This window comes from Marmota flaviventris, chromosome 3 (assembly GCF_047511675.1).
Source record: "Marmota flaviventris isolate mMarFla1 chromosome 3, mMarFla1.hap1, whole genome shotgun sequence".
In the NCBI taxonomy this organism is placed as follows: domain Eukaryota; kingdom Metazoa; phylum Chordata; class Mammalia; order Rodentia; family Sciuridae; genus Marmota; species Marmota flaviventris.
Window position 1 is genome coordinate 86,022,044 of NC_092500.1, and position 144,179 is coordinate 86,166,222.

Sequence of the window (144,179 nt, forward strand, 5' to 3'; positions counted from 1 at the left end):
TATGGGATAGAGTCTCATTATGATCCCAGCTGGCCTCAAACTCCTGGACTCAAGTGATCCTTCCACCTCAGCCTTCTGAGTATACAAGATTACAGGTGAGTACCACTCTGCCTCCTTCATTTCTCTTTATTGTGACATAATATTCCATCATGTGAAGAACACTGTTTTAGTCAGCTTTTTTGTCTTTTGTGATCAAAGTTCAGATAAATACAACATAGAAGAAGAAAAGTTTATTTGGGGCTCACAGTTGCAGAGGTCTCAGTCCATAGATGACCCTAGGTAAAGGAGAACATTACAGTGGAAGAGTGAGGTAGAGGAAAGCAGCTCAGAACATGGTCGCCAGGAGGCAGAGAGAGAATTTAGCTCACTAGGGACAAAAATATAAATCCCAACAGCATGCCCCCAGAGACCTACCCGCTTTGGCCACACCCTACCTGCCTGCCTGCAGTTACCACCAAGTTAATATATTTAAGTGGATTAATGCACTGATTAGGTTAAGGCTCTTATAGTCCAATCATTTCACCTCTAAGTGGTGGTCTCCTCCTCCTCCTCCTCCTCTTCTTCTTCCAGGAATTGGTACAAAACGTGCATTTAGCCACTGAGCCACATCCCCAGCCCATTTTATTTTTTATTTTGAGACAGGGTCTTGCCAAGTTGCTTAGGGCCTCCCTAAATTGCTGAGGCTGCTTTTGAACTTGCAATCCTCCTGCCTTAGGCTGCTTTTGAACTTGCAATACTCCCTGTAGTCACTGGGATTATAGGCCTGCATCACCATACCTGACTCACCTCTAAACTTTATTGCATTGTCTCACATAGGAGCTTTTGGGGTATACCTCATATCTAAATAATAACATATACCACACTTTTTTTTTTTTAAAAAAAATCTACTCATTAGTTGATGTACATTTTGCTACCTGATTTAAAGTTTATTTTCTATTTCCCATGCTATAAGTTCCTTGAGGGTAAGAATTTTTGTTGTTGTTGTTGTATACCACTCTGTCCCTAACAGATTGCAGAGTGTCTGGCACATAGAAATAACTTAATATATTTTTCAAATACATAATGCAATCATTCATTTATCTAACCAGCAGTTGTTATGCACCCATACATTTGTATTCAACATTCATGTGTTTCTAAGGCGTGGAAGATGACCACCACACAGGACCTGCTCTTAAGAATTTCATGATTAGTTGGGTGCAGTGGCACATGCCTATAATCACAGCAACTCAGGAGGCTGAGGGAGGAGGATCATGAGTTCAAAGCCAGCTTCAGCAACTTAAGGAGGCCCTAAGTAACTTAGTGAGACTCTGTCTAAAAATAAAATATAAAAAGGGCTGGGGACATGGCTCAGTGGTTAAATGTCTCTGGGTTCAACTCTTAGTACCAAAAAAAAAGAAGAAGAAAAGAAAAGAAAAACCTCATGATCTACTGAAATAACATCTCTGCAAACAAATAATTGAAGCAGTATGAAGAACATGGGTTTGGGGCTGAGGATGTAGGTCAGTGGTAGAACTCTTGCCTCACAGGCACAATTTCTCTGGGTTTCATCTCCAGCATTGCAAAACAAAGAATGAAAGAAAGAAAAAATGGAACAAAATGTAGTGCATATACAAAGAGCCCAATTCTGTTTGAGGGAGTTAGCAACAGCTTCAAAGACTTCAGTTCAGATTTATAAAAGTGGGAACTTGCCAATTGACAGAGAGGAAGTTGGAGGCAACTGCAAAGGGCCCTTAAGCAAAAATCAGGGAGCCTGGCCACAGGCGGGGACACAGAAAAGCAGCTTTTGGGGAGCTTTCGCGTCCAGGTTGGGCAAGAACTTAGGGGGATGGCCTGGACTGGCAGGCACTTTCATATCAGAAAAAAACAAAAAACTGTGTATAAATAACAGGATTTAAAAATTGTTTCCTAGGTACAGAAGGAACTGGCAAAAATGGTTTTATCTGAGGGTAGAGCTGGGGACTGGAGTAGGAGGTGGGGGAAAGACATTGGCAAACTTAAAAAACAAGGCACATGCTCTTTACTATTCAGAATACATTTAAAACTTTTTGCTTTACACAGCGGCTTATCACTGTGTAATTTTGAGCAGGGGGGTGCTGTGACCATATCAACATGCACGATAGTTTCTTTGGGGAAAGTAAGAAATTAGGTGGGCAGAGGTTTAGAGGCTCTAAGGGGGTGATGGAGGGAATGGCAATTAAATTCGATCTCTGATCGGTTTCTCTCCTCTTTCTTTCTGAGGTGCCCATCTCCACACTCGCATACACACTCACTCGCCTCACTTCTAAGTGATGGGATCCTGGTGAGAGAGTGAGCCTTGAGCTGGCTCTGGGCAGGGCGCCGGCTAGGACCTTGGTGCTGGGAGAGACTCCACCATCTGGGGGCGGTCTGGGGGAAACAGTCTTCCTGCTGATGCAATCAGCGCAGAGAGGGCTGGAGGGCTCCATCTCCGCTGCCGCCAGGCCAGTCTGCCATCCCGCCCGCCACGTGTGACCGCCGCCGCCCCAGACGCTTCCCTAGTCGCGCAAGCAGCCGGACGGCTCGGTGCAGTCGCCCACCTGGACCACGCAGCCAGGGGCTAGGACACGTGGGATTCACCCTCCGCCCAACTCGAGCTACGCTCACAGCCAACAGAACAATGAAGGTAACGACTCCTGATTTTGTCTGTATTTGACAAAAATGTGTCCTAAGAATCGAACCATCCATCGATTTTTCAAAGGACACTGTTGACAGAAGAGGGAGGAAAGAAGGACTTTGTGTTATCTTTTTTTGTCAGTCACAGTTTGTTGGGACCTTCCATTCTGCTTAGACTTTTTAACCTCCGCTTGCAAGACGTGCCTTTTTGGGGCTTTTTCAAAGCTGCATTTGTGAACCGGGATACCAGGCGGCTCAGAGCTCTTTCTTCTCGCAGCTCCCTCTTCTGCTTGTTTCGAAGTTTGGAAAGAAAGAGGAAACTGTTCTTAAATTTTTAAGATGTGCTGGGGATGGGGGATTTGAAGAGGGTGTTTAGAGGGGGTGTCCCTGGCTGCAAACGGGCTTTTCTGTTGGGTGTGTGTAATGAAAGAGAAAGTTGTGGGAGGAAAAACCCTCTGGCTTAGGTGCTAAATGCAGAAGACTCTTTTAAAAATGTTTCCTGTGGCAGCTTCTATGTGTTTCAAATCATATAAGCCTAAGGTACATTTATTAAAGGATTGAGCACCCTAATGGCTTGTATTCTTATGCTAATCTAAGATAATTAGCCTAGCCTTAATTACTTCTGAAGTTTTCAGTGTAGAGATGTACACAGCTAAATGTTCTGTTTCCTGGACTCACAGACTGGAAAAGCTGCAATAAGGTGAACACCAAAAAAAGCAGCTGGTTTTTCAAAGGAAAACGAAGTCCGGGCAAGTAGTGCTGCCATCTAGCATCTTAAAATTGAGAAATTCCTTTAATGCAACCAGAATTCTTGGAAGAAATAAGCCACGTTTCATTTTCGAAGCAGGGAGATGAAGTGCATTTCATTCAGAAGAAGTCATAGACAAATGGTGCTTTTTTCATCAGATAACAATTCCCACCACAACTGAGCAGTAAACAAGTGGAAACTCTACTAAGTGTTGTATTAAAAGGATTATGGAAATGAACCTCAGTGAAAAGTCTAGCATTCTTATTTTCCTATACATATGCTGTTTGTGGCTTGCTCATGTCTGCTTAAGTTTAGCAGAAAAAACAACTCGGATTCAGTATCGCTTTAGTGATAAAAGGAGAAGTTTTTGAGATTCAGTCTTGCTTTTCCAGCATTTCCCTGTTCTGAGTGAAGCTGTAGTTGGTTATGTATTTGTTTCTGGATCCTTTAACATGAATCTAAAAGCCCTTATCCCTTTTACAAGGCACTTTTGTAACATGGGAAACTAGAAGGTATCTTCAAATAGTCTCATCTGTTTCCTGATGTTTGCTAAGATTAGGAAAGAATTAGTTTTATTCTAGTATGATCTAAGGAATACATGAGGTTCCTTTGTTTTATTATTTCAAGATCTTTCTACTTACTATTGATTACTAGAGGTTGGGAAAGATGGCAGGGAGGAGGTAGAAAAGAGAAGTTGGGTTCAATCAGTGCATGCTGTATGCATGCATGGAACTTTCATGAGCCCATTAATATGTGTTAATAAAAATATTTTTAAGAACTTTTCTAGTTATTTCTTACTTATACATGGCTATGATAGTCTGTGTTTTTAAAAAATGTTTGTGCACAGCACCATGATTGATTGACCTCAGCAAATTCTCCAGCCATGAAGTTTGGGAGCTTGTATTTTAAGATGAGGAGCACATACAGAATAAGCAACTGAATAAGAAACATAGCATATAAGTTGAATAATGTGTATAAAAATTTTATGATTTAAGGAATGAAAGTGGAGATGTAAGAGATACCCATATCTGAAATGGATGGAGACAGGGAAGTCGCGGGTTGGGGTAGGGGTGAGTGATAAGTATGGTTAACAGAGAGAAGGGGGAATCTTAATCTTTTGATGCAGTGCTGTCCCTGTGTGTTGGGGGGTTGGTTGGAGGCCTGCTGGGCAGAGATCTTTACATTTCCATGTGGCCCCTGAGGCAGGGCTCAGAGCTGCAAAGCTAGTTAAGCAGGCCTAACAAAAGGATGGAATCTGGGGAGGATAGGAAAATTGTGAGAGTGGGTGTCGGGGAGCAGACAAAAATGTAATCTCAGCCAACATTTCATCTGGTGAGTTTTAATAATGAGTAACTTCATCTGATTTTAGAACTGTAGAAACAAAGGCGAATTTTAAAGATTTTTCATGTGAATGCAAGAAATTATCATGCTCATCAGTTCATTAGAACCTGAGAAGGTCTAATTATTTGAAATGATTTGAAAATCTTTTTAAAGGAATTTTAAAACTTCATTTGACCCTAACAGATGTGTGTGCTAAGAACTAAGTGATGGTTTTCTACAGCGCCATGACTCTCCCAATTTTCCATAATTACAGATTTTGTTTCTCATTTGTCACATCTATAAATAAAAGTAGGGAAGTGAGTGGCTGGAAAGCTAATGGTAGTATTATTAACCCCAGAGAGTTGAGCTTATAAGTAAATTATTTCTGTACATAAATGAATATTTAATTCTAAACTGTAATCATCTGAAGTTGTTTAGGTTTGTTATCTATTTGGGGATTTCAGGTTGTGGGCTTCTTTAAATGCACTTTTCTTAATTGGTATAGAAAGATGCAGATCTTTCTCTATTTCTCTTTAGGCTTGGTAACTACAGTTGTTTTCAATAACAGATACGACCCCAGGGAATCCATTGGAATGTTCAGCCTATGCTGAAGAGGGTGAGAATCTGAGACCTTCTGTGGTAGACATCATTGTTCAGCAGTCTTCTACTTTCTATATAATTCTCTTATTCTTTTTGAGCATGGGAGGAAATGGTAGCTGATCTGTTCATTTGACAGTTGTAAATATGTGCCCCCTTTGTGTGTAACTTATACCCTGAACAGCTGTCCAAATGCTCTAAACATTTCACTTAACAAATGTTCCTGCTGCTGAGCTTTACTGATCCTCTGTAGCCATTTGGTAAAGCATGCCAGTGTCCATTCAACCACAGCCACTGAAATTGATTCTCTGTAAATCAACTGAGTCATAAATGTGAGGTGCAGTTCAGATTTTAAAATGTTTCAAAATTAAGCGCTTGGGATACTTTGGATTAAGCACTTGGGACACTTTGGATCGGAAACATAACTTAGCAAATGTTTTCAGTCATTTTCATTGTAACACCTGGTCAGTGATTCACAATGTCAATGGTGAATGTAAAATCAAAGCAGAAGCAGTCTTCTATAACACCAAGGTTCAAGTACTAATTTTATCTACTGCATATAATTAGTTCTCTTAAATCCACAAAGCTAAATTATATTATCTCTAGAAATTGCATACTTTATCCTTAAAGTTACTTAGAAATTAGATCACCTTATTAATAACAGCAAAGAATATCACACAAACATTTTTCTATTACCATATATGCCACTACATTTTTTTTCCAAAACATTTTTTTTTTTTTGTATTCACCAATTAATAGGAAAGAAAAAAAATCTTAAAGAAAAAAGATTCCAAAAATACAGAATGGTCAAGAAGAATGAAAGAAAAGAAGACAAGTTAAAAAAAAAGAAGAAGAGGAAATGACATTTTGATAGCAATAATTTGAACTAAAAAAGCCATATGGTGCTTTGAAATTGAAGAATTGTGAAATTCTTGTAAAACTCAGCTTAGTGTCATTAAAAATTGTCCTATAATCTATCTGAAATGAGCTAAATTTATTTGTTAGTTCTTCATTTTGAAGTGTAGGTCTAAATATTTTATCAGTTGCATTTATAGCCTATCATGTAAAGATATGCTTTTGCTATTTTGACTATAGATGGTTATCTACTCAGAAAGTATTAAGAAGTTTCAGGCATAGGGTTAGAGTTCAGATTCTAACTCCTTATAAGTCTAGACAGAAGGAGAACACCTGTTGCGATGTTCTAGACCAAGCATGCCACAGCTGTCTTATGCTTGACTGACAAAGAGATAGGGCTGAGATGCACTTGGAATGAGGCCAACGGTAGCTTTGCACGGGAGGAACACAGGGAAGTTTTAACATTCCACCACTCCATAGAAGGGTGACTTTGCTAAGTGCATTTCATCTCATTTTTAACTGATTGAGATACAATGTTATAGTGTTTTGATTTTAGTACTGGATGTTAGTTCAGGAATTTGAAATCATAATAAATGTATCTGTGAACTTTAAAGATAGAAGGCAGAGTTAAAATAGACCTGCAATTTTCGCTTAAGGAGGCACGATATATTACTCAAGGATCCCCTGGTTTTTAGTGTTAGTGAATGTTTTCTCCTTACAAGGTTTTGTGCTGGTACTTATAGAGGAAGGTCACTCAGGCTTGAGGAAGGACTCCTTTGCTTAACAAAGAAAGCAATGCTTTATAATTTCTTAAATACCATCAAACTACTTAACATGGAATTCTAACCTCAAAACATTCATATGAGGAAATCATTGCAGAAATTATTAACCTTGTTTTCCAGATGAAAAAATTAAAGATCAGGAAGGTTACCACAATTACTTAAGAGCACAAATGGCAGAGCATGATGGGAAACTAGATACTCCGAGCCATGTCTGAATATCCAGGGTGCCCTCCAGTGCTCTGCAGGGTGCTGTCTATCCTTCTGTGGTTCTAGCCTTTCTTGGGTTTCATACAACTTGGCAAATCTTTTGAGAGTATGGTCAATCTTTCCAGCAAAATGAGCAAACACATACAAGCACAAAATTTTATACCTAAAACATCTGTTATTAAAACCAGGAAACTCGGGTCCATCAAGCATGGAAGAGTTATGGAAAATATTGAACTGATCTAATTATTCACAGTTGTGGAGAGCTACCAGTTCTGGCCTCTGCAATTAGGAGAGATACAACAATTCATAAACAAGAACTCTACACTGGTGCTGAAAGTTGAAAAAGTCAAAGCATTGGACTAAATCCTTTATTCTAAAGAGAAGGCAACCGTAGTTTGGTTTTTACAGCACACGAGTCATCAGCTTCATGTTTTTTTCTCATAAAGATGTAAGGTCCATAATTATAGAGTAAAACTGGATTCTCAGAATCTGTACCCACATTTCTTTGACCTTAATCTAGTTTTGAAGTGAGTTTATGTGTTTTGTTAGACAGAGTTAAGAAGCAATTTCTTACTGGAGTGTAGTAGTTTGGGGTTCCCAGCCTTCCTGTTTAGATAACTCCCCTTACCTGTAGTGCAAGTCAAAGGGGCAGACATAGATGGCCATAATGCTACCAGGTGATCACCCCTCAGCCACACCTGAGTGTAGCAATAGTAAGTTCAGCCATCTTTTACTTCTTCCTTATTCTCTTATCTCTCATAGTCTAGAAGGTAGGCTGTGGTGCCTACCTTCTCTGGATCTACCTTCTCTGGATCTTTCTTATTGCCAGTGTACTGGTTTATGTTGAGATGACTTTTTTTGTGGGGGGAGGGGGATCTATACCAGGGTTGGAACTCAGGAACATTCAACCACTGAGCCACATCCCCAGCCCAATTTTGTATTTTACTAGAGAGAGGTCTCACTATGTTGTTTAGCGCCTCACCATTGCTGAGGCTGGCTTTGAACTCTCTATCCTCCTGTCTCAGCCTCCCAAGCTGCTGGGATTACAGGCATGCATCACCATGCGGCCTGTGATGACTTTTTACTTGAATTGTTCTGTAAACTGATCTCAAGCTTAATTTTCCTAAAGTGCTATTTTGCAATGTCACTGACCAGCACAGTATGTTTGACTTCCCTATTGTCTACTGAATTTAGTTTTGCGCCTGAGACTCTTTCTGATGTTTACTTCTACAATTCTCCGTTACATGTATTCCTCTCAGCATCACTGAGGAGTTGGTCTTTGAAGTGAGCTTTCTTGTTGCCATTTACTGGTCTCTAATTCCCTCCACCTGTCTTCCCACCACCTGCATGGCTCACAATGCCCCTCACTCCTCACAGACTTTAAGAACAATGACCAGGCTTTTATGGTGGAATAAATGTGGGTGGAAGGTGAAAAGGTAAGAGCAGAGTTATGTTTTGAAGTCAGAAAAGATACTGATTGTACGCTTCAATCTGTCCACTTGAGTATGAACCTAGCACCACACTTGGTACTTCAAAGGTATATTAAATATATGCATTAAATCACGTACTTATTTTTAGATTCCCAAGATCCAGCTTGATTCCCTTTTATAATTCTTTGCCTTTGAACAGCACATACATTTTTCACATCTGGATTTCTCTGGAGTCAAGCATTGACAGAGGGTTATAAAGACAGAGAACAGTATTTACATGTCTTAGAGCTTATTGACAGACTCATACAGCCACTATTTTCTGGTTGTTTTTTTTTTCAGCCTGTCAGAGGTGATGCTGCATATAGGTGGTGAATAGATTTTAAGTGTACAAGATGGTAAATGATTCTGGGAAAAGTCATTCAAGCCAGGTGCTGCATAACAGTATGAATTGAACCCATGAACATCAGTGATGCCTAGCAATGCCAATCTAGTCAATCACTGCTGTTTTGGGATTTAGGCGATCTATAAAGGGAACCACCCTGGAATGGATTTAGAATATACAACAAAGTCATGTGTTAATCAATTCCAATACTGTTTAACATGTTTTTCTTTGTTGCAAACAATGCGGTTTTTAAACAAACTAATGAATGCAGACACTGACAAACAAATCCAACAAAAGAGGCACTTAGAAACAGTGTTCATTGAATCCTAGAATTTCCAAAGAAATATCTAAGAGGTCATTTGGGGCCTTTACTTTTACCAAAGAAGGATTTGTTCTTTCAAGTTTATTTTTCTAGCTTTTAGTTTGATTCCAAGTAAATACCTCAAGAAACAAGACTTCTCAGATTCCCTGTGAACTATTCTATTACCTGCTATATTCATTTTCTAAACCTCCTGATGATTAACTTATTTCCTTTGTCTTTTTGTTATATGGATCAATCATTTATGCTTGGCCATGAGTCTTTAGGCTTATTTTTAAAATATATAATACTATGTATGCTTTCATTAGTTGGTTATAAAGCATGATATTATTAATCAAACTGGCACTTTAAAATTCAATAATACTAGAGCAAATATTTTACTAGTGATGTAGTATTTCAGTAAGTATATAGATATAGGATGTCAGCAAGGTTTATGTTTCTTAATCATTCAATGTAGGCCTCTCGCACATTAATACATCTGCTGGCTAGCTGGTACCTTCCTTCCTCTTAACATTATGTGCAGTAGCACATCAGTCTATCTTGACGCTGAACGACAACGCTTCACAGTTGGGACTGAGGGATTACTTGAAATTACATGAGCAGAACTGCATAGTTTGAGGTAGATTTAATGATTCAGCATCATTTTTAAAGCTTAGCTTAATTAGAAACACACTGCATTTACTTGCATATGTGTGAAGTGATGTATGAACAAGAGTATTTATTGCAGCTTTGTTTCTAATAACAAAAGATTGATCAGTCACCACCACAATCATCAGGTGTAGAAAAGAGTGTATGTGAGAGGAGGTGGGGGAAAAACAAGTGAACTTGTCATGTATAGAAAAGTGGAGAATCACCATGAGCCTTTGTGTTGGATGTTTCTGTTTAATTTTGGATACATGTGAGTTTATTATATTCAACATTAAAATTTTTAAAACTTGAAAATACTTTGTAGTGGAAGTAAGAACTATTATTAAGAATATCTGAAGCTGGGTAGGATGGCACATATCTGTAATCCCGGTGGCTCAGGAGGCTGAGACAGGAGGATCACAAATTCAAAGTCAGGCTCTAAGCAACTATTGAGACCCCATCTCAAAATAAAAAATAGGAAGTACGGGGGATGTAGCTCAGTGGTAGAGTGCCCCTGAGTTTAATATCTAATATATGAAATACCGGGTAAATGACGTATACCAAGGACATGTTGCTTGACAGTACTTACCATGTATTTAATTACAACTAACTGAAAATCATTAAGAAAGTAAATTAAATTCATGTGTATAGCAAACTTTATAGTAAATTATTGTATTGTATATAAATTCCTTTCATTCTTCTGTTTATGATTCAATATGACCTGCAAACCATTCTTAAGTTTTGTTTAATTAAACCCTTATGTTGCTCTAAAGCTACCAGATTTTGTACTAAGGTAGTAAGGAAACAGAAATAATTTAAGATCATTCTTACTCTTGAGAAACACTCTATTCAGGAAGAGAAATATATGAAAAACAAACGCAGTAAAATATAACAGGTGCTGGAATGGAAATCTCTGGAAGGTACAGTCATGTGTGAAAAAGATTAGTCAGAGAAGTTAGGAAAGCCTCTATAGGAACAGGATGTTCGAGCAGAACCGTGAAAGAACAGATGAACAAGGAAGTAAGAGCCAGTGTGCTTGCATCCTCCTTGAGATGCCTGGACCCAGACTCAACTACTCCTTCACTTACCATAAAAGACAGGAGGAAAAACTGGAGTGCCTTCCAGCCCAGTGGTCAACACAGAGAGGTCAGGGTTCCAGCCTCCTCTATGAAATGCATGGTCGAGACTCAACACAGGCAGCCCAGCAACCAATTAAATTCACCATCCCTTGCTATCCTCACACTCCCCCATCACCTTCAGTTTCTGTTAGTGCTCTGGTTTTCTCTCTTGACTTTCTTCTCTAGAACTTTCCACTCAAATTTGTCTGTGATGCTCTTTGCAACCAATATTAATAGACTCCCCTCCACCTTCCCTAAGTGTCCCTGCTTTTCCCTCCACAGTGGAGTTTGCCCGTTCTCTCTGGCCCTCCTGTCGCCCTGGCCAGTGCTGTGTCCACCTTGCATTCCTCCTGAGAAGCCTCCTGGCCCTCACTGCTACTCCTGCCACAGTCCATGCTCTTTTTGCCTTATGACCACCATTGACATCCTGGTCGCTCAGCCTTCCTCCACCCAAGACTACTTCAGCATTTGCCTCCTGAATCTCTCTTCCATTCTTTTCTGTGTTTCAAGGTGACCCATTCTCCTTCCTGGCATCTCACTTCCTTTAATTTATTATTTCCTTTAACTCCCTACATTTCCCAGTTGCATTTTACACTTGAGGCCATACACTACACCTAAGTCACAACAAGGCACCACAAACCCTGTGGGTTACTTTTGATCCAAGATATGTTTTACATCTCCTCAGTTCTATTTTAACTACTCTGTGCCCAGATCAGGCAACCATCTTTTTTTTTTGCTGGGTGGTTTGTGTATCCGCATTTGCTCACTCTCATCCCCAGCCCCTGTTTTCCACAGACTAGCATGACTTTTTAAAGTCCTCAACCCCTTTCTATTATTTTTTGATTAAAACTCAAAAGTCCCTGACACGTTCTAGAAGTACCTGAGGAATCTGGTCCTTCTCACCTTTGCAGCCTCATCTTCATGTCATTGTTCTACATCCCTTTTGCCCCCAGATCATTTTCTTCAGGGTCTTTGCACTGCTGATGTTTCTGCTTGGAAGGCCTTCTTCCAATCCTCATTTAGTGACTCCTGACCACCCTGCCAACCTCAGATTGGATGCTTTCTCAGAGATCCGTTGGCACCTGTGATTCCTAGTCCTTCAGAGTACTTACCTCAGATTTCAATTATTTATTGGTTGTCCTTAGTTGTGTGAATTTGGGGTTGATGTCTGACTCTTTCACTAGACCATGTGTTTTTGAGGGCAGGATGCATATCCAGTTTTTAACCACTGTGCAACCATATGTAATCCAATGCATGGCCCATGGTAGGTAGTTGTCAAGTGTAGTTGGCTAAATAATCCCCCACAAAGATGTGCAGAGCCTAATCCATGGAACTGCTATGCATGAGGGATTTTGCAGATGTGAGTAAGTCATGGTTCTTGAGATGAGGAGATTGTCATTGATTTTCTGGGTGTGCTCAATATAATCACGAGGGTTTTTGCAAGAGGGAAGCAGGAAGGTCAGAATCAGAAAAGATGTGACATTGGAGGGATATGTGTGTGGGGAGGGAGGGGTTAAGATTTAAAGTGCTACACTGCTTCTTTGAAGATGGAGGAAGGGGCCATGAACCAAGAAAAGCAGGTGGCATCTAGAAGCTGGAAAAGGCAGGGGAGATTCTGTCTGGGAGGAATGCAGCCCTGCTAACACATTGACTTAGACTCTGACATCCAGAAATAACGTATGATACGTTTAAGTCACAAAGTATGTTGTGTTTTTTTTTTACAATGGTAGTAGGAAAGGAATATAGATTTGGAAATAGGGATCTGCTGTAACAAATACCTAAAAAGTATAGAAGTAACTGGATTCAGGCATTAAATAGAGGATTCAGGCATTAAATAGAGGATGGAAGAATTTTGAGAAGCTTGATAGAAAAAACTTGGCTGGTCTTAAAAAGACTGCTGGTAGAAATAAGGGCATTTGGCTGGGTGTGGGAGTAGCCTGTAATCCTAGTGACTTGGGAGGCTGAGGCAGGAGGATTGTGAATTCAAAGCCAGCCTCAGCAACTTAGCAAGGCCCTAAGCAACTCAGTGAGACTCTGTCTCTAAATAAAATACAAAAAAGGCTAGGGATATGGCTCAGTGATTGAGTGCCCCTGAATTCAATTCCTGGTACCAAAAAAAAAAAAAAAAAAAAAGTTTCCATGAGGGCTGATGAAGAAATGAGGAGCAGGTTCAGGGAAACTGAGAGAAAAAGGATCCTCAGTAGAATTGTGTATTGCATTTGTAGAATTTGCAGAACTTGCTGGTGATGAAGTTAGCTATTCATCTGAGATTTTTGTGTGTGGGGAATTGAACCCAGAGCCTTGCACTTGCTAGGCAAGCACTCTATCACTGAGCTACATCTCCATCCAGTCTTGTATCTTCTTGCTGATCATGTCAAAATGAAAGGAAAGAGATAAATTGAGGGAAGAAGAACTTCAAGACAAAAGAAACTGGGACTTGATGATATGGGAAGTTCTCAGATTACCCAGATAATAAGAGATGCTAAAATTAAGAGATTTACTATCAATAAAGTATACTCTGGAGAGGAAGGAGCTCCTTATGGTGAGAGGTAGGAGGGAGATGATGGTGACCTAAATGAGTAGCATCACAGTGATATAGAAAAATATTGAGGAATGTGTTGATTTTTCTGGGCCTTTATTTGGGTCTTGCACAGCTCTCTTTTCAGGCTGTCTAAGCTAGCTGACCATCTAAAATAAACCCTCTCTGGAATGCTCTGTTTTCTTGTCTATTTGGGAACAATTGATCTTTTTCTGCATGTGTGAACTCTGGACTCCTCCCTAGACTATAACATCCAGCAAGGAGTAGTCTCTAACCCCACACTACTCTGTTACAGAATCTTCTGGAAGTCCCTGGAAGTTTGTAGGCAGCAGGCACTCTGGATCCACTTGGTCCATAGAACAATAGCCACCATACCCACTTGACCTTGGGCACAGACCAGAGGGTGGGACCCTCATATCCTCCAAACACTGGGTAGTACACAAGAGCCCATATAGTTGTAACACAGGAGCAGGGGTAGGATGCATACAGAGAGAAAAAATGTATCCTGAAGCCTAAAGAAAATATAGAAATATCTTGATCAAGAGATCTGAAAACTAGCTGGGCACAGTAGTATATGCCTATAATTCCAGTAGCTAGGGAGGCAGAGGCAGCAGGATCGAAAGTTCAAAGCCACCCTCAGCAATTTGGTGAGGCTCTGAGCAACTTAGTGAGACCCTGTCTCAAAATTAAAAAAAAATTTAGAAAAAGGCTGGGGATGTGGTGCCTGGGTTCAATTCCTGATGCAAAAATAAATAAATAAATAAATAAATAAATAAATAAATAAATAAATATTTTTTGTTTTGAAACTAAGAGAACCAGAACAACTAGAGCCAAATGGTACACAAAACTGAGATGTGGTTCATGAAGGAAAAAGTATGTGCCCCTTGCTTTTATTTTGCCTCCAGATGATTGATTATCTCAGAGTACTGTAATCCATTTATTGAAGAAATGTGGAGAGTTCTCATTATATAAGCTTTGGGCTTGCTCAAGCTCTTGAGGCCAGGAGAGTGAAGAGTAGACAAATGGCTGCTCTCATAGAACTGGCAGAAAAAGACCAGGTGACACGGAAGTTAGCAGGCCAGAGTCAGGCATGTGAATCCGACTGCTTGGGAGTGACCTAGTGAGTCATTTAACTGTGGCTGATTCTGATTGAAGAAATGGTGGTAATAATAGTACCTACCTCACATAGATAGTGTGAGGATCAAATAAACTTGGAAGAATGTGTGGTCCAAAATAAGGACCACAGCAATATTAGCTAAAATCATATGATTTTTCTCTTATATAGTAATATTTTCTTATATAGTAACATTTAAAGTATTTTCCATCAGTGATGCAATATGAAGAAAATAAAATAGAATGATATGACAGTGGCAGAGTTGAATGAAAGCTAGTATTAATCTACAGTGGCCGGTAAACATACACTGGAAAACTTCAGAGAAGGTGAACTTGGAGTGGACACCTAAATATGGAAAACCCACAGGTGATCTGAAGGTTAGAGTGTCCCCCCTATAAGGAGCAGCCAATGAAGCTTCCTAGAGCTCAGTGAGAGAGAGGAAAAGTCACCAGAATGACTTTCAAGCCACACCATTAAAGCTCCTTTAGGCCCTGGTGAGAGTGTGGATCTTGTTCTAAGTGTGGTGGTATGCTGCGGGCTGGGTGTGAGCAGCATCTGGACCTGGACTTTTAAAAGTCACTAGTGAGCTGGGCCTGGTGGTACACACCTGTAATCCCAGTGGCTCAGGAAGCTGAGGCAGGAGGATCTTGAGTTTGAAGCAAGCCTCAGCAACTTAGTGAGACCGTGTCTTTAAATAAAATACAAAAAGGGCTGGGGATGTGGCTCAGTTGTTAAACGTCCCTGGATTCAATTCCCAGTACCAAAAGAAAAAAAAAAGTCACTGGTGAGTCAATAGTGTACCATGGTTACATTTTTTTCTTACACAATATTTTGTTTTTCCTAGAGTTAATTATTGCACTATTTTCTTTCACTTGCCACCTTCACTTTGTATTTATTATAAACTCCTCCCAACTTTTATAATAGCCTCTCAGTATCATTTAGTGTAAGTTAAATGTACTTATTTATTAGTCAGTTTCTTTTCTTCCTGGACTCTTTCTGCTAACCCCCTAGCTCTTGCTCCAGTTTGTGCTGGTTTCTCCAGGCCAGCTGCCCAGCTGCCTCTCCAAGACTTCTCCTGGTATCCTTCATCCTCTGAGTTAGTTGCATGGTTTCTAAAGCTGGGGGCTTCCTCTTTCTTAGTTTACTTCCTCATTTGTAAGGCACATCTCCTCAATAGTTCCTAGGAGAAGAGTGCATGAGAGGCAAATGATTTCTTGCATGCCTGAAAATGCTTTTTGTTCTACTATTAAATTAGCGTGATATTTGAGTATGAATGAAATTCTAGGTTAGAAATCGTTTTTTCAGGGGCTGGGGTTGTGGCTCAGTGGTAGAGTGTTCACCTAGCACATGGGAGGCCCTGGGTTGGATCCTCAGCACCACATAAAAATAAATAAATAAAATAAAGGTATTGTGTCCAACTACAACTAAAAAATAAATATATATATATTTTTAAAAATCATTTTTCATCAGAATTTTAAAGGAATTGCTTTGTTGAGTTTCCTATGCCATTAATGAGAAGTCTAAGGTTATATTTATTTCAGATCCTTCAAATAACCTATTTTTGTTTGTTTGTTCTTGAAGCATTCTTTTTTTTTTTTTTTTGAACCGGGGATTGACCCCAAAGGTGTTTAACCACTGAGCCTCATCCCCAGCCCTTTTTATATTTTTTTTTACAGACAGGATTTTGCTAAGTGGCTTAGGGCCTCTCTAAGTTGCTGAGACTGCTCTTGAACTTGCAATTCTACTGCCTTATCCTTGTGAGTTGATGGGATTACAGGTGTGTGCCACCACATCTGGTTAGCATTCTGGATCTCTTTATGTTGCTAGTGTTTAGAAACTTTATGATGACATGCATAGGAGATTTTTGGTCATATATCGTTGATGATTTTTTTCTCTTCTTTTCCTCTTTGTTCTTAAATTCCTTAGTTTGATGTTGTCCTCCTTAACTGATTCTCTTTTTTCTCTCCTAGAGTCCGATTTCCTTGAGTGGAAGGAAGACTTCCTCAATCTTGTCTTCCAACCTTCCTTTTCAATTTTAAAATTCAAACCTACATATTTACAATTTACAAGAGCCTTTAAAATTCTGACAAATCCTTTTTGAAAATACCATACATTCTTGTTTCGTAGATGAGATGTCTTCCCTAAGTTTCTGCAGTTAAAGATTTTTCTTCTGCCCTCTGCATTGTCCCCCTCATAGTTTTTGGTGTGGGTGTTTTTTGTTTTTTTCTTTTTTTTCTGGTGGGCAGGAGTTCTTTGCCTTTATGTAGGAGATTATTTTTTTCAAATATTTGAGAACATTTAATATCTTCAAATATCTGGTGACCCATGACTCTGCTTTTAAGAGTGAGACATGACCACACTTACTCAGGCACCTGCCCCTTTGGTGCCTGTGTTTCAGTTATAGACCCACGTGGAAATGACTTGGCCATTTTGTTGGAGGCGTGCCGAGTGTTATTAATTCTAGGTCTTTTCTTAGGGTGTTATGTAGTTTTTCCAGGAAGAAAAATTCAAACAGGCTAAAACTTCCTACTAATGTTCTGTGACAGGGATGGAGACTAGAAGTCTCACCATTTGGTGTGTGGCTGTTCACTTATCGCTCTCAAAACAGTGTTTAGAGTCCCCCAGCTTGGATCTTTTATAGGTTATTCTTCCAGTAAATAAATCTTCCATTTCTTGCTGGAATCAAGAAGGGGTAGTCGCCAGGTTGTGCTGGGTGGACATGGAGATGTAGAGGAGTACATGAAACTAGGATGGGTGAGATATGATGCTAAATGGGACCCTGGCCTCCACTGAGGTTCCAATGCTGAGCAGAGAAACAAGCACCTCAGCTTTCTATGTTAGATATATCTAAAGAACTTTTTCTTTTTGGGGGAGGAAGGTGTATTGGGGACTGAACCCAGAGGGATTTTACCACTACATCCCCCATCCTTTTTATTTTTTTTTTACTTTGAAACAGGGTATCCCTAAGTTGTAGAGGCAGGCCTTGAACTTTTGATCCTCTTGCCTCAGCCTCCCGAGTTGCTAGGATTACAGGTGTGCACCACCATGCCCAGCCTGGATATCCAAAGACCTTTCTAAAGGCAAAACTAGTTCTGCACACATTAAAACTCATCTTCAATTTATATTTAAGAGAAATTTGGATATTGAGCAGAATGGAGAATAAATGATTATTTGGAATCCAACAAAAGACATTTTTGGATAAGTAAGGAGGGCTTGACATTTCTGGACCACTCCTTACAGTGGATCAGGAGAGGGAGTGATCCTCTCATTCCCCCAGCACCATACTTACCTATGTGAGGAATGCCTGGAATGCAGCATGAAGATGTTGAGAGCACTGGACTTGTGCTCCCAGCTAGCTGGGGGATCACACACTGGTGTTGGGATCACCCTTGGATAGTCAGTGGTTGGAGTTGCCAGTGAGGAGTCAGGAGAAGGCTCTCTAGTGAGTACAGTTTGCTATTCCAGAGTTCTGTGGGGCTAAGTTGTCCTGACCCATGTGAACATTGAAGAGAGGAGTCATCGAAGAAATACCTCAAAAGAACCCTGTGCAAGAGGGCTGACTGCTGGGACAAGGAGACCCTAGCTGTCATGTGCTGTGTAAGGTACCAGAACCCAAGTGGAAGGGGAGCCTAAAAGGTGGCACAGAATATGCATCACTTTTGTGGGGAGCTATAGACCTCTGTGGCAGCGGGATGGGGAAAGGTGGGCTGTGAAAAATCTCTGTATGCCCCAGGGTGCAATCAAAAGCCAGTATTTTGGGCTGGGGATATAGCTCAGTTGGTAGAGTACTTGCTTTGCGGGCACAAGGCCCTGAGTTCAATCCCCAACACCATACACACACACACACTCCAGCATTGGGGAATTTACCATAGAAGAGGAGCACTGGACCCAGACTTTTATGGTCCTAGACCTTTCCTGTTCCCTCTTATTCGTGGCATGCACATAATCCTGGTGGATTCAAACGGCAGGAGCTGGGGAATGGAGAACAGAGAGAACAAGGAAATTGCAACAACAAAAACCCCATTCCAGCGAGGCATGGGGGGGCAGGCCTATCATCCCAGAGGCTCTGGAGGCTGAGGCAAGAGGATTGGGAGTTCAAAGCCAGCCTCAGTAACAATGAGGCACTAAACAACTCAGTGAGACGCTGTCTCTAAATAAAATATACAAAATGGGATTGGGGATGTGGCTCAGTGGTCGAGTGCCCTGAGTTTGATCTCCCCACCCTGAAAAAAAAAAAAAACTGTAAAATGTGTGACAGGAAATTTACCTGTCACTACCATTCCAACTGAGCATGATGGAGAATAGGAAGAGGACTGCTCAGAGAGTAAAGCTCTAAGTGCAATGAGAGGGGAAAGTTTTTATTTCAAGTCATACCTGCTATGATTTGAATGTGTTTTATCCCCTCTAAAACCCATGTTGAAATTTGATTTCTAATGTGACATTGTTGAGAAGTGGTAGACCTTGGAGAGGTGATTGGATAATACCACTCTGGGGGTATTAGGTTAATGGTCTTAGGAGTGAGGGAATTCTTGCTCTCATAAGACTGCATTAATCATGGTGAGAGCAGGCTGTTGTAAAGTGAGAACACCCCTGTTTCATCTGCCCCACAAGTGCTTGACTCTGCTTTTCCATCATGTTATAAGGTAGCATGGGACCCTCACTCTATGTAGTTGCCCAACCTTGAACTTCCAGCCTCCAGAACCGTGAGCTAAATAAACTTTGCTTTATAAATTAACAAGTCTCAGGTATTCAGTTATAGCAACAGAAAACAGTCTTTGAAAAATACTTGAATACAATGGCCAGATACTGTGGCACATGCCTGTAATACCAGCCACTCAGGAGGCTGAGGCAGGAGAATCACAAATTCCTCTTGCCTCAGCCTCCAGAGCCTTAGTAACTTGGTGTGACTCTGTCTCAAAATAAAAAAAATAAAAAGGGATGGAGTTGTAGCTCAGCGGTAGAGCATCCTGGGTTCATGCCCCAGCACCAAAAGCCAAAACTGAAACTAAACAAAACTTGAAAACAGGATTTTTCTTAATCCTATAGTGGGATCAGTCTGATCATCTCCAGGTGAGGAAGGGAGATTTTACAAAGTGGCTTTGAAGGGCAAAAGGGAGAAAAATAAAGTGATTCCTGATTGTACTTTCCAAGATAATGCCATTCAACGAATGGTTGTGCAAATTTTCTTCAAGAGTCCCCATGTTCAGCCTCCCCTTTTAAAGTCCTTGGTGCTTCTATTCTGAGCCTTCTAGAATTCCCTGAGAGACATTGGCTTCCCATTAACATCTCCTTCTTTGAGCCCTCTGCTCTCAGCTCCTGCAGTCCCCACTACCAGACTTCTACCTTCCAAACATGTTCACATCACTCATTGTTAAAGTCTTGTTTCCCATTTTCTTTTCCCTATTGATTAAACTTCTTAAAAAATGTCATTTCAGCAGTTTTTAAAACCATGTTAAGACAGGTGTAAGTCCACTATATTTTATTAGAATAACTGGTAGATTTTTAAGAATGAAAAATAAGATTCTCAGTTTTTCCAGAATTGCTTCTTAACTTATCTATGTAGATCACCTTGAATTGTCTTTTTTCTCTCATAACTGGATTTTTGATTACTTCATCAAAGAGATGAAATTTAGTTCAAAGCAAATGACTATTTTTTCACATACAATTTTTTAATAAAGGGAAAATGTTATAACTTAGAATTCAAATGGGGCTTGGAAGTTGTATTTTTTTTTTTTAAATTTCCTGTCACACATTTTACAGACAAGTGAGAAATTTTTATTTCTTGCAACTTTTTTTTTTAAAAATCAGTGCTGGGGGTCAAACCCAAGGCCCTGTGCATGTTAGGTAAGTACTCTACCGTTGAACTGCATCTTCTGCTCTTTATGACCTTTTAGTTAGCAATTTCCAAACCTGTACTAGGCAGGGTTCTCCAGAGAAACAGAAGCAATAGGACATATATGTATGTATGGGGAATGGGCTGGAGAAGAAGGTGGGAGGGAGTGGGTGGGGGACTGTCATCTGCCACAGAGCAAGCTGGGCTAGGGAAATTCTGTTGAGAGTTTCTGTTGCAGAGCTGGTTTGGAATTTGCATGGCAGGCCAGACAGAATTACTGTGTGCAGTCTTTTTTTCCCCCCTTATTGTCTTTTCTTTCTCTTTTATTTGCTTCTCTGATTTATAATCTCTGTTGCAGCCTCCAAGCCAAATTCCTTTTTCTCTTGACAACCTCCATCTTTTCCTTTCTTCAGGACTTCAGCTGATTGGATGGAGCCTACCTATGTTGTGGAATAGGATCTACTCTGTTTGAGTGATTTAAATGTTAATCACATGTCATCAAGGCCTTGCCAAATTCACACATAAAACTAGCCCTTGCACCTTCTATAGAAGTGAAAAAATATTTTAAAAAAAAAACACTTGAATGCCACTTATCTAGATATGTCAATAGTTAACTTTTTATATCCTTTCTCCCAGTATTGACTCATATAAAAATAAATTGCAGCTGTGTTTTTTCTCATTTAATACTTAATATGCTAAGAATAGGGAAATTTGTTTATTGCACACCTAAGAAAATTAATATTAATTCAGCAGGCTTACACCATAGTGCATCTATATATAAATTTTCTCCATTGACCTCAAAATGTCTGTTATGGCCTCGCTTTTGCTTGGTTCACACATTGCTCTCTCTGGTTATGTCTCTTTTAATTTAGGACAATACTTGTATGTTTTTGCTGCTGTTGTTCCTCATGACATTGTCTGTTTTGTTCAGTCCAGTTATCTTCTAGGATGTCTCATAGTCTAGATTTGTCTGATTTTTTTTTTCCTTTATGATTAGGTTAAACCTCAGGGTAACAATACCACTGAGTACAGGTGTGGCATAATGAATCCCATTATTACGTATAATTATAATGCAAAAATAAAACCAAAAGAACCCTACTGAGATGAGGCAGTGTACTACTCCTTGCCTTGCACTCGGAGCCACATAACATTTCTTGGCATCTCTACTAGTCATATTAAGTTTAGTCACATGTTGAGGGTGATGGCCACCCTCTCTCTGCTTTGTAAAGGGACATTTGCTCCTTTTTAATTAATATCTAATCTCTGGCATGTGACTTTGAGATTGTGTGAACATATTATTCCCTAATAACCTTTTATCTGAGGGCTTCTGCATCCCTAGACTATTCCAAGTCTTTCATTCTTGGCGTTGATTAGCTGACATTCTTAGGTACACAAAGAATTTCCCTTTCCCTCTTCATTCATTGTAATTTTTTCTTATGAGTGACTAAGAATTACTCTAAGACAATATTTTTTCAGTAAATTAATAACAAGTAGTGGTCTTCCGTCTAGAAAAGCAAAGAATTGAACAATTACCAACAGAGCAGACTGGAAATGCCTGTTGCTCTAAGCATTTCGTCATGCAGATCAAAAAGTTAGCTGTACAAAATCAACATGTATTTTCTTGTGTGGTTTGTTTTGTCTGAGTGGAATAGAATCTTGTAGTATATAAATAAAAGTTAAATGAATTGATCAGGATTATCTCCAATGGCAGAGATGAGCAAAGACAAAGAAGAGTCTATTTTCTTAATATTTGATAAGTGCCATTTGTACTCTGAAGACTTGGATTCTGGCACCAGCTCTTCCACTTTGTAGGTTTCATACTTTGGTCAAGGCAGTCAACCTTTCAGATACCTGGTCTGGTCACCTCTAAAGTGAACATGGTGTTTCGTGTCCCTGGCCCTCAGTGAGAGCCCGGGCCTGTGCTTCCCCGTAGTTGATCAGCCTTTACTCCTGTGCAGGAAAAAGTTAACAGAGCAGGCCTGAGACTTGAAGTTAACAGAGCCAGGCCTGTGAGGTTGGCTTTGGCTGGTGTCTGGGGACTTGGAAGCTCATGCCTCTGGACTTTGTTCTGTACACCTCTTCCCCTTGCTGATTTTCTCTTATATCATCCTATAACAAATCGTGGCTGTGAGTATAATAGGGCCCTTTGAGTCATCCTTGCCAATTACTAAACCTTGTCCAATATTTTCATCAGCAAAATGGGGCTTATGATAAAAGTGTACATCATCTGCTGTTGTTGCAAGTGTGATTTGTGTGTGAAATCCATGATGTAGAATGCATCCAACAGAAGGTGGTTATAATTATGAAGTAGGAAACTGCTCATATGAGGAACATCTTGGATTGTGTGCTCATGTTTTTATCAGAGTAATTCTGATTTACTCAAATTAACTGTCAAATCTTTGATGACTCATCTGATGGGAACAACAGGTTCATGTCCCAGTTTATGAGGACCCTTGATTCTCTCATTAAAACATGTGAATCTGTGCACTAGTTTCTTCACCTAACAAGTCATGAAAAAATTTGGGTGGTTTTTTTGTTCTTTTTTCTTTTCTATAGTTTTTGTTTGTTTGTTTGTTTGTTTACTTTTCTGTCTTTATCTCGTCATGCTTTCATGCTTTCCTTTGATACATGTCTAGAAATCTGTAGAGTAAGCACAGACTACATAGGCTACTGCAAAATATAATAGAAGGAAAGAAGGGTCAGGAATAGATTTAGAAAGGAATTTTTATAGTTTATCCACTTGTGATTAATGAAAGTTATTAAAACAAAATGTACCAAGGATACATCATAAATCTTCACTCCCTTCTACATCTATTTTTTTATGGCAAATTTTGTCCTTTGTTTGCTCTAAGATAGAAGGAATAGTGCTGAATGTCTCATCAAACAACACAAAGGTCTGGCAAGGTACAAGGTATCTTTTATAATCAAGACAATGAACCACTGAGAATGCAAACCCACCTATAGGTGACATGCTTCAACACAAGTACCATGCTGCATGAAAGCTGACTTTTAAGGCAAGTACAAATTATACTGGTTGAAGACAGAATTCTAAGGCAATATTGACTCGTGGCTCTGTGGCCCCAGATTTAGAAGAGTGTCATATTTAGACAGTCATCCATCCTTGGGAACTGTCCATCAACGGTCCATTAATGCTGATATGTCAAAACATGGTGGGGGGAGTGGGGACTTTAGAATGTCTCTGTGGCCCGCTGTCCACTCAGTGTTCCGTTCTGGAGATTGCAAAATTTTGGACATTTATTGTCTGCTTCCTTTTTTTTTCTGGGTTAGGCTCAGAGCACTGGAATATTCCCAAGGGCTTACTTTTCCAGGTATGCTGCTCAAACCCATCTCATGCATTTTTGGGAGAATGATACCTGATAGAACTTATTATATCATGTATCGTAAAGGAGTTTCCCATTTCCTATAGAAAATTTATTGGCACACAAGTTCTTTAAGGATGCTCAAACTACCTTCTCTTTGGATTCCTTAATCTTATATTCCCCCCAAAGTCCACTGTCAAAACCTTAGTTTTTACTGGCAACTTCTTTCAAGAATTATATCATGATCATGAATTGAAACTTAGAACTAGCATAGGTTATTTTGTTTGATTAGCAATAATTAATAATGAAGTAGAATGTTATTGATGATGATGAATCTCTGTGTCATAAAACATATAAGCATACATGTACACACACAAACATGTAAGTACACATATATCCACACACACATACATGCTCATTCTTCTAAAACTATCTATCTGTAGCAGGATATAGATTGGTAGAGAAAGATGCAGTTCTTTACGGCATGTTTTTATGAAAGAGATGATTATGGGGCTGGGGTTGTAGCTCAGTGGTAGAGAACTTGCCCGCACATGTAAGGCACTGGGTTCGATCCTCAGCACCACATAAAAATAAATAAATAAAAATAAAGGTATTATGTCCACCTACAATTAAAAATATTAAAAGAGATGATTATATTATTGTAAAGTCATAATATCTTCTTAAATTTTGTGACTAATCACACTCAAATACACAAAGTGAACTGCTATTTAAAAGCTATCTGTGGGTCAGGTGCAGTGACACACAGCTATAACCCCCGTGACTTGGGAGGCTGAGGCAGAAAGATCACAAGTTCAAGACCAGTTTTGGAAACTTAGGGGAGACCCCATCTCAAAAAAATTAAAAGGATTGGGGATGTAGCTCAGTGGCAAAGCACCTCTGGATTCAATTCCCACTATTGCAGAAAAGGAAAAAAACAAAACAAAACAAAAAAAACAAAAAAACTATCTGTGAAAAGAACTTTACATTTTAAAGACTCAATGATATGTCTGTTTTATAAATTGAGGACTGTCATATATTGGTCTTATGTACAGTGGGAAGAATGTGTGTCATCATTGGTGAGAAGGAACTTCCAGATAAACTTTTAAAAGTAGAGAATGAAATTAACTGGACTTTTGAGGAAAGAAGTTTTAACTGGAGGTCTGTACCCAGTTGGAACATTTAAAAAAACCTCTGTAGAAAATTGCTTTTCCATTAATCTGAGAAAATGCTAAAAAGCCATTGGCCTTCCTGGTACTGTGGTAAAGTGCTGACCACATGGAGTGTCTGTTTGCCAGAGGAGTTTTGGAGCATACAAGGTCAAGTACCTCTTCTCAGCCCTGCAGCCGGCTCTAATTAAGCCATGTCACAAGGTTCAGTTGGTAGAGAGATGGAGTTCCCGTGGGTCCTTTCTTCTCTCTAAAATTATAAATAATTCAGTTTTCACAAATGCCAAATTATATTAAAAGAGCTTCAGTCTCTATGTGAATCTTCAGTGTAACAATTATAACTGATGCAGATTAAGATTTGACTGGGTACTTGGCACAGGTTTTGCCTGAGTTATCCATTAGCCCTCATAAAAACTCTATTATTATTATCATTTAACAGATGGAGAAATTGAGGCACAGAGAGGGCAAGTAATTAGAGCTAATTTGCAAAGCTAAAAAGAGTCATTGCTGGAGTAGAATCTCACAGTGTCACTCCAGGATCTATGTGCTTTACCAGTGCAGTTTTAGGATCTACCTATAAACTTGGAAACTTTCTGTTAGAACAAATAAGTAACTTAATCACATTCTATTCAGTAATTTGCACAATTCTCTGAGTTGCATATTCCCTTTTTACCTTTATGGAGAAGGTAGACAAAGTTCAGATAGATTAAAGTGAAATTCAGAGACGTGATGTGATTTGCCCTAGGTGTGTCTACTAGACAATTATCTATTAGATACACAGATATTAGATACACAGACCCTCCTAATGAACTTGGAGTTCATGGCACAAGATTAAAAAAAAATCCTAGGGACATTTCACTATCTTTCTAGAAATGCATTAAGGTGAGGAGAAAAATGAAATGTTTTATAAATAGATAAAGGCAGTTTAGTAAGTTGGGTCTATAGATTTACATCACACAGCCTAAACAAATAGCCACATTTAAAACCTACTTTTGATTCTTCTGTACCTAAAACAATTGACTGTGTAAGTATCTATTTTCTGCTTGATCTCTCTCTCTCTGACAGTGTATGTGTTCTGTGTGTAAAATATGTTAGCTCATCTATTTTTAATTTAGATAAAATCATGGTGCAGGGAGATCAGTAGATAAAAGGGATCAGGAGAGGGAGGAGGAGAGGGAATAGGAAAATACTGGGAAATGATATTGGCTAAGTTACGTTGTTATACTATGTGCATGTCCAACTGTGTAACAGCAAATCCCACCATTATGCATAACTATAGTGCACCAATAAAAATATGGAAAAATTTAAATGGTGGATTTATATATTCAGTTAATTTATTCAGCAAATATTTATTGAAGCTCACACATTTGCCTGTGTACTAACCACTAGAAATATGGCCAGACTGGAGACTGATGCAGAAACAACAGGGCAATAATCCGATGTTGCAATTTTCTTCTTGAAAGTGAGGTTGAACTAGTGACGTCAATCTGCAGAGCTCAGGCTCCTGGGATACTTTCCAAAGAGGTGCTCAGGACAAACAGATGTTAGGAAACCAACAATTTCTAGGTCTTCAATATGTTAAATAAAGATTAGAGTAGACCACTGTTTTGGACTAAGCTTCTGCACAGACCAGGCAGAAAATCAAAATGGATTTGCTCATGATAAAATCCCACATCATCAAAGCAATTAAAGAGATACAGCCAAATTTCCCAACAGGCCAGTATCAATTGACATAATGATGACGTTCCCTCTGTCTAAATCCTTACAGAAAAACAACAAACCAGTCGGGCACAGTGGTGCACACCTGTAATCCCAGCTACTCTGGATGCTGAGGCAAGAGGATCACCAGTTCAAAGTCAGCCTCGAGTAACCTCAAGTAACTAAGCAACTTAGCAAGACCCTGTCTCAAAATAAAAAACAGAAAAGGGTTGAGGATGTGGCTCAGTGGTTAAGCACCCCTGGTTCAATGTCTTGTACAAAAAGGGGAAGAAAAAAAAAACAACAACAACCAGTAAACCAAAGTAACCTGATGTTAACTAAATCAGTTATTTTTCCTATTGATCTGTCTCCGTGTCCCCACCTTGCAAAGAAAGTAAATTTGAAGGGACCAATCTGCTTTCATTCTTTTGTTTTTGCTCCATTGCTTTTGTCTTTTGTTTTCTCGAGTCTTTCTGCCTATGACATCAATCTCTTTTGCTTAACCCATTTGAACACTTATTCCAGGTTATGGAATGAAGTGTTACCCAATTCTAGAATTGAAAATAAAGCCAATTAACATCTTTAAGCTACGTTGTTATAATGTGCTTTGACAAACCTTGATTTCAGTCTTACCCAAGCCTTGCCTGGCAGAAGGCCCCTGGGTTGGGTGGGGAGCACATCTTTCCAATTCTCTTTTCCCATTTCCCTTTTCATGACTGCCTTTCTCTCACTGTACAAAAGGAAAGCTGTTCTTTCATTTGCTCCAAATGGTCTAGTAAGCTGCAAAAACTGCTAGGTATAAAGAAACAGACCGTCTCAGTTATTATGTCCATCCAACCTCCTCTAATGAAGTCACCGGCGAAATCTACTACCAGGCTTCATGAATTTGTCTGGTTGCAGTTATCCTCCCCGTTTAGGGTGGAGAAAGGCAAATGAAAAGAGAAACTTTTGGTGAGCATTATGATAGTCCAACTTCAAACTGTTAAAGGCAGCAGGATTTATGACAATTTTTGTCTAAAGACCTTCCTTCTTCCTCTGATTGTAGTCTGTGTATCATCAAATAGGCATTGAAGAGAGAGACACTGAAGGACGCAGGCCCTTATATTATCCAGGTGACAGACACAGGAACCACTTAATTCTTCTCTACATGTGAAAATGAGAGTATTTAACATTTCCAAACCGAATGCCAGGACTGAGTGTACCCGGGACATATACTATATACTATGCAAATATACCACTTCACTCCAGAAAGCTTGATGGACTCTGTCATCTCCTTCAGTGTCTGTCATACACTTTGATTTCCTGGAGGAGGTGCTGAGTGGTATGTGTGCTTCACTTCTGATGGAGAGCAGCACATTTTAGAACAAAGGGACATATCAGAGATAAATTATTGTTTTACATTTTCTTGGACATACATCTTATACACAGGAAATCCATTCCCATTAATTGTATTGTAGGATGCCTATCTTCCCATTTGGTGCATATCTTTTCCTCATTGTCAATCATCAACCTGTCTTCTCACTTTTTAATACTTAGCATGGACTTAATAGAACGGGTTTATGTTTCTGGGCATATATTATAGATTTTTCTGGGTCTTCCATAGCTGTGGGCTTTGCCTCTGTGGATTCCGCCCACTGCAGTGGACAATGTAGTTAGGCCTGCAAAGATTTCATTTCTACTGAACATGTACACTTTTGTACCTTGTCTTTATTCCCTGAACGATACAGTATAAGGACTACTGCATGGCATTTACGTTGTATTAAGTCTTAAATGTAACCTAGAGACTTTTCAAACTAAGTAAGGGAGAAAAGACAAGGAAGAATTAGTATAAAGGAAGATGTGCATAGGTTAAGATGCAAACAGGCTCCATTTTATATAAGGAACTTGAACATCCCTGGAATTTGGTCTGCAGGAGGTCCTGTATTTCTTCCCCCTGGCAGATGCAGAGGGGCAATTTTAATGTTCTTACCAATCATTAAAAACTTCAGTCATCTCTGCTTTGATCATGGTCCCAGTGTCTTTTCGTTTTGCTATTAATTTTCTCAAAGTAAATTAACCTGAACTCTTAAAAGCAGAGCCCCTACTTCATACTGGTGTAAGACAAAATGTTCTCCAAAACAAACCAAGATATAATATATGGGTTTTTAAAAAAAATCAGCCTCTTTTAATTAGGGTTAATTCCTCTCCCTCAGAGGTTGTTATGTGATTCTACTTCTGTAAAATGCAAAATTATAAGTTTAAATATTTCCAAACATGCAATGAAATTCCTAGTCTTTCCATCAGGAATCTTCATATGTTTGCTTTTCTGTCCCTCTGTTACTTAATTTTAAGGAATTTGGTGATGACCTAGGGACTTACTGAGTTAAGGATTTCTGTGTGTAGGAAAGGGGGGGACAAGAAGTGCAAGGGAGGGTGAGCAGTGGGGGGCAAGGGAGAGTTAGGCAGAGAAAGAGCAGAACATTGAGGACTAAGCTCAGGACTCTGAATTTTGTCCTGAGCACAGTGAGTTTCAGAGCAGAGTGTATGTGCTCAGAGATGTGTAGAAGAGGCCATTGGTGTGCCAAAGAAATTATTATATTTTATTTTCTCTGATATGGGAAAAAATTAAGTTATATCTAGCTCATATGGATTGATATATGCTTAGTCTGGGACAAGACCACACTGTCACAGACTGTACAGTGTCCTGAAGGGAGAGGAAGTGCATAGTCACCACTGGGGGTGGGGTGGGGTCCCTTGTGCAGCCTGGCTCCTAGCAGGTTGTAATGCCTGGAGGTCTAGCCAGCCTACTTAAGAAGATTTACAGATTATGTCATGCAGTGTTAATTGGTCCTCCTTGTAAGACAGAAGACTGGCTTTCAAAGATTTCTGCAAGAAAACAAAACAAACACAAATAAAATATTAAAAGGATAAAACCAGAATAAAGAAAATATTAATAATACGGAAGCAAGGAAACTTGCCATATTGTTCAAGACAGCTAATGGTTTTCCAATTCTTAATAAGTTCTCTGTTAATTGCATTAATCAGAACTGACAAGCAGTGGACCACAAAAAACTGATATAATCAGTAAGACTATGTAAGAGGGGTTTACATCCACTGGCCTTTGTGTATATTGTGCCTGCAGCCAAGGTATATAATGGTACAAGAAAATCATAATTGGAGAGAGATTTTAAAATGCGAATTATTTCATGCTTATCTCAACTTTTTTAGTCCTATTTTTAATGTATTTTTTGTATAAGTTGTTTTTCATAACTAATTAAGTATGTGATAGCCATATATTCACTTTTGGTTAATATAGGTATAAAACCAAACATCCCAAAACTTTGTGGCTTAATAAAGTAACAATTTATTATTATCTCTCCTGGTTTGTGGGTCACTAAATTACTTATGCCATGTTCTGTGTGTCAAAAGAGTCAAAGTGCTTACCAGATTTAAAAATAAAAAACAAAACTGTACCTCCTAAGGGTTTGAGCAGAAGAGCATGTGCAATGGAAGATAATTTTGAGGCCATCTTGGAAAAACACAATCTGTCACATATGCTAAGAATTTTTGTAACCATAAAATTTGGAGGTCGACACTCTAGGTACGTGGGAGCCATTGGAATGAGTCAGAATTTTAGGTAGGATCACAAAACTAGTCATCTAACTGATTTGACCTATAGCTGTTTGATCTTGGGAAATGGAGCCAACCTCTCTGAAGGCCTATAATAGAACTATGGTGTGTGTGTGTGGGTAGGGTGGGGATAGGACACTTGAGTACTTAGAAAATATCCTACCCAAAGTGCCCAGAACATCTGGTTGCACAGAGGCAGCTATTATTAGGGTTTTAAGCTGAGGTTTTAGAAAATCTTTTCAGAGAGAACACTGGTGACAGCATTAAGGATGGATGTATTAGCGGAGAAGGAGAAAGTTCCAGAATGAACTATTGGGGAATCTTGTCTATTGGCCAAGAGAGTGGACTAGCAAGGAAGGCCAGGCATGTATAGAGAAGAGACATGAGCAGGCAGCAGTCTCAGTGTGACTTCATGTACTCAACTGGGCAAGAAAGAGAAGGGACTGTCTAGAGCCATACATTTGAGAGCCTTTAAGTTTTGCTAAGAACCCCCTTTTTCCACTGGCAAGTACTGATGAAAAGTTGCATGAAAGGGATGTGACCTTCTAAATCCATTTGTTTTATTATTTAAAGCAAAAATCTTGAAAGATGATGTGATCATCAAATTTAAAGTTAGTTAACTGTGCTGGTTGAATTGTGTACCCGAAAAAGAGAGGTTGAAGTCTTAAAACCCAATGCCTGTGAATGCCATATTTGAAAATAAGGTCTTTGTAGATGTCAAGTTAAAATGAGGTCACACAATATTAGCATGGACCTTTAATCCAATATGACTGGTATTCTTATTAAAAAAAAAAAAAAAAGAAAAAGATATGTGAAGGGGGACATCACTTAGGGATTGATGTGCTGCAGCTCTGCACCGAGAACACCTGGGTTACCAGAAGCTGGGAGAGACAAGCATGGCCCTGTCTACATCCAGTCTCCAGAACTATGAGACAATCAATTTCTTTTTCCTTTTCTGTCCCCCCCTGCCCCCCCAGGCTCTGTAGAGACTACCAGAAATTGCCAATGCTGACTATATTGCAAGACATCACAATGGAGTATTGGGAAAAGTTTTCAATTAGCAATTATCTTGCCTCATATAAGCCTCATTAGCTGTAAGACTGCCACTGAACAAAGCTTGAGACAATCCATTTCTGTCTGTGGTTGTCAGCGGTCCAGTTTGCAGCACTTCGTTACTGCAGTCTAGGAAACTGATCCATTAACTATAGACATAGGAAGTGAAATTGCTGGTTTTATTTGGTTAGAGGAGATGTGGCATTAAATAAGCTCAACTGAGAATTGTTTTATCAAGATTTCTGCATGGTTTGCCTTTCCAGAGACAATGAGGTAGGGAGTGGGGGAAGTAGTAGGAATTATGCTGCGTACATATTTGTCTACCCAAGTACAAGTAGGACACAAATAAATAAACCTTGAAAAATACAAGATGTATATTTTTAATATACTAATGTATATTTTTAATACTAGATATATATTTCTTTCATATCATGTTGTAATCAGCAGTGTACCCCTAATCCAAAGGCTATACATATAAATGAAAAACAATTAAAGCTGGAGAAGGAGGAGGGAGGGAGGAAGGGAGGGAGGAAGGGAAAAAGAGAGAAAGAGAGAGAGAGGAAAAAGATGAGCTGGAGAGTCAGGGATAGGAGCCAGAATTGAGGAGCTTGCTAAAGTATGTTGTCAAAAGCCTTGATACAAAGGCTTGAAGAGTATTTTTTTTTTTTTTAGCCAAGAAGAGGTATGTTCAGATTTGCATTTTGCTATGATTTCTGTGGTTGCCACACTAGGAATGGCCCAGAGGGAATCAAGCCTGACTCTGAGGGGCTACTTGGAAGCCGTTTGGCACTGGGATAGTGGTGCTGTGTTTGGAGAAATAGCAACTTCAGGACATGTGAAGCTAGAATTAATAGACACAGTGACTTCTTGGATGTGTTTGATGGACAACCTTTCTATGTCTAGCTAGGAAAATTAAATGGAAGAGGGGTCAGTATTTTAGTCATCTTTTTTCACTCCTATCACCAAAAGGGCCAACTAGAACAATTTTAGAGGAGGAAAAGTTGATTTGGGGGCATGGTTTTAGAGGTCTCAATCCATAGATGGCTGATTCCATTCCTTGGGGTGCGAGGTGAGGCAGGCAGAAGTGTGTGGTGGAAGGAAACAGCTAGGAGCATGGGACCAAGAAGCAGAGGGAACTCTGCTCAACCAGAACAAAACATAAACCCCAAAGACATGTACCCAAGGACCTATTTCCTCCATTTCCTCTATTTCACACCCTACTTGCCTACAGTTATTACCCAGTTAGTCCCCACAAGGGGATTAATATACTGGCTAGATTAAACCTCTCATAACCCAGTCATCTCACCTCTAAATTTTTTTTTGCATGATCTCACACATTGGAGGACACCTCATATCTAAACCATACAGTCAAGTAACCCACCTCCACAGGCCACATGTTCTCTCTCCTGTTTCCTAAGTATGTGTGTGGGAACCTGCCATGCCTATTCTTTTACATATTTTCTTTGGCTACTTCAGTGAAACAGTGCAGGTTTGAGTAGATGGAGCAAGGATCATATTTCTCAAAGCCTAAAATATTTTCTACCTGGTCCTTGTAAGGAAGAAGCAAATGAAGGAAATAAAGAGAGAGGAGAAGTGGCTCCGCAGTAACACAGGTGTATTTGGGACAAACCTGCGGAGGGGGACTCAGTGGAGACTGAGACCACTTATAGCCTGGTGTAGATATTGGGGAATGAGGGAGGGGGAAATTAGGCTGTTGCTAGGAGGTTGTCAGGGAATGGTCCTTGGAGTGTTACCTTCATAAGTAACTAGGTGTTTTCAAGATTTCAGCCCCTGATAACAATTTCCTAATGATGATGGAGTGGGTGGGGTTTCTTTGCATGATGGTGGAGTATTGTTTGGGGTTTGGGTCAGGCTGAGCCAGTGACTTGAAGTGACTCATGTTGTAAGCTTGAGGATGTGTTTCAAAATGCTATTGCCTATGTCAAGTTCTACCTAACAGCCCTTTACATAAAATGTTTGTCAACACTGCAAAATAATCATTATCTACATTATTTGAAGGTTTAGGATATACAAGGTGTGGTTCTAAGTCATATACATATGTAGTAATGCTTTATGATTGTGTATCCCGATTATCAAATAAGAAGTGTAGCTGTGTCCCATTTTAAAGATCAGAAAACTCAAGTACAGAGATTCTCATTCATATTCACCACTTCAGGTAGCACCTATATGGCAATGATTCATCAAATAATTACCCTTCAATCTAGACCTCTCCTCTGAGCTTCAGACAGCCAGATCTCTCAGAGTCTCAGACACCTCAAAACTCAGTGGGATCCAACCAGATCTGCTCATCCCCTCAAACCATGTCACATTCTAGTGTCCCCTTGTTCTTGATGAATGTAGCCAACTAGATGATACAGCTGGAATCCAAGGAGCCCTCTTAATTGCTTCTTTTTTCCTGCTTCTACCTATAGGGTATTGATTTAACATTCGAGCAGCCATCTTAAATGTTAACCACCATCTTATGAGATAAGTTTCACTTTCCTGTACTTCCTCTTACCTGAAGTCCCCCCATCCCCATTAGTGATCTACTCTATGGTACCATAACCCTAAGCCAATCCCAGAAGGACACAACCCCTTTGCTCTGGAAAGCCCTATGGTACCATGGACCTAAGCCAATCCCATGCTATTGCCCTCCCGTCTCCCTCTGACACAAGCACCCCAGAGCCTATCCCATGGCGCCACAGCTACAACTCCAACCCTTCCTCACAAAAGCTGAACTCCCGAACATCTTGGGGCCTCTCTCTAGAGATGGGCTTTATTTGTCAGCTTTGACAAATAAACTTTCCTGTGGATCTCTGCCTGACCTCCATCCTTCTTTTCTCGCTGGCCCCTCTCTTGCTTTCTCACTGTCCTTTCACTCCCCATGCCCATTCTGTCTAAAGATGATGGGATCTGGCTGTTTTTCTCCATCTGTATCCTCTATCACAACTCAAAGTCCAATTTATTAATAAGATCATCTGAAATGTGTTTTCTTTAATAGCTTCCTCAAAAACCCATTCCTTTCCACCCCACCCTCTTTCAGTCTCCAAACTGAAGCCCACACACATGAATTTTGTCACACCCTCCCCACCCCCATTCCCAGACAATTCTTAACTTCTCAGTGGGTTTTCTTGCCCCTGGGTTAAAGTAAAGTAAAAATTGTGAAAGTCAGAGCATCTTAATTAAGATGATAGGTGAGTAGAGTCACTAATAGTTCTGGCTTATTCTTGTTGTTGCTTACTAATAACACTTCTTGGATGAGGAAATTAAATACCTACTTGTAGGGTATTCTTCATTGAAAAATAGTGACTTGTATAGAACAAATTTCTAAAGTTATCTGATTCAAATTCCATGGGCCTCTTCAATGTGTTTTGCATTATTTCATTGTTTTTGAGAGGTTTTTTTTTTTTTGGTTTGTTTACAAACAACTGAGAAATACAAGCAATTCTCATTTATTTTTAATTGATGCATAAAAGTATAAAATTGCACATGTTTCCAGACATGTATAAATTGCATAATGTTGTAGTCAGGTTAAACCTATTACATCCTCACTTACCATTTCTATATGGTGAAACTTTTCTAGCTCTCTGACATGTGTAGTACGTGATAGTACCCACTGATCAATATTTCTCCATCCCTGGCATGGGGATGTAGATCAGCAATAGAGTGCTCCACCAGTATGTGCCAGGCCCTGGGTTTGATCCCCAACACCTCAAAAAAAAAATATTCCCCATCCCTCCCCTCCCCTTACTCCCTGGAGCCTGTGATTACCACCATTGTACTCTCAATCTTTATGACATCCACATTTTGAGATTCCACCTGTGAATGAGATCACGGTGCTTGTCTTTCTGTGCCTGTCATATTTCCCACCTCAATTCATGTTGTTGCAGACGACAGGATTTCCTTTTTTATGGCTGAGCAGTATTTCATTGTGCATATGTGCCACATTTTCTTTATCCATTCAGTTCATCAGTGGATGGACACTTTGGTTGTTTCTATTTCTTGAGATAGCTGGATGATGGTTCTATTTTTAATTTTTTGAGAAAGCTTCATACTGTTTTCCATACTGGCTATATGCATTTATATTCCCATCCACTGTGCATAAGAATTTCCTTTTCTCCACATCCATGTAGGGGCTAAGGAAAACAGTAAAGAAATTCCATGTCCTTGTGTCTGCCATGACCTTCATATGTCCTTGATGAAACATCTAAAAAATGCTGCATTCTGAGTGGATTTGGCTCCCTCAGGAGAATTCTGAATCTTTCACTTATCTCAAGGTTGTCACTCCTTCTCTTGGGGATGTGGCCAGTCCTTTGGGGGATGAATTGTCCTTGAGAGTCACAGTTGTTAGTCACATTTTTTTTGTTCTTACTTGAATTTAAGGAGCCTTACTGGGAAATAAAACTTTCAAGTAGGATGTTCTGCCCAGGGACTTCCCAGTCAAGGACTCCCAGTTATAAGATGTCAGGTGTTAGTGTTTCCCCTGATCTGGTGATGTGTTTTGTTTTCTTTCTCTCTTGACTATCACTTTTGCTTTTGCTCTTGCTTCTATATTATTACTAAAATAAATGTTACCTTGTATAAAGAGAGTGTCTTTATTGTCTATTGGATCCAACCTGCCAAATTCAGCAGCTGCACATATATACGCTTCAACATTACACCATGCCAGCACTTATTTTCTTTAGTCTTTAATACTAGCCATTCTTGTTTTCTCTGATATGTGAATGCTAACCCACAACAAGGGGTGGAGGGAGAGTAGAAGTTCAGTGGATTAGAGAAAGTGCAAAGAAGGGAAGTGGGGAGGGAGACAGAAATAGGAAAGACAGTGGAATGAATCTGACCTATATGAATACACCACAATGAATTTCACCATCATTGTACATCCATAAGACTGGGATCCTAATTAGAATAAGATAGATTCCATGTTTGTCTAAATATATCAAATAGATTCTACTGTCATGTATAAGAACAACAAATTTAAAAATTTTTAAATATTTTTATTTTAAAATTCTTACTCAGGTGAAGTGATCTCATGGTGGTTTTGATTTGCATTTCCCTGATGATTAGTTATGTTGAACATTTTTCCATGTACTTGTTATCTATTTTTATGTTATCTTTTGAGAAATGTCTATTTAGATCTGTTATAGATCTGTTGCCCATTTTTTAATCCAGATTGCTATTTATTTATTTAGCTAGTGAGTTTTTGGAGTTCCTTGTGTATTCTGGATATAGATCCCTTGTCAGATGTATAATTTGCAAATATTTTCTCCCATTCCTTAGATTCTCTTTGCACTTTGATGAGTACTTCCTTTGCTATTCAGAAGCTTTTTAAATTATTTTTTTTCCATTTTGGCTTTTGTGATCTTGTCCAGAAAATCCTTACTGATTCTGATGTCCTGAAGTGTTTCCCTTAAGGATTGTTTTTTTAAAAGCATTTTATGGATACATAATATTCATATATCTTTTTTGCAGTGCATTATGGACCTAGGGATTCATTTTTAAGCCTTAGTAAGGGGTGGCTAACTGGTTTCTTAAGGTTTACTTGGCCTGTACACGAGAAAGAGTAAACTAAAGAAAGAAAAGTTTTCAATTTAAAATTCTGGGTTTTCAGGGACAGTTGCCACAGTTGCGATGACACATGATCTACCTGGAATCTTTGGTTCTTGGGACCCCACCTGGCAGAAGAGGCATTTCAATGCCTTGTCTAACGGGGAGGAAGAAAGGGACAGGTGAAGGTTTCCTTAGTTGATAAGATTGGAGCTTCATTTTCTGTAGGGTTGTGTGAGATCATTTCTAAAACCTGACTAGATTTAACTGCTTTCACCCAGAATGAACTGCCATCCTCCCTTTCAAAGATCAAGTTGGTCCCAGTCACCACTTCCTATTCAGACCCCGGAAGGCTCATAATTTAGTCTGATAATTGCCCTGGGAAAACAGAGCCGAGGAGACAATAGCTCTTCCAATCTCCTCTTTCTAAGCCGAGTAATATTTCCAACGTCACTTTCCCAGCCTCTAATATCGTTATCACGGGCCTACATCAGAAAACTGTAAAAACAGTATGACTAGGAGCTCTTGATTATTTTGTCTGAAAACGATGAATGGAATGGAGATCTTTGGGCAGAAATAGCACAGAGCTTAGGGGATGAGAGCCTGGTAGCCCCGTCACATCCGGAGGTACAAATAACCACTTGGGTAGGTGATGCAAAGGAATCTAAAAACCGTTTGCAACTGGGGGTCGGTGGCTGTCAAGAGCCACATACTAATGCCATTCCCTGGCTGCAAACGCCCCAGGGCAGAACCTGCCTTTTGTCAGTTTGATTTGGAGTCTGCAGAAAGCTGCCTTTATGTAAATGAATGTCTCCTTTGCCTAGCGGAGGTTTCCGGGCCTCTCTCCCAGAGGTCGTGTAGTAAATAAGAATGCTCGCCTGCCGAGTGCCTGCCCTTGGGAAGATGCTGACTCCAGGAGCTTATTCTTGGGCCTCTGTTCGAGACCCAGTGGCTAGGACAACGACTTTGGTTTTCGGCTCTGCAGACAGAAAGGGAACAGACAGCCGAGGCTCCTCCCTCAGGGATGCTAGAGGGGCTGCGTCGTTCCCTGAGTCTGCTGCTGGCTCGGGGCCCCGGGCCGTGGCACCTCGCGCCGCGCGGGTGGTGCACCTGGGCCTGGCCGCACCGTCCGCCTTCGGGTCCAGCCGCTCACCGGGGGCCACCCTCGCCCTCCGCAGCCTCGCGCTCCTGCAGTCTCCTGATGGCCAGCCATCGCTGCGCCGCCGCGGCTCTCGCCTCGCAGGTACCCCGGACCAGGCGTTTGCGGATGGGGGGTGGGAGGGAGGTTGGAACCAGCATCTCTGAAGCTTGCGGGCGTGACCGCACGTAGGACTGCGGTTTCTCGCGCCACCCTCCTTTGCCTCACTCCACGTTCCGCCCAAGCGGAGGCGGCTCCTCTTCCAGCGTCCTTTCCTTAAATCCAGACTCCCAGCCTGCCAACTCAGCCTTGTCGAGGTCCCTGCTGGCCAAGTCTAATATCCTGCTGGGTGATCCGCTCCGCAATGGGGATGTGAGGTCCTCACGGAAGCTTTGAGAGGGAGGAGACGGGAGCGAATTTCTGGGCTGCAAGAATCCACAGCCACATCCTAAATACTTAGACCGCAGTCTTCTACTCCCTTGGATCCCTTTCTTGCCTCGCTTCTGTATTTGATTAGCAAATTGCCCCCCCCCCCCTCCCCTTAGGTACCTTTCCCCAATTAGTCCCTCTTCCCTGTATCTTTATCTTTTCACCTCTCCTAATATCACAAGTATTGTCCTTAAAGTGTGGGGTTTGGTGTGATGTGGATGCGGATGACCCTGCTGGTGAAGAAAATGGTTCACGCCGGTCCCCATCCCTTTTACATTCTGGCTATTGTGCGCCCATGATTGACAAGACCACGAGGCTGAGCGCGCCCTGGAGATTTTTCTATAAATGGCGTTAAAACCCTAGTCTAGACGATTTACTCGGATAGAAAGGAGACAATTACCTTCTTGTTCTTTGTTGGTGAACCCTGGCATCAGGGCTGACCTGGAATTTAACAAGTTTTCCCTAAGCTAGCAGAGGAGGACAAAAACAACCCAGACCGCGCGGGCAGGGTAGGAAGTGAAGGGCAGTACTCTTGGGAGGCTCTTGTTTGGGCTGGTGCCTGGGCGTTCGATTGACAGATCATTTTTTTGTTCACCTGGGTACCGGAACAGAGAACCCTGTGTGATGGTGAGTATTATTGATCATCCCAAACCCCCGTTAATCCTTTTTGGTTTTACTTAATGGAGGTTTAATTCTTCTTTAAGGACTGCAGTAACGGATGCTCCGCTGAATACCTTGGAGAAGGAGGATCAAAAGAGGTGGTGGAGACTTTCAGGGTAAGTTGCTAGCCAGAAATTATGTGTGTAAAACAACATTCAACTGAGTAAATCCATTTTTTTTTTTTTTTTTTGAGATTTGGGGGAATGTTCACTGTGTGGGTTATATAGTAACATTTTAAATACCACTTGGGAAAAAAGTCATTTGGGAAGCAATAATACCATTCATCATATAAAAAATTACCTAGCACCTAATCACTTATTTTATTTCACGAATCATACTTTTTTATTGAAAATAAGCAATTCCTAAATATTAACCTGGATGTTTTTCTGATTGTATAAGTATAGTCTTCACTGCGCTTATGGAAGAAGTTCACTGTGATTTTTCTCTTTGTCATACTTTATAGTAAAAGTGTTGCATTTTGTTCTTTTCTGTCTTAATTACATGGTTTATATATTAAATAATCTCATGCTTCACAAGGGAATAGTGAGGAGGAAATGAGATAAGAATCTGGTAAAAGTACTTTGAAAAATCATACAAATCCAATTGGAACATATATTATCTTTCTCAATAAATCATTATCCACCTCCCCCAACCATGGAAGATTTTGCTTCTCTTTGTGCCTCATTCTGCTCTCCTGCCTGTTTCTGTCACTGTCAATTGTCATTCACAGTACAGAGTGTCCTAATGATCTCACATCCTGGCAGAGTTCAGAGAGGGAATGAAACGTGACTCATCAATTTCACACATACTCAGCTCTTAACAGTGTGCCTGGGACTGTGTTAGATACTGGGAATCAGAAGATAGATTCAAGATAAGGTCTATGCTCATGAATTTTTCAAGAACCAAAATATAACAAAATATACCAATTTCCTTACTCAAGTTCCTGAATTTTATTTGTGCACATTATTACTAGTGCTTTAAAGATAATATTCATCATAACTCTGTTACAACAGATTTAATTTACTACACTATAGAGACTAAGCACTGATACATTTGAGGATTTACATGGGTCCTTAAAAAAATGAGGTAAAAAAACTCTCACTTGATAATCTTTAAGGCTTGTTTTATATGAATTCAGTAAGTAAATTCCTCAAAGGAAGGTGGTAAGTAAGTAATATCTGGAAGACCTTCATACTTTCATACAAAGAAGCATTCTTTACAAAGTAAATAATTAATTATAATATAAGTGATCTATTTGTTTATTTAGATTTCTACATATAAGAGTTTAGTTAAAGAAGAAATATTTATTGACACTCATGTATTTATATATTAAAACATGACTTTCAATGGATGAATTCATAGCACATATGTGATGGGGCAAATGTAAAGTTATTTTGATAATTTGGGGAAGAAACATGATGGATTTTACAGGATCATCTTGGCCTTTTTTTGTGTGTGCCAGGGATTGAGTTAGGGCCTTGTACATGCTCAGTATGGTTTTCTATCTCTGAACTATACTCCCAGCCCCAATCTTTGCTATTGACAATTTTCTACCTCTTTATTAATCTTATCTTATTCATAATATTTTCTTGCCTCTCTGTTCTCTCAAGTAGATTTCATATTGTTTTTCTCTTCCCTGTTAAAATGAGGTCATTTTAAAGTGAGAATGCAGTCTTTTAATGGAATTCAGCAATGAGATGTTTTATTACATATCCTAGGGAATCTTCCTGTGAAGTTCAGGGTCCTCTTTATTTGAAAGAGGTCAGCTTTCCATTTCTTCCAATTCCATCTGACTCACATATCTCCACAGAATGAAATACTCCAAATCTGTAATTTTCTTCTTTAGACCTTCTCATTAGGTTTTAGGAGAGTATCTCTACAGACAATGAAGATAGATAGCCTCAAGGCTTTCTGAATGGAGTAAGAAAAGTACATAGAACCTATTGTATAATAAATTTCCAGTCCATCAGTAATACAGGCTTGGTCTTTGACAGTTTTAAGTGTTGTGGGCAGTGCAGGAAAGTACAAATGTGTAAGCAAAGGATGTTGGCTGAATTCTGGATAAGAGAGTCCCCAGGTGCTTTCCAGCAAGTGGTACTTCCCTGCTATGGGCTTCCCCATTTCAGAGCAAATTGCTATCTACCACAAATATTGAATCAGGAAAATTTTAATATGCCCTGCTTTTGTCAGTATGTCTTGTCATTTCACAATCAGTCATTGTAGCATTCCAGATTCTTCTGTAAACATATGGCATGAAAAATCCTGACTTTGAAGTTATCAGACAATGTGGAGCATCACTTTACAAACTCTGTTATTTTAAAACCCATCAGTTAGGGAAATGTAGAAAAAAGAAAAGGGCTTTTTGAAAACACTGATAAAAATTGTTTATAAAATTATTTTTTCCCCTTAGAGCCTAATTTAGTATCTATTCAAAACTAGTCACATACCTTCAGTTAATATTGTTTGTTTATTTATTTTTATTTTTTTAATGATATGGGATTGACCCCAAGGGCACTATGCTATTGCACTATATCCCCACTGCCTTTTTTTTTTTTTTTTTTTTTTAAATTTTGAGACAGAGTCTCCTTATGATGTCCAGGTTGGACTCCAACTTGCAATCCTATTGCCTCAGCCTCCCAAGTAGTGGGAATTATAGGTGTGGACCACTATGCTCTGCTGTTAATTTACTTTTGAACTCATTCAGCTATATCACCTACTTGTTTTAGTATATTTAGGTAATTTCTTTGAGGTCAGGTTAAAAATTATTATTTTTAATTTCCAGACTTGTAGAAATTTTCACAAAGGAAATTAGAGTTCTTCATGAAATTCTAAAGTCACCCAATTATGTATTACTTTGAAAAAATTTGTATCCCTATGTACAAATCAAAGTTAGAACATTATTATTCCTATCATTGAGAAATCACATCTTAAAAAAAGGTGTTGTAACTAACTAGAACAAATAATAATAATTTTAAAAAGAGTGTTATGGTCTACTGAAGTAGAATAAATATCTGGAAATTCAATCATTTATATTCCATATTCAGAATTTTAACTATTATGAGCAATTTATAATTAGATGAACATTAAGCTGCATATAACAAACCTTATTCTATATCTCTGCTTTGCTATTAACTTCATCTCCTCGGACCAGTGGGTCTTTATGTGTGCTTCTAGAGGTATTTTGTTCATTTTTTGTGGTGTTAGGGATTGAATTTAGAGCCATATTCCAGACAAGTGCTCTACCACTGACCTACAACCCAGCCCTAGAGGTATTTCAAGGAAAGGACTCAGAAAACAAAATTACATGTAATGGACCATGATCATCTCAATATTGGCTGCACATTGGATTTAGCTGTGGAAGCTTTTAAAAAGTCTCATCATTTCCATTTCATAACTGAATCAGAACCTCAGAGGGGTGGGGGATGGAACTTATTTTATTCATTTTTAAGCTACACAGGTGATTCTAACTTTGTAGCCACATTACCTTGCTTGAAGATCTCATCAATTTGAAAGACGGATTGGAAAATCACTGATGCTGAGGAGGAAGTGTAGCAACTCACAGAATAAAGCTCAACATTACTCAGATTCTTGTATTTTACCTCCTGTGAACTGCCTTTCCCCTTCCTGGTTTGCTTCTTCATACCTCAAAATCAGTAAGAAATTTTAAACACGGTAGACCTACCTCTACTGTTATCCTCAATGGCTCCTTTGATTTGCCTGGAATAGAGTGATAAACTAGGCTTACTTTAATTGTTGGCAGCTTATTGTAAATATTTCTAAGGAAGAAGGAAGATGGGATACAATCTTAGTTGAATAGAGTCAACGCTTGCAGAAAACTGGAATGTCTATCAGTATAGCCAGTAGAATGAACTAAATGGCTATATGAGCCCAGCCCTTGCCGATCCCTTTTCTGGCTCCAGTAGCTGCAAGACTTCTGTGACCTGTCTCCTACCACTTTATTTATCCACATTTTTTACATTCCTGCCACACTGGGTATGTTAGTCAGTCTTTGTTGCTGCGACCAAAATACCTGACAAGAACAATTTAGAGGAGGAAAGATTTATTTGGGTTTAGGGTTTCAGAGAATTCTCTCCCTGGTCAGCTGGCTCCAATGTAGAAACAACATGGAGGGAGAGGAGGTGAGCAAAGGTGCTCAGCAAGTGGCAGCAAGAAGCAGACAGAGAAAGAGAAGAAGGGGCCAAAGTGAAGATAAATCCTTGCTGCTTTGGGGACCATGCTTTTAACACATGAGCTTTGGGTGGGGGGGACATTGCAGATTCATACCATAACACTGGGGTTTTTGCTATTTCTTAAACATTCCATGTTAGTTCCTACCTCAGGAACCTTGTCCTTGGCTTTGATTGCCTAAATTACTTTGCCCCTAGATTTCTACATGGCACATCTTCTTTCTCCATCCAAGTTTCTGCTCAGATACAACCTCATCTCATTAGTGAAGCCCTCAATAAACCTTCTAAGACAAGCATTCTCTTTCCCACTCTATTTTCTTTCTTTCTTTTGTGGTGGTGCTGAGGATTGAATCCAGGGCTTTGTGCATGCAAGGCAAACACTCTACCAACTGAGCTATATCCCCAGCCCTCCCACTCTATTTTCTTCAGTTGCTTTGATTTTCTTTATAGCAGTAATCACCTTGACAATTAGTTGTTATCTGTTTATTTTTTTTATTTCTCCTCACTAGGAGAACAAGAACCTGATGTTCCTTAAGATCCATAGCAGTACAGGTACATAGTAGGTTAAAAAAAATTGTTAGTTTGAATGAATAGTAATTACTAATCACAGTTTGTGCCTGTTCATGGCTGACAGAGAACTTGCCCAAGCAGGGAAGTTTGAGATTTGTGCACTATTGATACAACCTGTGTAGCGCTGTGTAGTGCTGGTGCAGCCAATGTTTATTGAAGGTAAAATACTAAGAATAATAAGGGAGAAATTTAGAAGAGCAAGCAAGGTGGGGAAGTTACCCTACATTTATTTGGTATGAAACAAAATCTTGGTTTTGTTTTAAAAATATTCTTATGTAGATTGTCATTGTCATAGCTACCATTACCATTTCATGGCAGGAAGAGAATTATAGATCTTAGGAATGCAAAAAAGTTTAAGGATCATGTGTACTAGGCTTCATGTTTGGGGTATAATAATGACAGTAATAGTAACAGCATGGTGAACTTTTATGTTACCCTTAAAAAACTACGCATATTTTTAATTCTGTTGGAGGGATGCAAGAGCTGTTACCTTTGTCATATTTAACATGTATCTGGAATTTAGCAAGTAAAAAGAGTTCACCCTTTCAGTTCATACTCTTCTCTCCAGTTCACAACCATTTTTTTCCCTGTGTGTCTTATTATTTCCTTCTTTAAAGAGAAACATTTACTAGTTGTCCTAAGAGAAAATTTGCATTAAGTTTATCTTCCAATATTTATATGATTCCAGATTTTTCTTAGTACAGGATTTCTCCCCATTCACTCAAAACAGCTAACCGAATAACATTCCAGGTACTTACTTCATTGTGCAAGAGCACTGTGAAGCTATTCATATCATGAAAATGTTTGTCTTAGAATTGCCCTGACTCTGAATCTTGACCGGCTTCTATAAATGTGTCTATCATTGATGAGGCGATATATCTGGAATCCACCAAACATCATCAGAATATAGGAAAACTACACTGTTCTGTGCCAGGCATGGTGCTAGGGATGGAGATGTAACTGTAAGTATTCAAATATATTCAAATACTCCAGTCAGAATTTTTGTCAGAACAGCCTAGAACAGGGGTGACAAACTTTTTTTTTTTTGTGAGTATGTGTGTCTGTGTGAGTGTGTGTGTATGCATGCATATGCGCGTGCTGAAATTAAACTCAGGGCTTCATCCATGCTAAGCATGCCTCCACTGCTAAGTTACATTCCCAGCCCCTGACAATCTTTTTAACAAAATTTTCTGGTTTTTTTTTTTGTGTGTGTGGGGGGGAGGGGGAGGACACTGTGAATTTAACCCTTGGATGCTTTGCCAATGACCTATATCTCCAGCTCTTTTTTTAAAAAAAAACAATTTTTGTGCCAATTTTATTGAGAAACAATTAACATACAGTAAGATTTGCCAGTTTTTGTGTGTATGTATGTGGTGCTGGGGATTGAACCCAGAGGCCTTGTGCATGCAAGGCAAGCACTCTACCAACTGAGCTAAATCCCCAGCCCTCCAGCTCTTTTTATTTTTTATTTTGAGACAGGGTTTCACTAAGTTGCTTAGGGCTGTACTAAATTGCTGAGGCTGGTTTTGAACTTGCAATCCTCCTGTCTCAGCCTCCTGAGTCACTGGGATTACAGGCATATGCCACTGCACCGGGTCAATAAACTTTTTAATAGGTCCCATTAATAAATACTGTAAGCTTGATGGCCATTTAGCAATTTAACAAGTAAAAAGCTTTCTGTCAGAACTAGTGGATCATGCCACTATTGAAGGTAAAAGAAAGGTATGATTATGTTCCAGTAAAATGTTAAATTGAGAAACAGGTCAGCTGGCTGCATTTAGTCTACAGCATAGGGGTTTGCCCAAACCCCTACTTAGTCTAGAAGATCAGGAGAGAAATGACCTTCAAAGCTAATCAAAATAATTTAGCTGAACTATATCCCTTTAAATAAATGTATTGTACTTAGTAAAGGATTGTAAGTTAATTTATTTATTTCGATTAAATAGTGATAGGAAAAGGTTAATATCCTATCCAAATGTGGCACTTTATGGATGACATGTGACAAGGTGGCTTTACTAGGTTAGCCTGAACATTGCAGTAGTGTGTCCTAATGCGCGTGCTTGTTGTAATGAGAGCTTTCTAGTCCTCTTAGAATAGTTTTCCATGTCCAGTGGGCGGACTGCGGGCGAGCTCAGACCGTTGGCCCCACCTGGAGCTGTGGCAGTTGGGCAGGGCTGACGGTGTGGGCGCGGTGGAACTGGGAAGGCGAATCCACCACCTGCATCCCTGAACTCCCGGTCTTGCTGAGTGATTGCCTTCGGGGCCCTCGGAGCTGGCAGGCAAGACAGACTGGCCCTGCCTACCGCTGCAGGGCGGTGGGGTCCCCTGTACCTCCACAGCTGCCGGAGAGCAGAATGCAGCGCAGGAAGGTGCCCGCCACCCTCAGGCCAGAGGAGCCTGCGGAGAAACGCTCCCCGCTTTCATGGACGACATGCTGGACAAATTTGCCCGCCCGAGAATTCCAGTGAACAACAAATGGAGACTCCTTCCCAGCCCCCAGGCTGCGTTGGCAAGTAATGATTGCTCATCGGCACCTCGAGGTGGTGGAAAACATTGCGAAGCTCCTGGCGGAGAATGAAGTCCCACAACTTTTTGTAAAGATGATAGAAAACATGAATTCAAACCATGATAAAAAGGCACCATGGTGAGAAAAGGACTTTCTCATCAAAAAGAAATGGCGATGCAGTCCATTAATACTGCTTCTAAGACAGGAAATCTTAAACATAGTCTACATATTTCACCTCAGGAATTCAGCCATGAACTGAAAGTGGGGTCTGCAGATGAGAGACTTGTATCATACCTGGAGTCCCTCCCTGTGTCTTTGACCAGCAATCCTGTGAAGGTCTCTTAGGAGAAATCTGCTGAGGACCTTGTGAGAAAATGGTGAAAAAGTCCACCACCTCCTTCTCTACCCCATAGATGTTAATACCGAGCTCTAAAGGGAACAGAGCATTTTGTTATCCTGTAACTACAGGAGCGAGCTGCCTCCATCCCTTTGATACCAGTTATTCCAAGTTGAAAGAAAAAGGAATCAAAACCTTGAGTGGAGATACGATGAGGTCTTTAAAAGACAAAAGTTATTGCAAATTTTCAGACTTGAAAAGATTTCAGTTTCAAAACAAGTAACCCACAGAAGCTTCTGGAGTCCTTTCTTATTCTTTGGTCCTGGAGACCAAAAAGTGAGCTATGCCCGTGCATGTCTTGAGTCATTTCTTGCTCTGACCTCGCAAGAAGCCATGTGAGGGAATTTCAAACACCAGCTAGAGAAGGCCCTGGCTGTGCCTGGATTTTTTGCTCATTAGTACAGGGAAATCTTGGTGGTAGCCTGTGAAACTCAAGGATAGTTAGCTCGTTTGGTGGTTTGGGGGTTCTAGTTTTGGTTTTTTGATATTGCTTTTTTGATTTGGGTTTTTTGTTTTGTTTTTCTTTTTTGACTTTTTTTTTTGTTTTGGTATTTTTAACTAACATCTGTAGTAGTTAAGATGTGCAGTGAGAGTAGTCAGAGTAGTGAAGTGTGGCAAGAGGACCAGCTTAAGCTGGTCCATCTTCACGGACTATTAATGGGTCCTGAGCGACATTGGTCAGAGTGGCTTTGCCCAGGTGAAATTAGCCTGCTATCTCCTCACCAGGACAGAGGTGACTGTAAAAAGTCCTGCCAAATATATAGCAGCACTTCCCCAATCATATTCAAATAGGATACAATGGGGACTAGAACACTCAAAAATGTGATCCAGCTGTTTCAAATTATTGACACATTGAAAATATCTACCCAGAGAAGGTTCAGGTAGATCACATGTACCATGTGCTACTACCAGAAGAAAGACATGGCTCATGGAGACTTGAAGCTGGAGAACATCCCAGTGAGAGCCAGAGGAAACATCAAACTCATTGACTTCAGCCTGAGTAGCAGGTTCATGGTTGGGCAGAAGCTGGACAGGTTCTGGGGCATTGTCTCATACTCTGCCCCATAAATCTTCCAGAGGGAAAAATATGAGCACCCTTGCAGTGAACATCTGGTGCCTGGGTGTCATTCTGTGTTTTACTGTCATAGGGTGCCACTCATTTAAGAGGGACGACTGCTTGGCAGCTGACAGAGCTGATCCTGCATGCAAGGTACTACATTCCCTTAGGTTTCTGCTGAAGCATGAAACCTCAACTATTTAGTGACTGTGGACTCCACACAGAGGCCTGTGGTAGACCAAATCATGGGGCGCCCATGGCTGAGTCAGGGTAAGGTATATTCACTGATCGTTTTAGTGCATACTCCCCAAACCACCCAGACTTCATAATAATGACAATCATGTTTAACATGGGTTGTGACCCAAACAATACCTGGGCATCTCTGACAAATAGAAAATTTCATGAGGCAATGGCTGTGTACCTGATACTCCAGCACCTGATAATCCAGGCGGCAGGCTGCATGATCTAGTTAAAGCCTGGGCATCCAGAGGCTGGACCTTGCCCATGCCCCTTCTAATCCCTCTCTTCGCCCAAAGAGGAGTGCCAGTGAGCTTGCCCTTTGGCCCTTCCCCTTCTAGCCCTGGGAGCATCAGTTGCCTGAGGAGGCCAAGGAATCAGGGCTAAAGGGAGGTAAAAGAGCCAGCCTGCATGCAAGGACCCCCACTCCCAGCATAGCTCCCCAGCATGTCCCTGTGTGCCCCACACCAGCTCCTGGACGATCATCGGTGGGTGGAACACAGCAACAAGTCCTCCCAGGGTATGTGGCCAGAAGAAAACTCCTTTATATAGGGAAAAATTTCTCTCTATAGGGCAACCCCACAACCCATACATGGCAACAGCCAGGGTTGGCCCACAGCCTATGCACGGCAACAGCAAGGGCTGAAAGGGGGGACTAGGAGGATTGCCACCTATATTCAACAACTATGTTGCTGCATGCCATGTTCCTGCTGCCTGGCCTGAAAGTCAGGTCTGCATTCAAAAACCAAGTGGCTCCCATGAAAGGAGGACAGAAATGTGCTGGATTCAGAAAGTGACTCCAATGAAAATGGAGAGCTGAGACAGAGACAAAACCAATGGACAGCCAGAGGCCCCTGAGCTGTGTGGATCCTGATGTCATGGTGTGGGCACCGCTCAGGTGTGGACTCACACAGCTACTGGAGAAACAGTGCAAGCTGGTTGGGGCAGTGTAGAGCCACCTGGGACCAGGGCTCCTCTCTACACATACCTGGAAGAGACATCAGAGACTGTTTTCCCTGGGACACTTACCCCACCCTGCTCTTCTCAGTCTTTTCTCCCATGTTTCAGGGATGACAGAGATGGTTCTTAATAAATTTGTTTCTAAGGACAGTTAAAAACAAAAACAGTTTTCAGCCTGAATATTTTTCTAAAAATAAAGCTGATTGTCATTTATAATCTAAGACTAAGGTAGCTGTAAGGCAGTGAATTGATCTGGAATAATAAGATCAATTAAAAATAATAAGAGGTGATGATGTAGAATGACGGTCTGTAGTTTTTTGTCTTGGTTTGATTTATTTAGCGCTGGGGAGTAAGCCCAGGGCCCTGGGCATGCGAAGCACCTATTGTACCACTGAGCTACACCACTTCCTCCTGACCCATCTCTAAGTTCTGTATTTGATTTGGGAGGAAATATTTTTATGGTCTTAAAAGAAGTAAAAGCACTGGGTGTGTTACTCAGTGGTAGAGTCCATGCCTAGCATGCATGAGCCCCTCAGTTTTATACCCAATATGTCAAAAACAAAAACTGTGCAAACCAGGCAGAGTGGCATGAACTTGTAGGTGCAGCTACTTTTTCTAAAAGGAAAAAAAAGGGGGGGAATTTTTTTTAAGTGGTATTCAACATTGCTTACAACCTATGAACAGGTTGAATCTGTTCTTGTTTTTTTCTGCTGTCAAAAAGCCTTTTTCCGCCTTTTTTTCCACAACTATTATAAAGTTATTGGTGGTCATTTGTACACTTGCGTATTTGGTCATCTAAAATGAGCAAACTGGCTTTGTCGAAAGTTAGTGAAATACTGTGCCAAGTTGTTTCCTACTACTCTTATGTGTTTTTGAATAGGCCTTTTGTTCACTGTTTCCTTAACACATAATAGAGGATTTACATCCTAGTGTTCATTCTCTTCTTGTCTGTTTTCAAAGTGAAAAACATTTGCTTCACTCTGCTAATTTCTTCTGTTGAGCATCCAGAGGATTTTGAGGGTTTATGCCAAAAATTCTTTGGGGGAGTTAGAGTGTAGCCATTGTCAAGAAGAGTTTCCGTTCTTAATGACCATTTCATCTAACAAGTCATTGTGACCATTGTCATTTGTATTATGGAAGACACCCCTTTCTTCTTTCCCAAATGCTCAACTTGAATCCTGTGGTGGGAGTAATGAAGAGATGTCTTCTCCTTTTTGCAATATTTTACCTCATCTGCTATTTTTGTCCCTGTATAAAGTATTACTGAAGTTTTTTTCTTCTGATATTCTACTAGGCAGTGTACATTGCAGAGTTTCTGAACAATCAACTGAATTCTGAACACAAGTGGGGTCTGTTTGGCTCACATAGTGTTAAATTTCTGTGTTTTAGTTGTCCATAATTAAAATTCAAGTGATTTTGCTCTATACCCTCGGTATCACCTAGCTGGTAGATATTCAGATACTTAACTTTAATGTTGCTGATTTTTATCCCCCAGGCTAAAGATCTAATAATCACACCAGCCACCATCTTGAAGGAAAAACCAGATCCCAATACTCTGGTTTTTGGAACTGTGTTTACGGATCACATGTTGACAGTGGAGTGGTCCTCTGAGTTTGGTTGGGAGAAACCTCACATCAAGCCTTTTCAAAACCTGTCACTGCATCCTGGATCATCGACTTTGCATTATGCAGTAGAAGTAAGTATATGGGAATTGATGATGGTGACGTGCTTATACTTCACTATGGAAGTCAAGTAGCTCCCCTGCTAAAATAGCTTTTGGGTATTTTAGGCTTTATCATATATACTAGAGGGAGTCATAAATGTCACTAAATTTTTTTCCCATAGACAATTGAATTGAGGATAAGTCCTAAGAAGATTTTTTTTTTTCAGATAATCTTGAACTTTCTATGATGTCAATTAAAAAAAAAAAACAAAACAAAACAAAACAAAAAAACACTTAGAACAAATAGAAAGGATAGTTGGTTGGAAAATTAGTGAACAAAAATCCCATACTCTTGATCTTTTATTAAATCACTTGTCTTTTCTGATGTTGGAATGATTGAGAAGGGGTTATTAAGTACATTATTATAATTAGATTTTAGTGCTAATTGCATGCTTTTATGACTAGCAGCAACATATAGTTATGTACATTAAGGGACATGTAATTAAATGTTCTCCTTTAAGCATGAGTTGATGAGTTGGAGTAATCATAGGCATAAGAGTTTAATGAATTTTTTCACTAGTCCTCCTGAGGAGACACAGTTAACTAGATACTTGCAATTCTGTTGACTCTACATTTCATTTTATTCCCTTTTAATGTGTTGGACATCTTTCCCAAAATATTGAGGGTGCTGAAAATAGATAATGGTCTACCTATTAAGGGAGTAAAAGATAATAATAGTGAAATATTAATAGCTGTAATGATAACTATTTTGTGCATTGAGTTCCTTCATTGTGTCCTGTATTATGTACCTTATATCCATCATTCATCTCCTCTAATTATCTTAAGCAGCATATGGTTAAACATTCAGGTTCTGGAGTCAGACTTTCTGGGCCCAAAATCTGCTTTAGTTGCGTCCTTGGGAGTTCTTTAACTTGGGAAAGTTAATCATTTGTGCCTTTCATATTTTTATCTATAAAATTAAGATAGTGTTGATATCTACCTCACAGTGTTCTTCTAAGTATAAAACAAGATAATTAATTCATGCATGTAACACCATGCCTGGTGCACCCTGAGCGCCCAGCTGTTAGCTATGGTAACCCCTGATGCAGGAGCATCATCTACCATAGAAGCTGACTGAGGAGAAGTTGTTTCTCGCCCACTATTATGTAGTGAAGATGGAGCCAGGATTCAATCCTATTACTCTTGGAGCTTACTCATGATCCTAAGTGTATGCACTAAAAAGACTAGGAGGTTTATTTTCATTAACTTGTTCAGAATTAGAAAATCAAATAATTTTGGGAACATATTCACTATCCATATATATCCACAAAATGTAAAATTTAGGATTCTTAAGTTCCATTCCCAGCTCTCTCTTTTAGCTGTATCAACTTGGTGAGTTCTTCTGTAATTCATGCCAAGCCCTTGCCATGTCAGAGCATGTAATGAAGAACAACTGAAATTGCTTTTAATAGAAAAGAAGGTATTTGGTAGTATGGTCAAACTAGAACACTGCTCCTCAAACTTGGCACGGTCCCACCTCCAAGTTTCCGATTGCTAACAAGTGTTGAGGTCACCTTAATTCTATTGCTTTAGGAACCCCATTTTTGAGACTGGCCTACAGGAAGTAAATTAGAAGGGATTATACCATTTTGGAAAGATTTTGGTGGTCATTGGTTTTTGAAAGCTCTTTGGAAATCTACTTAGATGAGTTGAAATGCTAGCTTGATTAGTTTTTCCAATTTAGAGTCCTGTGAGCTGATAGTTAAAAAAAAAAAAAAAAATCTCAAGGCTAGGGCTGTAGCTCAGTGATAAGAGTGCTTACCTAACCTGTGTGAGGCACTGGATTTCATCTCTAGCTTTGCAAACAAAATAAAACAGGGACTCAAAATACTGTTATCCTTTCTTGTAAAAACCAAAGTCTTTGGATTATTAAGGTTCTACTTATAAAAAAAATTAAAAAGGTTTTCTTTAAGAGCTGGATTGTGTAATGTATAGTTATCGACTTTGCATAACAAAATGAATGACTTATTAATTATCTTCCATGTTTCTGGGGGTTGTGTAGTATGATTAAGTAGTTTATTTTAGGGGGTCTCTTACGTGGTTGCTGTCAGTGGCTGGGTTGGTGTCAGCTCAAAGGCTTCTTAAGTCACATGACCTGGCACCCACGTGGGGACTGAAAAGCTGGGGCACTTTCAGTATCACTCTTTCTCTATGTCATTTCTTGCTTGGTGGCTTCAGGGTAGTCAGGCATCTTAGATGGTGGCCTCAGAGTCCAAAGCTATGTGTATTAAGACTGAGGCTAGTTGAGAGCTCCACTGTTTTCTACATTCTAGCCTCAAAAGCACATAGCATTATTTCTGCAGTATTCTATTAGTCAGGATAGTCACAGAGGATTGCTGGAGTTCAAAAGGAGGGAACAAATGCCCCACCTCTTGATGAGGAATATCAAAGATCTGAAAGAGCATATGGAAATATTGTTTGGCCATTTTTGGAACATACAGACTGTGATATGTAGAGTGAGTGCCGCAGTCTGGCTGGGCACAAATCACCTAGCTGCCACAAAGCACTTGTCAAACAGGAAGCATTATTGCCCGAACTCCACCAGCACTCCAGGCACACTCCCCTCTTTCCACCTGGCTCCACTCTCTCTCTCTCTTTCTCTGAACCCCCCCCCCCCCCCCCCCCCCAGAACTCAACTGGGAACTCCAAAGTGGCAAGTGGTGGGCGCTGGAGGCAGCAGGAACCACCCTATTCCTGGCCCTATTCTCCCCCTCCCCCAGCCACCCTATTGCCAGACAGCAGGGGTCCATATACAACTCAATACACAGCCTGTCCCAATCCAGCATCATCCAGTCACAGTAATTATAACTTAATTATCATCATCTTAATGGCTCCCTGGCATCACCTCTTAACCACTCCTTCTGGCACCATCCAGACTTGGCTGTGGCTCTCAGCAAGTGAGGAATGGGGGAGACATTGATATGCATTTGGCTTTCCCTTTGAGTGACAGATCAGACTGTTAAGGTGTCACAGATTAGATATTATGTCAGTGTCATAGGAATTCAGGAAGCATAAAAAGTATAGGGTCCCTGGATTTTCTTACCAGGAACATTCATTTCATTCCCTGTTCACTTGTTCAATGAATGTTGAGTGTCTACCAAGTGCCCAGGACTTGTGATTTCTGTTAATATATGAAAGTATTTTTAAGTAGATAAACATGTGACGACTTCAAATAGTGGAAAGAGATGTGAATTGTGAGTAGGGAACATAAAAGGAAAAGAAAAGTTGATATCAGATACTACATTTCCAGGTTCAAATAAATATTTAGTGAAACAAAGCATAATTGTAAAAAAACAAAACAAAACAAAAACAAAAGGATAAGACATGTATGTACTATGTAGTATGTATTTAATGAATACTAAAAAATGAATGCTTATAATAGTTACCATGCAGGTAATGAAACAGAACACTTGAGATTATAGAAGCCCTCTATGTCCCATCCTGATTATAGACCTTGTCTCTTTCTTTTAGCATTACCCTTGCTTTTGTGCTAACCTTTCTTTGCTTTTTTGTATGGAGTGTGTGGATCTCTAATACTATAGTTTTGCTTCTTTTTGAAATTTCTGTAAGTGGAATAACATTCTGGGTGCGTCTGCATGCACCCTATTATTTGAGTTCAGTGTTATATGATCTATCCAATCAGAACCAGCTCTAACATTTGTGGGGCATGGGACATGAATATGCACAGGAAGCCCATGATCTGCCCTGTCCATGTCTTCCCATCCTGGCTCTATCCTATATTGCAAGTGCCACAGCATGCACACATACCCTCACCACCCACCTGCAGTGACCTGTGGCCATTCCTAGGACTTAGGCATGGGCACACCAGTGGTGCCATCTGGTTTTGGAAAGATAAACCTGAGGAGCCTATTTAATTCCTAAAGATAGGATCAGGGCTATTTGGGCAGAGTTTCGGGGAACTCTTGGAGCCTGGAGTAGAAGGGAGGCTTGAGGTCCAGGTGAGCATGTCCTTTTGGCACTTCTGACCACTTGCTCCAAGGAGAAGGTCATAACTGGAGCATGGTAGGAGCCAGAGCTCTCTAAAGTGTGGGGCTCAGGGCAGAGGCCCTGGTTACCTGGATCTAAGGGTGGTAGGTACTGCATTCACACGTCTCAGTCTCGGCAGTAGTAGTTTTATGTTATGTGAAAATATGCAGCCTTGGCGATGGGCTTTGTTGTTTCCTTCTGCAACATTATTGTGTGTGAAATGCTGGTACACTTGGGAGAGTTTCTCTAAGTTGCAGTTCTCAAAATATGGTCCAGACTCCGTAGGTTCCCCTGAAACCCTTTCAGAGATAACTAAGAATAAAACTCTTTTTGTAATAGTTAGGCATTACTTTTGTTTTTCATTGTATTAGCATTTGCACTAAGGAAAGCTTCCTTGTCCAACATCTGCTAGTTGGTCTACCCATCACAATTATCAAAAGAATGCCAGTTTTACCGCAGAATGTTTTTGGGGAATGTGTGATAAATAGCAACTTTATGTAAAGTACTTCTGTATCCTAAAGTACTATGTGTCTCAAGGAAAAGCGATTGTGTAATTCTCTTGAGCTTCTGAGTAAGTCTGGTTGCTGTTTTCATCTAACACCATTTTTCTTGAAAGAACAAAGTATGATTACTCAGATTTGGGCATTTGTCAGACGTTTTCTCGTAAATGAGTGAACGTGTCACTTTAAGCAAAGCAGTGGAAAGAATGTCTCAGCAATGATGAAATTCTTACTCAAATGAAAACTAGAAATTTGGAATTTTCTTTGAACTTGACCATTTTCATGGCTTTTAAAGAGCTTTCTGATGTTAGGGGTGATATAGGAAGTATGAAGAGATGTTAGTCTTTGGAAGATATGCATAGCTCAGTGAGCCAGTTTTCCCAAATTATCATTGCATGACATTTCAAATTTGTACATGGATAAAGATGTATTCCCAGGACCAGATAGCATAGGATGGCATGTCGATATGTCAGTATGATTAATCTGAACTTGTCCCCAGACTTCTGGTTTTAGTCTTTTCTGGTGAGAGTGGACTCCAAGATTGTTTTCTTGAGAGAACCTTGCAGGGCAGTAGGGAGGCAGTGGTCACGTTGCTACAGGAGCACACCTTCTCCCAGTTATTCAGGCAAACGCTACTCTAGGAGGAGCTGAAAAGGGGTTTTTACACATGTGGTTAAAGTCTCTAATCAGTTGATTTAATGGTAAGCAAAAAAGAGATTGTTGTGGGTGAGCCTGACCTGGGGACTTCCCTGAGGAGAGACTCAACAGCAGCAGCCATCGCACTCACTTTTTGGTCTATTTTCTTTGGATTGCCAAGTGCAGATAAGCTGCAGCTTGAGACTGGAGAGGTCCAGTCTGCCATAGACCTTCACTGCCTACCTGCCTGATCTAGACTCTGGCCTTGCTTAGCCAGTCCCCATAATTGCATTGGTCAGTTCCTCATAATAAATCTGTTAATATTAACTGTGCCTCCTATGGGTTCCCCTTCTCTAGTTGAACCTTGATTGAATGATGGATTTAATAAATTAACTGAGTATGAAAACTTCATTGTTATGGCTTCATATACCACAGAGCAACTAGCTCTTAGAAACCTCCACATGTCAAGCTTTGAAGTGGTATCAAAGAATATTGCAATTATGTGGTAAAGGTTATTAGAAATACTTCTTCCTTTCTGAACCCCATGAATATTTCTAACATGGTAAATACTGATAGAATGATTACATAAATAAAAGCTCTTTGAGGGTATCATTTTTTTAAGGTATGGGATCAAAAATTTTGAGAGCTATATACTTAAGAATGGTGTAGCTGACCATAGGATATAACTTGATGTTTAAGAAAAAAGTAAGCCGGGTATGGTGATGTACCCCTGTAATCCCAGCAGCTCAGAGGCTGAGGCAGGAGGATTGAGAGTTCAAAGCCAACCTTAGCAAAAGCGAGGCTCTCAGCAAAAGCAAGGCGCTAAGCAACTCAGTGAGACTCTGTCACTAAATAAAATACAAAATAGGGCTGGGATGTGTCTCCAGTGGTCAAGTGCCCCTGAGTTCAATTCCTGGGAAACCCCTCTCCCCCTTAAAAAAGAGAAAAATAAACATAACCACCAGCCATGAATAAGAATTTCTCTTGTTCTGCAACCTTATCAAATCTTGGTGTGGTTGGTTTATTTTATTATTATTATTATTGTTATTTATTTTGCCAGTGGAATGTAATGGTATCTTCTGGTGCATTACTCTGCACTTCTCGGAGGAGGCTGGATACTTTTCTATATGTTTTTTGGGTCAACTTAGTATCTCATTGAAGTACCTGCTTGTCAAGTCTTTTTCTCACTTTTCTATTGTGCTGTCATTAGTTTTGATTTATAGAATTGCTTTATACATTTGGAATATGGGTCCTTTATTATGTATTTTAAATACATAAATAAATTTTCTTATACATTTTTTCCTCTATTTTTTTTACACCAAATATATTTAAAATAAAAAATAGTTGACTCTGTCAATCTTTGCTTTATCTTTGGTATTTTTTTGTGCCTTGTATAAAGACTTTATTTTCTACTCCTAGATTTTGAAGACATTGTGTGTGTGTGTGTGTGTGTGTGTGTGTGTGTGTGTGTGTGTGTTGAGTTGAGGTCTTGGTGACCTGGACTGGTCTCCAACTCCTGAGATCCATTGGTCCTCTGTCTCAGCATTTCAAGTAGCTGGGACTGTAGGCACGTGCCACTACACCCAGCTGATCCTATAGTATCTATTTTATTGTTTATGAAATATTGATTTTGATTAATTTTGTCAAATATTGATTTTATCATTTATTAGGATTAACTTTGACTTGGATTTTTGTATGAAGAAGGGATCTGTTTATTTCCGCCTGTGGATACTCAGCATTCCGAACAGCACCACTTAAAAAGAGTGTTCTTTGCCCTCTGACATGTATGGGTGGGTCTGTTTCTGGATCACTCTGTCTGGATCTGTTCTCTTCCTTCATCAGTGTACTTGTCCAACTCACTGTCTTAATCTCTTAATCTTAGTAATGGACCTTGAATTCTGCTCTGCTCTTTTGTTCTTCAAAGAGTGCCTTGGGCATTCTTGGTCATCTTCTTTTCCATGTAACTTTTAGATTCAGTTTATCAAGTCACTCGATTTTTGTCATTCAGCTTGTCAAAAGAAAATTGCATATATCTACATGACTTCTATTCAGATGGTTATGAATACATAGATGATCAACTGGGGAAGATTGACACCTTTGTACTATTGAGGCCTTCAACCCAGGAGCATGAGATTACTTTCCACATACAATTAAGTTGTCATTAACTTGATATTTCCCTTAGGGTTCTTATACTTATTTTGTTAGATTTTTCTCCCTGTCCTAATATTCCCAACTGTTTATTTCTATTGTAAATTGTGTTTTTATTTTTTTTAAACTGCTGCCATTATATTGGAATACAATTTGACATCTGGCCACCTTGTTTAAACAAATATTTGCTAAAGGTTATCTGTCAGCTTTTCTGGATTTTCTTTATATTTAACCATGTCTTCTATGTGTCATACTCCAATGGCAGTTTTATTTCATCCTCCTCAAAACTTTTAAAATTTCCTTCTTCTTGCCTTATTTTACTGGTTGTACAATATTCTATTAAAGTGGTTGCAGCAAGCAGTTGTGGGTTTACTAAATTTGAAAGGAAAGCTTTAGCATTTTACCGTTTATAGTGTTTGCTGGAAGTTCATTATAGATATACTTTGTCACAAAGTTCTTGTTTATTTTCTCATCCAGGAAACTTGAAAATCGTAAATGACTATTCAATTTTATTAGATTCATTTACTACATTTAATGTTAGTCATATAGTTTTTTTTGTATATAAGCTAATAATATAATGAATCACATTAAGTAATTTTCTTATGTTAAATTAACCTCTATTCCTGGAATAAACCCACATAGTCATGTTGTACTATTTTTTTTTGTATATTTTGTATCTATATTATTCAATAAGATGATCATAATATTTACATATATTTGAAACCATCTCATTAAGTGTATTCAATTTTTAGAATACTAAAAAAATTTTCAATGTGATATTTTAATATGTATACATTATAGAATGATTAAATTGAGTTAATTAACATATCCCCATCACTTCACATGTTTATCTGTTTTATGGTGCAAATACTTGAAAATTACCATCAACAAATTTGAAATATACAATATATTATTTTTATTAACTGTAGCTACAAGCTGTGCAGCAAATCTCAAAACATATGCCTTCTAACTGAAATTTTCATCCTTTGCCCAATATCTGCCAATCCCCCCTCTGTGGTAACCACAGTTCCATAGTTCTAATATTTACATTTATGAGTTTGCCTTTTCTAGATTTTACATAAATGAGATAACAGAATCTTTCTGTGCTTGGCTTGTTTTGCTTAGCATAATGTCCTCCAGATTCATCCACATTGACAAAATGGCAGAATTCCCTTCCCCTTAAAGCCCAGTAGTCTTCCATTGTGCCTACAAATCACATTTTCTTTGTTCATTCATCTGTTGGTGGACACTTAGGTTGGTTCTGTGTTATGGTATTTTAAATAGTGCTTCCATGAACATGGGAATGCAGATACGTCTTTAACGTGTTTATTTGAATTCCTCTGGATATATAGACTGTAGGTAGTTCTATATTTGTTTTTTTGAGGAATATCTCTAGTGTTTTCCACAATGGCAACATAATTTATATTCCTATCAACAATGTACAAGAGTTTCCTTTCTCTAAATTCTTGGCGCAGGTACTTGTTATCTTCTTTGTCTTTTGATTATAGCCTTTTTAGGTGTGTACAATTTAAAAATTGTGAAGTAAAGGGAAACTCAGGAAGTTACCTCTGTCCTTAGTAAAGCCTCTTGCCTTAAAGTCTGGTTTCTTTTATATTCAGTAACATGACCTCATCAGGCTTTATTTTAGAAAGGATTTGCATGATAAGCTTTTTTTTGTTTGTTTGTTTCAGAACTTATCTGCTGAGTCTAGTCTGAAAACTTACCTTTTAACTGAAGCTTTAGTCCTATTATATTTTAGAAATTAATAATAGGTTGTACTTAAAAGCAGTGTCAAAAGTCATGCTTTTAAATTGAGTTGCCTTTTTTTCTTATTAAGAGTTTGGGCTACACATCTCTAAAGGCCCTACTTTTCATTTTCCATTGATTTTTCTTTTTTCTTTCTAGTAACAGGTACCTTGTTTTTTTAAAGTCTGGGTATTTTCTGGTTATAGTTTTGGCATTGATTTCCGGCCTATCTTGTGTTTGAAAAACATGTGAAACAAACATGTTTTCTGCAGGTGGTATTGTAGGGTCCTGATGTACATTAGGATTAGGTGAGTTTGTTTTCCTTGTTCAGATCTTCCATATCTTTATTGAGCTTTTATCTGTTTGTTCTAATGATTACATAGAGAGCTTCTGTTAAATTTCCCTCTAAAATTATTGATCTGTCGTTTTCCTCTGTATTTATCAGTGTATGTATATATTTCAAAATCCTCTCATATCTCTGCTTAGTTGTTGGGCTGGGCGAGCTGGGGAAGCCTTAACATAGCAGAGCTTCCTGGTTTCTGTGATTTGGGGAACTGAACCAGCTCTAGTCACATAGATGATCTACAATTTGGACTTCAAATGAACCAGTTTAGATGAAAGGACACGTGGATACATTTGAGAAGGCTGAGTAGCTTAGAGCCTGTGGTTTCTCTCAATCTTCGTGGTCCAGACAGTTAATCTTGTTCTGTGATTGACAACACTGTCTGCCCACTGTGTGCCATTTAGTAATATAACCCCTGCTAGGGCAACAGCAATCCGAATTCCCACCTTATTCTGTTAATAAAAGGACTTCCTTTTTTTCCCAGTCATTGTACCCAATGCTGTTGACTCCTATCTTTCCTAGATGTAATCCTCTCAAGTAGAGGCCAATGTCAACAGCTTTACTTGGTGAATGATAGAATGATTACTTTTGAACACAGGAATGATTTTCATTCAGAAAACTTATAAGTTATATTTCTCTTTTATCCTCAGTTATTTGAAGGTTTAAAGGCATTTCGAGGAGTAGATAATAAAATTCGACTGTTTCGGCCAGAACTCAACATGGAGAGAATGTGTAAGTCTGCTGTGAGAGCCACTTTGCCGGTACGTAAATTTAGAAGTGTTTTTTAACTCCATGGGTCACTTGAGTTTAATTACCATGCAAAATCATTTCTGCATGATTATGTGAATATTCATTACAAATCATATGAACGTTGAAGTTATTTATGATTAATCATTGAGGTAAAAATATAAGGACATAGGCAATAGCATTTGACGAGGTAACAATATTTCTGCTTCTTTATGAAGGGCTGTGGGGGATTCATATGTATATATGAAAGATGAAAGGATAAGGAAAAAACATGTTTTAAGCTAAAATAAAATTTAAAGACCACATGAAATTATGGTATTGAAAATGGAAAATACAGAATGCAGCAGTTATTTGGGTGATGTTTGACCTAACTGCTTTAGACACCAGCAAATATACAGTTATGTAACTCATTATATTATTCCAAGTTTTGTTTTAGAGAAAAGAAAACAAGAATATCAAATCAAAAATGGTTTCTCATGGCCCTTGTATCCTGGCCAAAATATTGTCATGGAGCAGAGTTTCTTTTAAAATGCATTCAATTTAGACACTAAGGTACTCATAAAGTAGGAGGTGACAGATGGCTTCCGTGACCAGGTCGCTTTTCTGAACTGAAAGAAGCTCCCCTCCTTGACACATCTGCAGGTCTAACCTGGAGGAGCTGGGCCCAAGCTGTGTGCGGAGGAAGTCTGAGAACAGTGAAAGCCAAGTAGCCCCTCTTTTTGCACCAGGCCTTTGCTACCTTTGCTTGGTTGTATAACCCTGGCTTTCCTCACCTCCTTTAGAAGCCATAGTATAGTAGCACCAAGAAATTTAAAGTATAGTCTTGGACTAGATCCCAATTTTGCTCTTCTTCCCATTACAGCTAGGTCACTGGGAAGAAAGCGTAGTATCATTCTCTGCCACCAAGGGTGTTATGTGGCTTCACTTTTCCATATCTGTCAATCATAATAATAAGCCATTGTCAAGAAGACCTTTATAGTAAAATTTAGGGTAGCACCTTTGTACAGAGAAGAAAACTCAGGCCCAGAGAGTTTGAGTGACTTGACCAGTGTCACACACCAGGACAGGGAAAAAAATTAGATCCAGTTTTTTTGACTCGTAGTCAGATTTTCTTTTCACTAAATTCACTACATTTTATCTCTAGAGAGCAGTATCGGAGATCTAAGCAGGTGATACATCTCCATGATGGGAACTCAGTTTCTGTAACATTGTCAAACCCTGATTGTTGTTCAAAATTAGTGTTTAAATAGGCAAATCCTAGTGTCATGATCTTGTTTCTGATGCATTTCCACCATGGGTAACCCATCATCTCTCTGAAAGCATGTTTCTCTGCCCCACAATGGAGTAACTCCTTATTGTTTTACAAACTCTCACCCATCTGGGATATGAAAAACCCTTTCTCCTTGGAAATAAGAGCTCTTTGCCTTTGCCCATTTTCCTGTTGGATTATCTGTCTCTCTCTTCCTGATGTTCAGGATAGCTGGACCCATTTTGACTATAATCCTTTGTTGGAAATGTTACCAATTTCATCAATTATGTTGTTTTTTTAATCTTTTGAAGATCAAAGGTTCTTAAAATTTGAAATAGGTACATTTATTGATTTTTTTTTCTTAATGATTTGTATTTACATCTCTCTCTCTCTCTCTCTTTTTTTTTTCTTTGTACCAAGAACTGAACCTGGGGTGCTTCACCACTGAACCACATCCCCGGCTCTTTTTAATCTTTTATTTTGAGACAAGGTTTCACTAAGTTGTTAAGGGCCTCACTGCTGTTAGGATCCTCTTGCCTCAGCCTCCTGAGTCACTGGTATTACAAGCATGTGCCACCATCCTGGCTACTTTACATCTCTTAGTTAAAAATATTTACTTTTCTTTCTTTTATAGCTTTATTTTATTCATTTATTTTTATGTGGTGCTGAGGGTTGAACCCAGGGCCACACACGTGCTAGGCAAGTGCTCTACCACTGAGCTACAACCCCAGCCCAAATAGTTACTTTTCTTAAGGTCATAGATATTCTCTATTTTTAAATAAAAGCCTTAATGTTTTGTCACATTTAAGTATAAAATCCCGTTTCAGTGAATTTAAGGGTAAGGTAAAAGGTAGAGAGCTAATCTTTTTATATTTTATTTTTTTCATGCCAGGGATTGAATCCACAGGCCCTTAAGCACTGAGCCACATCCCCAGGGAGACAGGATCTCACAAACTTGCTTAGGACCTTGCCATTGCTGAGACTGGCTTTGAACTTGCCATCCTCTTGCCTCATCCTCCCAAGCCACTGGGATTATAGGTGTGCACCACCGGGCCCAGTGGGATGTAATTTCTTCTCTTTCCTATATGAATAGTTAATTCAACCACATTTTTTGGGGGAAAAATATTACAGAAAAATATTTTTTTGTTTGGGTTTGTTATGATTACTTTTTATTTTGTTATTTTGTTTTTGAGAATAAAGACAATTACATTTCTTTAGAGCTAATTAGGACAGTAATCTTGAAAAACAGATTCAAGTAGTCTTGAAAATATATTCCTATACTACCTTTCGGAGTGCCCCTGAGGACTATTTCTCTTTGGCATGTTGGGAGAAGGCCATTCATTGGGTTTTTCATTCTTTCAGGTGTTTGACAAGGAAGAGCTTCTGGAGTGTATTCAGCAGCTTGTGCAGTTGGATCAAGAATGGGTGCCCTACTCCACCTCTGCCAGTCTCTACATTCGTCCCACGTTTATTGGAACTGAGGTACAGGTTGACTTCCTGTTTGGGAGTATTTTGGTGGGCAAGTTAGCATCGATTGTCCTTGCTTGAAATCTTCAGTCCTTAGCTAGAAAAAGCACCTACAATTGCTCCTTTCTCCTGATGGTCAAGACGAGATAGCAGACATTTTCTGTGAAAGGTCAGTAAACAGTTCAGGCGCTGGGAGCCATGTGGCTTCTGTCACAATTACTCCATTCTCATTGAAGTACTAAAACAGCCATAGACAAGACACAAATCAGCCAGTGAATGAGAAAAGAGCAATGCTGTTTGCCCTCCCCCATCAAGACCAATCATCATTTCCCAAGTGCACGAGTGTGATGCCTGCCATCATGGCGGCATTGCTCTAAGGTGGAGTAGCAGTGCTGGTTCAGAAATTTGGAGAGGGAGAGCTCCTAATGTTTATTTTTATTTTCCTGAAGTCTTTGGATTTCTTGGTAAGGACTCAGAATAGAAGGTCCTCTTCCAAATAGAAAATGCTGAAAATAGAGTTCACAAGGAGCTGGAATGGCAGGATTGAACAATGTGGCCTTAAGATCACTTGATAGGTCACAGTCTTCCATGTTACATGGGGTTTATGGTGGCTTCTGTCATCTCACTGTCTTTACAAAATGATTGTAGGCACACTTCTGTCAGTTATGTGATTTCGCCCTAAAAGGGCGAAAAGACTAAAAAGTCTTTTCTGCTGCTGGTCTTCATGTTTTTCTTTCATGTTGTTTTCATGTTTAGATTAGCTGATTAACTAGGCCTTATGTCCCAAAGGCATTTGGATTTCTTCAAATGAGCATGTGTGTGTGTGTGTGTGTGTGTGTGTGTGTGTGTGTAATTCATTAGGAGATATAGGGACTAGGGGTGTAGCTCAGTGGTAGAGTGCTTGCCTGGCATGTGCAAGGCCCTGGGTTCCATCCCCAGCACCATCAAAAAAGAGGCACCCATAGAGAGGGGAGAGGAGAGCCTCCTAGTTGATCAGATGTGTCCAATTGTATTCTCTGGTGTGGCAGTCACTTTTTTGATAGAATACTCAGTATTCCACAATAGACACGTAAGGGTCCCAGCCAAGACATAAATAATCAAAATCTGTGGAGACTCTGTAATTTGACACACTCTGCAATTCTTCTTAACTACTTTCAAGAGTGTCACTATCTCAGATCTTGTTAAGGCATCACATGCATATGTATCTGGTGGTCTTAAAGCTTTATTTACTCTAAAGATTGCAAGCTGGCAGCAAGGTGGAAATATTTATAAGTTGAGAGCTGACCTTCATTGAGAGGAGGGTGTTAAGTTCACACTCATGGGCCACGATGTGCCAATCCTGTATTACTTATCACTTCTCATGCTCAGTAAGATTCAGTAGCTACCATGTACATGCTCTGTTGGTAACTTATAAATTTCATTGTATTTGCAAAGGGTGCTTCACATCTTCACATTCTTTATAATTAACTTTTAATTGTCTTCACAGGTATGTACCTTTTATACCAATGTTTTTGTGAAATTTTTAACGTGAAAAATAATTAAATCCATTACTAAATCTTTTTATATTTAAGATTATATTAAGCAGAAGAGTATAATATTGGAAAACATGTTTAACTTATTATTAACATACAACTTGTGAGTAGGAATTAGTAAAAAATATGAGGCCACCAGTGGGTGATAATTTTTGGGGGAAATTTGTTAAATTCCCATTCAAACACAATGTTAAACCTTAATGCACAAGTTAAAACACAAAATTAGCAACATGAATTATATAGTATCTGTGTAGCATGCAAATATATAAATACATATAGTTTATTGGACATATTATACATGAAAATTTTATGAAAAGTTTGGAGAATAAAATCATTTGCATTGCCAAAGATTTCTCATATTAACAAGAACTTCAGGGACTGGGGATATGGCTCAGAAGCAGAGCACTTGCTTGTCACAGCAAGACCCTGGGTTCAATCCCCAGTAAGACATACACACATGCAAAAAAAAAAAGAAAAAGAAAAAAAACTTCAGTATCATTTTAATTAAAATCTTCTGAAGTGTTTATTTGTAGGTTATTAAAAACTTGTCTTTTGTATAGCTCTACAAGGAAATGTTTTGTAATTTGATTTCATTATTAAGATCTAGTACTTGGCAGCCATAGTTTAGGTAATATTATTTAGTACTATTTGCTTGCATGCTAACAATTGAACCTTTTGTAGGACCCACATAATGAACATATTTCTGAGGCATTTGAGCATCAGAGCAAGTGCTGTGACAATACCTGTGTAGACTGAGAAGATTTCAATAAGAAAAACTTGTAAATACCAGTTCTACACACTCTGAAAGTTCTTGTTTTCCCTGCTTTCTGGGTCATTGAATGGGACAATTGTTGTTCCAAAAGTAACTGGCAGCATGACGGACCTGCAGTGAGTGTACCTTATAATATTAAAGCAAGGTTTTTATTATAAAACAAATAAAATTGTTCAATTTAAAAAAAAAAACAAACTTAAGTGAGAAATTAAAAGTTAGAGTGCTTCAGACTCTTGCTGATTATGTACCAATTTTAAAGTAAGGTAAAATCTGAAATCATAACATTCATTTATTTATGTATTTGTAGTGCTGTGGACCGAGGGCAACACCTCTGTCACTGAGCTATGCCCAGAGACTCTACAATAAAAATATTTAAATGAGGAATATGTACATGAATGATTTTAGTTTATCAGACAAGAAGTTAAAATTATGACTTTCAGGTTTATTTTAGTACTAGAAGCCTCAGAACCCTATATCCAAAGAAGCAAGTTTTGCTGTTTTAAGCCACCCATTTTCTCTAATGCAGGCTCAGCAGTGTGAATGCACACACATGGGTACACATATAGGCTTCATAGGATTGTGGTCTCAATAGTGAAAATACTTCCAGCCACAGACTCTAAAATCCTTTTTCATTTTCCACTTTTTTCATTGTATCTCTGTCCTGTTTCATGGTACTCTACATTTGAAAGGTGGTGGAATAAGAGAACAGAGAGAGAAAATCACTGAATTATATAATTTATACCTAAATTATATCAGGGCTGAGAAGTAGCCAATAAGAAGGGTAGAGTCAGGTCTAGGGACAGCCCCACAGTAGTTAGCACCCAGCACCTTTAATCAGGCTGCAGGCTGGTTACTACAGATCTGTCTGCAAGCTACCAGCAGACAGGTGTTCTCAAAGACAGGCTGATCTTGGCTGATGTGAAAGTTGTTTGAGTCTTCATATTCATTTAACTTCATAGTCCTGAATTTGGATTGTCTCTAAATAAATTTCTGGTTGAGCTCAGCTACAGATCAGTTTGCGTTTGGATGCACAGACTACAGAATACAATTTGAATAATGCAGAACAACCTTAATCATCTCACATGAGCTGTTTCTCTGTTCAGCATTTCCTGGGAAATCTTTCAGTATGAAATTGCCATTAAAGTTCACATTTTAAAATCCCCCTGCCATTTTTCAAGTGGCTGAAGAAAGGCTAGAGATCAAATTCATCAGTCCCAAACAGGTCACTCTATTTGTGGTTCACTCCACAGGGAGCATAAGGACATACACATTTCACAGATGCATTTTTTTTTAAATCACCTTGTAAAATCTGTATATTGTCCATTCAGTTTTACCTATAGTGATATCAATTCTAATTAAAAGAATTCCCTTTGTTCACTGCCTCTTTTTTTTTAATGTTTTTACATCATATTTTTTCCCTTCACAATTTCTTTCTAGTTAGCACAGCAGTTTTTTATCATCATCAACTTGTGTATTTTCTGCACTTTTACACATCCAGCTCCTGTGAGAAATAATGTATATTTAGAATTAACCTGCTAGCTCAGTTTGAATGATCCCAATTTTGTTGGCAACACCCAAAGCATCATAGTCAAGAGCCAGTCATAGGCCTTCTCCTCTCCATCAGGTCTGATCAGCATATTGACTGTGGCCACATCAGTGTCATAGAGCATCCTCACAGCCTGCCTGATCTGATGCTCTTCTGTCTTCTTCATGGTCGACTCAGTGGTCAGAGGGAACCGGATGATGGCATAGTGGTCAAGCTTGTTTCTCCTGCAGTGTCTTGCGCCGCTGGAGGGGGATGACAGAAGAAGTGGATCTTCTTTTTGTGGCTGTGGACTTCTTTCAGCTCTGCCTCCTTGGCCTTTGAAGTCTTTGCTTTGGCTTCAGCTTGGGAAGGCCGGGAGCTTCCTTTTTTTGCTTTTAGTGCGTGTCCCTGTTTTAGTTCCTTTCTGTGTAATTAGTTTTTGGTACCAAATCATCCTGTAACTTTTTGAAGATCCACTAGAAGGATGAATTGTATGAACTGCTATGAGCAAGGCTGGCTGTGACAACTTTGCTCCACTGCTTAGCCAACAGCAGTACCAAAATGCTGAGTCCACATCTCAGACATGTTAAGAGTGAAAATAGATAGACATCTTAGAATCTGAAATATGATAGCATAGTTTATTTAGCTGATTTTCTGTGGATCTACTATTATGTTCATGTAACAAATAGAAGTGTTAGTGCTAAAATGAGTAAAGCAGGAAAATTAAATTTAGAAAGCCTACACTTAAAGTCTATATTTATATTATAGATATACCCTAGTGTGTATAAAGAGATTCAGTGATATTTTTTGCAGCTCACATGATTTGCTGATATATTGGATGTGAACGTGAGAGAAGAGAGGTCAAGTTTTTCTTATGGACCTTACCAACAGGATTCTAACCGTTTATTGGGACAGGAAAGAAGGATGATTTTTGTTCATTGGAGTGATGATGGTTTGAATTTAGGGTGCAGAAACCTAAGCCAGTGATTTCATATAGGTACTTGGTGTGCAAGTCCATTATTCCTGGGAGAATTTGGAATTTGAATGATATACTCTAGTCTTTAGAATAAAAAGTATTTTTAAGACAGGACCCTGGTGAAGTCTTTATGGGAATAACTGGAGAAAGAGATGCAGACAAGGGAAGGATTAGGCTGTGGGCAGGTGTTTAGGACAAAAGGAGGAGCAGCTGTGGGGTCTATCAGGTAGAAAGAAAAGCAGGAGAAGTTTGTTGCACTGGAAGCCAAGCAAAGCACGAGGTGCAATGGGAGCAACTGTGGCAAATCCAGTCCCTGGAACCAATAAAATGTGGTAGGAATGGTCTCCTGAATTTGGCAACAGGAAGGTAGGTCCCTAGTGATCTTGATCAATGTATTTCAGTTCACTTTTGCGTTTGAGAGACTGAATGTTTTGGAGTCAAGGGAGAGTGGGAGACGTTTTGCTGGTGAGTAAGTGCAGTCTGATAAGGAATTCTGCTACCCAGTGGGGCAGAGACATGGACAGCTAGTTCGAGTCTCAGGCTTTAGGGTAAAGGGACTGTGTTTAAATGGGAGCTCTGGCATCTTTCTAAGCTGACAGAAAGGCAAAGCTGATGGTTAAAACATTCAAAACTCTATATCATGGTCTACTCCTGACAGTGGCAGCAGTGTAGGTGGCCAGTGGCATGTGATCAGATGGGAGGACTTGCCTTCTCTAGCTTCCAATTTTACACACACACTCTTATTATCACCCATGTCTTCGGGTGGGCCCTTCATTTAAATGTAATATTCTTGATTACCAGGGTCAGTATCTTCTCCCTTACCTGCTCAGCTGGGGTTGGACTTGCTTCTTCCCTGGGTCTGCAGCATGAATGTTAGCACCCTCACTGTTCTTGTTTCTCTGTTCTAGGTCTAGCACAGTGCTTGTCCTAATCAATTGAAACAAACTGGGTGGACACTCAAGGTCCACATCAGGAGCCTGTGAGGAGATCCTGGCTCCGAGGTCATTCCCAGTTCAATAAGCATTTTCCTGTTATCCAGAGAAGGCACCAACAACCTTTTTCTGAAATTGGCCAGATAACAAATGGTTTCAGCTTTGCAGACCACACAGCTACCCAACTCTGCCTTTTCAGTGCAGAAGCAGCTATAGCTAGCTTATAAATGATCAAGCATGTTCCAGTGGCACTACAAAAGCAGCAGGCTGAAGCTTGTGACTCCTGACCTGGAGCCCTTCCTGCCAGGGAAGCGAAGCATGGCTTTCCTGAGGGTGACTCATTCCAGCTCCCCCGAGCATTTCCCTGGCAAGTGTTCCTGACCAGCCGACCATGATGCAGTTCTACTTAGGACAGGTTTTTAGTTTACCAAACCACATTTCCCAGTACATCCGTATAACCACCCATGTCTTTCCTCAGTGCTCCCTCTCCATGGTCCCCACATGGAGTGTCGCGTGCAGTGCCAGGGTCGCAGCTGCAGTCATTGGAATGTTGTCTTCATCTCTTTGTCCTGGCACAGATCAATTGATTTACCACTACTACACTACTACTCTTATCCATTGTTACTTGTAAAAATAATAATTATTGCTGTTTGTTGACTGCTTGAAAAAAGATCAGGCCTTGGGGTGCTTTACAACTATTATCTGATGTAATCCTGGTACCAACCCTCTGAGGAGATATGGTCATTACCACTATCTTTACTTGGGAAGAAATCTGGGTAAGACAGTTATGTCCCTTTAGTCTTTTCATTTCCTCTTTCGTTTTCTGTACACTTTTGTTTTAACTTTTAAATCATTCTTACTTAAAAACTAAGAGTTGCGTACTCAGCCTTCTTTTTGTCAAGTGTTAAATTTGTCTTCTTTGTCCCTGTGAACAGGGAAACAACCTGGATCTGTCCCCTATTTGTATAATAGCAATTCTGAGGAAATTCTGGACTTTTGCTTCTCCTTCAACATTCTTTTCATATCTACGTATTAACTCAAGATAATTACTCGGCAATAGTGAGGCACTAAGCAACTCGGTGAGACCCTGTCTCTAAATAAAACATAAAATAGGGCTGGAGATTCAGTCCCTGAATGCTGAAGTGCCCCTGAGGTCAATCCCTTGTCCCCCGCAACCCCCACAAAAAAATACTTCAAGTATGATAGAGGCCCTCCTTAATGGCTTTCTCATCTTTTTTCTAAAAGCAACATCTTATTAAGATGAACAGTCACGCCACAAATATTTGGTCAAAATATGGAATAAATTACCCAACAAAAATGGTCCTGTACTTCATGGAGTTTATAAGTTAGCAAGAAGTAGAGAATTAAATAGGTTGGTATCAGAAAGTGTGATACCACTTTGCTAGTCTAGATTTGAAGTACAAGATGTCACGTAACATGCATTAAAAGCACCTAGGCTCATCTAGGACTGCTTGTTTCCTGAAGTGACATTTAAATGACATTGAAATTGAGATTGAAGTGTTCATATTGGAAGAGGATAGAAGTGAGTCTTCGGTTGCTCATCACTTCCTGAAGGCTGGAAGTGCAAGGTTAAGGTGCAGCTAATAGGGCTGTTCTCTGGAGAGACTCTCTTCCTGGCGTGTAGATGACCAGCCTAAGGCTGTTTCCACAGGTACAGGGAGAGAGTACTGGTGGCTTTTCCTCATTCTGTAAGGATACCAGTCCTATAGGATTAGCCCCGTTTTCTTATGACCTCATGTAACCTCTCTTACTTTCTTAAAGGCCTCATCTTCAAGTGCAGTCACACTGAAGGTTAAGTCTTCAACATAGGAAATTGACAAGTCACAATTATCATGAGTGAGCTATGACATTAACACAGACTGTCCATGGTTGTGTTTTTCTACTCTGTCAGAATTTATTGATTAACAATTAATTCACAAGCTACATCATGTTCTTCAGTTGCAATTCATTGAGTACTTGTGGATCACTTAGTAGATACAAGCCAGGCAATTATAGGTTCTTTTATTCCCATCTTAATTACTATTCTAGTCTGTAATACTCAAGTCACATCATGCTTCACACAATGGTAGATATATTTATAGGTTATGGAAAGGCTAAGAAAAGGTTAGGGTGGCTACAGGGCTTCAGGAGGCTACACTGAGAGAGCAAAGGCAAAGGCCAGATACAAATGCAAGACCATTGCAGGTGGTCAGATGCGATTAATGACCAGCCTGAGAACCTGTTCTGAGAACAGAGCTGTCAGTGCATGGAACCTATTCTAGGCTGGGGTCCAGATGGCTGGTGGGCAGCATTCAAGTGGGCCACTTCCAACAGAGAGATTGAGCCGAGCTGATCTGAAAACCCAGTGACAGTTGGGAGATATTTGCCTGTCGACCTCATGATACATTTACAAAAGCATTCACTTGTTCTGATGATGTGTTGGTGTGTGTTATCTAGTCAGTCTTGGGAGGCTACTCCTTTTATGGGTTTTAGGTGAGAATTTTATCAATTTGTGGAGAAACTGATAAGCTCACAGGCCTGCCTGGTTTTTCAGATAGGAGTTTGACTGCTCCAGTGTTCTTATGCTTCTGATTTAACTTGGTAAGTTCACAGGGGGTCATTTTTATTCGCATGATTACTTTATCTGTTTGTGCCTTATGATTGTACTATGTAGCTTAAGGAGGTTCTTTTTGATAAGTTCTATATCCAGCATCTCGTGGTATCTCTTTGCCCAGACAAATTACCACGTCATTCTGCCTTAGCACTTACACTCGCTATAGAACAGCTCAGGTCTAGGCACAGCCTGAAAGCTGCTGTTCTACATGTTATGGAAGGATTCAGCAAGGCCCAGCCTGCTCTCCACATAATGCGGTAATTCAGTCTGTAATGGGGTGGGGGGAAGGAGAGTGTTCCGGGTTGAGGAGATACTACAGGAGAGCATGTGGAGGTAGGAGAATGGGAAGGGATTGAAAGCAGGGAACATGGGGAGCACAAGTATGTGGGCAGCAAGCAAGGCCCTCGCCCAGGAGCTCTCTTTAGGGTAGGAAATTCCAAGTCCTCCATTAATTTTTATTTCAAACCTTTGATATAGTGTAAAATAGCTGTAGATTAAGTGTAGCTCTTGAGCAAAATCATTTGTTTTGAGTCTCATTTTCCTCAATGTAAATATAGGAGTGTAACTCCTAACTTCCCTGTGTATTCTCATATATCTCATATATCTCAAATATCTTAGAAGCCAAAAAACAATGTATAATATTGAAGTTTAAAAAAATCTGTTCCAAAGCAACTGATTTTACTGCAGGAACTTGATTTTCTTTCTGTGGATGACCATCACATCACACATACACACAAACACCCCCTCCCCACACACACATTGCTGGATCCTCTCCTGTACAGCACCCCTGACTACAGTATTATTCTCTTTTTGTGTGCGGTACTAGGGCTTGAACCCAGGGGTTCTCTATCACTCTACCTCTGATGACATCCCCAGGCCCCCCCCCCTTTTTTTACTCTGAAAAAATATTTTATTTATATATGAATTCATTACTTTGCATACTTCCTTCAGAACATTTATTAAAAACACATCATTCATACATTGTGTGGAAAATCCACCATGAAATTTTGTGTATCTACAAAATGTATAGGAAAAAAAAGCCTTTATTTGACATTTTTAAACTAGTTCCAATCTTTTTTAAAAAAATCACTCTCTATTTAAATTAACCAGGATTTCTTAAAAAGAACATCTTATCTTTCAGATAGGTAGTTTAAATTATGCTTAGCATGTTCTAACCTCTTTTTTTTTTTCTTTTACTTTGAGAAAGGGCCTCACTAAATTGCTGAGGCTAGCCTAGAATTTGCAATCCTCCTGCCTCAGCTTCCTGAGTTACTGAGATTATAGATGTGACACCAGCATCTGGTTTGTAACCTTTTCTAAGAGCTAGCAGAATTCAAAATAGAAATCAGGCTGCTCTCTGGGTTAAAGAAAATGCTTCTTTTTGAAAAGTGCTCATCTATTATTCCTAGCTGTTTCATTTTCTCCTTCTTAACTGTTCAAGCCACGTACTGCTCCGCATCTCAAACAGACTAATAGAATTTTATCAGCTTGGTGAGCTCACTTCAGACAACCCCATGTTGTGTCTTCCTGTGGAGGAACTTCTGGCTGACCCAGAAAGAAGTGTCAGTTTCCCTGCAATTTGCCTCTTTTTTATTATTACAACAAAGTTGTAAGATGAAGCCGATGAAATTAAAAAAAAAAATCTTCTTACTGTTTTTTATACATTAGTATTTTAATCTCGAAGTCAATGTGGTCGTGAAGTAATGTGCTTTGCATGTGAAAATTTTTAGTCTCTCATTCATTCTGCTGAAGTATTTCAAAAAGCTAGTAGAGAAGAATTCAAAGTCAATCAAAATGTGCACAGGGTATCAGACTTGTTGAAAATGACCCACCCACTCGATTAGCCATTGGCATCCTTATTGTCTCTGTATGTTTGTGGCTTTTGCTTTATTTAATTGGAAATCTGATCTGGCCATTAAAAATTTTATTCATAATCATTTGATTAAACTATAAAATAAAATACTCTTCGTGGCAGCCCAGAATTTATGTTTTTTAGGATAGAAAGGCAAATTAAACAAAGGAACAAATAATGGTCCCTGAGAGTATAAGCAGACCCAATCACCAAGTTCCTTTCCTGGTGCTGAGACTTAAAATGTAAATACTGTCTATCGAACCCAGAGCTCCACACATGCCAGGCAAGCACTGTACTACTGAGCTACATCCCTAGCCCCTTTTGCTTTATTTTGAGGCTGGGTCTGGCTCAGTTGTCTCGGCTGGCCTTGAATTTACAATCCTTCTGTCCCAGCCTCCTGAGTTGCTGGGATCACAGACGTGTGCCGCTGCATCCAGCTATAGAAATCTTTACACAGAAAGACTATTTTTGTAAGTGATCCTTGAAGGAGGAAGGTGACTAAGATGTAATCCTCACCAGTAGTACTTAGAGTACTTCTAAGACTTGAGAGGACCAGTCTTAAATTTCAGAATATAAAATGTTAGTACACATGAACACATATTTCTTTTGCCATTGAAAAATTGTAGCCCATCATTTACCTGCTTGCTAAGAATAAAAACATTGCTTTAAGGCTCATGGAGACATTTTTTTCCAGAGCGGGTATGTGTAGAATTCTTCCCTGTTTTCTATCTGTGCTCTCTATACTACCACCTAGTGGAATAAATGAAGTTTACTTGTCAATTAAAATTGGAAGGAAATACCAGGGAAGAAAGTGAACAAGGTTCTGGGATGGAACCCAGGGCTAAGTGTATGCTGGATACATGCCCTACTACCTATACCCTTAATGAAGTGAAATTTATCACAGGAAAAAGATCCCATGATGATGTGTTATTGTTACTTCTTTAAATATAATACAGGTCATGTGAAATACGGGAGTTCCCAGTAAAAAAACGTCCAGGCATTCATGTGATAATCAATAAAACGCTTTTAGCTCTTACACAAATAAGCTATTTTATTCAGAAACTAGAAGGTAGGTAAGCCTTGTAGACTTTCTGGTATATTGTATCTCTAAATTATTGAGACGTTTCTCTTTTCATGGTAAAAAAAAAAAAAATATTTAAAACATTAAGGTCCAAAGCAACCATGAAAGGGAGATATTGGCATTTTCTTTAATAGGTAAATAAAAGTACAGAAATAAGATAATCAGGTTTTATCTAAGCCGGAAGAAACACAGGTATGTATACCATGCTGACGTTTTCCCTTCCAAACAATGAAACCAAAAAAAGGCAAACGAAGTGCTCAGGCTCCTCATTCTTTCTTGGCGGAAGGCTCTTATTTTCTTTTTTTTTTTTTTCTCCTTCTTTGTTTTTTTTTTGGGGGGGTGGGGGGTACTGGGGATTGAACTCGGGTACTCAGCCACTGAGCCACATCTCCAGCCTTATTTCGTATTTTATTTAGAGACAGGGTCTCACTGAGTTGCTTCATGCTTTGCTTTTGCTGAGGCTGGCTTTGAACTTGTGGTCCTCCTGCTTCAGCCTCCCGAGCCGCTGGGATTACAGGAGTGCGCCACCGTGCCTGTCCTCTTATTCTCATCTAAAGCCCCCATGGAAGAACAAATACAAACCAGCATGGAAGCAGAACCTCTTGCTGCTTGCTAATTTCTCTAACTCGCTCATCCATCACTCACATGGGTTTGTTCTGTGGCCTCCCGAGCTCTGCTCAGTCCCTGTGTTCCTGTATGGTGCTGGCAATGGCAGCTTCCTGTTTCCTAAGGGGACACACTTTTCAGATGGCCTCAGTAGGCACATACACACTTCTTGTTATGCTCACAAATATTTTACCGATGATTCTTGATGTCAAAGTAGTGGACTAGGGACTGGGAGGCAGGGAGTAGGAGGGGAACGTATAAGGGAAAGTCAGGTAACTACCCCCCCACCCCCCTGCCCACCCAAACTCCACTTGGCCAGTTGCAGACAACATTATAGAAACACAATAGCAGCTGGACATAAGTTTCCTCTTCTCTTCTCTCACTCTACATGATATTTCCCACCCCGCTGCTTAGTTCAGGCAGATGTGGCTCCAGTACTGACTTGGTTTGTGATTTCTGGTGGCCTTAGATTATATAGAAGAGCCCAGTGACTCTTTATGTAGCCCTCAAAACTTCTAGTCTCTCAGTTTTCTTCCTTAATAATTCACTGACCCTAATGCCACATAGCTGCTTTTGTGTTGGAGGGATTGGCATGATTGTGCATTGCTGACTTTTGATTCCTGGTAGTTGTGATAACGGCTGTCTTGTCTCCTATCTGTGTTATTTATGATACAAGCTCCTGAATCATTCCCCCTGCCCTTTTGATGGTGTTTATCGTGCTTGGTCTCTTTGCCTTTGGAAAAACCACACTCTTGCTCTTTGTTAAGTGACACACAGGCAGATGTGGGCATGGCATCCTTTCAGACAGTCACCTCCTGGAGGTGCTGATCTGTCTTGGAGTGTTGACTAGGCTGGGAATTAGAAGGGCAAATTAAGAGGAGCAGGATAGTGTATTTCCTCTCCCAATACTAGAGACTGAGGTTTTCCCTCTGTCAATTTCCTGTCAATGCAACCTTGTCCTATCAGCAATAATAATTGATATATTTACATTTTCTCTAAAATTGTAACTCAGAAAGCAAAGCCAAAATTCACATATATGTGCATAAGTATATGCATGTATGCACACATTATTATAATAAAGACAATAATAAAAAGAAAGAAAAAAGAAAACAAAGCCAAGAAGTGTTTCCTTCTTAAAAGACCTTAAAAGGCTTTGTGTCACTTGACTTTAATTGGCTGGGAGATAGTTGCAGATCAGCTCTAGAGTTTAAGACTAGTGTCTACATCGTAAATTATAGACGTGTATACTTTTACTTTATTGCAGCCTTCTCTTGGAGTCAAGAAGCCTACCAAAGCCCTGCTCTTTGTAATCTTAAGCCCAGTGGGACCTTATTTTTCAAGTGGAACCTTTAATCCAGTATCCCTGTGGGCCAACCCGAAGTATGTCAGAGCCTGGAAAGGTGGGACTGGAGACTGCAAGATGGGAGGGTAAGTCAGCCTCTCTCTCTGAAGGAGACAGTCCTTCCCAATCCTGCAGTAATTAATGTTTGGCTTCAATGTGAATCATATAATAATACGCAAATGTAAATGCTCATTTTTTTTGTTTCCTGTTTAGGTTTAAGTGTTTTAAAGGAGGTAGTTGTTTAAAGAATAACCCATGGCCCTTCATGAGAGAGAAAGGTGGATATGACATATAGGCAAGAACTACAGCAAAGAAACCAGGAATCAGTTCAGCTGTCTGTACTTGAGCTTGTCTGCTTCGCTGAAGTGCTTTCATGCTGCCAGAGATTGTAGGCACACCTGCTGCGAACTGGCTGAGGGGAGCCCGCTTCAGCTCTCTCTGGCTGGTTTCAGGCCATATGCAGCTGGCAGGAAATAAAAGAGCATTCAAAAGTGTTGGACAGTTTCAGGGGTGGACTTGGCCTTGATTTGGGAATGCCCCTATAGGTGAATAAGAGTGGCTGGATTAAGCAGGCTGGGCTCTTCCTGGTCTGTCTCCAATAGTGATGTGCATCATCTGGTCCCTGATAAAACACGTACATTCAGGAAGGCCACAGAGTTGAATGACACACTGCTGATGTTTTAGACAGTGCCCTTTCCATTCCTTCCTTTTCCCCTTCTCTTCCCCTCCCCCTGTGTTAGCCAGCATTTCATTGCTGTTACAAATACCTGAGGAAGACAACAGAGAGGAAGAAAGATTTTATTTTGGCTCATGGTTTCAGAGGTCCCAGTCCTGATTGACTGGCTCCATTGCTTTGAGCCTGAGGTGAGGTAGAACATCATGGCAGAAGGGCATGACAATGGAAAGCCGCTCAGTTCATGGAAGCTGGAAAGTAGAGAGGAAGAGAGGAGGCAGCCAGGGATAAGGTATGGTCTCCAAGGGCATGCCTCCAAGAACCCACTCCTTTGATCATGTCCCACCTCCTACAGTCTCCAGTGTCTCCCAACAGTGCCATCAAGTCATTAATCTAATGAAATCAGAGCTCTCATGATCCATTTACTTCCCCAAAGCTGTACCTCTGAACACTGCTGTACGGGGGACTAAGCCTTCAACACATGAGCCTTTGGGGGACATTTCATATCCAAACTAAAACACCCTCCCAGGATCAGTTACAGCATACACATTCAAAAATGCACACTGGGCAGTGTCAAGCAATTGTGATTAATATATAAGATCTAATGGACAATAGTTGACAACTATAGGAACAAATAGGTGTTGCAGGAAGGATGGAAACTCTTACAGATCAAAGGTATTAAAAATAGAGAACACTGTAGTAGATATAAACAGCTGATTTGAGGGACTCATCTGTAGACTGAACGCAGCTAGTAAAATAATCAGAGAGCGTGGAGCTCTGTCTGTAGAAACTTTTCCAAATGAAATAAGGGGAAAGAAATGAATGGAAAAATATAACAGTAGACCTAATATTTACTGTATGATGAGTTGAACATTACTGGAACACCAGAAGGGGAAAGGGAAGGGGAAGAAATATTTGTTATAATAATGGCTGAGGATTTTCCAAAGTGAATGACAAAAACCAAAGTCTAGATACAGGAGGCTTAAGGAATACCAAGCAAGATAAATACCAGAAACATCAAATATCATCTTTAGACTGCTGGAAAACTAAAGACAATGCAGGAAATCTTGAAAGGAACCAGAGGGAGAAAAATGCCTTAAGCACATAGGAGTTACAAAAAGAATTACAGTGGGTAAGAAGAGGGGAAGAGGGGGAATGATAGCAGCCAAATTATGTTATTGTGTGCATATACAAATATGAAACAACAAATCCCACCATTGGTACGGCTATAGTGTACCAATAAGAAATATGGAAAAATTTAAAAATATGGATTGAACTTAAAAAAAAGTTATAGTGGACTTCTGGTCAGAAGCCATTAAGCAAGTGGAAGGTGGAGTGAAATAGTTAAAGTGTTAAAAGAAAATGTTGAAAGTGTCAGAAAGGAAGAGTGTAGAAAAAGGAATCTGTGAAGATAAAGTAAAATGTTTCTTGTCCTTATTTTTAACTCATCAAAAAAATAATGGTTTATTTAAAGTGATAATAGGAAGTACATACTGAGTGAGCAGAGCATAGCTGAAATGGGTGACAACGATGCTGTGAAGGACTCAAGGGTCAGACTTGAGATCTGGTCTCCATGCTCAGCTTCAGAAACTGCATGGGAGTCTGTACTAACAGGTGCATACACAACTGTTCATATTTCTGTAAAGCATGGAGTGAACCCTCACATAATCTATGGACTTGTCTATCACACTTAATGCAAGATGGTAATAAGAGGAGAACTGGAGCTGGGGAAAGGGTAGATGAAAACGCTTTGTGCTTTTTGCTTACTTTCTCTAAGGCTTAAAGTACTCCAAGAATAACGTTCATTATTTAAAAAGAAAAAAAAAATGCTTTGACTAAGGCCCAGGTCTTCTGTGATCAATGGAAGTTGACTTGAAGAGTCTTACAGGAGAGGAAGAGATGAGAGAGGACTGAGTCTTGGAACTCAGAATGAAAGCAGCACTGGCAAGACAAGGCAGTAACCAGAGGACGGACTTTTAACCTACATGCGTATTGTTTCCAAGATGTCATCAAAGCTCCCTATTCCTATGCTTCCAAACTGGAGAAACACAGGGAAACATGATTTTGCATTGAGTATCAGCTAATTTAGTTGGCAGAGACATTTGGAGTCAAGGAAAGATTTGTGTTTTATTACTTCCTTCAGTCTAATTGAGTCAGCCATTACCCTCCAAGCACTTTTTAGGACCCCTGTGTTCAGTTGGTATTATTAAATAGCTGTTGATTCACACAAGCTGACTAAGTGACTCTGAAGAAAGGAGAGAAAGATGATATTTTCCTTAATTCTAAGATTATTCCACTGTTTTTAGCCCCTGGAGATAACATAAGCCTTTTTTATTTGTTTTAGATTCTGAGGATTGAACCTGGGGCCCCCACACATGGTAGGCAAGCAGTCTTTCCACTGAGCCACACACCTCAGTCCTTTCTATGTCCCCCTTATTTTGAGACAGGGTCTTCCTAAATGGCCGAGCTGGCCCTCAAAATTGTGATCCACCTGCCTCAACCTCCAGAGGACAGAGTTACTTGGGAGGTACTCAGGTACCACTGTGCCTAGCTAACATTAGCCTTTTATGTCTAAGTGTGAGTGAGAACAGTAGTACAACAGCACAGAGCTGAAGGGGAATCGTAGCCTCATGGGCCTCATTTGGCTGCACTGTGAAATCTCCAGGAGTCTAGCCCATTGCTGATGCCTGCCTCCTAGCTCTAGAGAGTTTGATTTCTCTTGTGTGGGGTATAGACTGAACATCAGGATATTTTAATGTGCAGCCACACTTGAGAACTACTGAGCTAGAAGAAGGTTTTTCATCACAGGAATATCTTTAGTACCCATCACTTTTTTTCATTCAGAACAAGTCAGGCTTCTTTCTCCTTATATCTCCTTGCGCCCTCACCGACACACACAATTACCTGTTAGTTTTTGCTTTTTCTTTTACCACTCTAAGGGAGGACATTGATAATGCCCGCAGGAGCAAGTAGTGTATGGGAAATCTTAGCACCTTCCTTTCATTTTGAACCTAAAACTAGTGCCAAAAGAAAAAAAAAGTAAGTGAATAAATAAATGATTAAAGTATTTTAAAAACAAACAAGCTAATTTCCTTGGGGTATTATATTTACTCTGAGTCTTATAATCAGGGTGAAAATGCTTACTAATGCAGATTAAGTGAGATGATATAAAGTGCTTGGCACATAGAAAGCTTTCTGCATAAATGGCTAAATAAATTGGCTGGTAGGCAGAGAAACTGTATCACAGCATCTTTGATTCTTGTACAGTAAAATCATTTTGTCCTCTTGGTTCTCAAAAGTATAATAAAGTATAGGGCTGTTTTGAGATGATTCCATGAAATAAGGTAAGTAAGTACCTAGTACCCTGCTTGACAGTAGCCACCTCTCAACAAACAGTAGCTGATAGTAGGTGGCTTTTTCACTTTCTTATTTTATCTCGGGGACTCTCTTTATCTTGGACTCTCCTTATCAGTTGGATTACACACAATATAATTTATTCTCTTGGAGGGATGTATTTAATATCTCTAATCTTCCAGATGTTTATTCTACTTAAATTTATATTGAATTTTTTCTCCGTAGGCAGTTTTCCCACTTTTTCAGTTTCTTATTTCCCCCACCAAAAGGACATATGTTTCTCTTCTGAATATTAGAAGCACATGGGAGGGAACCCATAAGTATTACTAAGATATCAATTTCTCTGTGGGCATTTTTAATACAGTGAACAACTGAGAAAAATCATTGAAAATTTTGTATCAAAGATAAAACATTTATAGAATATGATGTATAAATCAGTCAAATACTAAACATTAAAATCCTTTCAATGCATTGAAACAGTTGTCTTTAATTTCTCTTTCCCTGCCCAGGTAGTTTTAATTCAGACACACTCTCAAAAGGGTGTGTTTTTTGTTCTTAGAGCCTTATTTAAAAGGCTATTCATGCTGGAAGAATTCCCATTGTGTTTTTTTTTTTTTAATAGATTAAAGGGCATTTTACATGTGAAATAATCATTTATTTTTAGATATGGCAAAATCTTACCATTGTATCACAATGAGAGAAAATTCAGCTAAAATTCAACTGAATATTTTTAAACATATTACATTGGCGTGTGACAGGCTTATATAACCTATTTCTTAGTGTTTGTTATTTATTTATTTTTTCCAAATAACTTATGACATATGTGTGTGTGTGCATGTGTGTGTATACACACATACACATATGACATATAAAACAAAATATTTTTGTCAGTCAAATAAATTGATGAAGCAAAAATATGACCTGATTTGCTTTTTTCACTGGACTTAACTTGGTAAACCCATCATAGGTTGAAAATATCACAAGTGGAGAATGCATTTAACTGACCAAATATAACACCTTAGCAACATGGCTCACCTTATTATCAGTTGTTTATGCTTTCCGTGGCTGACAAGGAGGTGTGGCCTCCTTTTGTTTCCCAACCCATAGGTACTCCTCCCAGATAAAAGGTTAAAATTCAATATTTCTTTTTTTTTAAAATTCAATATTTCAATATTTCAAATCCTTTTGTCCTCTTGGGTTCTCAAAAGTATAACAAAGTATAGAGCTATTTTGAGATGATTCCATGAAATAAGGTAAGTACCTAGTACCCTGCCTGACAGTAGTCACTTCTCAACAAACAGTAGCTGATAAGTAGGTGGCTTTCTCACCTCAAGACCACTGCAAAGCCGAACCCCCAATGGGATGGGGTTTGGTCTGTAGTAGAAGCACAGGAGCTATACTCAGTCCTGTGAACCCCAAACCCATAGTCTTTCTGCTGGGCTCTCCCTATAGTATGGTTTATATCATTATTAGAAGGCATTCATGTTTTCATGGTGTAATTTTTTATGGTCATTAGACAAAGGCATCCTGTATGCCAGACTTGTATCATCTCCATATTGATCAAGAATTTATGTTTGGCATCTGTTCCGAGGGTCATTCGGTAAATTTCAGCATAACTTTGGAGTGAGTCAACGTCATGCTCCACTATTGATAGCCAGCCATGTGGTATCATGCCTATTTTTCACTGCTTTCTAGACTATTTCAGTTACTAGTCAATATTCTTTCAATTGCAAGTCAGAAAACCAACTTCAGCAATCTTTTTTAATTTATTTTTAAAATATATGACAGTGGAATGCATTACAATTCATATTACACATATAGAGCACAATTTTTCATATCTCTGGTTGTTTGTAAAGTATATTCACACCAATTCGTGTCTTCATACATGTACTTTGGATAATGATGTCCATCACATCCTACCATCATTGCTAACCCTCTGCCCCCTCCCTACCCCTCTATGAATCAGTCTCCTTATATCAGAGAAAACATTAGGCATTTGTGTTTTGGGGATTGGCCAACTTCACTTAGCATTATCTTCTCCACCTCCATCCATTTACCTGCAAATGCCATGATTTTATTCTCTTTTATTGCTGAGTAATATTCCATTGTGTATATATGCCACATTTTTTTTTATCCATTCATCTACTGAAGGGCATCTAGGTTGGTTCTACAGTTTAGCTATTGTGAATTGTGCTGTTATGAACATTGATGTGCTGTGTCCCTGTAGTATGCTGTTTTTAAGTCCTTTGGGTATAGACCAAGAAGTGGGATAGCTGGGCCAAATGGTCCCCAACTCTAGAAATCTTAAGTGGAAAGGGATCCACTGGCACATTTAACTAGTAGGGTGGTGATGCACCTGCTAAGAGTTAAGATCACTGTTGCTAAGTTTCTGTGTCCTTGCAGGTGCAACCCTAGAGAGGAGAAAATACTTATATTTTAGGTTTCATACATTTTAAGTGAACAAATGAATGAACCCAAAGAAGGGCTTGATATGAGCAGCTTAGGTCACACGCTCACCCTTGAGTTGAATTGCAGCAAGGCAAGATGCTCTGCAGGAAGGGCTGTGTTTTTCTAAGAGGGAAGTTAGTGGGAAAGGAAGATAAGCAAGTGAAAGTGGCTCATATTCATTATAATAATAGCTCTGGCACTTATACTTTTATTTAGACAACAGTGCACATTGTCATCTCACCTATAAGAAAGAGGTAATTAAAAAGACCTAATCGGGTATTTTGCAGATGATTGCATTATTGCTTTGTAGTAGTTTTAGTGAAGTTAGTTTGTTTCTGTGCACCTCTAGGGGCTTTGGTTCAAGGGTGGGTGCAGGATTTATTTCCCATACCCAATTGTCCCATATGGTGCTTCTCAAACTAGTTTCCTAATGTTCTCCAAAAACCAAGAAGAGTGAATTGTACAGCTAGGAGCTTAGGGAGGAAAGCAAGAATCATTCATTTGAAGATTATCATTAAACAGTCATCCATATTTTGCAATATACTCTGTTATTTTCTCATTTAAGCTTAAATAAACTGTAATTTTGAAATGTTACTAAATTCCATTGTCATTCCAGGAAGATACGCTATGCTCTTTTGATTTTTAAAAAATCTAGGATAAATAAAGTGGGTTAAGAAAAGCAAGCTTTCAGAACACTTTTTGGTCAAACTCAGGATTTTTTTTTTCCACCTTTGGGAATTTCAGACACCAGGCATTTACTTGGTGGTTTTGGAATATGTTAAAAGGTCTCAAATCAGAAAACATCAGTTAATGCTCTGCTACTTGAGCTTAGTTTTTGAGCCTTAGTTTCTCATCTGAATAGCAGAAATAATGTTAATGGGTAATACATAGTATTGAGTGATGTGAGGTTTAAATTAAATAAGTCATGTAAAATGCTTGTGTGTGGAAAAAATACTCAAAAACTTTTAACGTGTTGTCGTTAACTTGGTTATTTACCTGTGTTCTCTTGTCATCACTTTTCCTATTAAGATTCTGAGATTTTAGCTTGCTGTCTCTCAGATGAATGCAGAGATCATTTAGGTTCTCTGATGGGTTTTCCTTTAATGTATTGGAGTTAACTAGAGAGAGTACACATATTAAGAACATGTTGAACATCTTAAGAACATTAAGTATGTTGACTACATCCATGTGTGAGTTAAGGACATACATATTTGAGTGTTGAAGATGAGGTTTAGGGTGACATTAATAATCATAATATTTTCTCTCCCTTAAAAGGAATTATGGGTCCTCTCTTTTTGCCCAATGTGAAGCATCAGAGAATGGTTGTCAGCAGGTTCTTTGGCTCTATGGAGAGGATAATCAGATAACGGAAGTCGGAACTATGAATCTTTTTCTTTACTGGATAAATGAAGATGGAGGTAACACGCTCAGATTTCAGCTCTGTGCTATGTTTTGACCATTTTCAATGAGACTGAAAAAGATAAGAACTAGAAAATTAGAAAGAGGGAGTAGGTAACCCAATTCCCAAGGCAAAGAATATTGTGCTTTTGAGTCCAATTGGACTTCAGTTTTAGTTTCAAGAAGTTATAAAGACTTTGTTTTTGTTTTTGATGTACTAATTACTGAAATGTCACATTAAGGGATTTAAGTCACTGTGATTTGAAGATATGTTGCTTTCTGCTGTTTGCCACATAGCAAGCATACTCCTATCTGAATACCTTGTATGAGGAAATAGGTCTCACATCAGTTCAGTGTGCACTAACCATCAACAAAATTTGAAATACTATAGTAATACAGTCTACTGATTGTTTTGATAGAGCATTTAGTGTACCCTTTTGATATACACACATATATGCACGTGTGTGTGTGTGTGTGTGTGTGTGTGTGTGTGTAGCTGTATTTTTCTCTTTCTGTTCTGGGGATTAAACCCAGGGTTTCATGCCATTAGGCAAGTCTCCACTGTTGATCTACACCCACAACCAACTTTCTATAATTTTTTAAATAATTGCAGACGGTTTTTTTTTTTATATACCTTTGTAACTTGTCAGAAAACCTCCAGATTTACTCTAGAGCTTTACTTGATGAAAATGCACTTTTAAAAACAAATCATTGTATCTTAAGATTATATCTAGACCCTTGTTCATTTAAGACTATTACTATATGTTTAGAAATCAGGACTTCTTTACCACCTTTAATATCCTGAATGCTCATTACCTTTCTTTGCTATTTTTTTTTTTAAGTAGTTGCCAGATACCATAGGGGTTTGGTGAAGTGTTGACAATGTATATACCATTAAGTTAAATGGCCAAAAGTGTGTCTGTTGCGGGGAGATATGTATTTATTTCTATTAGAATTTTGATAACCACAAAAAATTTAGAAACATATTTTTAAGCGTGTTTTTCCTCCTAGACTGTTCATTTCACAGTGAGTGTCCTGACTTGAAATGTAAAATGATGTTTCTGAATACTTGTGAGGTCTCAGTATTTTCATATGACATTTTAATTCTACACTAGCCTCTGGTGCTCTTATGTTATTTGGCTAGAAAAAAGAGGAAAGTGGTGATTCAGATGTGGCTGAGTGCAGAGCTGTGTACCAATTTAAGCATTAGCTACAAAGACTCAACAGGGTGTGCCTTAGATTCCACCAGAGGTAGGGAACACAGGAGGTATGGGCAGCGCCCCTTGTCCTGAGCTGGCCTTGGTAATTCTTGGCATACGAAAGCCAGGTACAGCCCACGTTCATCTTCCGTTCCTGCTGCTTGTACTTGGTACTGTTAAAAAACCACACTTAAACTGGAAAATTTGTGAATTTTAGTTTTTGAGTTATTTTATATACATACATCAAAAATTAGGCCAGGGCTGGGGTTTGTCTCAGTGGTAAAGCATTTGCTTAGCATGTGTGAGGCGCTAGGTTCGATTCTCAGCACCACATAAAAATAAATAAATGAAGGTCAATTGACAACTAAAAAATTATTTAAAAATAAAAGTATGCTAGGGGGGCTGGGGATATCACTCAGTTGGTAGAGTGCTTGCCTCGCATGCACAATGCCCTGGATTCAATCCCTAGGATCACCCCCAACCCCAAAAAAAATTATGCCAGGAAAAAGATGGTGAATGTCGAACTCCGTACTTAGGAGAAAACTGATTGATTCCACTTTTCTTCCCACCTGCCTATTCCTTCTCTTCCCCGCCACCCCTAAACCCACACAACCAACCCAAAGCAAAAATAGTTGCATCACTCAGACTGGTGCCACCATTGTGTATGGCTGAGAGCTGTCAGGATTTAAGCACCCGCTGAATCAGAGCTACAAGATTTAATCAGAAACATCAAGAAACTGCCCAGCTAAAAAACAATCCTTATCCAAACAAGAATCATGGAGCATTTCTATCATGGCTTTTAAAGGTCAGAATAAAAATGAGTGAATTTGTCTTCTGCCTCTTGCAAAATAAGACCTTGAGAGCTTCTCTTTAGTAACTCTTGCCTGAGGCAACTTTAGGTTCAGGGTGCACCTTCGGTTGGGGGTGTTCACCAAAAAGGGCAAATAAATTTGAAACAAGGAGAAAGGGGATGAAATAAATTCCTGAACAGTACTAGGAGAGAAGAAAACAGAACGTTAGCAACAACCTTCAGACCAAAAAGTAAGACACTGAAGCAACTCTGCAGAGACTTTGATTCATGCCACCACGTGGCTTTCTGAAAATACAAAAAAAAAAAAAAAGTTGAAAGCCAGCAAAATACTGATCTTTTTCACAAATTTTGATAATAGGAGACATAAGCAGGGTTCTTTCAGTAGTGACCTGCCACCCTCCCACGATCCTCACACCTACCACCACCCCTCTTGGACAAGGTGTTGGTGCAGAAAGGTAGATAAGGCAGACAGTGTGTGTAGAAAGCGCAGTGCTATGCCCAGTGGCTATTTGTGGCCCTTGGTCTGCTCATGGGAATTTTGATTCCTGTAACCAACTGGTAATAAAAATGACACATCTTCCATTTTCTTTCTTTCTTTCTTTTTTTTTTCACTCTGTTGATAAGTAATTTAACATATACACCTCACTGTTTGAACAAATTTTATCGTGGTCTGGACACTGGGGATGTAACGCCAGATTCGTGGGACCCCAGTAGACCTCCAGGAGCTGAATCCGATGCAATCACACAAGAGTCTTTATTGCAAGCTCGAGCCTGGACTCACAACCATTTCCAATGCAGTGGTCCCAGGGAGTGAGTCCCGGTCCTTTGTTCAGTGAGATTTTCTAGGTTTTGGGGGGATACTCTATGCGTCACAACATCACACAGCAAATCATTCCATACCGCGGGAAAATCAAACAACTCTTAACATTGATTAGCACATTCACTGGCGGGAACAAGTTGGGTAGGGGTGATTGGTTAGTACAAGAGGGGGATTCCTTTGAACTGATTGGTTTAGGCTACGAGGAGAGTACGTGCTGAACTACATGGTTTCCCAACATGTTATCAATCACCATAAACTACTGGGGGGGGGGGGTCACCTGGCATCCCAGGTATTTTCCCTGTCTCATGCTGATCAGTGGTTGCTAGGGGGTTGCTATGGGTCTTCACCTAGCCTAACTGAGTCAGGGACACCTGGTGCCACAGATCTCTCCTGTTATTTGCAGACAAACAACTCAGCAGGGTGGGTGTGTGCCTAGGAGTGCTCTGTGGGTTTTTCCCAGGACAAGGGTCATGCCCCCTTCCTTGGACAGGCTTTGCTCTGAGGTAGAGGCTGGTTTCTCAAAAATGGAGTCACGTTAGTTTCTCAGGGACACTCAGAAGAATATAGCCCAGCCCTGTGGCTGTGCTCACAGTTGGCATGGGAGCATGATGGCCACAGGTGTCACTGCTGCAATGTCTACCCAGCCTGTGAGCCTTGTTGGCCACGTAGGTGTTTCCATTCTCTCCTCTGAGCTCTGGCCGTCAGACGTCTGCATGCCTAGGTGTTTCTCAGCCTCCCAGTCTTGGTGAAGGACTCCTCAGTATGGTTTTCCTTGAGTCTTTGTTCAGAATTGTAACCTCCCCCGCTTCCCCCTTTTTTTCTTCCATGATCTATGAGAATATTTAACACAATAATCGTTCGCCTGTGCCTGTCACAAAGTAAGTAGGGAGTTGGATCACTCTGGTTCATGGAGCTTAAAACAGTTTACACTTGCTGTATACTTGCTGAAGAAGTGAGTAACTGTGCTGCTGGTGTTCAGGGCTCTTGTGTAAACCTGCATTTCCACTCTCCATCAGTGCTTGACTTTGGGAAGTCAAGCAAATCCTGCTGTTATTGCTTCTAAATTCCTCATCCCCTGAAAATGATCTCTTTGTTAAAGACAAGCTGCACTTTGTAGGTTCTGTTTTCCTCCTGTTGGGCAATCTGGAATTGGTTCTGGCTCCTGTGAGCATGTTTGTGGTTGCACAGGAAAATGAATATTTCTCACCCAAATGTTGTCATGTCATCCTCTCTGTCTGGCAACCAGAGGAGCAGATGTTCTGTTCCTTGACCTCAGGCTAGTGGTTACAGTTCTGGGTGTTAAATGGATTTCACAAAACAGCATTTGCACATGCAAAGCTGCTGTTTTCATTTAACTTTGTGTAGTCTCAGAGCTGTGCACGCTTTAGGAAAGGTCCAGTTTAGGCTCACTGTAAGTGTGTGTGTGTGTGAGAGAGAGATAATCACACATACATATAGACCTATACATTTCTGTATCTAGCTAACTAGCTATCACAAAACACATGTTTATTTTGAGATCATCAACACTTCTAAACATGACAAAAAGTAGCCCTGAGGATAGTGCCAAGAACACATTTCATCTTTGCAGAAAGCAATTTTCAGCACGTGATTTTTAGAGACAAAATTCCAAAATCCATATCCCTATGTATCCTAGCAAAGAGGGTTTATTTATTTATTTGTTCAAAAATATTTAATTGTTTACCACTCTGGGCCAGCCACAATGAGTTTTGAGGATCTGAGGATGACTCTGGACTTCTGGGACCTCCAGACAGAGCCCTATGTAGCAGCCACACTGGAGCCCCTGCCCAAGGGTCAGGGCACATGAGCTGTGGTCCTGCCCTTACCCCAGAGTCACCAACCTTGACAAGCCCAGCTCTTGTGTTTATTTCTTCTTCTGTAAAATAGGATTGGTTTAAATGAATTCTAAACTTCTTTTTAACTACATAAAAGACCCTGGGGGAGCTCCAGGTCATCAGTGTGATTCCTTCCAGCTTTCGCTACCTAGTGACCCTTTCAAGTACACTTTGTGAATTTCTCTGCAGACGCCTAAAGGGCAACAATTTATCTGATAAAAAGTTTAACATCCTTGTGGAGTAATGATTTATGGTTTGAAGATTTAGATTCTCGGGTGGCAGAAGTAGGGAAGAAAGGCAAATGTTGAGTACCAGAGACAGCCTGTTGTAAGAAGAGCTTGTGTGGCTGAGAGACAGACCCTGGCGCTAGGGGCCTGTGGTCCTCTCACAGTGGACCAGTGGCCCAGCCGTGGAGTTTGTTTGGGGGATTTCCTCTTTAATTCTTGGGTGAAGTCAGCATCTGAATATTTGGTGCTGATACTCCAGCAGGTTTGAAAACCACTAAACATAGATTTTGTAAAGGGCAGTGCAGAAGTAGTGCCCAGCCCAAGTAGCCAGGCATATTTCTTTCTCTCCCTCCCATAGTACTGAGGATTAAACCCAATACCTTGTATATTGTAGGTCAGCACTTTACCCCTGAGCAACGTCCCTAGCCCCCACTTTTTTTGAGATAGGGTTTTGCTGAGTTGTTGAGGCTGGCCTCAAACTTTTGATTCTCCTGCCTCAGTTTCCCAAGTAGTTGGGATTAAAGGCGTGCACCAGCTGTATGAGCATTTCTTAGGGAACAGCCTCCTTCATAGAATTCTCAGAAGGTTTGGTAATGTGACCCGTGTTCCTTAGCAAGATCCTGTCTACTTGCCCCAACTATGAACCAGGTTTTATCTATTAAGATAAATTTTGACTTCAGGATGTTCCTCTTGAGAAGTATTCTTTACTTCTTACTTGATAGTGGAAGACCATCTCTTTATTTTACTGATTAAGGATACATTCCAATTTCTAATTGACAGAGGAAGAACTGGCAACTCCTCCGCTAGATGGCATCATTCTTCCAGGAGTGACGAGGCGGTGCATCCTGGACCTGGCACACAAGTGGGTGGGTACCTTTGACTCGAACGCTTTCATAAGCCCGAAACAGTGCAGTAATCAAAATAAGCATAGCTCCCAGTGAAACAATATCCTGTGGTTCTAACCAATGTTATCTTTAAATCATACCTTGAGTCACTGGATAGAAAGAACTCCCTAGAAAGACCATCTTGGCAAGCTTATAAAGTGAGTATTGTTTCTAGGGAAGGGACAGAAAAACCAGTTTAACAAGATGTCCTAATGAGGAGCTGTTCTAGTCCTTGTCTCAGACTTTATACCGGTATCTCACCAGCTTGTCCCGCCGAGGCTCTGTGTGCTGCTGTCCTTCCAGTCCTGTAGGATAGCATGGTTCTTCACTTCCTCTGTTTAGTCCAGTGTAACCCCCTTGCCATACAAATGGAAGAGTCTTCCTGACGTGTGACTGTCTCCTAGCAGAACGCTGTTAGTTTGGTAGCCTTCTTTCTCTCTCTACTGCCCCCTATGGTCCGCAGTTCATATACATGCTTTTTTTTAAACATCAAAACATAGAGGCAAATGTCAAGTTGTTTTCAGTAGACTTTCAAATCCATGTGACACAAGCAAGCCTATTAAACTGTTTGGTATTGGAAATAACATAGCGTTCTCAGGATGAATATTGGATGAGTTAATTGTCTGGCAAAGGTTCTTGGAGAGAACTTTTGACCCATGTGTTAAAATGGCCTCCAAAGACCAGGAAAGGCTTTGTGCATACTGTGGTCAGACAATACTGACAGGACAAATGCTCAGAAATGCACACATTATCCAGGAGAGTACTGGCAATTTCTCTGGAAAAGACTGAAAGTAGAAGAAATGTGCTATAAATAATTCTACAAAACCCTGAAGTAGACAAGACCCAACTGCCACATGCTGGCTGGCACATTGGGCATGACATTTACAAACTGTTGGTATAATTTCAAACAGCTTGCCCTGTCCTAAATATGTTTGCAATTGGAAAGATATATTTTCGACGCTCAGTAATTTTTGTTTTATTAAAGAAAAAAAAGCAACCAAGTACAGAAGGTTTGATGACAAGTTGCAAGTGGAAATGCTTTCCCACACTAATGATTTGCTAGCATGAAAAATAGGTTATAATGGAGGAAGTTTTTCTTGACTCCTTGGCTGTAATTTATTTTAAAAGCTATTTTAAAACAGTGAGACATCAAATGCCAAGAGGCATGTGGGGGGTTACCACTACTTGCCAAACAGGGGAAATTGTCCAAAGATAAGTAAGGATGAACAGAGTAAAAACAATTCTGTTTATTTACCAGAGAGTTTTATTTATTTATTTTTTCTTTTCCAGAACATGGAACTGAGCTTGTTTTCAATAACTTTGGCTGATTTACTGGAATTTATTTATTTACCTTTGAACAACAAAATTGCAAGTGCAGACTGAGAAAAACGTACATATTTCTATTGCAGACATACTTTGCTATCCCTCCAAATCCACTTACAGCATCATGCATGCTTTTTCTAATATTTTTTATCTTGCCAAGGACTTTGACTTCCATTTTTATATATTGTGGGTTTTATAGGTTTTGTTTTTTCCTTTTTTTATTTGTTCTTTTTAGATATACATGACAGTGGGGTGCATTTTGACACATTGTGCATACATGGAATATAATTCATTCTAATTAGGATCCCATCCTTGTGGTTGCACATGATGTGGAGTTTCTTTTGTAGTATACTCATATATGAACATAGGAAAGTTACGTCCAATTCATTCTACTGTTTTTCTTATTCCTATGGTTTATAGGTTTTTTAAAAAGACTCTCATTTTTCTTTCAATATAGACAATTTTATTGTCCTCAATTAAAAGATCCTTTGACAAAACTTTGAAAGAATGAGAATTAAAATATTAAAGCATAGTATTAGAAAGGTAGTTTAAGCAGGTAGTTTATAAGATTCCTGAATTGTTTTTCTATTTTCTGGTTTTAAGCAATTAAGATATTCAAACAATCAAGCAAAAGTTGGTGAAGTTACATACTTATTCCATTATGACAATCTCATGTGATACTAAAAGAGAAAAAGGAAGATTATCAAATCAACTTTCAGTGAATTTATAAAGAAAAAATATATGTACAATGCAATTTCTCAAGTAAAGTTCAAGTATATATTTATTTTTTAAAAAACATTTCAGATATTTGAACTCAGTGTAATGTTTTTGAGGGAGTGGGGGTTACCCAGCATTGAACTCAGGGGCACTCAACCACTGAGCCACATCCCCAGCTCTGTTTTGTATTTTATTTAGAGACAGGGTCTCACTGAGTTGCTTAGCACCTCACTTTGGATGAGGCTGGCTTTGAACTAGCGATCCTCCTGTCTCAGCCTCCTGATGTGCTGGGATTACAAGTGTGCGCACTTAACACTGCACCTTGACTCAAACTATTTTTTACTCCAAAAAAAGACCCAGTAAAAAGTGGACAAAATTTAGAGCCAGTTGGATCAGACATGGGTTCAAATTCAGTTTCTGCCATTTACTAGCTGTGTGGCCTTGGGGATAACCCTTAATTTCCCTGAATCTTAGTTTACTCCTAAGTAAAAAGGAGATAGTAACACCTTCAGCATTAAAGAACTTGGCTTATAATGAGTAGATGGTAACTGTGATTATTAATAATGTATAATGTGTTATTGTTGTTCTTTATGCTAAAGTATGTGGAATGTACATTAAGTAGCACTTGGAATGGGTCAGTTTTGTAGTTTGATAATCTTATTTACTTATTACTATTGGTATTGAAATAGATTGCTTAACACCTCAGTGCATTCACCAATACAGTGAGATTACATCCTTCCCAGCTTTCCCCTAAAGGATGATTATGACATTATCTGAGTTGAATTGGAAAGTAAAATACTAAGGTAAGCATCACTTCTTTATATACATATATATATTCCAAACAGGGTGAATTTAAAGTGTCAGAGAGGCACCTCACCATGGACGACTTGACAACCGCCCTGGAGGGGAGCAGAGTGAGGGAGATGTTTGGCTCTGGCACAGCCTGCGTTGTCTGCCCAGTTTCTGATATACTATACAAGGGCGAGGTAAGACAAGCTGTTCTTTCCTTCCTGTTATTTTAAAACATTTGCCTATAATTTAATTAACTTTTAAATGTGTGAATAAAATTTTATTTGGACCCAAGACACAGAGGGTTGTTTTATAACATGGCATTACATTAATCAGTACAGTTTGTTCAGATGAACCTGTAATGGCATATTACAACCACCTTTCCAGTGATTTCATGTAAGCTCCAACATGGTAGGAACTCAGTTTTGTCTTTGGCAAGTGTCATGTCTGTGTTACCTCACCTTAGGACTGGAGCTGTGCCAATGGACTTCCACTTTTATCTCTTTCCACCAGCTCACTAAAAAAGGCTCAGTAGGTAGTTAGAATCAGTAGGTAGTTTTCTGATTTCCAAAACTGCTTTCAAACTACTGGATAGGAATGCCAGATAGTTATGAAAAATGCATTTGAATGGTCAATTCCTTCACTTATTACTATCAGTATTATTATTATTAAGTAGACTGCAGTATAAAAAAATTTCATTTGGCAAACCCAGTACATTAACTAAAATATTCCCAAGAAACTTGAGGATTTGGCTGGAAGTAATGTTCTCCTCTCAGTCTGATTTTGTATGTATGGTACTTTTATTATCTTGCCAGTGCTTTGACTTTCCCCTTTAACAAAGCTCTAATACTCATGATTAACATCAGCATCTACCTTTAGAACTTAGAGACATGTGAGAATTATTCTTACAAGATGAATTGACTTAAATGGCCCGTATTAAATACAAATTCCACTGGTCTTTAAGTTCCGCCACACAATTATTTTCCTCAGCAAATCAGATTGATTTTTCTATAGACTTTAATGGTGGCTGCTTCATTGATTAAGGTTTTAGAACTTGGCTTTTAAGGGATGGTTCCTGACATAAATCCACATACAGATTGATTGTTTCATGGGAAAAGAATTATACCGTTTTATATCAGTACTTATACTGATTATAAAGCTAGTGTTCAGTATTTTATTATGACAGTACCTAGGTAAGGATATCTGTCCCCTTTATTAAAAGAAGCTCTCATTAGGTCAGATTTTTAAAAATCCAGTTATTATTTCACCTCTAGAAACAAGTTTATAAAGTTTCACCTTTTTAATGGTTCTGTTTTAGAAGGCATTTAGAGCCAAAAGTTACATCTAATTATCCTATTATACTAAAAGGCATAATAAGAAAAGTGTTTGAGAGTACAACTATCTACTAAAATCAAACTACCCAAAGCCCACAGCCAGTGAGGCATGAATGGGCATGACTCACATACAAATTAGGGGTATGCAATCTCTTTCAGCCACAAGTTTAATTATGTTGTCCAGTATTATGGAGGTCATGGTCCTTGGAGATTTTACTTGCACCCAAGGTAGATTTAGAAGCCTCTTTTGTCAAGACATAGACAGACTTGCTTCAATTTATATCCCAAAATGTTATCCTCAAATTATCTCATTTCTCTTTTATAGACGATACACATTCCAACTATGGAGAATGGTCCTAAGCTTGCAACCCGTATCTTGGACAAATTGACTGATATCCAGGTAAAGACTTCTTTCTTTTGAAATACCACACAGGAGTTGGAGGTGTGCTTAGCATGTGTAAGGCCCTGGGTTTGATCCCCAGCACCAAAAAGCAAAAATAAATACCACCTTATTCCATCCTGGAAAAAAAGAGTAAATATTACAATTTGAGATCAGTAAATTAAATTTAAGGAAACCATTCCTTCTCCTATGGGTAGGCATGAGCAGAGCAGTAATGGAAAAGAAGATACGTATTAAAAGAGAAAGAGAGATTATTAGAGACTCCAGATTAACATTTTAAAAGTAAATGTAAATTTTGATAATACTTAAGTCTCATCAAAAAGTATAACATTTTCGTTTAAAAAACTCTTGAAAACAGAACAAAACACAGGAAGCAAATTGTTATCTGTGATTCCAACACTGAGGTAGAACTGCTGTACTCTTGAAGGTCTACACCTTCAATATTGAGTAAGCCTTTGTATACTTTTAGACCATGATTTTCCCCCCAAAATGGAGTCAGATTATACATAATTTTGTTCCCTTTGCTTTTTCATCTGAAATCACTTTCTCAATACCTCTTATATAGTTCAATTGAATTCTATTATATTGATACATTATCATTTTTTAAAGAAATCATATTATTGAACATTTGTGTTGCTGATGATTGTTTTCACTTCTCTGAATAGTACATAGTTGATTATTTCCTTAGGAAAAACAATCCCCTGGTATTGTATTGAGTTGAAGGGCATGCACCCTATTTTTTCATACCACTAGCTTTGTTTCACCCAATTTTTTTCTGAGCAACAGCCTTCAGTAATGTCTCATCAGGCAGTCAGGCAGACATGCCAAATATCAGATAACACTGGGCTACCTAAAGAAGAGACTATTTTATAATTTACATACCGTTTACAAGTTGGAGGATTTTTTTGAGCCCAGGTACTATCATTGCCTGTTACTGAAATTATCCAAAGGGAGCTGAGACCAATATTGAAAAGTCAAATAAAACGTGATATTTTAGGTAATGTCAGATGATATTGAGTCATAAAATTAAGCAGATTTAAAGGTGGTTGGGAATGCAGCAGGTACCTAGAAAGTAAATGAGGTTCTTGGGTAGTGATAAAAATGGTATTCTTTTAAGACTTACTCAATAACTTTTATGTAAGCTTTATGGTATTAAAAGGAAAGAATGGTTCTGGGTTTTGAATCAATGAGCTGCCTTACTTCAACAAAGTTTTCTCTAAGAATTTTCTGTAAGCAAAAAAAAAAAAAAAAAAGAAAAGAAAACAATAATTTTCATATTGGAAGAGAGAAAAATATCACTCAGTTTTTTTCTGCTTTTATATGCAGAAACAAGTAACTTGAGGGATAACTAATAAACAATTGCTGAATTGATGGCTCAGACATTTTAATTTTTTTCAGAGTTGTCTAAATAAACCTGATGAAGATGTTAAATTATTGCAGTTTTGCTCAGATAAAGAGCATAAATGGAACAAAAATAATCATAATCGGATAGATTGAGAAAGCCATTTTCCATAGGAATTTAGAGATTTTTAGGAGGGGAAGAAGTGTGTCCATAAATGAGAAGAGAGAAAGATTGCTTCAGAAAATTTTCTTGCACAAATTATACATTTATAGCAGCTAATACCTAAAATGAGATTTCAGGGATTTCTCTTGAAGATTATATAAAATATAATTATTGAGTAAGCCTAGCATGTGTAAGGCCCTGGGTTCAGTCTCCATTACTGCAGAAAAGAAAGTAAAATTTAAACTCACTTGATTTGGTTGTAAAGGCTTCACAGAAAAGTCACTACATTGAGAGAAATTCCACCATTGTGCTGGAATTGAAATCTGCAATATGTATACAGGGTAAAAATGGGAGTTCATAATCTGCTTGAATCAAATGTATGAAATATGATATGTCAAGAGCTTTGTAATATTTTGAACAACTAATAATAAAAAAGAAGAAAGAAAAAAGACCTAAGCATAGATGTTCAGTAAACATAGTCATGGGAAGGAATCATGAGGAGGCAAAGGCAGAAAAGGGTCTCATTGGCATTGAGATGCTGACATGTTTGCATGAGACCCAAAAGTATGAATGAAACTGAAGCACACACACGGAATTTGTGGGCAAGCTGGGAATCCATTATTAAAGTTCTCAAAAAAGAACATTTTTCAAAGCAATATCATGGAAGCCGAATGTTAGTGACTAAAGAAAATGTTCCTGAACTTTCCCCTCCCCTCTAATTTTATATGCTCTCTGTGTGCCTTAGTGCCATGACTAAGAAGAAATTCATAATTCCTCTTTTTACTTTAGGTAGTAAAATATAATGGTAGAAACCCTAAAAACTAATGATGGATTCAGAGCCCCACAGTGAACAAAGAAACAAAGGGATACAGTCAGGGGACATGTGGGCAACTACAGCAATTCTGAATTAACCACAAACCAGAAGCTCCACATCTGCTCCACATTGAGCCACAGAGGACCACCCTTCATAGTCTAGGACCACACCTTTCTTCTTCATTTATTTTATGCCTGTGTGCACGGAACCTAAAGTCTCAAAATTGTTCTCATACAAGATGGCAAATTGGTGCTGTCGGCCAAGCTACTAGGTTGTCTGTTTCCAAGAAAAATAATTTAAGTAATTACTGAAGAAAAAGCATGGCATTGCATCATGCTTCACATTTGATCTCTTTTGGCATTATATGGAAACACAAATGGTTCCTACAAAGCACTCTGGTAAAATTGAAGATGAGGGATACAACCACCACCAAAAAAATTTTTTTCAAGATTCTTGCCAGAATGACCCAGGGGGAAAATTCTTCTTAACCACAGATTTGACTTTCATTTTAGCTTCTGTACTTCTGCATGAGTCAGAATCTCTGAAGTTAAGTATTCATCCCATCATCTCATTTAGCTAATTACCCATATTGCTCCTTGGGTCTTAGATTACTCCACAAATAACCTCCAAGAAGGGGAACATTTCCAAGAATAGTTATTCTTTTTCCCATTTTTTTTGTTGTTGTTGTTGTCATTTTTTAAGCAACAACAACGACAAAAAAAACCATGTCTTTGTTCATATTTAACCAAGTGTAAACTTGGAGAACATTCGTCATGTTGTCTGTTTCTTTTCTCTCCTATCATACTTTGCTGTTCCAGTTACTCACCATCATATTCATCTTTGCCCCCACTTTGGGGTCCTCTCTTTTCTCCAAAGGTGCTGTGCTCTCTGATGCCACCCATATTTGCAGCACCTTGTATGATTTGCCTGTCTGATAAGGTCTTGGTTATCTTCAATACTCATCTCTTTTTAAGTCTCTCTTGAACATTAACTCTTTCCTGCATCCCAAATACACATACACTCTCTTAAGTGTTACACTGACCATAGTTTCAGGGATTACCATCTAATACATTATAATGAGCCACACCCTTATACCCTGCTTTGAAAACCTGTTCAGATGTTGAAATTGTTTATTTTCTTGTCATGCCCCAGGGTTCACTCAGGTTCTAGGGCAGAATACACAGGCCATGGTGCTTCTTCAGAGAATTAATAAAGCCGTGAATAGCTAAGTAAGACACCAGGAGAGTACCAAAGAGCAAAAGACCTTTTGCTTTTGTTTATTAACACATACTAAGAAGGGAGAGGGAATATCTTGAAGGATGTTGTTTTAGTCAGTTTCGTGTTGCTAAAGTGACATACCTTGGGCAACTAACTTTCCTAAGAGAACAGGCTTATTTAGCTCACAGTTTTGGAGGTTCAAAACCTAAGATCACTGAGCCTCATTGATTTGGCCTTTAATGAGAGGAGGAGATCAATGACAGCAGTGCATGTCACAGCAGCTGGTTACATCTTGAGCCAGGAAGCAGAAGGGATGGGCCAGGTTCCTTTTTAGGTTATGGTCCCAATGACCTAAGGACTCTCTCTAGGTCCCACATCACAAAGGTTCTACCACCTTTCAGTAACACCACCCTGGGGACCAAGTCTTCAATCATGGACCTTTGGGGGACACCCCAACCAAAATCCAAACCATAGAGAGTGTCAAATTATTTTTCAACAGAAGACTTTCAGATTTTCCAGGTGAGATACACATTGACACTGCTATCTGGATCACATAAAAGCTAGAACCTGACTCTTAATCACCAGCGGTAGCAGTGTGAGTGACCAACATGGCTGCCATTGAGGTTTCAGAAAGTGGGGCATAGTGACTGCCGAGACCCAGGGATAGACATCTTAAGTACTTTAGGAAAGAGAAAGGCTAAAAGGGACCGGAGCAGGATCCCTATTGATTCTGGGTCACCTGATGGAATCAAAGTCTGTTTTCTCACTTTCTCACTCGAAGCTTGAGCTTTGAAAGCACAAATGACTATTTAGCAGTTATTATACTTTTTTTGTTCTCAATAGAGCAGCTCAGTTACTTATGTGTGGGGTTAGAAGTCTCTCCAATATCCCAAGCTGTCCTCAGTGTAGAGGAGAACTTTCCCTCCTGATTACTCTGATGACTGACTTCCTTGACCAGTTTCCAGCCCCTGCGGTTCACAGCACACCCTTTTCCACATGTTACAGGACTACAAAGCTTTGCCCAGCCCTTCAATAGTGTTTAGAACAAGGATGACAAATTACTAGCTGGGGGCGGCACTGATTATATTTTTATTGGCATTGCAGGGAGTGAGTACATGACACACAGGTTGTCCTTGTGTGTTGCCAAGAATTTTCTGCAGAATGTAAATGCACTGAGCAAAAGCCGTATGAAATTATTTGCCATATGTATCTCAAATGTGAAGCAATGGCCTTGTCATTAGTCATGTTTTGGTTTGGGGTTCTAACTGAAATGTTAAAGAGATTGAAATTCTGCACATCATACTAAACATGGGGCTCAAAACACCCTTCTGCAGATGTAACCTAGTCTGCCACATTGCTTTGGCCCCATCTCTGATTCCAATGAATAAAGCTAAGTAAATATGACTTGGGGTGGGCCTGCGAATGTTGGAGGTTCCCTGTGGGTTTTGTAATGACGTTGACAATAGTACAAACTGAGCATCCCTATTCCAAGAATCCAAATTCGAAACTTTTTGAGTGGCAACATGATTTCACAAGTCTAGTGGTTCAGAGTACACAAACTTTGCATCATGTACAACATTATTAAAAATGTTGTATAAAATTACCTCCACATTGTGTTTATAAGACGTATAGGAAACACAGGTGAATTTTGTATTTGGACTTCAGTCCCGTTCTCCAAGGTACTTCAATGTGTATATGCAAAAATTCCAAAACAAAACAAAACTGAAATTCAAAGCACTGGTCCCATGCATTTCAGATTAGAGATACTAGATCTGTATAATGACTTCTTAGCTCATGTAGGCATGCTTTCTCTTTCCCTTTCTTCTGTGAACTCCTACTTTTAAGAAGGAATTCTTAGCTTCACTAAAATCTTCCATGTCTACTTAGAATTATTTTTCCTTGAAAAATTGAATCATCCATCAGTCCAACGAACAATTTGATGGCTAAATAACTAGGTCTTCACATGATAAGTTATCTGTAATAATAGCACATTTCTTAGATAAAGCTCAGAATGCTACAATTTTACATAAAAGTGTAAATTGCAGGATGAGAGGGGTCAAACTGAATCCGTATTATGCAGGTCTGTAGAGTGATACGGACTATGTCTGTCATTGTAACCAAAATTGATTTTTTGACCATTTATGAAACAACTAATTAAAGTAAATTTACTTTAACCAGTGAGATTCAAGGTGAAGTGATAGTAATCATGATCCACAAAATGTCCATACACCAACAATTATTAGTGATGATAAAAGTGTCAGAATCCAAATAAAGAAAATAAAACAAGTGCTTTGCTCTGAACCTTAAATAATGTAGACATCATACATAAATGAGGCACCATTTGGGCATGTGTTGTCCGGTGTTTGCCCTTTTGGGCAGCTGGATCTGATGTGGACTAAGTCTCATGTCACTTGGCTTCCCTCATACTCTTTCTGGTCTGAACCATAGGCGGTGTGTAGACTTTGTCTCACTTCCCACTATTCTTATGTATTTGATGGTTTCTTCTCTGAGTTTTTAAAAATGTCTTAAGAGGGACACAGTACTGCACAGTGTGATTCAGGAGAAATAACATTAGAGGCAGGAGAGCTGGGCTTGTGCCTAAGTGTGATCAGAACCTTAGTGTCCTTGTGTATGAAATGTCAGGCTTGGATTAAAATTCACTGCTCTTCACACTCATGATTTGTTCTGTTCTGTTCTGGTACCAGGAATTGAACTCAGGGATGCTTAACTACTGAGCCACATCCCCAGCCCTTTTCATTTTCTACCCTAAGAAAGGGTCTCACTAAGTTGCGTGGGGCCTCGTTAAGTTACTGAGCCTGGCTTTGAACTTGCAATCCTTCTGCTTTAGCCTCCAACTTACTGGGATGAGAGGCATTTACCGCCACTCCCTCACACTTGTTTTTTTTTTTTTTTAATATTTTTTTAGTTGTAGATGGGCACAATGCCTTTATTTATTTGGTTATTTTTTTATGTGGTACTTAGGCTAGAACCCAGTGCCTCACACAAATGAGGCAAGCGCTCTACCACTGAGGCACAACCCCAGCCCCTCACACTTGGTTTTTATGCAGAACTTTCTTCAAAAGAAATCTTTCCTGGAATCCCAATATATAAAACAGCTAAAAATAAAATTATCCTGAAGTAAAGAAATAACATCTGGAGTCCCTTACTTGGGTCTTGCCCTATATTTAAGATGGTTGGTAAAGTCCTTTCTACTTCAGAAATTCTGATTCATACTAATTTAAAGTTATATTAGGGCCAAGTAAACCAGTTCATGTGGAAAGGGACATGGTCTGAGTGATTCTGGCAAACTCAAAGTGACACATTCAATGCCCTGTTTCCCTGGGCTGGGAAGACGTACTCCAGGTCTGTCTCCACACACACGGCTTTGTGGACAGGTAGAGGGCAGTCAAAGTGATGGTCGAGAATGTGAAATTTGATGTGACAGAGACCTTGCCTAAGATCTGGGATCTTAAGTACAGTGTTAGGCAAGTTATTTAACCTCCGTAATTAATAATATTCAGCTTTCTCGTCCATAAAATGGGATTGACAATAGCACCTACTGTCTGTCCGTAGTTTCCTGGCATGCAGCTATGCTCAAAGGGTGACAGTTTATTTAAACACAGATGTTTATTGAGTGAGGAAACAAATATTGAATATAGAACTGGCTTTCCATTTCTGGCACGTAATATCGTAATATCTTTGTTTCATTAATTCTAAGTATTAAAATTCAGGTTTGTTTCATAGCAGATTATTTGCTAGTGCAAATAAGCAAATTCTGATCATGATACTAGCTACATGACTTTTAAAGGAACAGGAAAAATTGGGATGCTAACATATTACAAACAACTTTGACTTAGAGACGATCTATGAGGATCTTCAACTTCATTTTGTGCATGAACATGAAATAAGTGCACTTCGGATTCAGAGGGAAATGCATCCCCAGATTTTCTGATTCTGTAAGTCTGAGCTGGGTCCTGGAACTTTCCATTTCTAACAACCTGATGCAGGTTGTGTGAGGAATACACTTGGTGCAGCACAGATGTTTGTTGAGTGAGGAAACGAATATTGAATATAGAACTGGCTTTCCATTTCTGGCACGTAATATCTTTGAGATAACAATAGTTAATTTAACTCATTTAACTCTTTGCTTGCAGAACAGAAGCAAAATACAGAAATAGTGATAAGAGACTTGTACTTAAATAATACATGTAGGACATACACCAGCTATAAATTTGTTCAGCAATCATTATAAAAATTTGTGATTCTTTCTAGCTATTTGGTTTTTTACAGATCTCCTTATATACGACTTTCTTATATTTTTGTAAGCTCTTTCTTTCTCTTTCTCTCCTGCCTGCCTTCCTTCTGTCTCTCTAATCTTATTTCTAATATGAATATATATGCTTTTAGTGTTCAAAACAGAAGCGAACTCTTGGTATAGCTTTGGTTGTGTGAAGTTTGTTTATAACCTATTCCCACACTGTGAGTTTTTGTACTGAATCATGTTTTCTTGCTTTTGTTCTAGTATGGAAGAGAAGAGAGCGACTGGACAATCGTATTATCCTGAATGAAAAATGCAGAAAATCTACTGTATGCTTTTGGAATAGACTGCTGCATTTGAATTGTGATAGATCTTTTTGCCTACCTGTTAGTAGTTGTGCATAATGTAGTTTGCATTATTAGTGTGTTACAAGAATGACTTTTTTCCCCCCTTGTGCCAGAGAACATGAATCGTAATTGTCAAATGGTGTTTTGTAAGCTTGGTAGTAGTAGCTTACCTTCCTACCTTTTCCCAGAAAGATAATAATGTAAGCCATATAACAGAATTTTCCTTAATAATTTGAGTGCTTCCCTTAGTAGTTCACTCAGATCCAAAAATGTTTATTATTTAGTATAAGGTATGGCTCCTCAACCAAATGAGATGTGTGTGTGTGTGTCTGAAAGCTAATTTGAATACTTCATAGGTAATGTTTCTGGTGACACATCATTAGCCTCAGAAGCACTCAGAAAGTGCTTTATTTTAAAATGAAGATTCTAAAGAAAAACTGGATTTCCTTCCATCATTGTGTTTTTCAGGCCCTTAAGTCCACCTTAAGGTAAATACCTCCCTTCTTCAGGTATCTCAGTCTGCTGTGAGCTCACCTGTGCATCCATAAAACCTGGGCACGTTGCTGCCACTGCCTTTCCACATGGCTTTGTAACTGGCTGTCCATGGGCTCCTACCAGACTGACGGCCTAATGCCTTATAGATCTTTGTATCCCCAATGCCTGGCACATGGTAGGTACTCAGTAAATGTTTGATGCGAATGAACAAACGAACAAATGAACATATAGCTTCTATAGAAGTATACCTTCTCTGTTTCTGTATTTTGAAACCTGTATTAGAATTTGTGAACAATTCTGATGGTGTGTAATGTTTACCTTATGTTGTCTTTATTTTCCATGGACTCCAAAGTCATTAGAGATACTGAGAGGCATAGTTGCAGGCATCGGTTCATGTTTGCAGGGTATCTTGGAGTGGAAGCAATAACTCTAGAGAATTCATGATATCATAGCAACCAAATGAAAATGACAGATGTTACATGTTAAGTGTTAAATGCAAAAGAAATCAGAGGTGAAGGGGAGGGGAGGAAAGAAGAGGAATCCTCAAGTTTTTTCACTCTTTGTGCAGGTACTCTTTTCTGTTGACTGGGGATTGAGGGAGCATGTGGTTAGGATACAGGGAGAGCAATTACTGATGATATTTTCCTTGTTTGGGAGCTGTGAATTTAAAATTGTATCCTTTCCTGCTTTATCTATGGGAAAGTCAAATCTTGACAGAAAACATTTACCCTTGGTAGGTCAACTCTCAGACATTGTAGTTTGCTTTCCCTCAGTCCTAATAACTTTCATCTTGCTGATCATATTTCATTCTCTTTTCGGAGCAAAGGAAAAACATTCTAAAAGTTTGATGCATTGAAAACATTTCCTCGAGGCATTTAACAACACATAGCAAATGGGCTTTGATTCTTTTCCAAAACTTTTAGCTGTAGGGTCTCTTTTAGAGAGGACTGGTAAAATGAAAATTAGAGAAGGCTAAGATGAAAAGGAATAGTAAAAATATCTTTTAGGGGCTTTTAATTGGTGATCTGCAGTCTGGGACCAGTCCGTTCTCTGCAGCCTAAGGTACTCTTGACTCCCCTGCACATGCTCAGTGAGGGTATGCCTTTGCCTTTGCTGAGTCCCTTGACCTCCTTCTTAATATAGCAGTCCAGAAAAGAGTTTCAGGTAATTTTAACTGTCAAGTAGCACATAATAACTAGACTCTAGCTCCCTTGAGAAAGGGAAATTACTTGTTTGCCATAAGTACATTTTATACTTTGCATTTCTAAATTTAGTTAGCCCATTGTGAAAGCTAGAGAACACTATGTTTATATGATTTCTCTCATAAAAACATAAGAGCACGTTAAGCCCTTCCCACCAGACTCGGAGAAGACTAAGGATATGTATTTTTAAAAACTAGAGACCTCCATTCTCTTAAGTAAAAAAGACAGGAAATTGACCTTGACACTCACTTGTTAAATAGATTTAAAAGGAACATCTGCACTTCTTTTTTTCTTGTGCACTATTTGTTTAATTGCAGTGGAGTAATACAGCAAGTGTCACATTATAACTAGGCAATTATCCATTCTTCAAGACTTAGTTATCTTAACACTAATTGATCATTTAAGGCATAAGATAGTCTAACATTAGGAACATGTGAGGCTAATCTGCTCAAAAAAGATCAACAAATTAATATTGTTGCTGATATTTGCATAATTGGCTGCAATTATTTAATGTTTAATTGGGTTGATCAAATGAGATTCAGCAATTCACATGTGAATGAATATAAACAGAACTAGTGGCACTTAAAATGATAATGATTAACTTATTTTGCATGTTCTCTTCCTCCCACTTTTTCCAGTTTTTACAATATCAGACCGAGTTTGTCAGCTTTGCCCAAAACACATCAGTAAAAATCAACATCTTAAAATGCAGTATTCTGACATAGACAAGACCTGAGCATTTCCCAAAGAGATTTGCTATTAGAAAATTTTTGTTATTATTGTTATAGTCACTAATCAAGTATTCAATTCATGACACACCGAAAGAAGGGTCTGGGTTATGTACCACACCCTCTATTATAGCTGGCAGGTGAATGCATCGATATAATACCTGTTTTAGCCTTTGCTCTCAAAAGCACAAAGGAAAAGGGATAAGAAGGAAATGACTAATAACCCTTGTTAGGGAATCATGTTCTTTCTACTGATAAACACTTCCAACTCTTCCCCTCCCCCAAAAAGACTGCTATTAAAAAAAAACAACACACAAACTATGTGGTGGAATGTGACGTCAGCTTTCCTGAAGATGAGGGGAGCATCCATTACGCATCCTGGATTAAAGTTTCTCTCACCAAATGAGTTTTATTGCTTGAACAAATTGTACCTAAACAGGTAGTCTTACTTGCCCCAAGTCTGAACACTCTTGGCCCTTTGGAGGCAATGAAAGTATTACTTTGTCAAAAACACTATAGGAACTTTTTATTAAGTCTGTGTTAGGGGGATGGTGCTGTTGAAAGCATCCATCATGATAACCATATTTCTTTCCCTGTCCTACTTAATGTCCGATCATGGTATTCTGTTTCCCCTTTTTAAACCTGTTAGTTTTGCCTTTCCAAAACTGTTTGCCTTACCCTCATAATTGGGAAAACAGAAGACAAGCAGACGAGCAAAAGACTTACTGTTCACTTTGCATGAGTTGTATTTTTTGAAATATTTAAAGCAATATCAGATGTACCAAGGCAAAGGACTTAGGGGTTTGAGAAACTCCTTATTTCATGTCCTGATTCTAAATACAACCAAAGAACCCTTCCTTTCAATATGGATTTCTTCCTACATGGATATGGAAAACCTTAGCAAGGGGTACAACTTTTCAATAAATATTACTTGACAGACAAGATCGTGGGGATTACACATCAGGTGATAAGTGTTGATGGAGCACCCACAAATGTGCATCTCACACAGCAGCAATAGATAGGAAGTTAGTTTTAGAAAATAAATAGCATTACCTCTTGGAGTTTATAGTCTGTTACTTGAACTAATTTAAGATATAAAAGCAGAATTTAGTAGCTAGATTATAAAGAGAGGAAGACCAGAGCATATCTCTCTTCTCAAGAAACCGCAATAAGCATTTCATCTCACTTTTTGAGGAAAATGTTCTGTTTTCATTCCTTTCCTTTAGTGGAGTACTGCTTAGAAAGGTTAGTACTTAGGGTTATTTGCCCCCTGGGTGTGTGGGGTAGTGACTTTCTGGCTTGCTAGTTACCATCAACCTGGTACACTGTGTCTGCATTCCTTTGGAGCAGTGTTGAGTTGTTAAGCTACATCTAACAGAGCACAGCCTACTTCAGTCAGCATCTTAAAGTCAAAGCCAGATTACACTGAAATAAAGAAAATGATCCTGGGAGTCAATCTTTCAAGCTGTTTAAACCATTAGCTAAAAGGTGATAGATCTAGCTACTCAGAAAATAACTTTCACATAACCATGATTTTTCACAGTTTGAGATTTTGAATAAGAAAGGCCACTTAAGGTACTGCAAAGAGATTAATTTTTTATCATTGCTGGAAAGCCCCTTTAAAATGTGAAACCAGAAAAAGTAATTTATTTTTTCCATCTTCAACATACATACCATAATAAAAGATCTCTCAGATATTTAAAATCTACTAGACGCAAGTGTTAAAGTTTTAAGTCATCTGTCCATGATGGACCCAATGAACATGACCTAAAACCCAAGTTGCATTGTAATCAGTGTATGTAACCCACTGTCAGAATGGTGAGAATTCATGGAAGCTATGATACAGGAGTGGATTAAAATACAGTTTCATTGGATTTCTCTGCACACCCAATATCAATTGCTGGGTTCCTTGTTGTCCATTATTGAATTATGGGAAAAAATTAGTGAGAGACGTCAGATGAAAAATAAGAGAAAGTAGAAATTAAAATTTGCTTCTGGGTTGGCCTTCTTCCAGGTGTTGGGCTCTTTAGCCTTCAATGTAGGTGCCAAACACAAGCCATGCCATTAAGAAGTGACTATAGTAGCCAATCCATCAGATGCTAGTACTAGGCCATGACCTCAAGCTTGTAATCTGAGGGTATTGTTATGTAGGAACCATTTTAGGTTACTACCAATTTGGATGAGACTTTTTAATAATTGCAGAGTCTATAAGATCTATTTCTTCAACCAGTTTTTTCTGACTCATGGAACTTCTTGAAGCCCAAAAATATGTGACAAGGGGTAGATTGTGGCCATTTTTTCCCCCTTAGAAATACTATTTACCACCTTTCTTTGGTGAAGATTAACTAATTTGGAAATTGGCTATTATATGTTGTTTTAATGAAAATTTGCAACATGAATTAATTTCCCGAGGCCAGTTGGACGTGGACATTGGAGTCGTTCCTAGGCTCAAACAAAGGAATACAAATATCCTCAGTTTCTACATTACTGATAAGTTTTAAAAGAGTATAGGAATTATGTCAAGAGTATGGCTACAATTAGATTTTAAGTATGTCTTAAAAATAAGCTAGCCAACCCCTGCTGCATATGCAAATTCTGCAGATGTTTCTCTGGTCACTTAGAACAAGGATGGTCCTACAGGATCCTCAGCCAGCTGATACATGAAGCTGGAGCCAGACCTACACTCTCAAAGAACTTGTGCCTGCTTGATACGGCAGCCAAGGGCAAATAAGTAGTTTGAGGCAGTTTTTAAATCAGAGCTTAAGGACAGGAACAGCATCTAAGGTTAACCAGGGAATTTGTAGAACCTATTCTCTTGTATCAGAATCTGATTGCAGTTACTGTTGGTATGATGAGCCCTAGCCTCAATTTCTCGTCTGTAGTCATTTTTTTGAAGTTCTCTTTAAGAAGTAAGTAAGTAGGAAGAAATAAATATTGTAAATGAGGATTGGCTTTCATGAAAAATTGTTTAAGGTTATGGTGAAAGGATTTCGGCTGACTACAGTGTAATAATGGGAATGTGGAAAATACAGTGGGTAAAGGAAACTACCTCATTCTCTGAAGGTTTTGTAGAAGCACAATTAAACATTCTAAAATGGCTTTGTTGCACAAAAGCCATCTGGTGTGAAGAACTCTATATTTGTATGTCTAAAGGACCTGGAATAATTGTATTTTGTTGGCAACAGAGACATTCTTTATTGTTTGCAGGTTCCTCATCAAATCAGCAATTATGCACAGTTTCTGTCATCAATAAAACAACTTAAAGGAATCCTGGTTGTGTAGTGTTGTGAAATTGGCATTGTTGGGTGCATGAAATAATAATGCTTAATTACTATTTTTATGATGTCCCAAGGTTTTTGGTCAGGGGATGTGAATGTAGTGTGGTATTTTTAAACAAAAACGACATTGAGAAAGTGAAAAGGGTTGAATATCACAGAAAGACCTGAAATCATATAATTGGGGAGAGTCTAAATATGTCTCATCTTCAGTCATATGAGTGAGAAACACTGTGGGCATTTAAAATTATCCTTTTTCTCTGGTTATGAATTTATCCTCAATAAAATTTAGCTTTTTATTTTGTAAAACAATGATAGATTACCTCTTCCCATTGCTCATAATGTACATATCTCACTGACAAAGCCATACCCTAATATGTGTTTAACTAGCTTTAGAATGAAAGAAACTTGTAAAACAAAAACTATTTGGTCAAAACCTAAAGAACATCAGTGATGGGTTTTTTTTTAGCCAAACCAGGCCTCATATAAATTGTCCTCAGGAGTGCCTGTCTTTGAGAGAATAAAGTGAAGAGCACATATTAAATCTGATGATCACTTCTTTCATATTCATTTTCTTGTCATTTGTCCAAAGGATTATAAGTGCATTGAAGCTGAAGGCTTTCTAAGGAGTTACTTGCTGTAAACTGAACTTAAAAGTGTCATAGTGCTCAGTGACCCTCTGAACCAGACCCTGTCGACCTGTGAAAATACTGTCCTTTATCAAGATCTCTATCAAGAAGTTGCATGCAGAGTTTGGAAGGTCCAGGAGAAGGTTATTAGTCAAGTCCTCTGACAGTGTCAATGCTCAACTCCCACAAGAGTGAGAGAGAGAGTCCTGACATTCCTGGGGGTGATGACATATATTTGTTGGAGCTTATATGATTTATCAGAGGAGAAAGCAGTCTCCTTCAGGGTAGAAAGTGTCTCTTCTACATTGATTTAATAAGAAGCAAAGAGAAAAAGTGGGGAGGCTATCCAACTTTTATAATCATGTTTTCGCTGTGCTGACTCAATGCGATCTTAAGCATATTTTTCAAATCAAGAGTCTTACTGCACATACTTGATGTGACCTATTGCCTTAGATCAAGGAATGAGCTATTGTAACTTGACTTTATTTATAATGGTGAGGACTTGCAGATTGGCACTCTTGAAACCAAGATAGCCAGAGCTAGGTGTAGATGTTTCTTATACCTACAGAATAATCGGTGGGTGGGCACTATATCTGTGTCTATACAACAGGGACAGTGTTGCTTGAAACCCATGGTCATTCTCTCCAAAGGTGGTCATTACTAAGTAGAGAGGAATTTTGAAAAATGTGATGGGAAATGTTAGAGTTGAAAGATCTATGCTGACTGTGTCCCAAACGCATCATACCAAATTTTTTAAATATTTATTTTTTAGTTGTAGTTGGACACAATACCTTTATTTCACTTATTTATTTTTATGTGGTGATGAGGATTGAACCCAGGGTCTCGCACGTGTGAGGCAAGCGTTCTACCGCTGAGCCACAACCCGAGCCCCATACCAATTTTTAAAGCTTGAGATTAAATTGCATTTGTTTTATCAATATCTACATAACCTAATAAATGTTTCTTCTTAAAGATTCATTCATGATTATGATAAACAGAGGTGGCTCATACTTTGATCTCTGGCTTCTTCTGAGTCATGGTGAGATAACAAAACATCTTTCTTACCATGTAGATAGCATAAGAAGAGAATAGTTAAGAGCCACCATCTGCTCCTATCATCATGAATAAATTGGGGAGAAAGGGGAGATTGCAATAATACCAATCTTAGTTGTTAATTTTTCTGTTCCACATGAATGTAGCTGTGATGGCTAGTTTTATGTGTCAACTTGACTGGGCTATAATGCCCAGTTGTTTGGCCAAACACCATCCTAGTTGTTTCTGTGAAGAAATCTTTTGAGTTGTGATTATTATTTAAATCAGTAGACTTTGAGAAAAGCAGGTCACCCTCCAAAAAGTAGATGGGCTTCATCCAGTCAAAGGCTTTAAAAGCCTTTTAAAAGATGGGTTTCCTAAAGGAGAATTTGGCCTTAAGGAATGTAAAAATCCTGCCTGAAATTCCCAGCCTTCCTGGCCTGCCCTGCAGATTTGAGACTCAAGACTACAACATCAACTCTTACCTGAATTTCTAACCTGCCAGTTTTCCCTACAGATTTTGGACTTGCCAGCCCCCACATTCACATGAGGCAACTGCATTCCTTAAATCTTAATAGATTGATAGATAATATTATAAACAGACATGATATATTTCCTATGTGTTCAATTTCTCTATAGAACCCTAATGCAACCATAGATCACTTTCTTACTTAGGGGATGGAAATTTTCTCCCGAGGAGGAATTAGGTAAAGTATTATTCCCTCTTGGCTCAGGTATCTAAGGCAAGGCATGCCTAGCAGTTCAGAAAAGTGTTCACCTCAGAGGGCACCTGTAATATTTTACTGTGATTGTAAGCATAGTACCTATCCGAGAATAATTCTAAAATTGGTAAGTTGCACAGCCCAAACCAACTTACTAAAGGTAAATACCACGAATCAAATTTCAGATTTCAATGAAGGAAATATTTCTGAGTGTTGGTTAATTTAATCTCATTAAATGCCCCTTAGATTATGTTTAGGCCTAATTGATGCCTTCAAAATGCAATGTACCCAAAAAACATAGATGGAAAGAATTTGATGGAACTGAGTAATGGGATGATTTTATCAGGCAAGCAACCATCCTAACAATAAAAAGTCATAGTTTTACCAAATACATGATTACAGAGATCATCAGAGTCTTCTGGACCCTGCTGACTTCACCCAGTGAGTCAACCAGGTTCAACCCCATTCATACTTACTGGGGCTTCCCCTACCATGCTCAATTTAGGACACACATTGGTAGTCATTTGGATTTTTATTTCCCTATGGTGCGTATATATTAAAGTTATATTTTGCAAAACCGTTTGAGGAATTGAATAAAAGTCTACTTCTGCAATGAAATTTGACAGGGCAATTTAAAGGACAATAAAAAGCCAAATGAGGTTAAGTAATGAGGACAGGATCTTGCACAACAGCTCCTCACCAGTTTTGTTGTCCTCAAGGAAAAAGAAAGTGATTGCAAATTTTCTATGAGGAAAAGGAGTAGGATTTTTCTTGGGCTTCCTTTGGTCATAACCATGAGGTTAATGTTTGCATTTTCTGCAAATGCATTCTGCAAGACTTTTCCCCACTAAGGGAAACTTTTCAAATAGAAATAATCCTCCTGATACTATTTCAATAATTGCTCTTCTTGCTAATCACTGACTGGAATGTCTATTATCCATACAGTCAAGTGCACAGTTTTGATTTTATCCTTTCATTCACATTCATTTCATTTCTTCATGGTTTTCTAAGGTGACTATCTACAATTAAGAGAATTTGTAATTATGTATGTCAATGTTTGCCTCTCCCACTAGACTAGTAATTCTTCAAAGAATTACATTTAACTCATTTTCCTGTTTTCTCAGAACAAAATTCCTTAATCATATATAAGGAATATATATCTTATATGTCTTAATCCCCCTGCACAATGTCTAGCTATTATATAATAGGCACAAAATGTTTGGCAGCTCCATGCTTTCTGTAAGTGTCACTTGCCTCCAAGTATCGAAGACTTCTCATTTTCAGGCTTAATCTCATGAAAATTGTGAGTTAATTGGAGACAGGTCTGATCAAGAATGAACAGCTGAGGTTCAGGGGCATGAAATGAGCTTTGCTACTGTAACCCTACCACCATCTGGTGTTGCCTGGATGTTCCCCTGGCTCTCTGAGCTAGGGCTTTCTCCCTAACCCTCAACAAATGTCTGTCCATCCTTATTGACTAGATCTCTGCACTGGTATAGTTCTTCTGGGTAAAAGAAACCATGCTTATAGCCTCAGCCTGTTTGGCCAGGGCCTAACCACCTTCTCAAGCCTGGACTTTTTATATTGCCATCCAGATATAGATGGGTCCAGTTTCAATCTAGATTGACACCTTGGGAACAAATTTCAATACCTCTTGCTTGATAATGATTACAGCTGGACCCCATCAACCAGTCTGTAACCTAGGTCCTGAATATGGCCTTGATTAGAACTGAATTTGCCATATTACAATGAGCATGGTGACTTGGGTTGATTCCTGCCTCCTATGGGTTTGCCTGGCTCTGGTCTACACTGGTTTGTCTGCCAGCTTGCTCTTGAGGTCTCGGCTGGCAAGAGCTCCCTTTTGGCCCAAAGAGAAATAACCAGTTAGCTTTGAAAATCATCCTAGCTTCCTGTTGTGTGGGTTTAATTTAATTTAATTTAATTTTTTAGAGAGTATCTTTAAAAGTCTAAAATTGCACCTACTGGATTCATTTTGAAATAATCTAAAAGCTTGCTACTCAAAAGTATCATTACCAGACCAGCAGCATCAGAAAATCCTGGGTGCTTTTTGGAAATTAATGCAGCATCTTAGGCCCTTTCAGACCTACTAAATCAGAATATGCATTTTTAACAAAATGATTCATTTGCACATTTAAATGTACAAGCACTGATCTGAAAACTCAGCATCACATCAAATGAAGAGACTCCTCAGAAACCATTGCAAAGTTAGAGACAAGATTCATTTGCAAAACAAATAATTTGTAAATAAAGTAAATTGTTCTGAAATTAAAGTGACCTTTCATTTCTATACTCAAGGTCCTGAGTTTGTTCAAAACCTGACCTATGCCAGTTGGATTATGAAATGTTACTCCCAAATTGCTAATTCCTTCTGAGATTTTTGTTCCTGGCACTTTGCTTCTGTCTCAGTCTCATGTGAGAAAGTTATCACGGTGGTCTATGAAAATTACCACACAGGAAATAACAGAGGACTCCTAATTAGTGAATTCCTCCACACTATTTATTCTCTGTATTTGGAGCCATTATAGAGCCTCTGGGCATATCTACACAATTATAAAGATCAACAACATTTCTAGCCAAGATGCAGCTGTTCTTGAATCTTTTGGAATACTTACCTAGATAAGCGCTTCCTTTTATATTAATGTTAAGTTCTCTGCCAATGACGGTTAGTTGGCTGATAACTTGACTGAGGGACTCTAGCCCACTTAGAAAGCCTGCAGGTGCAGTGCTGGGCCCATGTGGCCCCAATGAGTGATCCTTCCCCACTTATGAGTCTGTGACAGTTTTCTTAGAACCTGAAATGAAGGTACTGAGAGTCAAGTCAACTGGGTTTTCCTCCTACTAAGATCATAGTTTTTGTTCTAGCACAAATGAGAAGTAATTCTTGCATCAGGCTGGATTGTATCTCAAGAAGCACAGACAGGCACAGACAGAGGCTTTTTTTCCTTTAAACTATCACCAGAGCAACTGCTCTCTTCAGGAAGTCACTCTAATGTCAAAATGTTAAGAACTTTTTCTCTCAAGTCTAAATCCTTTTTGCTACCCAACAAAAGTGTTTTCATATTTCAGCTACAGAGAGACATCTCAAACTGAAAAAAAAAAAACCCACCTAATTTTTCCTGTATAGCTTCCTTCCATACAATAACATTTTTACTCAGTTACCAATAACCCTTGCTTCTCTAGGTGAAATCCCAAGGTCGCCTCTTTTGTCTTGGGCTTTCTTCTTGCTTTTTGTATCTACTCTCTCAAACTTCTCAAAGCTCTTAGGAGACAGCTACTTTTTTAAAAAGAATCTATTGAGAAATATACACAAATTCCAAAAGATTATAAAGATTGATATCTGAATCAGCTATGCACCAACCTCACAACTTCAATAAATAAAATATTACCATTATCCTTCAGTTACCTTCTCATCTATCACATTCCCCTCTCTGACCCTGGGAGATAACCTCTTTCTAGGATTGTCATTTAGTCTTAACTGTAAATTGAATCTTAATGTCACCCTGGCAAGGGTCTGGTACTCAAGCCTGATTTCTAATAATAAAAATAAATAGCTTATATGGACCTTTAGAAGAATTTTTGGCAAAGGGAAAATATATGGGGAGCCGAGTCCTTCCTGGGTAATAATTGGCCCTGAGAATCACGATATACTCAGATTGTATCTGATATATATCAACCAAATGAAAATTTTCCTGTTACTGGTACTTTATTTAGGTATGTAAGCCTCTAACAATAGGCATTAATTCTGACTTCTTTCCTATTTTTGTTTATACCTAATCCTGTTCATTAGCTTTCCCACTGGAAATTGAAAGAATATAGGAACGATAATGATACATACAGCAGAGAGACAAAGAGCAACTATTCTAACTTCCATTAGTTTTATGATGAATTTTTTCTATTTAGAACAAACATCACCAGTAATTACATCAATCTTAGCTGACAATCACTGATTGTAGCTCTTGGTATTTACTAGACTGGAACTCTGCCCACAATATTTCCAGTGTCATCTCTTGCCCTCACCAAGCTAACCACCCACAAGCCATACTGATCAACTTCCATGTTCTCAAATATACTCAGACCTCCCTCCTTCTACGGCATTTTGCATATTCCCTTCCTTCTGCTTCAAATGGCCCATCCTGGTCCTCACAACTGTAGTCAGTTCTCCTCCTCTATCTCCTCAGAGAGCTCTTCTTGACTGGATTGTCTAGAATGACACTCCTCCATCCCCAATGATCGTCATCTCAGCTTCTCTTAGTTTTCTTCAAAGCTCAGACTGCAACTGTGATTATTTTATTTGCTTATTTACCATCTCTACCATTAGCATATAGGCACTATGTGGGCAGAGACCTTTTCTTTCTTATTTACAAATCCTACCATGGTCTTCAGCCAAAGGAGGCGTTTACAAATATTTTTGTAAAGGGAGAGAGGAAAAGAGGAAGGAAGGAAGAAGGAAGGGCAAGCTAGCTTCATGTATGAATCTTTTGCCATTTTTAAATTAATCCTTGAAAATATCCCTTTATTGTGCCTCAAATTCTTTGTCACCATGATTTCTATTACATTGTAAATTGGACATTTCTTCATTAAATAATTGGGTTTTGTTTTTTGGGTGCTTGTTTGTTTGGTATTAGGGATTGAACCCAGGGGTGCTCTACCACTGAGCTGCATCCCTAGTGCTTTAAATTTTTTTTTATTTTGAACAAGGTCTCCCCAAGTTGCTGAGGTTGTCCTCAAACTTGTGATCTTCCTGTCTCAGCCTCCCAGGTCACTAGGAATTCAGGTGTGCACCACAGTGCCTGGAAAATAACTGATTTGAAAGAGAATCTTGACATTTTTCAAGTCTTACTGAGACTTCTGTACCAGCATTAATAGTCAACTCTCTTTAGGGGGCTATTGCAGGTTTTTTTTTTTTTTCTAAACTATCTTTCTCTTGAGATAATTACAGATCCACATGCATTTGTAAGAAGTATTCCACAGGAATCTGTACATCCATTGCTGTTTTCACAAGTGATAGCATCTTGTATTACTATTGAACAATAAAACAATCAGGAAAACTAATTTTTCCCTCTTAATTCCAATTTACTCATTTTTCATCCACAAAAGGATTAAAATAGTTTAGAAAAAGGACAGATATAATGCCATTATTTTAAAATTAATTACAAGGGAAAAATCAAAGTTTAAAACAAGTAAAATATGTTAACTTTTTGACAAATTTATAAATTGGTTCTCTGCAAAGTCAATAGATTATAATTATTCATAAGTGAAAACATGCAAACTGTTCAAAGAGACACTAAGAATTCCTTCTTAAAACAATAAAAAAGTTCTTATAAGGAACAACTACATGTGCTTATGAGAGACATTTTTACTATCTCCCTTGAGTTATAGTGAATGTGACAATACGTAGCAGATCACAAGTACCTCACTAGCTTCATCTCTCTCTCACATGACATTAGACCTTACCATAGACCTTCAGGGCTACTCACGAACAGCTGGACCGTGCCATGTGAAATCCTCAAATTTCACCCAGCTACATGGCTTTATTGAACTCCATAGATCAATCACAGGGAATAGCCAGTATGGTAATAATTGGAGCTATTTACAAATATTCTGGTTCTCTTCCTTCTGGGCTCCTGTTAAGATTGTGACTTCCTGCCCTCTGGAAGTTAGGTCTGGCCAGTGGTTTTCTTTGACCAATAAAAAGTGAATGGAAGTGGCACATGTGGAAGCATTTAATTGGTGGTACTCAACTGCAAACTTCCTTTTTCCTGCTTCGGTGAACATAAAATTACAAGTTACATGAGGCCTCTGTGTCCACAAATGACTAATTAAGTAGAGACCCTTGCTGATCTATATGGACATGTTATATGGATGAGAAAAAAATATCTGAGTGGAATCACTGAGATTTGAGGGTTTTTTATTATATGTTAAAATTATCTTGGTCGAAATAGAATAAAGAAATATACCTTAAGCCATATAACTTTGATTATTCTATCAAGTCAGATTCTATTTATTGAGGCAAGGTATGCTCATTTCCTCTCCTTAATGAGTATGGAAAACATGTCAAACTATAAATGGATCTCCTCGCCAATTTAGCCATAAGTAGGATTTACTCCTTATTTGCTCTAAAAAATAATCCACCCAAGACATATTCCATGCAAATGACTAGCAACACATTAGAACTTTGGAAACAACCCATGTCAAGTCCAGGAATAATCAGTTGACTCCTTAAAGGAGAGTAGCAGACTTTGTAACATAGAGGGTCAGGTTACAAAGTGACTGGGACTCTGAGGTGGGAGGAGGTGGGCTGTTTGCTTTTGACTCTCTGGAGACTGCTTCTTGCATGTAATCCTTACAATACCAGGCACTCTTTGGTGATAAAAGGAAGGGTAGAAAAGGTGCCCACACACAGCATTTTAATTATCTGTTAATTGGATGAAATGGCAATTACAGTGCCTAAAGGCCATATGCATATTCATAGATTGTCTTCAAAGGGTACAATTACCAAAGCCAATGAGAAAGATTACGAGTTAATATTGAATTGTGATTTGAGGCGGAGGAGGGTGGGGCATGTTCAAATATCTTCCCTCAAATAGCTGCTAAGATTAATTTGTCTCTGACTTTATATGAGAATGTGTGGTGGGAAATTTGCCTGGGAGCAGAGTATGTTTGTCAAAGTAACAAGTTCCACAGCGGGTAGTCATTGGCAATTTTCCTGATTGCTCTGGGTGTACAATACTCCTGAGGTACAGGATGAATTTTTTACCCAATATAAAAGTTTAGACAATATTTTCCATGCTATTCATGTCTAATATTATTTCCATCAGAAATAATTATTTTTGCTTGTGGTAAAAATTAAATACAATATTCTCTTTGTGAATTTCTGCAAGAATATAAAAATGGTATTTTCTCTTTTAAAGCAGTAGCGCAATTTTCTTTTAGAGCTGCCTAAAAGGAAATGGAAAAGAGATTTTTGGGGGATACCATGTTGAAATCCTTTGTCTGCCTTGAAGAAAATTTTGACATTTAAGATTTAATGTCCAAGTGACAATGCAGTAAGCATACGTTCAAATTCCACTGAGCCTAGAGTAGATGAGAATTGCAGACACTTTCCTCTCTCTGTCCTAATTCTGCCCAGCTGCTGAGACTGATGCAGGGGAAGATGTGGAAGGACAAAAGCCACACATGTCCCCAGGGTACCCTCTAAGTGCAGGAGTTTTTTGTCACTCTCTTCCTGCCACTTCAGATCACACAAGGCATCTGGTCAGACACAAATGCTCAGTGACCAAAGTTTGGAGATTTCCAAAGATGAGAAAATTTGCAGTTACTTTGTTCGTTGGGTCCATCTGAAAGAGTCATTGACTTATTTTTTTTTTAATTAATAAACCTTTATTTCAGAGTTGTTTAAGTTCTATTTAAAAATTAAGCAGAAGGTACAGAGTGTTCTCATCTATTTCCTTCCTGTGCTACCCCCTCCCCCACCAGATTGCCCCATTAGTAACATATTGCAATACTGTGGTACAATTCTTACATCCACTGAACCAATATTGATGCATTATTATTAACTAACATTTATTAAGGACTTAGTTTACATTAGGATTCATTTTTTGTGTTGTAGATTTTTAATGAGTTTTGACAATGTATAATGCTCAGATCCACCATTATAGTATCATACAGAATAATTTCACCACCCTATAAGAGATATTGACTTTTATAGCTACTTTAGAAGTGGGTTCTAGTCTCATTTCCCTGGGAACACACTCTAGTGCCACACCATGTACCAAGAAGTGCTTAGATATAATAAGAAATGCATGGCATTGTGGTGGTGCTGCAGTGAATTATCCCTGCAGGGGAATAGCTTTGCTATTGCCACTCATCTGTAAAATGGGGACAAAAATCTTACTTAGAACATGAGATAGTAAATGATGCAAATAAGGAATTTAGAACAGTGGCAGGCAGATGGCAGGTTCTCAAGACATTTTAACTCTAATTATTATTACTATTATTATTATTATTTTGTGGTACTGTAATTTGAACCCAGTATGTGCATGGTAGGCAAATATTCTATCACTGAACTATGTCCCCACCCATTAACTGTTTTACTTCATACAGAGACTCAACAAGTTGATGAGACTGGCCTCAAACTTGTGATCCTCCAGCCTCAGCCTCCCCAGTAGATGGGAATATAGGTGTGCATCACCACATCTAACTAGCTGTAATTGTATTATTCAAAATGAATATATAGTTACAGTTATATTTAGTTGAACCTACAAACAAATACAGGTTCAACTAAAACAATCTGAATAAGATGAGTTAGCTGTAGCCACATCAATATTCTGGCTAAGATAGTAGACTATAATTTTGCAAAATGTTACCACTGGAAAAAACTGGGTAGAAGTACACAGAGATTTCTCTCTACTGTTTCGTATAATTGCATGTCAATCTATATAATATCACTACAAATCTAATTAAAAAGAACTAAAGCAGGCAGCTGTGGGGGGGCCAAATTAATGGGGTTGCCTAAAATTTTAGAGATCCATCATATTCTGTTTTGGAACCGTATTCTGCTGTCAAGGGTTTGGGGAAAGATGGAGAAAACTGAATATAGAATAGTAACTAAAGAAACTTGGGAAACTTAGTTTATAATTTTTGTTGGAAGTGGCATTATGGTTATAGAAGGGGAAGAAATGAATTTAGTGCCTCAACTCTTCATATAAGTCTTTGATAAGATGATCATTAGGAAATCTCCTTATACAGCTCATCAATTAGGAGTCATAATCACCACCATACTCTCAAAATTTCTAGAAGAGAGGCCCCAAACTCAAAGCAGGTCATGAGTTTGCCTGAGTCCTAAGCTTTTAGACAGAGCAAACATTAAGACTCTACATGAGGGTCTTCAGCTCCACAAGGCAAACTCCTTGCAAGGGGTTAATTAATCATACCTTACATGCAGGCCTTCTCCCCAGATGATTGCCCAGATATAAGAGGGGACAGCAGGCCCTACTGAGGATTTTATTACCTTGCATTTAAATGCCACTGATGTGTTTCCAGCAAGAAAAATGAGCGAGTAGTTATTGCGCAGCACGGTGAAGGTCTGTGTGTTGTGGACAGCGTCCTTTCTGGTTGACTTTAACGTGGGCGTATAATGTCCCTGTTTGTAAAGTGCTTCATTCACATAAATGGCTGTATCTTGGGAATTTCCTTATTGTTCAACTATGTAGTTCTTGCAAATGGTGAGGGCATTTCTGTGTATGAAAGTTGGGAGTGTCCTTTCACCTACTGAAGATACTCAGACTGCTTGTAAGTTTTATGTAGAGAATGGCACTATCTCATTTCAAAGAATTATAATGACAAGTGCATTTTTTTGTTGTTGTTACTCTCAAGAGCTGTGTCTACCACACCCTTCTCCATCGTTTCTGACAAATGTGATGAGGATGAATATTCCTGGAACTGTTACATTAAACCAAAATTTCAAAAGTATTTTGACCAAATATGAGAACAACTCTCCTATGGAGAATTTTTACTGAGTATGAATACATGTATTTCTTTTTCTATTCTTGACATTATAAAACTTATTTTTATGTGTACTTTACAGATCAGATATTTGTGGTATGGACCCCATAATAGTAGCTACATTTGTAGAGTATTCCTAATAGAAAAAGCAGAACAGTAAATAACAGAGGCCATCAAATTTAGTGTTTCTCCTGAGTAATAGAAGCTTTACCCATACATTCTATATTATTTTTCATCTATTCTCAATGAATATTTTCTCATGAATCAAAGAGTTTTTTTTTTTCTCCTGAAAACAAGATGTTGGTTTAGCCAATGGCTTCACCATTGCAATTTTCTCACTTAAAAAATGGTGGGGACTCCTGATATGTAATCTCTGGGCCTTCTTTAGATTCCATATTCTCAGCCAACTCATTGTCTGTCCAGAAGGCTACTCAGAAGATCGATGACTTCTAATATCTGTTTTAAAATATAGTAATTTTTGTCTTCTCCTTTACCCTTCTCAACTTGAAATGTCCTAGTTGGTTTGACTTTTCCCAGGCTAAAATTTTCCCTGGCACAAAGTTAAAATTGTTTTGATAAATTCTAGCCTACTTTACCTTAATATCCATTTCAAATTACATTAAGGCAAAAAAAGAAAGTTTCTGATAGATTCTCAAAATAAAAATTACCAGTATTAGTTATGCCAAGAAAAATCTGACTTTAGGGTAAAATCTCTCTATGAAAGTTACAAATAAAGAGGATTATTCTACAGTTTTCTCTTAGATCCTCATTTTTTAGAACATTCAATTGGAGTGCCTTCCCTGTATATCTATCCCACTCACCCTCAAACACCTTCTTTCATAGTACTTTAAAAATAAATACCTAGATTAAAATGATAGATTGATCCCAATAGAGTAACACTTCTAGTCTTAAAAATATAGACCAGTTTGTCTGTGTTTAGTATTGATCCTTCCATGGTTTAGTTGAACTTCTTGGTTTCATTTAGCCTCCATTTGTTATAGCTATGTGTCAATCATACAGAAACACTATTTAGGTGGAATTTTCTCCCCTTAAGTGTCATTTTTAATAGGCTAGTTTAGTTCGATTTTGGATGTAAGCTCATTATTACTGTAGTTTATCTTACAGTTAACTATTTTGGAGTTTTTAAAGGAACAAGAGGGTGACATAGAACATTACTATTTCTGTTGGTAGTTCTAATGTTCAGTCTTCAAGTTATATATGTTTATAGAACTGACATCTTTGAAAGACTTCTTAGTGACAAGAAGTTTAGAAAGCAATGCATCTTGGAATTTTTTTTTTTTTTTTTTTTTTGGTGGTGCTGGGGATTGAACCTAGGGCCTTGTGCATTTGAGGCAAGCACTCTACCAACTGAGCTATATCCCCAGCCCTCTATCTTGGAAAATTTTTATATGGACACTTTTAAATTTGTTAGTATATTTGAAATTTAATTATCACATGGTTTAGTTTACCCTCTCATATGGTTTTATCATGTATGTCTACACTATAAAATATCTACAGAGAATCTGGCATTTCCAAAGTAAACTTCATTGCCAACTACCTACCCAGCTAGCAATTTAATTTGACTTTCTAAGTATATCTCTAAAATGTCTATAGCCTTGCATATTAGTAGATATAGCCATCCTCTTCCAAGAGGGACAGGGCAACCATTCAACTCTAAATCCATTTTATTTTAGAACATGAACTGAAGGACAAATAAGGATCTGGACTCACTCTTAAAACTTATGGAATAATTATCTCTCATATGTGTCTGTACAATGATGGTGTGGGGTCAGTAGGTCATGTGGGGATGAGTTCACTCTGTACCAATTACACAAGGTTAAGGAACAATCAACTCATATTTCAAGGAGCCCAGGGCAATATTGCTATAACATTTTCTCAAAATAGACTTCTCTTTGCCTGAGAAGAGTAAAATAATATAGCATAAGTGTCTTAGTCAGCTTTCTTCATTGCTGTGACTAAAGGACGTGAGCAAAACAATTGTAGGGGAGGAAAAGTTTATTTGGAGGCTTACAGTTTCAATCTATAGATACCAGGTTCCATTCCTTGGGGCTCAAGGTGAAAGAGTGTGGCAGAGGGAAACAGTTCACGTGCTGATCATGAAGCAGAGAGACTCCACGCTCCAGATACAAAATATATACCCCATACCCACACCCCCCAATAAACCACTTCCTCTGGCCACATCCCACCTGCCTCCAGTTACCACTCAATTAATCCCATCAGAGATTAATTAACTGATTAGTTTAAGGCTATAACCCAGTAATTTCTCCTCCAAAGTTTCTTTCATTGTCTCACATGTGAGCTTTTGGGAGACACCTCACTTCCAAACCTTAACAGTAAGTTAGCTAAGGAAATGAATATGAGCCTATGAGCCTTGAGAGAAATCAGGTCATCTTTTCAGATATCAGGTAGTATGCTCTTATGAAAGTTAATATGATTTTCTTGCTTCTGAGTTGTATGCTTGCCAGACTTGTGGCATTTATATTTCTGGTAAGCATAATGCATATATCTGGTCATGGTCAACTGTAGACTCTTAATAACCTGGCAAGAACGGGACTCTGGTGGGTAAGTGAGCTGAGTCAGAAGGCCAGAGAAATTCACTAGTAAATGGATTATCTGTTAGCAATTCAACCTCATTCCCATCCCCTCTGCATCACCTTCCTGGGAAAACTCTGGAAATAAAATTCTCAAAATATCTTCCTGAGTTAGATTCTGTCAGATGACAGACATGTACATGAAAATTGAAATGTCCAGAAAGGGAGAGCCATAGTTCTCCAGTGGCAGCTTAGGTCATTTATGGTGGCTTCCTTTGGTGTCTGGGGTCCCTCTGGGAGTTACCGGCTTTGGTGCTACAGGTGGTTGATGATCACGGTGGAAGCTCTCCTACACTTCCTTATGTCTTCAAAGCTGCAGTCCTGACCTTTGTTGTCTCACACCTTCCAGGGATAGTGTAAGCTGCTAATGGACTGTACTAGATGTACTTCTGTTTGTAACAATATTGAGTGGCTTCTGTTAACTAAATCCTGACTTACCTCAACTGATAGGCTAATTTTTTAAAAAAAATTATAATTTGTATTCCTTCTACAATCAAATGGCTACTTATTCTGCTAAGGTTCAAAGAAACTGCTGACCTTCATGACTGAACCCACACCAAGATCATTTATATGAATCAGTAGTTGAAGTGCAGGGATGGACCATGCTGCCATAAATTTCACTTTATGTCTACAGACACAAGCTGGCCACCTTCTACGCTGACATTTTACAGCAGATTTCAGAACACTGATTTATGTGCCAATTATAGTATCTGCCTTAGCAGAGAAATGAGAAATTATCTGCAGGGCAATTACTTATATTTAAATTTTGAGGATGGCAAATAATCACACTGAATTGTTCCATTTCATGTTTATAAGCACCTAATTTAATAAATAGCTCCTGTCCTAATATCTGTCTGTTAATAAAGAAGTCTGGAACATGATACACATGGGTAATGCCTTTCAAAGGGAGAGGAGTTGAATTTGCACAGGAAGAGCATCAGACCATCAGGTAGTCTGACAAAGTCTCAGCCAGCCCAATGGGGTGCTCAGGAACTAAAATTCCACCCATGAGACAAGTCTTGCATGAAGCAGAAATGATCAAGACCTAGAATCCCAGTTGTGCCAAGTTTTTCCTGGGAGTTAGTACAGGAAAAAAATGGTCTAGACTCAAAAGCTGAGGGTGATCTGGGAGGTGCTGGCCGTGGAGACTGTCAGATACATGTGCTCTTTGTAGCTGAATGGCAAATTCTTGAATGGAGACTCAAGAGGGCCATGTTCACCTTTGTAGCCCTCTAATTTCCTATCTCACTGTGATCTCTCCCTTTCACATGTGCTACCACTATGATGCTACAAGGGTATTTAAGGGTCCCACATGAGCCAGCACCATGCTACTTGGACTTCAGTTATCAACCTTTGACCTAAATAAACCTCTTTATAAAGAACTCAGCTTCAGGTACTTTTTTTTTTAATAGAATTGGAAAACAGACTAATATACTCACTTAGCATCTGCAGCAGCCTGACACCAAATGACAAAAATTTCAGCTAGAAACTTCCCTGTCATCCAATTATGATTCATGTTTTATTTAATTGAGAGTATCAGGTTGGATATGGTAGCACACGTCTGTACTCCCACAACTATGGAGGCTGAGGCAAGAGGATGGCAAGATCAAGGTCAGCCTCAGCAATTTAGTTAGACTCTGCCTAAAAATAAAAAATAAAAGGTCTCCCGATATAGCTCAGGGTTCAATTCCCAGTACCAAAAAAAAAAAAAAAAAAGACAACAGCAACAGCTACTGAAGTTAACATGATGGAGAAAAATCTGTCATTTTCTAGAGTCATGACACTACTGTATTATCTACTCCTTACACAAGAAACTGCAGAAGCATCTTTAGTTTCCCACTATGTTTCCCTCTACAATAGGTATATTAAATAACATTAATTATGGGAGGACTGTGTGCTAGGTAGTTTTGGGGGTACTTTTAATATTTACCTTATTTATTTATCCCCATTTTACAGCCTAAAAAAATAAAAATGCAGAAACATTAAAGCATATTCATAGTTTTACAGCCTGTAAGTGGAGTTGCAGAGATTTTAACACAAACATTCTCAGTCCAGCCCACGTTAGGTGTAGTTCATTGCTTTGCCTGATAACAATTTAACTCATACAATTCTCAAAAGACAATCTAACAAGACAGGGACTATTATTTACCTCCTTTGATAGAGGAGGAAAGTGGGGCTAAATGATTACATAATTAGCCAAGGTCCAACAGCTAGGTGGAAGAGGATGAATTCACTCAGGCTCAGGCATCTAGTTTAGGGATCTGTGCCTTTGGCCACTTTGTAGTGACTACAGTGTAGTTAGACATGACGCTAAGCTTCTGTCTTCAGGTTCGTATTTATTTTCTTCTTATTTATGCAAATCCTCAAACCAAGCTTTGGGCATTCCTTAGATGTATAATTTTAGCTTTTCTGTTGTCTCCATTATTCTCTTAAGGCTACACAAAAGAAAAAACCCATCTGACTTTCTCTCTCTCTCTTTCTCAACCTATAACATGGCTCTGTCTTGTTAAACACCTAAAGAAGGTCATTAATTGTATCTTAAAGGGCGTTTCCTGATTTGCTGTGTTAGCACCCCTCACACCTCTTTGTACATCCCAATCTCTAGGAGAGCATTTCAGCATTTTAGTAACCCATGTCTCACATCTGAGCTACTGGATCAGAATCTCAGGTTGGGTCTCAGGTGCTGCATTTGTATCAAGCAACCCAAGGCAATTCTTCTATATCCAGGTAGGTACTGGTCTCCAAACTGTAGTCTGAAGAGGTTCAGGTTTCAGCAAAGGGGAGGTTTAGGGCCTTACTAAATTGCTGGCCTTGAACTTGTAATCCTCCTGCCTCATACTCCAAAGAAATGGTGTCACCCATGCTACTTCAAGTAGAGCAATTCCATATTCAGCTTGTGTATATGTTGTGGTTCACTCAATTTGATTTGTAAGAGTTCAACTGTTCATATTTTTTATTTATTATTTTTTCCACTTCCATTCTCTAACTTAATAGCTCTACTCAACTCTTAAGTATTTTCTTATCTAGATTATCTACAACACACAAAGTTTCTAAAACTTTTCCAGCTCACCAGGATTCTTCTTTACATTATGAAAATGATGTTTGCCTTCCATCTCTTCCTGATTCTCATAGGCAACTTAGAACCGATACAGAAATATCCTCACTTCTGTATGACATCTTCTACTTTTCTCCCAACACTGAAATCATTGCATGCAGATTCATGCAAAATGACCATATGGAAAAAAATAAAAAAACTTTGAGCAGATTTTTATATATGAATATGAACTTTGTCATCTATATTAATTTTTTTGGAGGGGAGGAATACTTAATTTTTCTTAATATAATCAGAATCTGAATGAGTTATATTTGGAAGCAGCAACCACTGTTAAAATAATGGTTTCTGCCCTTAAAAAAAATCAGGTGTTGTTTTTCTGTGTTTAATAATTGTAAACTACACCCATAAATTTCCACCTTATTAGTCTAGGGAACTTCCTATTTCAAAACTACACTGTAATTTTTTTTAAAAAATTTTTTGGTATGGAGATTTAACCCAGGGGAGTTTTATCACTGAGCCACATCCCCAGCTCTTATATTTAATTTTGAGACAAGGTCTCAGAGGTTGCTTAGGCCTTACTAAATTGCTGGCCTTGAATTTGTAATCCTCCTGCCTCAGCCTCCAAAGTTGCTGGGATTATGGATGTGTACCACCTCACCCGTCTTGATCTGCTTTTAAGTAACTTTAATTTTGTTAATATGTCTCTGAGTAAACTGCCAGTCCCCCAAAGTCTTCTAATTTCTGAACTAGGGCCAGCCACTGCCACACTCGTCCTCTTTGTGCACAGAATTCTACTCCTTTTACCTATTGTCTGTGAAGCACTGTGCTAAGTATTGCATGAGCGTCATCTCAGATCATCTTTGATATGACTGCAAGTTACAGCTATCACATGCAATCCCTGTGTACTGATAAAGAAGCCAAGGACTAGAGTTGTATGCTAGGAAACAAAAGCAGGGTATAAACCTCAGCACTCTGACTTTAGAAGCCAAGCACCTACTGTGATGCTATTTTGCCTAATCATTTAGTGAAATAAAGTGCAAATGTTGGTTTCCCAATCCTTAGCCAACTTTCTTTGATCCTCTATCTTTTCCCATTTCCTTCTTTCAAGGCGTGGGGGCGGGGGGGAGCACCCTGGTGGGGTAGGCACCAGCTGCTTTGGCAGATACACCAATGTGGCAGCTACATGAATTATTTCAACTCTCTGAACTTCAGGCTTTCTGAAAAATGACACATCCAGCCTGCATAGTTGTGAAGATTAGATGAAATAACTCATACTGATGTGCTCTACCGAGGGCCTAGTCACTGGGCATTTGGCAAATGTCAGCCTGTCTGCCTGCCTGCTTACCTTTTGAAATCTTTGTTGTTAGCTTCACAAAACAAACAGAAGACACAAAAAACCTAAGGTGCTTTTTACTCTGTTCATTTAGTGTCCATAATTGAAAATGTTCAAGGAAAGGATAGATGACTCTGACTGAGGTGCATGGAATTCAAGCCATTTGGGTGATTGGTTTAATCAATTCCTAATTCAGCTCCAGTTCCATAATTCCATGGAAAAACCACTTAATCAGAATGTGTCATTTTAGTTGTAAAGGATTTAACTACAGGTGAATTTCTTTATCTTTCTTTTTCAGTTTTTTTTTTTTTTTTTTTTGGAGAGGGGATTGACTCCTATAGTGTCAAAAACTGAAAGGTGAGACAGAATGACCCAATGAGCCCAACCGAGCCTTACAAAGTTGCAGTGAACAAGTAGTAGTGCATTAATTTAATAGCTGGGATTAAAATTGATGATAATAAAGCAGAATGGAAATACATGCTTTTATCTCTATAATGGCCTACCACCAGTTTACGATCAATAACTCATCCAAAGAAATCTATGTTGCAAGGAAATCACTTAAGTTTATTTGAATAATTTCTGTACCATTGACTAATTTCTCTATCTAAATTTTGTGTTAGGGATGACTTTAGTTTTGGCCCTGGGTAAAGACTAAATTCTGAGTGTAAATCTAGAAAAAGGTCATTTCTTGCTCACATAGAGCTTGGTGTGTACATTCTTGGTCAGGGATGGTTTTCCATGTGGTCTTTTCAGGGTAAAACACAGGTTCTTTTCATTTAGTAGTTTTGTCATCATCTAGGGTTTTGGGGTTTCTTTACTGGATTTTTGGCATTTCGCCTACATCGGGGCAAGAGAGCATGAAGGCCACTCGTGAGGTATTTATGGACTTGAACTCGGAGCTGTTTGTATGACTTCTGCTCACATTTCATCATTCAGAATACAGCCCTATAACCATCTTGACAGGTCCCCAGCAGAAAGTCTGGGTAATGTAGACCAGTAGTATTTCCAGAAGGCAGGGAAACAGATTTTGTTGAATACCAGCAGTTTGTGCTACAAGTTATTTCCAATTTATCACCATTATAAACCACTCTAAGATGAACACTGTTTTATTTAAATCTTTGTTCACATTTCTAAACTTTTTCTTAAAACATATTATTTAAAGTTACAAATTTGGGTCAAAGACTTACTTTAAGACATGCCTAAACATTTGAAACTGCCCTTCTGAAAAGTTGAATAAATTTCTTCTCTTGCCCTTGTGTAATAGTAATCATTTCTCCATATCCTTATCAATAAATGTGCTTTTTCAGAATCTAGTCAATTAGATATGAGCATTAGTTTCTTCATCTGAAAATAACCCTGTGGAACAGGGTTGGCGTTATTATCAGGTTACATGATTGTGAATTTGGGTTATAAATTACAGTTGTTTTTTTACATTCTTGCTATTATTTTGAGAAGAAAGTTCAGATAGACCTTGAATAGCTAACATTCATTTCAAGTTTTTTCAAAACCTCAGTCTTTTTATTTTATTACCAAATTTGAAAAAAAATTCTTCTATTTTGAAAAAGGTCCACTCTTTCCATGACTTTGTAACAAACATCAAATCCATCCCAAAGTAAATATGGCCAGGGCAATCTATTCACTAGGGCTTTCCTCTCTTCCAGATATCTCACAGTGCTGGGCATAGGTCATGAATCAGTGAGGACCATACATAATGTTTTCAGCCAAAAGCTGCCTTCTATTTCCTGTCCTCACCAATGTGTCCAGTCAGAATAGGGAATGGGGATCATGTGGAGCAAGTCTGTTGGACATTCCTCTAGCACCCATCCTTGTCCTCCTCTTATAGATTAGTCATGAAATACTAGCAGCAGCCTGAGAGTCTGGCAGGTCACAAGTCTGTGTTACTGTTTTAAATGCAATAAAATTGGTTGCTGAGTATTGATCATCAAGGTCATCTATCACTAACATAAAACCAGTAATAATAACTCACTACAATAGCATTTCATTGCTGCAAGGGACTTTGCACATAAAGATAGGATCTTGAGTAGGCAGATCATTAAGCACCTGGAGACGGGAAGATTACCTAGACTGGTTGGGTTGGTGGGCTCCGCGTAGTCACATGAGTCCTTCATAGTAGAGAATTCTTCCCAGATGAGATCAAAAACAGAGGGAGATGTGACCACAAATGAGTAGTAGAAGAACGGATATATGTCTGGCTTTGAAGATGAAGGAAGAGGGCTCTAAGCCAAGGAGAGTGGGTGGTCTCTTAAGAGCTGGGTCCTCCACAGAGTGGAAAAGGCAAGGACATAGATTTTCCCCTGCAGATGCCTTGAACTTAGCCCAGTGAAACCTACTGAAGGCATCTACCTGCTAGAACACAAGAAAAAAACCTGTGTTTGCACCACAAAATTTATGGTACTTTGTTACAGCAGCAACAGAAAGCTAATACAAACCCTCTGTTGTTAAGTCCTACTTCTAGAGTGTCTTTCCCCTTTATCTATCATATTGTTGTTTTGTTCTTGAACAATAGATGGTGCTAAGCATCCATGTTTCTAGTGTTGTCTGCCAGCTCCTCTAATCTAAAATAATTAGGACCATATGACAGCAGTTGAAATAGTTATTCATGAAAGTATACAAATCACAATGTTACAGATTCAGAAAACCTACACGTGGGTAGTGAGGAAGGACAGGATGTTGGAGATTTGGTAGCTAATAATTCAAAAGTAACTACTTATTAAAAATCCAAAGAACAATAAACTTGATTTTCTATTTGCTGTATCAAGTTGCTTACCTCTCTTAAAAATATTAACATGTGAACAGCAACTCCCCTTCAAAAACAGAGCACCCTGAAGCTACACAGGATATGAAAGTGAATTGGAAATTAGACACTACTACAGGGGAAGGATGTTTGCAAAGGAATTTATGCTGCTGCTGTTTGTTTTTATCTTATGTGGTGTAGTGCAATGCTTATGAAAAGGTAGCAAAAGATGGCATTCATGTTTTTTTCTTGCAAATGATTTACTACATTTCCTTACTAGCGCTGACTTTCAACAAATGCAACATTAATATTTAGCTCCTACTGGCCAAGGCTATATCAGTTTGATGATTTCTTTAATAGTGTAAAGTATGTGTGCATGACTTTCATAGTTGATTATTTTGATATTTGAAAGCATGGTCTGTGTTGTGATTTTTTTTTAACCACAGTTCTATACTTGATTCATTCTAACTTAATAGGATGGGTGGTTGATATCTTGGAGTTGGTGATAGGTGGATAATGTAGCATTATGATACTCAAGCAAATTCATTATAAAAAATAAAGGAAAGATGGTACATTCTGACTGTCCAGGAAGAGATATGGCTGGAAAGATGTGGGAGCACTGGATGATCTCAATATCAATACAATCACAACTTTTATACATTTCCTTTTCTAAATAGCCCAGGATACACAGGATACATAGCCATTTTCTGAATAAAAGCAAACACAACTCTGTAGGATGAATATCTTTCAACGGAGAGTGAAGGTGGGAAATATATATCCACTCAGAAAACTGCACCTTGTAGGAACTGAACATTAAATGCTATGAAATTCTGAGACCATTCACTAGAAACGGGTAATGACAGACTGTCAGGGGGTTATCATATAAAGTCAAGGAGACAACTCATTTCCATCTAGGTAAATGCCTTCATCTCCTCTAAGCACAGTTCAAGATTTTACCTGGAAGTTTCCTCCTTCACTCAAGGGCCAGTCCCAGGAAGAGTTTTTGCTCCTATATAGGTTAAAAAAAAAAGAAGAAGAAAAAGAAAAGAAAAATGGAATCAAGGGAAAAACAATGCATATGCCCAGTGATAACCTCAAGTCACTGTTTATTCTGAGCATAATCATTTTTTAATGGGCTCTTGAATTAGTGAAATTAAAGAAATGTTTACAGAGATAAAATCGTTGATTGAAAACAAGTGTAAGCCATTAAAGGCCACACACTTACAAAAGGATATTCTTTAAAAAAAAAAAAAGCCCGCTAAGCTTAAAGTATACTTTAGAAAGGAAGAAGCCAGAGCTATGATTTCCAATTGAGGAACCAGGAACTGGGAACAGATTTAGTTGCCAGCAAGGTTGCAAGTTCAAGGGCAGCTTCAGCAACTTAGTTGTTAGCACCCTCATAGGATGTGAGAGCATTTTATGGATAAATCCAATGTCAGGTGCAAACTATTTCCACAACTTAGTAGTAATAATGTATAAAAGTTATTCACATTGTAGTTATTCCTTTCCTTGGAATGGGGTGCAGAATTGTGTGTCTTGGGGGAGGGATAGTGACAGTGGGCAGGGGTTGGGGTGCAGAGATGAATCCTATGCGTGAGGCCAGAGGCTAAGAAAAGCTCTAAGAAAGCAGTTCATTTAAAAATGACATGAATGACCACCAGAGGGACTCCAAAGTTCACTCATTGATATAGTACTTTAGGCAAGAACTGTTTCATAAGAGGCAGAAGATTTGTGTGTGCGATAGGAGCATCCCATGTTTATTCGTTAAATTGTAGATAAAATGCAGCTATAGGTATTAGCCATTAATTCAGAGACCGAACCTCAGCCGCATAAAATCGAGTGTATTCAACTATCAACAGTGGGGGTAAAAATGAGCCTCTTCATTGATCTGAGGGATTTGTTAAATAGCTATGTTTGGCCTGTATTCTCTACTAACTATTTAAGACCCTGTCACACAGGTGCTGTTTTATTTCTCTGGATTTTTAGTGTCTCTGTTCTGCCAGAAGGTGTTGCTCTAATATAGTGAGGCTCACAGGACAAAGTAATGTGGAATGAAATATGGTAAGGCTGGGTAAAGACATAAACTGGGTAAGTATATAGAATCCAGGCACAAAGACACCCATTATGTGGGGGAAAGAGGGCTGTACTGTAGTATGCCCCCACTATAAATAGTTCAGCAAAATGTAAACATGAAATATTTCCCTAGTGATATTTGCAGCCATATAAACAGTAGCCTTACTCTCCTTTTCATTAGCTCTCCTTTCTTAATAAAGGGACTTCTGTACTGTGAAATTTGGGCAAAATAGAATGATCTGTAACTGTTTTTAAACAGGGTGTAGCATTCATGGAATAAAAACTGGAATTTAAAATCAGCAGATTTTTTTTATTTTTTATTTTTAACAAACACAGCTTTGCTTTAATGTGTAAAATCCCATATGTTATAGAAACAAGCACAGTGGATGCACAGGGAAGACAAACTAACAAAGGATTAAGAAACTGAAAAGCAGACCTCTCTTCCAAAACTGAGGACCCTTGTGATATTGGCAAACCCAACTCAAATTGAATACTTCTTTTCAAAATGTCACACCACCATTCAAATGTTTAAACCTATTTATTATTTTTAATAAAATGACACTCTCTTTTGAATGTCTCTAAGCTGAGTTATTTTATAATTTTATTCAAACCTAATTAATTTTACTTTCAACATTCAGACCAGGGCAACTATTTTTTTAAATGAAGATTTTACACCACAAGAAGCAAAGTAAATCAAGTATTTTCAATACAGGACTACAGCTTACCCCAAATTAACTCAGCAAAGGTAAACTATCAAGAATATATCGAGGAGACAGATAATCTGGCCTCCTTTTAGATACTAAGTATCAAACTTTAATCTTTCCAAATATATGTGTATTTTAAATGTCTTTATTAAACATATTTACATGTATATATACATGTATATGTGCATATGTGTACACATGTACATATGTGTGTATTCATTTATATGTGTGTGTGTGTGTGTGTGTGTGTATTTAACCAAATTGGTAAAAACGGATCAATGGAATTTGTGAATGCCCTTTCTAACTATTTTCCAGCTTACATTTCACTTGTACTGAAAGTCTGCCCAGATGTGGTCTTATTCAGAAAGTTTTCTCTGACTCCTGGGAGGAACATTTCATGTGCTTTACAGAGGACCTGTCTGCCATATTGCAAGCAGGGTCTTGCTATTTGTTTAATGCTGAGCACCACACCTGCGAGGTAGATATTAAGTAAATGTTTGTAGGACTGGGTTAGAATGAAATGAATTAAGACTATGTGATCCAAAAAAATGGGTCGAGTGGTTCTTTAGCAATCAGTTTTGGGTTTCCTTCTACCACCAATAGAAATAATCTTAGTAGAGCTTTGTGGAGAGTCAAAAATCCTGATCCTTAAAACAAAGCAAAACAAACTCTTCAGGGATAGAGCTGATTACAGAAGTCTCAATCAGATTTTTAAATCTTGTGCTGGGAATTAAAAGCTGCATAACAGGTGAGAGGACTGTGTTTAAAATGACCTTCCTGATTTCTTCTTCAAAGAAGGTGAAAAGTGGGTAAGTATCATGGTTAAAAATAGATTTTAAAGTTTTGAGAATTCCATGGAAGAAACACTGCAGAAGAATGTAAAATACATCCTGGGAATAAATGTATTTGGTTTTATCTAGATATGTGAGTGATTGGGAAGTACTTGTATTTTGAATTCAGTATAAGAATATTAGGCAAAAAGCCAGGTACGGTGGCACACGCAGGTTATCCCAGTGCTTGGGAGGCTGAGGCAGAAGGATCACAAGTTCAAAGTCAGCCTCAACAATTTAGCAAGGTCCTAAGCAACTTAATGAGACCCTGTCTCAAGATAAAATATAAAAAGAGCTGGGGATGTGGTTTAATAGTTTCAATCTCCAGTACCACCTCCACACCCCCCAAAAAGCAAAAACCCCTCATGAAATTGCCATAGCTTAGAGTTTAAGGAAGTTGTGAGTTTTCAGTATAATACTTTTTTTCTAAATAAAAGTAAGAAATGTAATTTATTCTATAAATATTTTATCTTCCTCGTTTTCCACTAAGGTATATTATTTTTTCCTCCATCATATGGACACCCATCTTTACATCATCATTTTTGATATGTATGGAAAGATTTCTGATTGATCCAAAAAAAGCTCTGATCTAATTACTAAGTCACAGGGCATTTTAAAAGGAAATGTTTGTGCTTATTTCACAAATAACTATTTTCTCTTTTATATGGAGTTAAAAATTAGTGTATAATCTCATAACAGCATTCACTGATCCAAAAAGAAATTCAATAGTAAATTTGATTCTATCTGGGAAAGAGCAACTTGCTTATTTTAAGGTTTTTCTTTCCCAACTATTTCTAGGCCCTTAAATTGTGGTGAGCAGATAATCTGAATGATAAGTAAGTACCAATGCCCTCAATATGGACATTGGATCCTTTCTGTAAAGTAGCAGCCAATGGAACACGGTTTCTAACAAGTGGCTACATCTTTGGTAGGACATTGATCTGGGGCGTTACACCTTATGTTTTTATTTATTTAAGGGAGAACTGTTTCCAGTAATTAAGATTGTGATGTGATCTGAAAGAATTTCATACACTAACCATACACTAATTTGTTTAAGTGAAAAGCAGGCAAAGCTGCATTAACTTTATGTCAGGCAGGCATGCTCTACTTATTAAAAAAAAGAAAAAAAAACTACTTTGCAATGCTTCCTATGAGCCAGGCACTGATCCAGCTACTTGCAAAACATACATGAACGAAATGGAAAAGGACCCCTGACTCTATGGCGCTTACATTCTAGCAGGGGGTCCAGGGACAGAAGCCCTTGAGGTTAGAGCTTGTGTGCAAGGGAAAGGGGGGTGGGGCAAGAAACAGGATAAAAGCCCTTGAAAAGTCCAGATATGGTTATGGGCAATTTTCGTAGATGAGAAAAACAATAGCCTATTAATATGCTAGAGGGATGATCCAATAGAGACAGAAAATGCAATGATTAAAGGAGGGAGGAGAACTATGGGCAAGGTATGACTCAGGTTCCTGGAATGGTGGGGTGAGACTGTGTGCAGTTCATCACACTACTTACATCAGCAAACAATTTGATACTTATGAATTGTTTACTTCTAGACTATTCCATTTAATATTTTCAGACTGTGGTTGGCTGTGGATAACTGAAACTGCAAAAATTGAAACTACAGATAAGGGGGACGACTCTACATTGTTTCTTTTGATCCTCAAAATGATTCTGAAATAAGGGCACCAGAGGTACTATTATTTTCACTTTACAAATGATACATCACACACCCAATGGGAGATTAGAGAGGGTCTACTGATCTTTATGTTTCCAATATGTTCCACTGATTTATATAAAAGTATATACTTCATCTGAATGGATGGTTCAATGCCATGATTACCACCATTTTTTTTTCTCCCTTTGGTGTAGCATAGCAGATAATTTTTTAGCTCTGAGTCCCAAAGACCCTTTGAATTCCTGTCCTGTCTCATATGTTACCTTCTTCTAGTTGCCACAGATAGATTGTCCATTGTCTTATTGAAACCAAATCATCCACTTGGACCTTGGACACTTGGGCCCTGCTAGCCTATTCAAGGACATCACTGTAGGAGTTCTCCCCTCTCCCTTAATTATTGCATTTTCTGTCTTTATTGGATCATCCCTCTAGCATATTAATAGGCTATTATTTTTCTCATATAAGATAATATTTTCATATTTCATGATCCCATATCTCCTGTGATCGGAATGCCATTCATTTGCTCTTCTGTTATTACTCCCCTGAAAGAGTTGTTTACACCTACTTTCCTCAACTCATTTCTTTCTATTCTCCATATTTCCAGCTGATCTGGATGAAAACCTTAGGGATATCTGGAATTCTCTCTTCCACAGTCTTTATCTAACCTGGCAGAAAATCCTATTGGCTCTACCTTCAAAATTATGCAGAATCCAAACACTTTTTACCATCTCTGGGTCCACTACACTGGTTGAAGTTGCCATCTTCTCTCATCTGCATTACTAAATAGCTCCCTAAATGGGCCTATTTGCTGGTTCCATATATGCTCAGTGCAGCTGCCAGAAGGATCCTTTTCAAAAAATAGACCAGATCAAAACAACCTTGTGGCTCTTGTTTGCTGAGAAGTGAAGTCCTTACTATTCTAATTATGGAATAACAAAATAAAAATCAATTTTAAAGATACACTAAAAAATTGTTACTGTTTTAGATTTAATATTTAGCTCTGCACAGCAATAATGTATGGCTTCAATTCAGAGTGAATTTCCAAAATAGTTTCCGAACAGTTCTCTTCTGTGATTTCCCTCTAGGAGAAAAATCTTATTTTGATGTGCTTAACAACTATATTAATCATCACTGTGACAAACATGAGAGTAGTAGCAAGAAGCATTCAATAAATATTAAGAAAGGAGACCTGTCCCTTGTTCTAATGTAGTTCATGCCTCCCTTCTTCGAGACGTCCATGCCCTTTCTTTTCTTTTTGTTTGATTCCAATAAAGAAATGCTATGACTTAAAAGCATATCAAAGAAGGGAGGGGTGTGCAGAACCTGAGCCCTAGAAATGGGGACAGCTTTTCCAAGAGATGGCCTTTGACCTCCTCCTTACCAAGAGTTCGTGTGATGTGTGTGGTGACTTCCACCATTTCAGGGCGTGGTCTCCACAGATCTGGTTATTTTCAAGGGAGACTCGCATGATCCACACACCAGAATTTGTCACAGAAAAATTAACACACAGCTTTTGCTGATGGGCAGACAGGCAGACAAGGGGAGAATTGACAGGGTAGGTTTAATAATAGATGGCTATAAAGTGATAGAGAAGATTGATGGAAGGACTGTGGGCTAGCCCTCCCCACCCCCAATATTCTTTACTTCCTTTGTTAATTGATGTTGTGTGACTTGTAGTTATTTCTTACAGCAGAACATGAAATTTCTTATTCCAAGTACAATCTATATTTTGCTTGCCTTCTTTCCTTTCATCCGTGTCTCCTTCCTTCCTTTCTTCTTTCCTCCTCTTTTCTATTCTTTCTCAGATGCTGGTTTTTTTTTTCTTTTTTGCATAATGAGACCTTTCAAGGAATCTATAATCAGTCCTTCCTTGAACCTTACCCCCCCCCCCCACCAAGTAGGATAAATCTAAAGTTCTAGAACGTTGATCTTTCCTACATTTCTGTTAGAAAGGGATTTCCATCATATGTTAGCCTCCTCATGTGAGCATTCAGGGTCCTGTATACAACCGCAGAGATAAGAACCATGAGTTATGCTATAGAGTTGACTCTGCCCATGATCATGGCCCACGGAGCAGCCATGTGAGCAAAAATCTATCATTTTCCTTTTCTTCTGAATACCAGGCATCAGAGTCTAAAAAAGGTAGAAAATCTTATTGGATTCTCTTAATTTACTGAGAAGATATATCCAAGGAAGGCTATGTGGATTTGAAGCAATGAAAATCAGGTTCATTTTTCTCATGGAACTATAAAATGCAGCTGCCTTCTCATCCATCATCCATATTTCTAGCCTTCTGTGCACAATACAGCAGCCCTTAGCTCTCTGATAACTGTTTACCTGCCTTCCTCTCTAGACTGTAAGTTCTTAAAGAGTAAGTTATCCTGGTTACTTTGGATTCCCAGGGCTTACATAGTGTGGATCACATAATATGTAGGGAGTAAATGTTTCAGCAATGAATGAATGAGTTACTTTAGAAAATATTGTTACTGAATTCTGTTAAATTTAAGCCATACAATCTGTGACTGTGTCCTGGGACTGCATACTCATATTGCTTTTTTGGTGGCTTGGCTCAGAAAACTCTATAGTCTTTAGTAAACGGTGTTATGTGAAAGGTACAAAGTGCACACAAATTCACATCAGTCCAGCTTGCACGAAACTGTAATGCTTGGCCACTAAACGTAGTGAAAAATCCAGAAACAAAATTACATGGGATGTAACCATTTTCAAATTGTTTTCTCTCATAAGGAAAAGTACTTATGTTCATGTGTCTATCAATATGAAAGACATATTCCTGCATAAACATTGCAATTTTGATCTCCTATCCTTTGTTTTAAATTGTAATTTTAATCTCTTGTCATTTATTTTACTTTGGGGAGATACTGGGGATTAAACCCAGAGGCACTTAAACAGTGAGCCACACCTCCACCCCTTTTTTGTTATTTTTTAAAGACAGGATCTCACTAAGTTGCTTAGGGCTTCATTAAGTTCCTGAGGCTGGCCTCAAATTTGTGATCCTCCTGCTTCAGCTTTCTGAGCTGCTGGGATTACAGGCATAGGCCACCATGCCTAGCTCTTATCCTTTAATTTAAAGAAGGAAAAATAAAGTTAGAACTATTTATTAATAAAATTCTTCCTGGAATTGTCAGTTGTGGTTGATGCCAAGGACATGTCATTCTGGTCATGGAGTCCAACTAATAAAACAAAGAAATGAAAATAAACTAAGTATTCATCAACTGATGAGTGGATTAGGAAAATGTGGTGCATATATACAATGGAATACTATTCAGGCATAAAAAGAATGAAGTTCTATCACTTGCAACAATAAGGATGGAAGTAGAGATTGTGTTAGGTGAAATAAGCCAGATGCAGGGAAACAAGTACTGCATGATTCGACTCATGTGGAATCTAAAATCATTGACCTCATGGAAGTTGAGAGTAGAATGGTGGTTACCAGAGGCAGGAGAGGTTAAGGCAGTAGGAGGGATGGGGAAGATTGATAGATGGGTACTAAATTACATTGAGACAGGAGTAAAAAGTTCTGCTGGGCCATTGTACAGTGGGGTGACTGTAGATAGCTATATTGTACTATATATATCAAAAAGCCAGAGGAAAGGATTTTGAAAGTTTTCACCACAAAAAAACTGATCAGTGCTTGAGGAAATAGACAAGTAGATTTAAATGTTACATAGTGGGTCCATGTTTTGAAACATTACCTGGTACCCCATTAACATGTACATTTTTAAATGTCTATATATTATCAATCAAATATAACTTTTTTAAAAAGCCTAATGGAACACAGAACAGGTGTGATTCAGGGGAGTTTGTCACGTCACCCCTTCTTTGTGTCCTGCAGGTTTGCAAAGAGTCACCACTACATGAACACCTTCTAAAATCACAGCCTGCTGGAGGAAGCTGGTGGATGAGAACTAGTGGAATGGCTGTACCTTTTTAAAATTCTTATCATCATTTGGGTCCAGAGGAGGGGACAAGACAATCCAGCACTAATTGACAGCAGGCTCACAGAGCACACACAATAAGCTCATCAACTGGCCCATTACTTTGTTCCTGACCTCAGCAACAGAGGGTTGATCTGACTGTCCGCCATGTTCAGAGCATGGTGGGGGGGCTCCACTTTCAGAACAAGGGGGGGCTGGGGGGATCCATTGCTGGCCATATAAAGAATAAAAGTAATGAGGGTAGAATTTTAAAAGAGAGTATACTATAAACTGTTACTTCCTCTGCTTTTGATAGAGGGCTCTGTTTATTTGTCACCCCTCTCCAAACAAAACAAAACCCAAGCAAATGAGGATAAGGATAGGATGGAAATCTTCTATAAACAGTGCAGCTTTTCTTGAACTTCATGATATCAGAAGCAACCTAGGTCTTCATGCCAAAGTCGGCGCTTATGCCTGACTTACAAAACTTAGAGAAGACACTGATTTATGCAATGCAGATTGTAAGATTAATTAAAGGATGACAAATCAGGTAACCTGGCACAATTCATCCTGGAGAGTAGCTTCATAGGTATAAATTGAAATCCTATCACATGATTCAAAGTTTACCATGGATAGGAGGAAAATGTTCAAGATCTGTTACACGACATGGTGACTCAAGTTAATAATTTACTGTGTTCTTGAAAATGATATGATAGTGGATATAAAGCATTCTCACCACAAAAATGATAACTCTGTGAGGTAATGCCCGTATGAATTAGCTGGACTTAGTCATTCCACAGTGTACATGTACTTCAAACTGTCATGCTGTCCACAGAAAATACGTACTCTTGAATCTGCCAATTTAAAAGAAAAGTTCAGTTGGGCATGGTGGGGCACACCTGTAATCCCAGAGACTCAAGAGGCTGAGGCAGGAGGAGCATGAGTTCAAAGCCAGTCTCACCAATTTAGAAAGGCCCTAAAGAACTCAGTGAGACCCTGTCTCTAAATAAAAATAAATAAAAAAGGGCTTGAGATGTGGCTCAGTGGTTAAGTACCCCTGGGTTCAATCCCGGTACTACTACTACTATTACTAAAAATAATAATAATAACAATAATAATAAAAGAAAAGTTAAAAATCAGCCATTAATTTCCTTTCTTTCTCCTCCCTTCTTCAGTCTTAATTTGACATAGCAGCTACAGTGTGTAAACACTATGTATAAACTCTTCCTTTCCCAGGATAAATCAGTCTTCCAGTGTCTTTTACATGAGAAGTAGGCCAAATTCTCCTGGTAACATGATTCCCCTTGCACCTCAGCTAAGGGAACTAAATGAACTCTGAGTGAAGCCCCACCTGCAGACACAGAGGTTTGTAGAACTTGGCAGTGGCATTCAGTTATAGTCAACTTCTGCCTGGTCATGTGAGTGGGGAATATTGATTATTCAGATTAGATTTTTTTTCCACTCAAAAACCTTAATCACAGAAAATAGATTGGAGTTTAGAAGCATGGGCCCAAGTAGCTACCATAAGAAAAAAAAAATATCTTTACACCTTTTTATTCTTATTTCATGAGAATTGTTTTCAAGTCTATTATATACCTAATGGCATTTTCAGTGTCATTAAACAGACAAATGGATTTCTTTAATCTTATATATGGCTTGCAAATGCAACTCAAGTCCATTCTTTCAACCAAATGGTTCCACCTACACCTAAAAGCAGAACCTGGGACAAGAACTGGGCAGCAAGTAGTTCTTTGAAAGGTAAGAAAGGAGAAGCACAGCAAGATGGCGGCTGAGTGAGATCCTCCAGCAATCATCCCCTCACAGACACACCAAATTGAACAGCTATTCATGTACCAAACTACTTCACAAAAGCTAAAGAAATCAGGTGAGAGAACATAGTGCCCGCTTTTAGTATTGACAAAAGACTTTTGAAGAAGGCAGGAATGAAGGAGTTGCCCTTGTCATCTCTCCCTCTCCCCCCAACTCTATGCAGCCCTGCTCCCAGGGAGACACTTCCCACTGGGGGAAGAAGAATTAAGGCCATCCCTTAGGCTTGCAACCCAATACCAGGCTTGCTAAGGGTAACCCAGTACTTAGCAAAGCCCCGTGACCCCTATTACCCATCTGGAACTACAAATTAAGTTTCTGGAATTGTGGTAGGCTATGTGGCTGACTGCGACCACCACCACTTCTCCAATTTTGGTTAGCAGAGCAGAGAACAGGACTCCACCTGCTGGGAAGCAGGTCATGAAAGAGAGCACAGGACTTTGTCTGGGAGCCCAGCGTCAGTGAGACCCAGCATCCAGGAGAAGCTGAGGTCCCCGTAAGCAGGCCAGAATTCATAGACCCTCTATGCTTTGGCGTCAGGCAGAAACTTGTGTACTGGTGGGACAGATCCACATTTTGGCTGCATCAGAAAGAGTCTGTCCTTCAACCTGTCCTTCAACCTACTACTGCCAGCTGTGGCATAAGCCTTTGTGCATCCCTCATACTGTTCAAGTCCGTATGGCTATGAGATTCTGGCCAATGGACTGCCTTCACTACACTTTAGGTAGTGGATATGATATGGGGGTAAGGCAGGATAGTAACATAAGACTTTTACCTGGAACTTGGTGCTAGACCAAGTTCCTAACCTAACACTTGGCAGATCCTAAATACCTCCCATCCCCAAGCCTACCCTCAAATGGAGCCTCTGGAACAGCTCCAATGTTGGGGTAAGACATGCAGCCCAAGATTATTGGACTTTTATTTCAGAGAGGATAGCCTGTGTCTGGCTAGCAGTGGTCTTAGGCCATGAGTCCATCTTAACAATAGGCAATCCATAGAAGCATGGGCCATGGTCCTAATCTAGCATTGTACTGGTCTAGGTGGGCTGTTGGCTCAGGGTGTGGCACAATTTGGTGGCATTTGTGACCACAAGTGTGACATAGGAGCTTGAGGCTGGTCTGTCCATGGTAACTCTGTCCAGAGCCTGTAGTGTCTGTGGATGAAACCTCAGGGAATGTCTTGGCCCCAGGGGACAGACTATTCCGACAAAGTACTCTTCTGTGTCTTTCTGAATAACTCACCAATAGTATATTTGGGATAAATGTGGGCTTATGTTACCCTCTAGTACTGAAATAGTGACAACACCCAACTCCTGGCAAATTGATACTGCAATGGATCTGTCTAAATAAAAATTATTAAAATAACCTGTATTTTCAACTAGTTTATGCCTTTCCATATATCCCTTAGGGACTCCCCTGGAATGCATAAAATTTCAAAACCAGAAGCCATGAAACAATAAAAATAAGGCATTTGGTCAAGGTAAAAATGTGGTTGGTAATGATAAGAATGGCAACACAAAGACAGAGAAGGGTTAAGAGACGGATGGCAAGTCTCTAGTAAACTTCTGCATCTTTGGCGGTGTCTTAGGTCAGTTTCTGTAAATTAGACTATGAGATGGAGATGTGTTTGCAGGATAGTTCTCTAAGGAATTAATCACAAGGGAGAAGGGGAATCAGGGTTAGGCAGAGATAGAGTCTGAACTCTAATGCAACAGCCCCATCTAATCCAATGCGCATTTTCCAGTAGGGTGGCCCCTTACAGTTATGTGTAAGTGTAGGCTAGCCCTTATAGGTAGGCTGCTTCCAGGAAGCTGTATAATATTGGGCAGAGGTGGCTCAGTTAGGCCAAATGATTCATGGAGAGAGTCTAAATTATCAGATATCAGCAGCCAAAACTCACAGGATGGAATGAGGAGATGAGAACTTTAGTTCTGAAAGGAAAAGCTGAGCACCCAACCCTTGTTTCTACAATGTGAACTGACAAAAGCTCACTTTCTGGTACGTAGGTCCTTCTTGTTTTTAAACTGTGCTTTCATTTCTGTGAAGCTCAGTGCATGGTCATTTATGAATTTCCCCCTAAGATTTCTGTCTCAGTTTTTGCATATGTATTCACATAATAACCTCCTTTCCCTTGTATTAAAGTTGTTTGAATTTCTTACCTTAAACATGGGAAGAGAATTCATTCTTTGGAGCATTAAGGAGAAGAGCATGAACATTAAAGGATTAATGTTGGAAGAACACAATTAGTACAATTAGCTTTAATATTCATAGACCCACTAATGTTAAATCAATACTGAACCTTCTTATTTATGAATGAATTCACTGAAATGTATGAATCTTGAAACTAAATAATGAATATTGATTCAGAACGAGGTTTGGATTAATTTCTATGAGTAAAAGAGAAAAGTTGCCAAGGCCTAGAAGATACATAGACTGACATGACAGACTTCAGGGGAAGTCTATAATTATGCCTTACTGATATAAGGATGATGGTTGGAGCCGGAAGACCCAGTTGTGACATCTGCCACTTCCTGGCTCTGCTGCCTTATTACCTTAGGCAAGTCCCTTAACCAGTCAGAAATCT

General features: G+C 38.8%; 1 protein-coding gene and 1 non-coding gene across 2 annotated transcripts; one reads left to right on the top strand and one right to left on the bottom strand.

Moving 5' to 3' along the window:
- Positions 1 to 2,487: 2,487 nt before the first annotated feature.
- Bcat1 (branched chain amino acid transaminase 1) lies at positions 2,488 to 103,977 on the top strand. Its single transcript, XM_027934193.2, has 11 exons — positions 2,488 to 2,641; positions 39,167 to 39,238; positions 50,532 to 50,732; positions 60,770 to 60,880; positions 63,478 to 63,597; positions 76,737 to 76,900; positions 84,565 to 84,707; positions 90,378 to 90,463; positions 93,367 to 93,507; positions 94,970 to 95,044; positions 103,103 to 103,977. Exons 1-11 carry the CDS (start codon positions 2,636 to 2,638, stop codon positions 103,142 to 103,144), a joined length of 1,161 nt encoding a protein of 386 aa, XP_027789994.1. The 5' UTR covers positions 2,488 to 2,635; the 3' UTR covers positions 103,145 to 103,977.
- Positions 31,273 to 31,413, bottom strand: LOC114091772 (U4 spliceosomal RNA). Its single transcript, XR_003582550.1, has one exon. It is a non-coding gene; the product is annotated as a U4 spliceosomal RNA (small nuclear RNA).
- Positions 103,978 to 144,179: the final 40,202 nt, after the last annotated feature.

Bases quoted from the DNA above. Each gene is read 5' to 3' on its own strand.
- Bcat1 (XM_027934193.2), top strand. The intron at 90,464-93,366 runs GTGGGTACCTTT...TATTCCAAACAG, and splicing joins TGGACCTGGCACACAAGTGG to GGTGAATTTAAAGTGTCAGA. The intron at 93,508-94,969 runs GTAAGACAAGCT...TCTCTTTTATAG, and splicing joins ATATACTATACAAGGGCGAG to ACGATACACATTCCAACTAT.